At 41.9% G+C, this 144179-nt stretch overlaps 1 protein-coding gene and 1 long non-coding RNA gene across 5 annotated transcripts; one reads left to right on the top strand and one right to left on the bottom strand.

Moving 5' to 3' along the window:
• Positions 1-26215: 26215 nt before the first annotated feature.
• On the bottom strand, positions 26216-127129 carry LOC128118958 (uncharacterized). 3 transcript variants are annotated; one of them, XR_008221396.1, is made up of 8 exons: positions 122654-127129; positions 122491-122532; positions 116828-116917; positions 116217-116368; positions 63445-63508; positions 39190-39438; positions 33907-34031; positions 26216-27098 (listed from the first exon to the last, which is right to left on the bottom strand). It is a non-coding gene; the product is annotated as an uncharacterized LOC128118958 (long non-coding RNA). The 3 variants fall into 3 exon arrangements; XR_008221395.1 differs by lacking the exon at positions 26216-27098 and having other exon boundaries at positions 27125-34031; XR_008221397.1 differs by lacking the exons at positions 26216-27098; positions 33907-34031 and having other exon boundaries at positions 38870-39438.
• A 128-nt stretch (positions 127130-127257) lies between these two features.
• Golga7 (golgin A7) lies at positions 127258-142614 on the top strand. Of its 2 annotated transcripts, XM_052751844.1 has the most exons (6): positions 127258-127370; positions 127582-127714; positions 131640-131792; positions 137768-137869; positions 139047-139109; positions 141291-142614. In XM_052751844.1, the coding sequence occupies exons 2-5, from the start codon at positions 127604-127606 to the stop codon at positions 139092-139094; spliced, it is 414 nt and encodes a 137-aa protein (XP_052607804.1). In that variant the 5' UTR covers positions 127258-127370; positions 127582-127603; the 3' UTR covers positions 139095-139109; positions 141291-142614. The 2 variants fall into 2 exon arrangements, with proteins under 2 accessions (XP_052607804.1, XP_052607805.1); XM_052751845.1 differs by lacking the exon at positions 127258-127370 and having other exon boundaries at positions 127404-127714; positions 139042-139109.
• Positions 142615-144179: the final 1565 nt, after the last annotated feature.

Raw genomic sequence — 144179 nt, 5'->3', positions numbered from 1 at the left:
CATGGTAGAAGGGTGTCATAGCTCTTGTCATTGTCAACTTGACACAAACCTAGACATGCCTGGGAAGAGGGAATCCCAACTGAAAAACTGGCTTCAGCAGACTGGCCTGTGGGCACATCTATAGGACTTGTACAATTTTTATTTTATTATATTATGTGTATGACTATTTGACCTACATGCATGTCTGTGTACTATGCTCACATCCGGTCCTCTCAGAGACCAGAAGAGGGCAATGGATCCCCTAGGACTAGAGTTACAGATGCTTGTGAGCCACCACGTGGGTGCTGGGCATCGAGCCCCTGTCCTCTGGAAGAGCAGTCGGTGGTGCTTGTAACCACTGAGCTCCCTCTCCAGGCCCTGTGGGGCATTTTCTTGATTGCTAATTAGTGTAGGGGTGCCAAGGACACTGGTGGGTAGTGCTATCCTTAGGCAAATGAGCCTGGGTTTTATAAGAAAGATAGCTCATCAATCCAGCAGACACAAGCCAGTAAGCCGCATTCCTCCGTGGTCTCTGCTGAGGTTCCTGCTTTGGTTTTTCTCAACAAGGGACTGTAACCTGTAAGCCAAACAAACACTTCTCCTCCCCAAGTTGCTTTTGATCATGGTGTTTATCACAGCAACAGAAAGCTAACTAGAACAGAGTGTGGGAGTAGAGATTCATCTTCTCACGGTGGCTAAGAGGCAGGGGACGAAGTAGCCTGAGATGAACTATACTCCTATGGGCATGCTCCTAAGGATGAGGACACAAGATGGAAACCAGAATTGAGGTCAAGGATCGGGACCTCAACTTTGACTCCTTGGCCAGAAACCAGAAGGGCCCTTGGTCCTGCCCTGGCTAAGGCCAGAAATGCCAGAAGTATTTGGGATACCTAATGATTTTAGGGTACCAACTCTCAAAGAGGGAATGCTATAGTAGTCTTAGAGACCATGGATGATGAATCCCTCCCTCACAGTCAGCTTTGGGTTCCACTTCCCGTTTCCCTACCTGTAGCTATGGTTGTCCTGCCTGGCCCACAGTCAGGACAAATCTCTAACACCCGCCAGTCCCATAGCCGCTCAGACCCAACCAAGTAAACACAGAGACTTATATTGGTTACAAACTGTATGGCCGTGGCAGGCTTCTTGCTAACTGTTCTTACAGCTTAAATTAATCCATTTCCATTAATCTATACCTTGCCACATGGCTCGTGGCTTACCGGCATCTTCACATGCTGTTTCTCATCGTGGCGGCTGGCACTGTCTCTCTGACTCAGCTTTCCACTTCCCAGCTTTATTCTCCTCCTTGTCCTGCCTACACTTCCTGCCTAGCCAATGGCCAATCAATGCTTTATTTATTGACCAATCAGCAACACATTTGCCATACAGAACATCCCACAGCACCTGACAACAAAGAAAGGTCAGCTTTGCCACCCCTAACCCTCCTGGTCAAAACAGAGGAAATATTTCTCACCCCAGGAGGAGACATGGCATGACTATTTTCTCCTCCCTTAAGAACTGATCGAGCTAGACCTGTCAATCACTCATCCAGGAGGCCACTCAACAGAGAATCAGATTCACCTGAAGAAACGCGAAGCCGTGGGAGGAAGAACTGTTCCCTTAAGGAAATAATGCGTTTCTCTTTCCCAGAAACCTCTTCTCCGCACAGGCACTTGAGGAACTCCCATTATGTAGCACCGCAGAGCCTCAAGTGTAACTTCCTTTTCTTTCTCTTTTCCTTTTGAACACTGGCTGAAGCCTAGGGATGCTTTCCCTGACACTGGGCTCTCTCACTTGTCCCCTGAAGCCGTCTCCTCCTCCACTCCCTTCCGCCATGAGGTTGCTTGTCCGCCACGTGGCTGCTTATTAACCTCCATTGCAAGAGGCGTAGCCTCTCTCCTCCTTCCCATTTCCCTTATCTGGGCAGCTGCCAACATTTACAGCCTGCCTGCCCTGTTTGTTGTCTTTCTCTCAAACTGTGATAAAATTGTCCTCAAGCATCCTTCTGCGTCTAAATTGTTTTATTAACTAGACTAAGGACCCCGAAAGGGGAACCTTCATTTCCCTAATAACATAAGGCGTCTAGCTCACCTAGTAGGCCCTAACTCTGAAAATGCTCATCTCCTCCCAAGAATGGAATCACACTATGAACTCATGAATGGATTAGTGCTCCCATTCAGTCAGAGACTTCAGAATCTCCCCACCTCTCAACGATTTTTCAAAAATAAAATATATTTATATGCCAAGCTAGGGCCCAAATCCTTAACACACACCTTTGGGGAACACTTCATAGCCATAGTATAACATGGGACAGAGACCTCCTCCATAAGGAGGACAGGAAGCTGTCTCCTCCATTTGAACATCACCCCTATGGACTAAACAAGAAGAAAACGAGCGGAGCAGCAGCATTCACTTCTCTGCTTCTGGAATGCAGATGCGCTGTGAGCGGCCGTCTCCAGTTCCAGCCGCCATGCATTTCCTACTCTGATAAACCAAACGCTTTGGGCAGATACCCTGTCACGACAGTGAATAACTAATACAAAGGGGAATCCTGGAGCCAGAGAGATGGCTCAGTAGTTAAAAGCACTGGCTGCTCTTTCAGAGATTCAGGTTCCCAGCACCCCCATGGCAGCTCACAGCTGTCTGTAACTCCGGTTCCAGGGGATCTGCTCCCACACCCTCACACAGACATACATGCAGGCAAAGTACTAATGAACATAGACTAAAATAAATCATTAAGAACAACAACAACAACAAAGCAAACAAACAAAACCAAAGGGAAGTCTTTATATCAAGGACTTCTCATAAGAGTCTGGTGGTAAATATTCCCTCCCAAAGTCAGATGCTATATACAGCTTGGTGTCTCCATTCAGCCTTGAGAATTGGATACTGTAAGGCAGAGGGCCAATACTAAAGCCAGAAGTGAGGGTCCCATATGTATTAATGTGGGAGCTGATAATAGGCATACGTGGGCCTTTCCTAGTAGTGTTATGTTTTGGGTTATTTTCACTCTTAAAACATTGTCCTATAACAAATTTATAATCTATTTTGGGTTTTGCATACATGGTTTTATGTGTTGAATCATCTATCTGGAGATATGCACAAATTCACTCCCCTGGCGGGAATCTGTCCGTCACCCCCCCACACCCACCCAACATCATCCTCTGTGTTTCCACATCAGGCCTGAAAGCTGTAACACTTCCTGGATTGCTGTGCTTTTCAAAGAGGTGGGGGGGGGGGGTCTTCCCTTCCCTCTTTGTGGCCCAGGATGCAGCATCATAGAACACACACAGGTAATTTCTAGGTAATGGAACTACATCCCCAAGACGCTGGAGAAAAAAGGCCTCTGAAGACTTTGAAGGAACTGCCACATCACTCTTATTTGTTATTGGAGCTTATTTTGATTCATCTATTTTGTTGCTGTTTGGAGGGCAGTGGTTTGGTGCTGAGGGTCAGACTTGGAGCTCCTATGCTAGGCCGGCATCCTACCACTGAGCGTCACTCCCGACCTGCAGGTGCATTAATTAGGTCAGGGCAACCTTTACCTCGGGTCTAGCAGAATCATTCTTTCCTCTTCTTCTCGCCTTTCTCCTCCATCGGTTCTTTGTCCCTTCTGGTCTCCTTCTGCTTTTTGTCCAGCATTTTCCCTGCCAGTGCTCCTTATGTCTTCTGGCTTTTTTTCTTTCTCTTAGAACCCAAAAGAACTTCAGGACCACCCCTGTAAGGTTGGGGATACAAAAGAGAGATGTGTGTCTCCTTTTCTCTGCTGTGTGAGGAAGAATGCGAAGGCCAAATGGGGCTCTTGAATTCAGTCATGGCCAAATCAACCGATCGACCGGTATGCAAACATCAGCCAGACTCAACTCCGGCTTGCGTCCCCAGAGGGTCTCCCCAACTTCTTGCCCTCCAGGACAGGGTATACTTTCTCCACCTGACCTTAGTGGTAGGATTCTCCAACAAGGAAGCCAATCACCTGCATGAATACAGTCCAGGAAGGAGCAGGCTTTCTTTCTTCCCTGAAAATGAGGCGAGCCTCCCTCCGGCTCCCAAAGAGTTTCCTGAGGGCTGTGTAGCTATAGGAAAGACTGTGGCGAGGCTTTGTAAACAAATACTGTAGATGTTAACTTGACTCCAAGAAATGACTACCTATTTTGAAAAGGTACACATCTACCTTCAAATGTATTAATAATCAGTAAAATTGTTTGGGGGTATTTTTAGGGAAAAAAATGTAAATGGTGCATGAAGACCCTACATGTCTCTTCATACATGCAGATGGTTCATTTTCAATGAGCCACACCTTCACTCTGTATGCTTTTCAGATTTTATTCTGTCTGACCTGGGGTATTTCCAAAACTCAGGCCTACTCCGAGCGTAGGAAAATAAAATAATATGCCATTAGAATAGAAAAACCTGCAATATTAGGGTACGATGAACAAACTGTACCCCAAATACTGAAAGCAATTCCAAGGACTAAACTTTTGAGAGGAACCAAATCAAGTCAGGATCGGGACTGTTGGAGATCAGCGTCTGTGAAGGTCCCCTGTGTGCTACTGTGGAGTGGGGATAAATGGCAGCCCGGAAGCTGACAAGACAGAGAGCCTAATCACAACATGGGGTGAGGGAGAGCAGCCCCTGGATTCTCCCACGCAGGAACCAGTATGAGGGTTCTCACTCTCCCCACCTTCTCCGCAGCCTCTGTACTGTCCTTCCCCCAGATTCTCTTCTTCATTTTATTGACAGCAGTGTTTAACCTTTCACCTCTAGTAACCTCCTCTGTTTGCTCCTTGGGGAACACAGTGACACCGTTGCTCTCTCTTCTGGTCGCTCCCCAAAGAAAGGGGCAGAGTGATCCTAGGCTGTTAGTGCTGTCTGGGGCCACAGCCAGTGGCCTGTCTGATCCCACCTAGCCGGGCACAGCTTAAAAACATTTCCCCAGAAACCCTTGCAGCTACACTGCGTTCTCTCCTCAAGAACATATTTGGATAGTCCCAGCATTCCTCTCCATGATCAAACGTCTTGCTAAGCCCAGAGAAGAAACCCCAGTGGTACCAAGTGCTGAGTAGCGGCCACAGTTAGTTCAGGAACCACAACCTGTCTGTCAAGAAGCTCTTCCAGCCAGAAGGAAACGCAAAGGGAGGAGCAGAGGAAATGGAGTCCAGCCTTGGACAAGAGAGCTGCTGTCTCCAAGTCTCCAGGATCCAGAGGGTTTGCTTTGCTGTCCAGCCTGAATGCCTTTATGCTGCCTTTCACCCTCCCTTACACTCCACCGAGCTTTCTCTATCTTTAATCATAAAATGTCCAAAACTTGGAATGTGCGCCATTTCTCTTGGGTAACTCCACAGAATAAATATTTTGTATGCAGTTTCCCAGAACCCCAGAGGTGATGGACTGAAGGCAATGCAGACCCAAACTCACCCCTTCTGAGAAGCCACAAGCAGAGCTGTTCAGACTGTGGTACAAATCTGTTTCAACAGCAGCAGTATGCAGTTTTAGAACACATGCGACTTTATGGAACGCAGACAGTTTAAGCCATTATAAAACTATCTGTACATCTACATTAGTAAGCATGGCTAAACAGATAATTATCCAATGATAGCATTTTACCTACAAACAGTTTATCCAGAAATACAGGATGATTTGCTGAAGCCAGTTCCAGTGGCCATCCTGAGAACAATGAACAAACCTATGGGGTAATGAGACAAATCTGCTTAGGATTTTAAGGAAATTCGTAAGCAAATGCACAGCTCAGACACATGCGGCACCAGATTCAGCTAGAACAAGCTATTTAAACTGTTCCTAATCCAAGCTAGCAAGTGTTGCCGAGGAAATAGGCACTTCTTAGAGTACAGGCTCTTTCAAACACCACACCCTTGTCCATAAAGGTGCAGGTGAACGACTCGCTGGGACTTGGAAGCAAAGTGCATCTATTAGATAACAGAGACCATCATGCCTTTACTGAAGGGAGAGAAGTTTCTATGAAAATGAAAGGAAAATAGAGATTAATGATTGGAACGGAGCCAGGGACAAGGCCCTGGGTTAAATTCTCGGCTCTGCAAACAAGAAAAAAAAATTGGAACAAACTATAAGCTCAGTTTCTAAGTTGAGGGATCAGACAATTGAAAGGGCTTCTCAACCATGGACTTGGAGAAGTTTTAGTAGAAGAAAAGGCAGATAGCAGCAATCTGGCTTTCCCTAATCTGTAGCCTGAATTTACAAACTCTTTCAAACATACATTTTGGGATGACTTCTCTGAAGTCTATACAATGTTTTCAAGTTTCAATTCACAGAACTTTAGGGGGAGGGGGAAATCAATTTTAATTTCTCTCCAAAATCACCCTTACTTCTACCAAAGATAATCACAGGAAACCAAATTTGGTTACAAGATAAATTCAATCCCATTAAATTTGACCTAATTCAACTATGTGCCTAAGTGCAGTCGAGCAAAAGTTGACCATACATATTCTTTTCAAAGTTTGCTTCTGCTGAAATTTTCCTCGAAGAATTTCAGACAGGGTCTCTCGCGGGGCTGTGAAGGCAAACCAAAGTCTCACTTGGTCTGGTAGGCATTTGCCCTTGCAAGAGTGTGCTTCAGAAGGAATTGTTGCATCTGCAGAACCTGTGGGTCTGGGTGAGTTCTCTTCTTGAGGTTCCCCAAATATCCCAAGTTTCCTGAGCCTGCAGGGAAATGGCACAACTCAATTATGTGTAAGGCTGAGTGCTGTCCAGTCTGAATTTGGGGGGTTGGGGGAGGGGAGTTTGTGGGTTTCAGAAAGCCAATCTTACATCTTTAAACCTGTCTGGTTGAATTGAACAATATGACAACCCATAATAGCCTTGATAATAAAACCAGTGTTCTTAATCATGCACGGATTCTTATTGAACCTATCTAAATAATTGCATTGCTATAAGATAATGGACACTCATGACTAGTCTTCAAATTCTAGAGAGGAGAAGTAGGGAAAAAAGATATTTTAACTTTGGGGCCAAAGAATGTACTCAACCGAACTACTGTAAGCTATGTTTCAAAGTAAACAGTTTCCTTCAATCTGGTAAACCAGACACTCCAAAAGCAGCGATGTTTCCAAATGAATCATGAAAACACTGCTTCTGCCAGTTCATTCAGGCTCATTTAACTAATTCTCGTGTTATGTTGTCATAGGACAGAAGTTGAAGAAACTCATTGGTGTCACTAAAGTTCCAGACATTCTTCTCTGGCCCAATGGCATGCATGCCTTAAGATAAAGATAAAAACATAAAATGTTTTTACATTAAAAAAAAGACAAATACTATAGAATTGTATTACATGAAATATATAGAATATACAAATTCATAGAGACAGAAAGATCAGATGTTATTTCAAGATGGAGAAGAAAGGAATATAGAGCAATGATTTCCTAAGCACAGAATCTCTGTTTTGTATGATGGAAAAGCCCCACAAATGGACAGCAGTATCAGGACATAATATCATGAATGTAATAAATCAATACAATTAATGTAATTAATGAACATCATAAATATAGTTAATGAATGGATAGTGAGAATGTAATCAATGAATACCACAAATGTAATTAATATCATGAGTGTAATTAATGAATATCATGAATGCAATTAAAAAAATTTAAAAAACAAAGGATTTCCTGAACCTGGCTTGTCAGAGGCCTTTCTCTAAGTCTCCTTGAAGACGGGGCTCTGGGACCAGAGCTGTGTGAAAAGGGAAAGGCTTCCACAAAGGCATCAAAAGAAAACAGCAAACTGGGCAACAAGGCAAAGCCACAGCACTTCAGGCCGCTTGGCTTGGCAATGATGTAATTCAGAAGGAAGTTTTCGTACTCCTGTGCTATGGGGCACTCTTCAGAGTCACTAAAACTATCACCCACAGCACTCAGCTTGGAAATATCTCCACAGTTCTTGAACATCCTCTCAAGAACATACCAATAACTACAGCTTGCAGAGGCTCTGCCATCATTAGCGTGGGACAGAATTTCATTGTAATTAATGTATCATGACATAGAAACCCTGAAAGGTCAGGGAAGCATCCTTTGAGGATTTCCCAAGACCCAACTAGGAAAGGTGATGAAAAGTTTAAAGGATTTCATCTAGAATTTGACTTAGGAAAGTTTGTCAAAAATGCCAACGGTTTGATGGAGCCATTCCTTTCGGGGCTGAGTGTCCCAAGGTCTCTCACTCTCTGTACACTGTCTGGCCATGAGTCTCTGTATTTTTTTTCCCATTGGCTGCAGGAGGAAACTTCTCTGATGATTGGTGACCAAGGCATGAATCTATGAGTGTAGTAGAATGTCGTTGTATTGCTCCATTCCTGCAGCAGAACAGTAGTATTTGGTTTTCACTAGGTCCCTGGCCTATTTGGTCTCAGGTTCTTGGCCACCCAAGCAGTGTCAGGATGGATTCCATCTCTCAGAGTGGGCCTTAGGTCCAATCAGAGAGTGGGTGGTTACCCCACGTCTTGTGCCGCTACTGCACCAGTGTGTCTTGCAGGCAGGACACCGTTGTAGATGGAAGGCTTTGTACCTGGGTTGTGTTTACCTTTCTCCTTGGATAGCACGTAGAGTGCCTTCAAGTACCATGAACACAGGGCTGTAGGAGTGAAGGCTTTAGGTAAGCACCAGCTCAACTTCTGTGTGTTCCATGAATTGTGTAAGTGTTGTCTGCAGCAACAGGACCTTACCATCAGTTTGTGGATAACCACCAACAGCCTTGGCAACAGCCTGGGTTGTTTGGGGATTCCTCTGGGACCCCTTCAGCCAGGAACTTGATTAGATATAACCCCTTTCCAGCACTGGGAGTTTCATTTGGTGACAAGACTTGTCCAACTGGGCTTCTGTCTCGCCCCCCCCCTTATGTGGCAATTTTATTCAGATTGCTTTCACACATGTATATACTTTAGGAAGCTTCTACTCTATTAGTTTTCCATATGACCCCTCAAACGGTTCTTAGTTTTATCTGTCGCTCCCTGTATTCCCTCCCTCATCCCCCTCCCCCCTCTCCTCCCCATTTAATCATCCCGTTCTTGCCCCTCTGCTTGTCCATCCATAACTATCCGTTCCATTTCCTCTTCCTAGGGAGAGCCACCGCTCCCCCTGAGTTCCTCACCCGATATGTAACCTCTGTGGTTACATAGATTGTAGCTTGCTTATCAATGATTTAACAGCTAACACCCACATATAAGCAAATACACCATATTTGTCTTTCTGGGACTGAGTTACTTTACCCAGCATGCTTTTTTTTTTTCTCCATCCATTTACCGGTAAATTTTATGATTGAATTTTTATAACAGGTGAGTAATAGTCTGATAAGTACATGGTGTCTTCAACAATAGGGACTTGCCTTCAAACTCTGGGAGGTGACCAACAGCAACAGCAGTAGCCTATATTCTCTGGGGAGTCTGTAGGACTCCCTTGACCAATAATTCAAAGAGGGACTTCTCATGCCTGATACTAGGGCTTATTTAAGCTCTTGAGGGAGCATTTTCAGCCCAAGTGTGATAATTCCATTTAAACTATACATGTATACACTTATATGTATATTATATGTAATTTTAGGGAAATAAAAAATTTGATTACTTATGGCTTTTTCAGTTGTCTTTAGTGTTGTTTATCCCTCCTCACTGTCTGTCTACCTGTCTCTGCCTAGCATGGGGAAGGCAGAGACAGGCAGATTTCAAAACCAATCTCATCTATATGGTGAGTTCCAGGCCAGTCAGAGTTTCATGGTGAAGCCCTACCCCAAAAAAAGAGAAAGAAAGAAAGGAAGGAAGGAAGGAAGGAAGGAAGGAAGGAAGGAAGAAAGAAAGAAAGAAAGAAAGGAAGAAAGAATGAAAGAAAATCTCTTTCAAGGACCTGAACCAAATGACCTACAGGTCCCACCTCTTTTTTTAATCTTTTTTTTGAAATTATAATTTTAATTTTTTTATTTTTGAGATTATAATTTAATTTCAACATTTCTCCCTTTCTTTCCTCCCTCTCTAAATCCTCTCATAGGTTGTGGAATATTATTTGAAGATGTGTTATATTTGTTTATGCTGTGGAACATTTGTTTAATGATGCAAAGATGTGTTGCATTCTTTTATGTTGTATTTGTTTATCTCTGTGAAGCTGTGCCTGTCTAAAACACCTGATGGTCTAATAAAGAGCTGAATGGCCAATAACAAGGCAGGAGAAAGGATATGTGGCTGGCAGACAGAGAGAATAAATAGGAGGAGAAATCTGGGGAGAAAAAGATCAAGGATTGAGAAGGGGCCAGTCACACAGCCACACAGCCAGATCTGGAGTAAGAAGTTAAAAAAAAAAGTATAAATATAGACAGGATAATTTAAGTTAAGAAAAGTTGGCAAGAAACAAGGCAAGCTAAGACCAGGCATTCACAGGAAATAATAAGCCTCCATGCATTTATTTGGTAGCTGGATGGTGGGCCCCCAAAAGCCAAAAGAGTAAAAAACAACCAACTTCACTCATATACTCCTCTCCAATCTCCTTCAAACTCATGGCCTCTTTATTCACTTTTTGTTATTGCATACATATATAATATAATATATATAATATGTATACTTATATATTCCTAAATATAACCTATTCATGATATAAAAATGTATCATGTTACTTGTATGTATGTTTTCATGGCTGGCCATTTGGCACCAGACAACCTGAGAAAGTCCCCTTCTGCCCCCAGCTATCCTCAGTTGCCTACGGTTCTTCATCTTCTTCTTCATTGTCCTCTTCTTCTTCTCCTCCTCCCCCTTCTTTCTTCTCTTCTTCTTTGTCTGCTTCTTTTTAAAAAAAAATATCATTTTCTTCCTTTTATTGAAAATCATTTTCCCTCTCATATATTATATCCTGATTCCAGTGTCCATCCGTGTGTCGTCGTATCCCCCCATCCCCCCCCCACTCCTGCTCACTTCTGCCCACATCTGGATCCACCCTCTTTCTGTCTCTCATTAGATAACAAATAGGCTACTATGGGATAATAAGAAAATAAAATATAATATAATAAAACAAAAAATAACACATTGGAATTGGACAAAACAAAGGAATGGAAAGAAAAGAGCCCAAAGTACAAGAAATAGAGACTCACTCATTTGTACATTCAGGAACCCCACAAAAATGCTGAACTGGAAGCCATAATATATGTATATATATATATATATATATATATATATATATATATATATATATATATATATATATATATATACATACACAAAATGCTGAACTGGAAGCCATTATACACACACACACACACACACACACACACACACACACAAAGGACCTGTAGGGTAAAAAGAGAGAAGAAGTGTGTGTGTGTGTGTGTGTGTGTGTGTGTGTGTGTGTGTGTATTTGTGTGTGTGTGTAAATAAAATAAAATTTAAAATAATAAGATAAAGTAAAATTTAAAAAAAAAATGAAGAGCCCTGGCATGACATCATGAGACAAGGAACCCCCAAGGATGCCGTTAATTTTCTGTTAGCTATCTACTGTTGGGCATGCAACCTACCCTTAAGAATAGTTTGTTTCCTGATGAGACTCATTGGAGAAATGTAACTGAAGTTTTCTCCAGTCCTGTGCAACCCCACAGACCCCAGAACCACTTATAAAATAATCACTCAGAAGCTTATATTAATTAAACTGCTCGGCCATTAGCTCAGGCCTACCACTGACTAGCTCTTACACTTAAACTCAGCCCATTTTTGTTAATATATGTCGCCACGTGTTCCATGGCTTTACCTGTTGCCTTTACATGTTGCTTCCTGGATGGCAGGCTGGCATCTGTCTCCTTGCCTCAGCTTTCCACTTCCCAGAATTCTCCTCCCTCTTTGTCCTGCCTATACTTCCTGCCTGGCTACTGGCCAATCAGTGTTTTATCTACCAATCAATCATCCACAGCACTAAAAGCAGAAAGGAGAATGCTGGGTAGAAGAGGGCTGAGGAGGAGACGCTGCCAGACGCTGCAATGAGTAGCAAGATGTAAGTTACCAGTAAGCCACGAGCCACATGACAAGGTATAGATTAATAGAAATGGGTTAATTTAAGCTATAAGAACAGATAGCAAGAAGCCTGCCATGGCCATACAGTTTATAAGTAATATAAGTCTCTGTGTGTTTACTTGGGGGACGCTAGTGGGAGAGATTTGTCCCAACTGCTGGCAGGACAGGACACAGGAAAACTTCAGCGACAGAGAAAACTCAATTTTTATTTGTACATTGTTAACAATTGGAGATTGCTTCTGGTTAGTGATAGGGCTGTGAGTTCACATCTCCTTTCAGCTCTAGGACCCCATCTGGTGCAGATCCGTGCAGGCCCTGTGCATGCCTCCTCAGTCTCTGTGAGTGCGTGTGTGCACAGATCACAATGATTTAGAGGACTTTGTTTTCTTAGTGTCCTCTATCTCCTCTGGCTCCTACACTCTTTCTGCCTCCTCTTCTGAGCCCTGAAGGGGAGGGATTTGATGAGACAGCCCATTTAGTAGGCTTCATTTCTTAAAGGTTCTACCATCTCCCAAGAGTCCCACAGGCTGAAGATCAAGTTTTTAACATGTGGACCTTTTGGGAATACTATGGTTGGACATAAACAATCCTGCTCATGCTCATGCTAAAGACAAATGGGGGTGGCCAAACACCACCCTAGGGAAAAGGAGAGAGGAGGAGGAATTCCACTGGATAGTGAGAACAGGGGGTTCTGCCTCACTCTTTTGCTAAGACTGGACTGCACAAGACCAGGAGGTTCCCATAATGGGGCCAAAGGAAAGTTCTAGAGGCTAAACTGAAGTCTGACCAAGTAAAGAACCTTTGTCAGCATTACTCAAGCTATGTGAACTTTGGAACCTGTTTATAGCTAATTATGTGTTTATTATTACTGATGTTCGAATTCAACAAAAATTAATATGTGATCATATAAAGTAATGCCAGCTTTTAGAGAGGCTGTTACCAAATGGAGAACAGAGGGACAAGAACAGCAGGGACATGGAGAACAGAGGGACAGGGGCAACAGGGACATGGAGAACAGAGGGACAGGACAGCAGGGACCAAGTCAAGAGTCACAGCCTTGCATTCTCATTGCTGACGGCTTCCAGTTGGTTTGCCATTTTGTTATTATTGTTGTTTTAAGACAATGTCCCACTGCTTAACCCAGCCTGGCCTGGAGCTTACAATCCTCCTGCCTCAGCCTCCTAACATACTGGAATTCAGGTATGTGCCACCACACCTGGCTAAGTTACTGAATTTTTTTAAAGTTATTAAGCAAGTTATTAGTGCTAACAAGTCACTAACGTATCCATAAAAACCACAGCTCATTTCTCAACAGAAATAAGAGCGTTTATGTTGATCCAAGTCTGAGTGACCACGGCTCAAGAACATGGATTCAAACAACGTGCGTTCAATAGAGAAATGGTTATGTGAACTTCAAACAAAAGAAAAGCCATAAATCAAGGCATTTTCCCAACACATTGGTGGGAGCATCAGAGTTACAGTGGGCAGGGGAATCTCTGCTGTAGGTATCAGCTGCTATCCGATTTCTTTCTTAGCTTTGGGTTGGTGGGCAATAACCGTCTGCTGGCTTAATACATTGCCAAGGTTTGACCTGATCATTGAAAGTGTTAGGTTAACCAGAGGTGGTCCGTGAGTGTCCATTAAGAGAATTAACAATAGTCCAAGATAATTTGGCTCTGAATCTGCAATATTCCACATCTCCATAATTATAAGGTTCTAATCAGTATCTCATTCCATAGAATCTTTAACACAGGAATGGCTTTTCTTCCCTGGAATCTTTAGCTCACAACTAATAATTCATAACACAAAAATTAAAAAATAACAATATGAAATAATTATACCATAGTGAGTCTGTGAGGTTTGTTTGGTTGGGTGGGTGGTTTTTGTTGTTATGTATTGGGGTTTGTTTGGGTTGTTGTTGTTGTTATTTGTGTAAATACAGGCCTGCTAAGACAGATTGATCCATATGGAACAGTGCTTCCTGGATTTTCAATGCAGATCCCAAGTTCAGATTGGAAAGAATCAAACACATGAAAGATAGTTAAAGTTCAGTGCAAAGAAGTAATTGTAAATGTGGATACAGTTAAACACATTTGGGGCAAGTGTATGCATTGTAGACATTACTGAACCAAGTACTTGAAACCACTTTTTGTACCGACTATCTCTTGGAACCCAGCATAACTAAACGCAGGATGAACTCCTGGCATCTCTGCCATCGTTTTGTGCTGTACTTCGGATGAAGGGACAGAGATGTGGTGATATATTGTGTACCCTAATAAAATTTACCTGAAGATCTGAGAACGGAACAAGCCACTAGATTAAACATAGAGACCAGGCTGTGGTGGCACACACCTTTAATTCTAGCACTCGGGAGGCAGAGATCCGTCTGGTCTGGATCCCTGTTGAGTTCAAAGCCACCCTGGACTGCATGAGATTGATTCAGTCTAGGAGAGAAACAGTAATCCCAGCATTAGGAAGGCTGAGACAGAAAGTGGTGGCTGGGTGGAGAGAGGCATGTAAGGTGTGAAGAGACAGGAACTGAAGCCTTTTCAGGCTGAGGAGTCCTAGAGGTAAAAAGGTGGATGTTAATAAGTTAAAAATTAATGAAAGACATATTTGAACAGAAAAAGAGAAATTACGTAGACAATGTTTTTAAACCAGCTTTTCAGATTTGACCATTAAGAAAAAAAATCTTCATGCCCGGAATAATGAATTAAAACCTACTTCAATAGCTCTGTTGGAGAGCACAAGGCCCGGGATTTGAGCCCCTGCAGTGTAACAAAATAAACAAACAGCTACCATAAAGACTTCAGACCAAACAGAAAGACAAAAACAACCAAACTACTAAACTCAATCTATGTCCAATGTTTCCTCCATGTTCTGGCAGGCCTGAGCCCACTAGTGGAAAAGGCTTCCAGTCTGAGGAAACAGCTGAGGAATTGGCAAGGTGAGGTAGCTGTGGCTGGTTCTGTCTCTCTGGTCTTTCAGCATTTACCCCAAAATCTGGTACTAGGTTTTTAATTAAAAAAAAAACATTATAGCAATTCGTGCTACACAGAGACGTTTTTATCCTTAACTTTTTCTTGTCCTGTTACCTTGAATTTCAAGAAGAGCATCATCCCATCCCACCCCACCCCCACCCGACCCACCATCCCACCCCACCCCCACCCCTGACCCACCCATACCACCCCCCCCACCCCTTACCCACCCATCCCACCTCACCCCACCTCGACCCTTGACCCACCCATCCCACCTCACCCCCACCCCCATCCATTACCCATCATCCCACCTCACCCCTCCCCCTGACCCACCAATCCCACCCTCACACCCTGAACCCTGTCAAGAAAAGGATAATTAGCCTGATTGAGGCACCCTCAGTGACAGATCGACAGATTGACAGGTGACAATCTGGACATCACCTTTCAGGACCACACTTTGTCTTCTATTTAAAGCTAAGCCTCATGTCAGGACCCTAAAGATGGACAGGATCAGTGGGTCCCTCGGTCACTGCCTTCGATTTTCGGTGTGGCCTCTCTACTTTTCTCTTTAATTGGAGTGGTGGGTATGTGTGGCCAAGCCTGGGCTGTTGGGGCTGCCACAGCCTGGGCTTTGCCTTTAAGGCACCACACACATAGAACAAACAGGAATCAGAGACAACCTTGCCCAACTTTTGCGCTAGTGGGCTCAGACCTGCCAGAACGTGGAGGAAACATTGGACATAGATTGAGTTTAGTAGTTTGGTTGTTTTTGTCTTTCTGTTTGGTCTGAGGTTTTTCTGGTAGCTGTTTGTTTATTTTGTTACACTGCAGGGGCTCAAATCCCGGGCCTTGTGCTTGCCTGGCAAGTACTCTCCAACAGAGCTATTGAAGTAGATTTTAATTAATTATTCCGGTCATGAAGACTTTTTTCTTAATGGTCAAATCTGAAAAGCTGGTTTAAAAATATTGTCTACGTAATTTCTCTTTTTGTTCAAATATGTCTTTTATTAATTTTTAACTTATTAACAACAAACAGGGCAGGCAACCTTTTGGCAAATCTTTTCTGAAATTTCATTTTTTGAAATTAAAATATAACTATATCATTGTCCCCTTTTCGTTCATTCATACACACATACATAAACACACACACACACATACATATATATACATATATATGTATATATACATTTTATGTATTTATATATTATTCCTAAATATGTAAATATACTTGCTCTTAACCTCAGAAAACCTTTAAAGACAGAAGCAAGCACACATCATGCCCGTCACACGTGGCGATCCGATCTCCCGGTAGTCTTAGATGGAGAGGAAGGGAAGATCCCGTCGCGGTGGCCGCTAGGGACTTCATCAAAAGGGAAATCTGAGCATTTCCCATCAACAGCCTCAGCGGTGGTGCGGGAGGCCTGCTTGCAGGGAAAGCTGAGCTCTGGATTCCGAGGAAACTAACAGGTATTTCAGAGCACCCCTGGCAATGAGGGCTGAGAGGCTGATTGGGGCGGTTCTGAAGAACAATGCTGCCTTTGCGGAGCCCTAGTTGGGGCCCTGGGCTGTGAAAGACCCCTGATAGACATGCAAATAGGAAGGGGCCTGAATAGCCTGCCACCCCGGCCTGCGAGATAGCACAGCACATGCCCCAGCCAAAAATAACGGTTGCTGTAAGGATCTTTAGGTCAGGCTGAAATGTGCCATTGAACACTTCTCTTTAAAGTGCCTTTGCATTCTGAAAGGCAATCACACACTCACTACTTTGCCTTAGTTAATTGGGCCGAGGCCTCATCGGTTAATCAGAGAGGGCCTGGAAACTCTTATTGGTTACTACTTTTTTGTAATAGTCTTTACCGATAAAAATGGGTTTTTAACATTGTTTTTAGTTTTAGAAAAGAAATTGCTATAACTCAAATGTCTGAATTCACAGTCTAGGGAAAAAATAGGAAGGATTTTTTATGACTTTTCTAATTCACCTGGGTAGAGTTGAACTGTCAAGATTAGCGGTTGAAGATTATAAGAAACTCAGTGTCAGGAGCCCTCCCTAACAGACCTGCACTCCCTCGGGGGCTGTCTTGGGGAACACACAGGATGGCCAGGGTCCCATGTTCCTTCAATAGGCTGAGCCCTGAGAAACAGCAACAAAAGCCTGCTGAAGGCCCTGGCCACAGTCTAGTGGAGCTGCTACTTAGACAGAGAGGTAGCAGGATGTCCCACACCTTCCCTCCTCTCTAGGTAGGCTTCTCTGTGTGTGCTGTGACTGTCCATTCAGAACTTCAGCACAAGGAAAAACTGTAATAGCATGGTTTCTTATCACTAGCTAAAGGTATGTCTCCTTCATGGCTTGAGTGCTTTGTTGAATACATTGTACTTGTCTGAGAATAGTATCAGCTCCTGTCTCAAAGAAGGATGACAAAGGAACTGTCAATACAAAGAAAGGCAAGCAGAAGTGAGTCAGCGGAGGTAGCTTAGTATAGGGATAGCTCCAGCAGCTTGGGGCAACCTGGGGCAACTCTTCTTTCCCAGTAAGGAAACACCCAGCTCCCTCCTGTTAGTAATTTCTGGTCAGGTTCTTCTTTGTTGAAGGAGACCTAAACCAGGCCAGCTTAAGCCAGTATTTAAGGCTAGTGCACTGACAGCAAGTCTATCCTTGAAATAACTGCCAGTGGAAATTTTTATCTTGTGGGTACGTGCGATAGGACACACCTCTGATTGAAATGATGCGATGCCTACATAGTCGCAGATCTCCCAAAGTTATACACCAACTCAAAGTCAGTCAGAATGAGGATCCACCCAGTTCCTACCTCTAGGAATAACCTCCACCCCTCCACCCCCACCCTGGACCCTTCCTGAAACTCAAAACTAAGAAGTCTAGAAACAAAGTGCAGGATGGGGGACTATCCTGTCCAGTCCTCTGCTTGCAACACGCCCTTCCTTTTCTTCATCTTTGACGTCTTTCTTTTTTCTTTTCTTTTTTTTGAGACAAGATTTCTCTGTGTAGCCTTGGCTATCCTGGAACTTGCTCTGTAGACCAGGCTGGCCTCAAACTCAGAGATCCACCCGCCTCTGCCTCCCAAGTGTTACGATTATAGGCATGCTCCACCACCATTGACTTCTAAATAGAGTCTTCCTTATCAACCATCCCTACTATCTTGATTCTTTGATAAAGTTACCAAGAACCCGGAACCCCAACTGATAGCAAACAGGTCTCTGTGAAGTAAACTTAAGTGTTTGATATTTTTTCCAATAGATTTACACATAGAAAAAAGTAATTCTTCCTAAAAGGAATAAATTAGGAATTTAGATGTTTAGTAAATAGTTTGACTAAAAGGCATTTATTTCACATATAAATCATGGTTTATAGTTTTGATTACTTCTGGCAACCTGACAAAGTCTTAGGTACTTTTCTGTTGCTGGGATAAGAGACCATGACCAAGGCAACATACAGAAGAAACCATTTACTGGGGCTTTACTGGGCTTACAGTCTCAGAGGGTTAGAGTACGTGACCATCACGGCAGGGAACATGGCCAAAGGCAGGCAAGGATGGTGCTGGAGCAGTAGCTGAGAGCACACATCTTGAGAAAATAGCCACAAAGGGATTGTGTGAGCTTGTTTTTGAAACCTTCTGTATTGAGCTTCCTCCTCTTCCCCAAATGAAGCCACCATTACATTTACCCCTCCATATTTTTGAGTGCAGGATTTTTTGCAGCTGTTGGGCATGCAAATAACATTTGTCTGGCACCACCCACGAGGCACAGACTGAAAAAGAACTTACCCCTAAAAGTAAAATGGATTCTCTACCTTTTAAATGCCTATAAATTTATCAGAGTAAATTGAGACAATCTTAGTCAGTGTTCCATTGCTGTGAAGGGACACCATGACCAAGGAAACTCTTATAAAGGAGTGTAATTTAGTTGAGGGCTTGCTTACTTTTCCAGAGACTCAGTAGCTGAGGGTTCTGCATCCTGATCCATAGGCAGCAGGAAAGGAAGAGAGCCTGGGCCTGGCTTGGGTTTCTGAAACCTCAAAGCCCACCCCCAGTGACATACTTCATCCAACAAGGCCACACCCCCTAGTCCTTCCCAAACAGTTCCACTAACTGGGAATCAAGTAGTCAAACATATAAGCTTAAGAGGCCATGTCTTTCTTTTTTTTTTTTTTTTTTTTTTTGGTTTTTTGAGACAGGGTTTCTCTGTGTAGCTTTGCGCCTTTTCCTGGATCTCACTCTGTAGACCAGGCTGGCCTCGAACTCACAAAGATCCGCCTGGCTCTGCCTCCCGAGTGCTGGGATTAAAGGCGTGCGCCACCGCCGCCCGGCGGCCATGTCTTTCAAACAACAACATCTTCCCTAGACTTTGCTTTATGAAATAAAGACCTAATAAAAAAGAGGAGGAAACTTTTCATGTCAGCTCATATTGAATTCTTCTTGGCTCATTAATTCCCAGGAAGTAAGTTATTCTAACTTAACCGGTTGTTTTTTAAACTTATGCCTTATTTTGTTTCATTTGTAGTGCTGGGGATGGACTCTAGGACCTAGCTGTGCTAAGGAAAATCTCCACCACAGAACTGAATCTCCACCCTTTTATTTACTTATTTTTGTTTAATACTTGGGAGAAGGTTAGTCAGGGAAAGTGTGCTCAGGCTTCTGTCAGTATCTGAAAGAAAAAGTGTTAGGAAAGAAGGGGAAGAAAAAGTTATCCTCATCTAGGTTAGGACTCAGAAAAGTGAGTAGGCCATGTGATAGAAGCTCTATAAGCAAGTGACCTGAGGGAGGCTACTAGGAAAGAATAGTGCATTCATTATCTCATTAAGGAGATAACTAACCTTCTCCTCCTTCTCCTCCTCCTTCTCCTCCTCCTTCTCCTCTTATTCCCCCTCCTCCTCCTCCTCCTCCCTCCTTAGTCCATCTTTAGGTGACTCCTATAAGGAAGGGGCACTCCTCGATAGGTAATTGACAGATCTAGCAATATTAACTATTAAAACGATGAGACAGTATTATGTAATATTTGGGGTAGCTTGCATGTCAAGTCACCACCCCAGGAGATCAGATTCTTTTGTTGTTTATTTGTTGTTTTTGTTTTTTTAAGAGGAAGAAGTAGTTTTGCCTTAGTGGGTCTTAACAAAGCCCAGGCTCTTCCACATTTTTTATATGGTAATTTAAATACTAAGGGGGTGCTTCCTTTCTAGGTTGCCAGGGCAACAGGAAGAGGCTTTGAGGTCAATACCCACTGGTACTCTCCAGTCTTGTTGTCAAAGTGCATGGTGTCTTCAGCAATATGGAGGAAACTTCAACCTCTGGGAGGTAGCGAAGGGGAACAGCCATAGCTGTTTGGGGAGTCTCTTGGACCTCCTGAATCAACAACTCAAAATGGAGCTTCTCAGCCCTGGTATTGGAGTTTTTGTTAGATAGTCTCTGGCTCTTGGGGAGAAGCACTATCAGCCCAAGTGTAATAACTTCATTAAACTATATATATGTATATGTGTACACATACACTTACATGTATCATATGTAATTTCAAGTAAATAAAAAAAGATGATTCCTCATAGCTTTATCAAACATCCTTAGTGGTGTTTTTCCTCCTCCCTCCCCCTCCCCGACTGAAGCCACTATGACATTCCCCCTTCATATCATTTGTCCCTTCCTGGTTCCCTCTAGCACTCCCCCATCCCACCCACCATGGTTCATTTTTACTTTCCTAGTTTATGCAGTTATTCCAGGTCTCCCATCTGAAGATTTGGAGCTAAACCACAGATAAGAGAAAACATTCAGCATCTATTACAGCGAGATTACCTAGCTCAATGTATTTTCTAGTTCTATCTATTTGGCTGCAAATTTCATGCCTTCATTTTTCTTTGTAGCTGAACAGCATTCATGGTGCACACGCACCACATCTTCATTATCCATTCACTGGTTGTAGGACATGTAGATTGTTTCTACTTCCTAACTATTGTGGTCAGAGCAGCAATGAACAAGGCTGAGCAAGTGTCTGTAAAGTAGGATGCAGAGCTCTCTGGGCCTGTGCCAAGGACTGGTATAGCTGGGTCCTATGGTGGATTTATTTTTGGCCTTCTGAGAACTGTCCACACTGATTTCTACAGTGACTGTACCAGTGGTTGCAATCCCACCAACAGTGAATGAGGGTTTCCATTCCCTGCATCCCCTCCAGTACTTGTTCCATTGGTGTTTGCCATGCTGACTGGGGCAATATGAAAACTCAAAGTGGTCTTCATTTGCGTTTCCCTAAACTCTATTCATGTCCCAGGCCTATTTCTCAAATAAGCCATTTGTTTGTTTTTTGTTTCTTTTTGACTCTGGTTTTGGGGCTTTTTATGTGTATTCTGGATGTTAATCTTCTGTCATATGTATAGCTTACTACAATTCTCTCGTTCTGTGGGTTTTCTTCACCTGCTTTATTGTTTCTTCAGCTGTGCAGAAGCTTTTCAGTTTCATGAATCATGTTTGTCAATTGTTTGCCTTAACTCCTGATCAAACAGAGTCCTATTCTAAAAGTCCTTTCTTAACCTATATTATGTAGGATAGTGCCTGTGGTGGTCTGAATAAGAATGAACCCCATAGGCTCACATATTTGAATGTCTAGTCATTAGAGAGTGGCACTACTTGGGAGGGATTAGGAGGTGTGGCCTTGTTAGAGTAGGTGTGGCCTTGTTAGAGGAAGTTTGTCACTGGGGGTGGGCTTTGAGGTTTCACAAGCCCAAACCAGGCCCAGTCTCTCTCTCTCTCTCTCTCTCTCTCTCTCTCTCTCTCTCTCTCTCTCTCTCTCTCTCCCCCCTGATGCCTGTGGATCCAGATGTAAACCTCTCAATTACTTCTCCAGCACCATGTCTGCCTGCATGCTACCATGCTCCCCACCATGATAATGGACTAAATCTCTGAAACTGTAAGCCAGCCCCAGTTAAATGCTTCCTTTTATAAGAGTTTCTGTGGTCATGGTGTCTCTTCATAGCAATAGAACAGAGACTACGACACTGCCTATGTTTTCTTCTAGGAATTTCAGTGTTTCAGGTTTCAGGTTTAGGTCTCTGATCCATTTAGAGTTTTGGAGTTAGTTTTTGTGCAAGGTGATAAATATGGCTCTAATTTCATTCTTCTGCTTATGGACATCCAATTTTCTTTTTCAAATATTAAGTGTCTGTAATTGTATGTACTCATGTTTGGGTTTTTTTATTTTGTTCCATTAGTTGACGTGTCTGTTTTTGTCAGTATCACTGTTTTTTTTAACTATACTTTTCTATATAATAATATATCTTGAAATGTGGAATGATAATCCCTCTTGCATTGTTATTTTTGTTCAGAATTGCTTTGGCTATCCAGGGTCTTTTGTGGTTCCAAATGAATTTTCCCCCCTATTTCTGTGAAGAATGAGATGAGAGTTTTGATTAGGGTTGCATTGAATCTGTAAATAGCATCTGGTAGAATGGTCATTTTCATAATGTCAATTCTGTTAATCCATGCACATTGTATATTTTTCCATACTTCCTGAATCTATTTCAGAGATTTCAAGTTTTCACTGTAGAGGTCTTTCACATCCTTGGTTAGGTTTATTCCTAGATATTTTACTTGTTTTGATATTATTTGTGAATGGGAGTATGTCTCTTATCTTTCCCATTATGCTTGTTGTTGGTGTATAGAAAAGCTATGGCTTTTTCTAAGTTGATTCTATGTCCTGGCACTTTAATAAAATTGTTGATAGTATCTAGAAGTTTTCTGGATACATTTTTGGGATCTCTTATGTATAATATCATGCCAAATAAGGATAGTTTGACTTTTTTTCTTATTTGTATCCCTATAATTTCTGTCTCTTGTCTTATTGCTAGTGCTTTAAAAGCTGTATTGAGAGGAGCAAGGATAGTGGATAGATAAAGTTAAACTTGGGGAAACCTACGAGTTTATTTTGCTTTAGGAGCATGGATTATACCAAAGCAGCTGTACCACCAGAAAAATCTCACCTCACTGTAGATGATGACTTCTCCATAGCTTCATAGATGGAGTTTCTACATCCATTAACTATCTATCTTCTATGTACTCTGGCATCTCCCAGTGAGAAATTAGAGAAGAATCACATCTAAATGATGGGGAGGTGCAGGATCCTCAGGTGAGGACCCAGTGACCCTTTGTAACCATCTCCTTCTGTGAGGGAACATTAGCTGTCAACAGGCCTGATCTCATGGGTCTCTTGCAAACAGTCACAGCTGTTCTGATGAAGATGACAAATATTATGCTTGGAAGATATCATCCTATAACACTCATCTGAAAGCATTTTCTTTTTCTTTAGCACTAAAAGCACAGAGAGGAAAAATTGCCCAAAATATATTGTAAAAGAGAAATTATAATTATGATGTAATAAAACACATTAGAATCATCTCTAAATTTTAAAATGTCTTTACATGCATTTAAGTAGGTTTAATAAGTTTTCCCTTTGTTTCAGATTCTTACAGTTGTATTTTATCAAGACTTGATGAAGATGAGGATCTTCAAAAACCTGTTTTTTTCAGAGGAGTTATTAGCAATCCACAGAGCATCCCCAAAATGTATACATTTATACATACACATACACTCACATTTTAAATATGCATGCAAAAAAAACTCCAGTAATTTTATAAAGTGGCCACATATTTTGTTAGTCATGTTTTAGGAATTTCTGGGATGGGATGAGTTTTGTCCCACATAAAAACAATTACATGATCTTTTATTTTATTGCCTTGCATTCTGTTTAGTATGCAGAAACACATTTATGGATGTTCATCATTTAAGAAAGCATAAAACCTCGTTATCTTCAGTTAGATTTTTCTTTTCAGTATTTCCAATATTTGAAAGTTGGGTTAACATAATTATTATTAACCAGAAAGCCAGCTGGACAATGAAATGGATATTTTTTTTTAAAACACTGTCTCCTTCCTCGAGTTAGCCATTGGAGGAGTAGAAGAGAAACAGCCAAATGCTAACAAATTAACAGCCCAAACATTCTAAAAAGAAAGAAAAATAAACAGAATGTCCTAGAACCAAAAGGGATATCCAAACAAATAGAATTTTAATGACCAGTTCAAATTAAACCCATGGATCAGGGACCAAACTAAGAGAGGGTCTGACCCTCAGAAAGTACTCATAGACATCCGCCCAAGGATGCAATGCTAGCTTCATTGGTCTAAAGTGGTCCATAATGGTACCTGGCACCAATATTAGTGATTCCCCCAGTGAAATTAGACTGTCCTGAGGTCCCATATTTGGAAGTCAAAAACATCCACAATGATCAGCGTTGGAGTGTCCTTTCTTTTTGAGCTTCAGAGGGTCCTGGTACAGACCATGAATGCCCATACACAAGGGATTTCAGTTCGTTTTATTTGTCGTTTGCAGAAAAAGTTTAACTGGAGAATGGTGTTATAGTTGAGATGCCATCTAGGGGTCATCTCTCTCAGTCTCCCAGTTTGTATTGGAGCCAGGTAGTGTTACAGTAAAATATGATATGCCAAGGTTGTACAAGACAAACTTCTATCAATAGCTAAGGATACACCCAAGGGGAGTCCAATAGAACAGAAAGGGAGTTTCCAATGATGACCTCCAATGAAGCAAATGGAGAACTACTAACCTGATTTCCTCAAAAGGCATCACCATGGCAGAATATGTTTGCAGAGTTCCCAGAGTTCCCCCTTCAAAATATCTCCTTAGAATGAGTTCCTCCAAAATCTGCTATATTTTTAATTTTTTTCTTATTTTTTAACTGAAAATAACTTTGCTTTACACAATATTGTCTGATTACAGTTTTCACTCCCCTATGCCTCCCACTTTCTTCTTACCTCCCACCTATCCTGATCCACATCTTTTCATCATGGTCTCCTTAGAAAAACAAAGATAATCTAAATAATATTAGATTAAAATATAATACAATAAGATGAAATAAAAATAAACAAGTCAGAATAGGACAAAATTGCCAAACAAGACAAAAGAACCAAGGAAAAAGCATGAGAAACTCATATAGACACAGAAACACACACATTCACACACATAAGAATCCCATAAAAACACAAAACAGGAAGCCATGATATATATGCAAATGACCTTGGGGAATAAAATAGTGCAAGAATAAAAAAATGCCTGACTTAACATTATGAGACAAAGAACCTCCAAAATGCCGTTGAGTTCATTTTCTGTTGGTCATCTACTGCTGGGCATGGAGTCTACCCTTAAGGATAGTTTATTTCCCCAGTGAGATGCCCTTGGGGAAAACTAAATTTTCATTTGCAAGTGGTTATCAGTTGGAGAGAGCTTCTGGGTTAGGGATGATGGCATCCTTTTCTCTCTCAGCCCTAGGACCCCAACTGATGCAGACCCGTGCAGACCCTGTGCATGCTGTCACAGTCTCTGCGGGGTCATATGTGCTTTGTTCCTGTTGTGTCTAGAAGGTCTTGAATCCTTGGTGTCCTCCATCCCCTCCAGTTCTTACACGCCTTTTGCCTCCTCTTCTGAAGTGTTCCCTGATCCCTAAGGAGAGGAATTCAGTGGAGCCATTTCTTTTGGGACTGAATGTCCCAAGGTCTCTTACTCTCTGTATACTGTCTGGCCATGAGTCTGTATTTTTTTCCCCATCTGCTGCAGGAGGAAGCTTCTCTGATGATTGCTGACCAAGGCATAAATCTATGAGTGTAGCAGGATGTCATTAGAAGTTGTTTTATTGCTCCATTCCTGCAGCAGAACAGTAGTATTTGATTTTTAGTAGGTCCCTGGCCTATTTGGTCTCAGGTTCTTGGCCACCCAAGCAGTGTCAGGATGGATTCCATCTCTTAGAGTGGGTCTTAGGTCCAATCAGAGAGTGGGTGGTTACCCCACAAGTCTTGTGCCGCTACTGCACCAGTGTGTCTTGCAAGCAGGACACCATTGTAGATGGAAGGCTTTGTACCTGGGTTGTGTTTACCTTTCTTCTTGGATACCACACACAGTGCCTTCAAGTACCATGAACACAAGGCTGTAGGAGTGAAGGCTTTAGGTAAGCACCAGCTTAACTTCTTTGTGTTCCATGAATTGTGTAAGTGTTGTCTGCAGCAGCAGGACCTTACCATCAGTTTGTGGATAACCACCAGCCTTGGCAACAGCCTGGGTTGTTTGGGGATTCCTCTGGGACCCCTTTAGCCAAGAATTTGATTAGATGTAACCCCTTCCCAGCACTGGGAGTTTCATTTGGTGACAAGACTTGTCCAACTGGGCTTCTGTCTCGCCCCCCCCCCCCCCCCCGATGTGGCAATTTCATTCAGATTGCTTTCATACATGTATGTATTTTAGGAAGTTTCTAGTGTATTAGGTTTCCATACGACCCTCAAATGACTCTTAGTTTTGTTTTTGTTTTTTGGGTTTTTTTAAGGATTTATTTATTTATTATGTATACAGTGTTCTGCCTGCATGTATGACTGCAGGCCAGAAGAGGGCACCAGATCTCATTACAGATGGTTGTGAGCCACCATGTGGTTGCTGGGAATTGAACTCAGGACCTCTGGAAGAGCAGTCAGTGCTCTTAACCTCTGAGCCATCTCTCCAGCCCTGACTCTTAGTTTTATCTGTCCCTCCTTGTATGCCTTCCCTTACCTCCCACATCCCTCCCGATCCTTGTTTGAACCTCCTGGTCTAGTCAGCCCCCTCATCCATCCATAACTATCTTGTTTCCCCTTCCCAGGAAGAGCCATCTCTGCCCCCTGCCCTGGTCCCTCACTCTCTACCTAGCCTCTGTGGTATATGGTTTGAAACTTGCATATCAATGACTTAACAGCTAATATCCACATTATCAGTGAATATATACCATATTTGTCTTTCTGGATCTGAGTTACTTCACTCATGATGATATATTCTAGTTCCTTCATTTTACCTGGGAATTTAGTGTTTTCATTTTTTAAATAATAATAATGAATCTTTTTATTATATATTAACATCAATAATAATGTTATAAAAGATAATTATACGTTTAAATACAAAAAGTTTAGGAAGTTAGGAAAGCATCCTCTGTTTTATACATTTACAAATCTACTTAACTTATGGCTTAATACAGGCTCTTTGTGGACTGTCATAAATGCTTCAATAGTCTGTTCTGATATGTGGTTTGAGTTGGTAGAGAAATTTTAAAAAAGCCCTCATGTAGATCTGTAGGTAAGAAAGAAAAGAATAATTTAATACCTTTCATGTGATGTTTGAGCATTATTCTTTATAGTATACCCAAACTTGACAAGCCATAGTGTCTTAAGGGGAAGTTGTAATGTAGAATCTGAAACCATATCAATCAATTCCAGCCCATTAAAATATATTGACCTATTTTTCACTTTGAATGAATGGATTTTTTAGCAAGCATAAATTCTAAAGTAATACACTGGACTCTTACAAAGTACTGGAGGGATTTCTGAAGATTTTCTAAATGTTGACACATTTCCTTACCCCAAATTAATATTCATTAACATCACCAATTACTTCATCAGGAAAGCTGCCACACTAATGGTGGCATAACTGTGGATTTTCTAATACCTTTACTTGAAATCTTGAATGCTGTCATTATACACAAATATTATTCACATTCTTCATTTCTTTTTATATTAACATATTTATTGATTCTTTAGGAATTTCACATCATGTACCCCAACCCCACTCATTTCCCAGTCTTTCCATGACCACCCTCTACCCTTGTAGCCTCCCTCACTGTGATAGTGTGAATGTAATTGGACCCCATAATCTCATAGAGAGTGGCACTATTAGGAGGTGTGGCTTTGTTGGAGTGGATATGGCCTTGTTGGACGAAGTGTGTCACTGTGGCTTTGAAGTCTCGTGTATGCTCAGGATACTGCTCAATGTCACAGTCAACTTCTTGCTGCCTAAAAGATGTAGGACTCTCGGCTATTCCTCCAGCACCACATCTGCCTGCATGCTGCCATGCTCCCCACCATGATGATAATGGATTGAACCTCTGAAACTGTAAGCGAGCCACCCCAATTAAATGTTCTCTTTAAAAGAGTAGCCATGGTCATGGTGTCCCTTCACAACAATAGAAACCCTAAGATACCCCTCTCCTAGAAGAACTTTTTTTTAAAAAAAGAGAAATAATAAAAAAGAAAAACAAACAAACAAACAAAAAACAAAAAAATCTCACTCCTTCAACTTTCCCACCTTCCCGTCACATACTCGTCAGAGTGGCTTGGGAGTCTCATGTGGCACACAGTAGACCCTTTTGTCCACATAGCTTTACTTGCAAATGTTCATTGCAATGAGTTGTTGGCCAGGTCAAGGCCTCTGGCTTCTGGGACACCATCAATACTGGACCCTCATTGAAACTTCTCTTGGTTATCCTGTTGTTGCCCTAGTCATGGAGTGTGGTATGATATTTTGTTTGTGTTTTGACAAATAAAGCTTGCCTAGAGATCAGAGGGTGGAACTAGCCACTAGTTAACCATAGAGACAAGGAAGTAGTGGCACACACCTTTAATTTCACCACTTGGGGGGAGGAGGAAGCAGGAAGATCAGGAGTTCAAGGCCACCCTGGGCTACACAAGATTGAACCAGTCTAAAAGAGAAACAATGCCAAGCAGTGGTGGCACACACCTTTAATCCCAGCACCCAGGAGACTCATGCCTTTAATACCAGCACTAGGGAGGTGGAGACAGGAATATAAGGCAGGTAGAGACAGGATCTCAGCCCATTCAGTCTGAGGATTTGTAGAGACAGTATCTCATTCATTTGTCTGAGATTTTGTAGAGGTAAGAAGTTTCCAGTGGCTGGCTGCTCTGCTTCTCTGATCTTTCAGCTTTCACCCTAATCTCTGACTCTGGGTTTTTATTTAATAAGACATTCCCATCCTGTAATGCATATATGTTTTACCAACAAGTCCAGAGTGCTTACTACCTCCTGCTCACTTGGCCAAATGAGCATAATGTCATCAATGTAATGGACCAGTGTGATACTTTGTGAAAGAAAGGTGATCAAGATCTCTCTGAACTATGTTACAGCACAGGACTGGAGAATTTACATACCCTTTGGACAGAACTGTAAAGATGTCCTTCTGGCCTTGCAAGCCCAAAGAAAATTGCTTTTGGTGGTTCTTATTGGCAGACATGGAGGAGAAAAAGGATTCGCAAAATCAGTAGCTATATACCAGGTCCTGGGAGGTGCATTAGTCTATCTAGGAAACCATGTCTGGTATCGCAGCTGCAACTGAAGTCACTATTTAATTAAGCTTGCAATAAACGGTGTCATTCTTCATTTATCCATCTTCTGCACAGCCTAAATAGGGAGTTAAATAGAGATGTGGTAGGAACCACCACCCCTAATCTTTTAAGTCCTTGACCATGGCACTAACATCTCTAATCCTTTAACTCCAGTGGCTTCCACTTGGCCTTTCCAACCATAATAGTCCTCACTCCATTGGTCAGGCAACCAATGTGGGAAATCTGCCTACTTCTAAATATTTCTGTCTCATTTATACATTCTGGAGCTGGGGAAATAACAAGACAGACAGGTCCTGATATAATATAGAGACTACATTACCCTAATATCATAAATAAGCAGATCATACAAATCAGACCTCTACAAAGAAATTTCAGAATTAAATGGCACAGATCCAATCAGTTTGACAGGTATCTGTAGAGTATTCCCTTCAAATGCTGTGGAATACACATTTTTCTCAGCACCCTATTGAACTTTCTCTAAAACAGATATCCACTTAAGGCCATAAAGCGAGTCTTAACAAATACAAAAGAATCAAAATACTCTCTTGTATGTCATCAGATCGCAGCGGAGTAAAAGTAATAATCAGTACAGGAAGAAACTACACAAACATACTGAGATAAAAACATTATTGAATGACCATGAAGAAACTGGAGAGAAAAGTGCCTACAATAAAACGGAAATGAAGGCACAGTATATCAGAATCTCTGAGATACAGCAAAGGCAGTTCTGAGAGTCAAGTTTACAGCTATGAATGATTATATTAAAAGATGAAAAAGAGTACTGGGAATAGAGTTTAGTGGATAAAGTGTTTGCTTTGTAAGCACGAGGTCCCAAGTTCAGATGCCCCAGCATGCACATAAAACCTGGATACAGAAGCACTCCCCAGTAAAGAAAGCCCTGTGCTAAGGAGGTGAAGGCAGGCACAGTCTGCTCAGTTTGATGGCCATCCAGTCTAGCCAACACAATGAAATCACTGAGAGAACTAATCTCGGGAAAAATAAGATGGAGAGCAACAGAAAAAGACCCCCAATGTTGACATCTGGTCTCTGCACATATACCCTCACGTGTGTGTGCACACGCATGGATATATTACACATAACGTTCAACAAAGAAGTCAAGGGAATAATTTCACCATCCAGTCCAAGTCTTAGAAGAACAAGAAGTAGCCAACCCCAGCAGTAGATGGAAAGAAATCTTAAGGAGCAAAGCAGAAATTAATGACATGGAGACTAAGGACAATACAAAGAATCAATGAAGCCAAGAGTTGGCTCATAGAAAAGACAAGATTGATAAGACTGTAGCCAAACTAACCACAAAAAGGGAGATATCTAAATAAATAAAATTAGAGATGAAAGCGGCTATGAGAGCATATACTAGTGACATCCAGAAGGTCACTGAGGAGCAGTTTAAAAACATATATTCTACAAAGCTGAAAAGTCTAGAAAACAACCAGAGACAAATATGACCCTACAAAATTAAATCAAGAACATAAACAACTTAAGCAGATTTATAAAGAGCAACAAGGCTGAAGCAGTCTCCCAACAAGGAAAAGCCCAGAAGTGGGCAGAGTCACTGTTCGATTCTACTGGCCCTTTGAAGAAAAGCTAACAATGCTTCTCTCAACATAGTCCATAAAGTATAAAGAGAAGGAAGCGTACAAGATTCATTACATGATACCAGTGTTCCCCCAACACCAAAACCAGATACGGTTACAACAACAACAAAAAACAATAAACACAAATACAATAGTTCTCAATAAAAATAATTGCAAATCAAATTTAACAACACATTAAAAAGAGTATCTATCATGATCAAGCTAATCTCATTCCAGTAATAGTTCCACATATGTATAATAAGTAAGTATAATATAAGTATATATAATCAATAAGTATAATGCAACAAGTTAAGAGAATTGGGTACAGAAATCACATGATCATGTCAGTGCAAGGGCCTTTGTGATAAAATCTCTGAGGAAATTAGGAATAGAAGGCACATAATAAAGGCTATGTACAAAAGAAAAAACCCAATAAAATAAAATAAAGGCTATGTACAACAAACCAATGTCTAGATTAAACTAAATGGGAAAAAAAACTCAAGCTATTACCTCTAAAATCAGGAATGAGGTAATGGTGTCCATGATTACTCAATATACTACCTCATAGCCATGACAATCAAGAAAGAAAAAGACATTTAGAAGAGTAATGTTAGACCCCTACCTCCTACCATGCATAACAATCAATTCAAATGGATCAAATATAGTCATGTCATCTGAGACTCTGATGTGGTGGAGAAAGACAGGGAAAGCACCTCAAGAAACAGGTGTAGGCGATGACTTCCTGAAAAGGACTCCAAATGCTTAGGAAATAATTGCAAGAACTGACAAATAGGATTGTAGAAAATTAAAAAAAAAAAAAGAACTTTTCTACATAGTAAATGAAACAAACAGCACGATGAATACACAAGCTGCAGAACCCAACCACACATCTGACAAGAGGTTAGTATATCGAATCTACAAAGAACTCAGATGACTAGAAATCAAAAAGCTGGAGATGGGGACATGCCTCAGTGGGCGAGGTGTCTGCTGTACAAGCATGAGGCCCTAACTTCAGATCCCTACCCCAGCCTTGTGTTATGAAAAGAAAAGAAAAGAAAAAAAAGAAAAGAAAAGAAAAGGAAAGGAAAGAAAGGAAAGGAAAAGATGGGTGTGAGGGTGCATTCCTTGACCTCAGCTCTGACTGGTGGAGACAGAAGGGTACTGTGGGCACAACGGACAGCCAGTTTAGCCAACTGATCAGTGAGAGACACTGGCTGATACATGTTTAGTGTGGTTTCCACACATCCATACATAGACATGTACAATCACACACAGAGATACAGCACACAGACACATGCACACAAGCAAATAAACCTATGAATAACTAATCAAATAATCAACAGTACTCAAAAAGAGAAATGGAAGTAGCCAAGAAATAATATTTGAAAAAAATGTTCCACCTTAGCCTCCAAAGAAATGCATACTCCAACTATACTGAGATTCCATCTCATCCACTTCAGAATGACTGTCCTCAAGAAAACAAATGACAACAGGTATTGGTGAGAATGTGAAGGAAAAGAAACTTTTTACACTGCTGGTGGGAGGGGGCACTTGAGTAGCCACTATGGAAATCGGCACAGAGATTTCTCAAAACACTAAAGCTAGAATCACCATACCACCAGGCTAGTCTACCCCTGGAAGGAATCTAAATCAGCACCCCAAAGAGATACTTATACATTCATGTTTCAAAGCCATGCTCATACAAAACCCACACAAAAGTGGTTTCCTGCAAGAAACCTATAAACAGATTACATCACTCTACTTAGGGTTTCTCCAGACATTCACCATTTGGTGTTGTCCAGGGTTATCACTTTGGCCCATGATGGATATCTGTATCAGTGCCATGTTGTTCAAACATAAACTGACTCATAAGGCCTCTGTAACCTTTAGAATAATACTGCCCACGATGAGCTAGGTATTCCTACATCAATTAAAAAGCAAGACAGTTCTCCAAAGACATGCATGCAAATCAACCTAGTCTAGATAATCCCTTCCCAGGTGATTCTAGGTTGTGTCAATCAACAGTTAAAGTTAATGAGCCCAGTTGCTTTACCAACTACACATAGACTAGAGGTATGGCTTATGGTAGAATGCTTACCTAGCATAAGAAAAACCCTGAATTTGATCCATAACACCCCAAAATCAAATGAAGAGCACTGTTTCATGATGTTACTGTTGCCAACAATCTTCTGGTCAACCTCACTTTCTCCTCTATCAAATATGGGGTTGTGCTTAGCTGTTTACCATGACTGATTGAGATTTTTATTCTATTTAGTAGTTTCTTCCCAATACTCATTCTTCATTTTTTTTTTAATTTGGTTTTTCGAGACAGGGTTTCTCTGTGTAGCTTTGCGCCTCTCCTGGAACTCACTTGGTAGCCCAGGCTGGCCTCGAACTCACAGAGATCCGCCTGGCTCTGCCTCCCGAGTGCTGGGATTAAAGGCGTGCGCCACCACCGCCCGGCTTCATTCTTCATTTTTAATGTTCATGCCGTTCTCAGTTTGGCCAGTAGGAGCCCCTTCAAGTTGCCCCTGTGTCCTTTTGACCTGTCCCCCTAGTTCTTTGAGCATTATGTTACTCTCTACCATGACATGTTCTAGGCTCATCCTGTCTGGATTTGGTTATTTCCCCCAAGAATGGCATATATGTTTTGATGATTCACATTAACTGTCATCCTGGTAAAAATCTAGAATCACCTGTGAGACAGCCTCTGAGCATGACTCAGAGAAATTAGCTTGATTGACTTAATTGAGATGGGAAGCCCTGTCCACTGTGTGTAGTACTATTTCCTAGGCAGAGAGGGGAGAGAGAGAGAGAGAGAGAGAGAGAGAGAGAGAGAGAGAGAGAGAGAGAGAGAGAGAGAGAGAGCTCCTATTGTTGTGGATAACCTGCCATGATGACTATACCTTAAACTGTAGCCAAAATAAGCATTTTATCCCCCTTTTGGGGGGGTTGGGTGGGAGGGTCAAGATATTTCATCACAGAAACTGAAAAAGAAACTCAGACACACGTCCATCTGTACACATCAGCATTTACATACATAGAAGTTCCTCACCCCCAAGAATCCCTAACAGACATACTTCCAACTCCAACCCAATCCCCAGAGTGTTCACCTTTCTCCTCTCCCACTTACAAGTTTCTCCTCACCCTCATCCTGTTCATCTGCTTTGTTCATCTTGGTTTTCCCTCTGTTTCAGCTTCTTCCTCTTCCCTAGTATATACATAGGAAATCTGGCCACCAGCAGGTTCTCAATTTCATCTTATGGCTTGACCTAACCAGAAGGAAATAGATCACATTCAAAGCAAAGGCCCTAGGTAAAGCATATCTTAGCATTTTTAAACTATTAAATACAGATTTTAAAATACTCTAAACACCTAGGAATAGCATTCTCTTTAAAACAAAACAAAACAAACTCTCTTCAAAGGAATAGACGCCAGATGCTTATCTTTCTAGTTAGAGAATTCCCATGAGAAGGTGAGTAGTCTAAAGTGCCCTGGAAGTGAGGTCCCATGGCATGAACCATGCTCTACAGAAGCAGAAAGAAGAGTCAGTTCTCAGAAGCATGCTGGGAAATTCCTACAAGAAGCTTGTGGACAGAGTTGCTAAGGAGAGAACGCCTCACTGAGCCATCAGCAATAGACCAGTAAAGAGATCATGGAGAGGGGGAGTGGTCCACAGAACTTCCTGCAAAGCTCGGGGTCAACACAATTCCTCCTTACAGATGCCAAAGCCAATAATGAACCTGAGAGGAGACTGAGCAAAAGCAGAGGGAAGGAGGTGATTCAGAGACCCAAGGACAGAATACACTTGCGAGATTATGCAATGTTCAGAAAACGATTTCCTAAAACTCTTAGTACTCTCAAGTGAATGTGAGCACAAAGTCAAGGAGTAGGAGATAAAAGGAATCTCAAAGGTTACCTGTAGATGTATCCAACCTTCTTATTAAATAATAAACACAGAACCAATGCAAAGAAGAAAGCCAAGAGGTCAGAGCTAAGAGCTAAAACCTTACCCTTCCTCCTGCGGTGGTCCTACCTCTCCGAACCAGAGCTACCCCTGTGTTAAAGTCTTTATATAGAGTTCTTGTCCTGCCTTCTCATTGGTTGTAAACCCAACCACATGACCGCCTCCTCACAGCCTGTCTGTATAGGCCTCCAGGTTTTCCATGATTGGTATTAAGATTAAAGGCATGTGTATCCAATAATGGCTGTATCCCTGAACACACAGAGACTTACCCAGCTCTGCCTACCAAGTGCTGGAATTACAAGCGTACGCTACCACTGCCCTGCTTTCCTATGGCTTGCTAATAGCTCTGACCCCCGGGCAACTTTATTTATTAACATACAAATAATATTTTAATACAAATAAAATATCACCATAGTTACCTTACTACTTTGCTGCATCTACGGCATCTTTCTAGAAAGATCTTTTATACCCCTGTATTCATGGCTTAAAGGATATTGATTTGGGGGTCTGATCTGTAATTACCTGCCTTCTTTCCTAATTAGCTGTTTATTTTTAAAGCTGCCTCTGTAGTAAAAAATAATATTTGCAAATATTTTATTGTATCTTTATTTCTGTTTCATGATTTGTATAATTCCTTTTAACTTTACTGCGTGGTTTGGAATGACCAAAATATTAATAAAAGTTGTATCTTAGGTTTGACTTTAAAAGAGACTGATCGAGATGGGCAGCGGTGGTGAGCTCCTTTAATCCCAGCACTCAGGAAGGCAGAGGCAGGTGGATCTCTGTGATTTCGAAGCCAGTCTAGTCTACAGAGGGAGTCTCAGGACAGCCAGGGCAGTTACATAGAGAGACCCTGTCTCATCCGCCTGAGCCCCAAGCCTCTTCCTGAGACTTAGAGGCCGGCCCCCAGCTCCCATCTTGCTCCAGACTTCCCTTTTGCAACACTGGTGAGTGCCCTTCCTTGCCCCAGACCCCATCCCTGGGCACCAGCCACTCCAGGGAAGACCTGCCCAACTTGGTCCCAGGTTCTGGCCACCGGGCAGGTTCCCTGCTAGCTGCACAGGGAAGGATCCCCTTCTCCAAGACCCCTGGCAGACCCTGCAGTCTCCACGCCCTGCCCCCACGCCCATCCGCCTGAGCCCCAAGCCTCTTTCTGAGACTTAGAGGCCGGCCCCCAGCTCCCATCTTGCTCCAGACTTCCCTTTTGGAACACTGGTCTGTCTGAACCAAGTGTGCGGATAAGGCCAAGAACGAACCACAAGGAGATGGGCAGACGTCAAGGCAGAAACATATACAACAAAATGAATAGCAATACAGCATCACCAGGCCCTAGCCCTCCTCCAACACCTAGACCTGAACATCAGAAATTGGAAGAAGCAGAAGAAAACAGCCTTATGAATGACATCATGAAGAAGCTAGAGGCTTGTGTAGAGGAAAAGACAAAAAAATGTGAAGAACGCTGTAAACAACTAGAGGAAAGGGCAAACAAATTAGAAGAAATCAATAAAGTCCTGGAAGAAAACAATAAAATACTGAGAGAAAATCAAGAAAAATCAATTAAACAAATGAAGGAAACAGTCCAAGACCTGAAAAGGGAAATAGAAAAAATGAAGAAGACACAAACAGAGGGAATGCTGGAAATAGAAAATCTGAGAAAACGATTGGGAACTTCAGATGCAAGTATAATCAACAGAATGCAAGAGATGGAAGAGAGGATCTCTAGCGTTGAAGATACAGTAGAAGAAATACATTCATCAGTCAAAGAAAATACTAAAGCCAACAAAGTCATGAACCAAAATGTCCAAGAAATTTGGGACACCATGAAAAGACCAAACCTAAGAATAATAGGGGTCGAAGAAGGAGAGAGACCCTGTCTTGAAAAACCAAAAAGAGAGAGAGACAGACAAACAGATGGAGAGAGACAGAGAAAGACAGGGAGATGAAGAAAGAAGGAGAGAGGAAGAGAGAGAGAGAGAGAGAGAGAGAGAGAGAGAGAGAGAGAGAGAGAGAGAGAGAGAGGCTCATCTAAAGTCTTATTGTCAATTTGGAATTTGATCCAAAATAAATATTCAAATTGGATCCACAATAAATATTCCTGATTTGGTTAGAGAGTATGTTTTTATTTCCAATTTTAAACAAGTAAGAAATGACTATTAAATTTTTTAAAATCCATCTAGTTTCCCTCAAGATACTCATATGTTTTGGCTTATTTCTGTGTTAACATGTATTGATCTAAGAAAGCTGAACTCTGCTTCATTCCTGGAACAAGCCTTATTTGGTCATGGAATATTATTCTTTTAATATACTGCTGGATTCTATGGCTATTATTTTAGCCAGAATTATAGATTAAAATAACAAGTGGTATTAATTTTTAGTTTCCCTTTTTCTGTGTTTTGTACTTACCTTCCGCTTCCATTTGAGAGTTATGCAAGCTTTATAAAACGAACCGGGAAGCTGACTTCCCAGTGTCTGTCATCTTTGATGGACGGAGCTCTGGACCCACCAGCAGCAGACGCGTGGGGTGAGCAGCCTGCCGGTTGCTTTGAGTTTCTTTTCAGTTTCTGGTCTTCGGTCACTCTTACTTTTGTACTAGCTCTAGTTTCTAGTGTTCTACTTTACATCTTATCTGTTATTGAGAGACCCAACACGGTGCTTGAAATGTATCACTCCATGCCTTCCCAGCTTTTTAAGAGTTTCTGTTGAGAAATAATTATTCAGACCCATTTGATTTGGCGCCTCTGTCTCTCAGCTTTCAACATATTTCTTTTTTCTCCATAGAGTTGGTGCTTTAGTTATGATGTGACACAGGATGGCTCTTTTCTGGTCTTGTGTGTTTTGTGTTTTAAATGACTCCTTTGCCTAGAAAGCTATTTCTTTAGTTAGATTTGAGAAATTCTCTTCTATGATTCTTTTTTTTTTTTTTTTTTTTTTTTTTTGTTTTTCAAGACAGGATTTCTTTCTTTGGAAGCCTCTATAGACCTAGGCTGGCCTCCTTGAACTCACAGAGATCTGCCTGCCTCTTCCTCCCAAGTACTAGGATTAAAGGCATGCATCACCAACCACCCAGCATCTGCTGTGATTTTATTGAATGTTTTCTCTCTGCTTTTAGTACAGACTTCTCCCTTTTCTATGCCCATGATTTATAGTTAGTCTTTTCATAGGATCCCAGAGAGCTCAGATGTTTTAGTCATACTTTCTTATTGGTTTATCTTTGTATTATCTGAAAGTTCTACTCGTCCACTTTATCTTCAAGCCCTGAAACTCTGTCCTTTACTTTAGTCTATCAGTGATAATTTTCACTGATTGTTTGTTTTTCAAGACAGGGTTTCTCCGTGTAGTCCTGGTTGTCCTGCAGCTCTCTCTGTAGACCAGGCAGGCCTCAGACTCACAGAGATCCACCTGCCTCTGCCTCCTGAGTGCTAGGATAAAAGGCATGCACCACTACTGATGAACTTCACTGATTTTTTTTAAGTTTGACTTACTCAATATCTCATTCCCAGTGTTTAAGTTTGATTTTTCAGTAATTCTACTTATTGAATTCTATATTCATATCTGTTTTGACTTCTTTTTCATTCAGCTGTTTATGCTCTCTTTTAATTTATTCAGGAATTTATTTGTGTTCTTTATTTCTTTGAATATACTTACAAGTAATCTTTTGAATTCTTGTTTGGGGTTTCGTACAGTTCATTCTTATTGGAGGCCATTACTGTGGGATTAGTAATTTTTGGAGAAGTCACATTGCCTTGGTCTTTTATGTTTCTTGATTTTTGCTCTGGGACTTGCACAACCCAGATTAGCTTGTTGTTTGGATTTCCTTTCTTAATCACCCACATTTATTTAGTGGAAGTGTTTGCAATGTTCAAATAAGACTAAGTCATAATAGGCTTAAGATGTTGTATCTCTGATAGATCAGGGGTAGTTCAGTAGTTAGACTTTCAAGCCACATGCTCAGAGCAACAAGTTCAATCTTCAGGACTGGTTACAACAAAGGGACAGGCCGACTATGAAAACACAGTGCCAGTCACTTAAAACACAGTCAGCCCTTCAGCTTAAGTAGTTTTAGCAAGTAAAAGAACCCAAATAGTACTGTGTGCTCTAAGATAGTAGTTACTGAGGATATAAATAATAAGGAGATATGCAAAGTAAGTCTAGCAATAATTATTAGAATAACAGAGAAAGAAACAGAGGAGGAAAAACGCCGGGAGGAACAACAGAGGCATGGGAAGGAGATGACACGACTCTGAAGTCGGAGTGAAAAGAGAGAGAGTAAAGAAACACAACCAGACAGCCTCACACAGTCCCAGCTCTCAGGAGGGTGAGGCCCAGACACCCCCAACTCCAGGCCAGCCTGCGTTCTTTGGGAAAGCCTATCCAAAAGGCAGGAAGGAAAGGGGAGAATGAGGTCAGAGCGAACAGAGCTGGTCCACTCAAATGATGCTAGACATCAAACTAGGGAGGAATACCGTAAAGAAAGAGGAAGTGCGTGGCGATGCAGTCTGGATACAGCCCCTTGCCCGGGTACTGGTTCCAGGACCGTTTCTGGATGTTCTGTTCACAGGCTCCCAAGATGCAAGTCGTACCCCTGGGTGGTCTTTTGTGTGTTCAGTAGCAGATGTTGGTCTTGTCTCTGAATGCATGTATCACATTGTGAATGCTGGTTACATCTCCGGGTGGTCTTTCCTAGAGTCAGGGCACATGTTCAGAACCTGTGTCTGCATGGAGATATGAGGAAATAAGCCAGTCTATTAATACTTCAGCATTTCATTCAGGAATAATGTTTTAAATTGTTGGAACAATCTGTGCATTTGGTATTTAAATGATTATAGGCTTTTTAAGTTTGGAAAATATAAGAAAATGTGAAAGATTACTGCTGTGATCCCACATCACAATATGCAATTAAATACGTGACTTGTTAGATGTAAGCTGACAGATATTAGAGACTATCTGAATTTTTCAATGACACTGAAATTTCACCTAAGGTTTGCTGTATTTATCAGAAACTTTTCAAGCATTTAGAAGGCTGTGTCTGTTAGAGTCACCTGAAGTCCTGAAAAGAAAATCAACTGTATTAAGATCATTAAAAACCATTTTAATGATTGGAAGAATTTAATTAATTGAGCTGTAAGTGGAACTGACTGTTCAGAAGGATATTTCAGTTCATCTTATATTAATGTAACTTGAATCAGAGGAAAAATTGCCATTTTTATTTGCACTTCACTAATTTTATGACTAGATTTACAATGAACTTAGAAGATTAAGGAAAAGCCCAGCTTTGTAGCCATACTCTTAATAAATGAAAAACTAATGTTAACATCTTTAAAACAATCTCTGTAGGAGCTGGAGTGGTGGTTCAGTTGGTCAAGGACTTGATGTACAAACACGAGGGCTGAACTGAAGCCCCAGACAGTCACAGTGCTGCACGCCTGTTATCCCAGCACTAGGGAGGTAGAGACAAGATGGTACCTGTGGCCTGCTTGTCAGCTGTTCTAGCCAAATCGGTGAACTCCAGAGTCAGTGAAAAATCTTGCCTCAAAAAATAATATGAACAGCAAATGTCAACCTCTGTCTTCTATATACATACATACGTGTGCATACATGTACCTGTATGCATGCATACACACACACACACACACATACACACACACACACACACACACACACACACACACACACACACATGTATAACCACTTTTTGCACCCAAACTCTACCTTGGAATAGTAAACTTCATGAATATCCTGAAACTGAGCTTAAAATTTAGAAGTTCAAGTTCCTTGTACCCAAAAACATAGGTCTCTGATGGGGGTTGAGAGGTGCTCTAATCTATGGGTATAAAGATAAGAACTTAGAGGGCAGAGTAATACTATGTCCATTTAGGAGGGTTTCTATTTCTATGATAAAACATCATGACCAAGAGGCAGAGGCAGGCAGATCTCTGTAAGTTCAAGGCCAGCCTTGTCTACAGAGTGAGTTCCAGAACAGCTAGGACTACATAGAGAAACCTATTCTCAAAAACAAACACCGGGCAGTAGAGGCTCACACCTTTAATCCCAGCACTCAGGAGGCAGAGCCAGGTGGATCTCTGTGAGTTCGAGACCAGCCTGGTCTACAGAGCGAGTTCCAGGAAAGGTGCAAAGCTACACAGAGAAACCCTGTCTCGGAAAACCAAACAAACAAAAAAACAAAAAAACTAAAAATAAACAAATGAATGAATAAATAAATAACATTATGACCCAAAGCAACTTGGGGAGGAAAGGGTTTATTTCATCTCATACTTGCACAACACATCATCAAAGAAAGTCAGGGCAGGAACTGAAGCAGAAGCAATGAAGGAATGCTGCTTACTGGCTCATTCAGCCTGCCTTCTTTCTTTCTTTCTTTCTTTCTTTCTTTCTTTCTTTCTTTCTTTCTTTCTTTCTTTCTTTCCTTCCTTCCTTCCTTCCTTCCTTCCTTCCTTCCTTCCTTCCTTCCTTTCTTTCTTTCTTTCTTTCTTTTCTGAGACAGGGTTTCTCTGTGTAGTTTTGGTGCCTGTCCTGGATCTATCTCTGTGGCCCAGGCTGGCCTTGAACTCACAGAGATCCACCTGGCTCTGCCTCCCGAGTGCTGGGATTAAAGGTGTGGGTCACCAATGCCCAGCTTGGCCTGCTTTCTTAAGCCATCAGGACCACTTGCCCATGGATGGCACCCTGCAGGGCTGGGGCTGCCAATATAAATGATTAATCAAGAAAAGGCACTACAGACTTGTTCACAAGCCGATCTGGTTGGGGTATTTTCTCAATTGAGATTTCCCCTCCCAAATGACTCTAGCTTGTGTCAAGTTGACAAAACAAAAACAAAAACAAAAAAACAAACAAACAAAAACCCAACACAACAACAATTAAAAAAACAAAAACAAAAACAAAAAACCTCTATGTGTTTGGGTATAGAGCCATCTACTGGAGCATTGATAGCCTTTCAGGGACCTCGTCCCTGAACAAAACTGATTCTCTGGACTCCAGAGGCCATGACTTACAATCTTGTCATGTCCTTTTCCATGATGGTCCCTGAACCATGAGAGAAAGGGGTTTCATGTAGATTCCCCATTTATACATGAGCATTCTCAAATTTCTTATTCTCTTGCATAGTAACCAGTTGTGAGTCTATTAGCTATCATCTACTGCAAAAAGAGGCTTCTCTGATCAGGGCTAAGAGGTGCACTAATCTATGGATATAAAGAAAAGAACTTAGGGCAGTGGTTCTCATCCTGTGGGTCATGTATGAGATATCCTGCATATCAGATATTCACATTATGATTCATAACAGTAGCAAAATTACAGTTATGAAGTAACAAAAATCATTTTATGGTTGTGGTTCATCACAATATGAGCAACTGTATTAAAGGGTCACATTGTTAGGAAGGCTGGGAACCACTGATTTAGGGGGTAGAGTAAAACTATGTCCATTTAGTAGACTAATAGTACTGGGTTCTCCCCTAGGGCTTATGACCTAGCCAGACATGGATGTGGGGCTCAGTTAACAGTACTAGACATGAGGTCCATTGTGTGGGAAGGGCTTTAACTCAGAGGGTGGTTGGTTACTACCATAACATCAGTGCCATCTTGCACCAGTAGGCATACCTTGCCAGGCCAGTCCCTGTTGTAGTTCATGAGGCTCATAGCAGGTAAGACTGTTCATGACTTCGCCCCCAAGTTGCATGTATAGATCCTTACAGAACTATGAAAGCTAGCCAGTAGGGATGACGCCCCCAGGTCTGTGCCAGATTGATTTCTCCATGTCCTGACCTAATTATGTGGTGTCTTTGACAACAAGGTTTGAACATCAACTTCTGAAGGATAACAAAGATTGATAGCAGTAACCAATAATATTTAAATCCCATTATTACACTGTATATATAATTTAAACACTAAAACCAATCTTTTTTCTGAGACTGTAAAGAAAAATGAAATAATGACATGTTTGGGAAAATGGATGGAACTGGAAATCATTATGTTAAGTAAAAAATGTCAGACTTAAAGCCAAACATTGCATGTTTTCCCTCAGATGCAGAATCAAAATTGAAATTGGATATGCATGTGCATATGTATAAGTGTACTTGTTTATATAGGGTGATATTGCTTTTATTTGATTCTAGGAATTCTAAAATTTCCTGCTTGATTTCTTCAGTGGCCTTCCGTTTATTCAAAAGTGTGCTATTTGTTTTCAATTTTTGTAGTTCCATTGTTTCTATTGCTGTTGATTTCAAGTTTTTTTTCTACTATGGCATAATAAAAACAAGGGCTCATTTCAATTTTTAAAAAATTTTTTAAGACTTGCTTTGTGACCTATAATATGGTCAATTTTAGAGAAAGCTCCATGTGCAACTGTGAAGAATCTCTACTCCCTATCTGTTGGATGGCATATTCTGTAGAAATGGTAGAGCCCACTGATCTAGGGGGTAACTTCACTCCAAGGTGTCTTTGCTAAGATTTAGTTTGGATGACTTACCTAAAAATGACAATTGGGTATTAAATTGTCTCACGATTGTTGTATCAGAGCCTACCTGATCCTTCACGCTTGTTTTGTGTATTTGATGAAATTGAGAACTTTAACATTCCTTGCATACATTTTCACAATTGCTTTACTTCTTGAAGGCTAGCTCCCTTTATTAATATATTAACATTACCTTCTTCACATCTTCTGTAGCTTGGGGTTCAAGTCTACTTTATCAGAAATGAGAATGCCTACTTGCTTATGGGTTTTGATTCCCTTTCAGGAGGCTGCTGAAGGAAGAACTGTGTCAGTTTGGTTTCTTCTCCTTGCCCCACCCATCTTTTTTTCTGGAAGTTTCAAGAATCCCAACATTACTTGTGATCCTCAAGGATCTTTCTTCATCTCTTTGGATGAATCTTTTTTTTTCTTATTCTGACTCATTTCTTATTCTTCACTTTTATCCAGCCATATTGAGACGGTTTCTAGTCTGCCATGGGACCCAGAAGTCAATATTCAATTATTATACTGAGGTGCTGTGCCACACAGACATGGATGGGTGAAATTTAAAAGTATATTACTACATGAAGGACTACATACTATATAATTAACTTGCCTGACATTCGGTGACAAGCAAAATTATAGATATGCTTTTTAAAAGGTAGCTGCAAGGGGTTCTAGGGAGGAAGAGAAAAGAGAGTGGACAAATGAAATACGGATTCTTAGGGTAAAGAAACTATTCTGTAGAACTGTAGTGATAAATAGATGACCTCACATACTTGTGAAAACTCAGAGTTTTGCTGTACAGATAGTATGTAGATTAAAATATAAAAATATAAACATTTGAAAATATCAAATCATTTAGTAGCAGAACTCTGTCTCCTCAGTGAGACAGAGTGAGTCAGCAAAGCTAACACAGAATTTGTTTTGTAACTCAGTGCCAGGTTCCCCATGATCTCAACACCAGGCAGAAAACACAGGCCCATGTCCCATATCCCAGACCCGAGTTTGCAAGAGCAGGCTTCATACCCTCTACAGAATCAGGTAGAGATACGTACCTTGGCAAAGCAAACTCGAGTTTGAGCCTGCAACATCATCAGCCTGGAGTGAGCCAGAGCACGCCTTCCACCCACTACCAACTACGACTATTCAAATTCATAAGAGTGGGAAGCAGGTATAACTTGGGTTATCACTAACCTTGGCATCCAGCAGAGTATCCTCACCACCCTATCCTAGCCATGGGTGGTATAGCATTCCCAACAAGCTTCCCCATCACCGGTCAGAGTCCTACACAGTGGTCAAACTGACTTATGTTTCTGTCTGCATCACAGCCAGCCTGAGATTGGGCCTTCATGTACCCTGACACCATGCAAGTTCTTGCATCTGTGATACTAAGCTGTAACCCAGCTTCACACTAGTCTAGTTGACTAAGGGACTACCTTCACCCACTCTACTCCAACCTCAGGCTACATAGCATAGAGACTTTACTCACAAAGGGTAAGGCAGGGTCATAACAGGCATAGTAATTTTTCTTGAAACTCAATGTCAGGTAGGTAAAACTCAACACTGGATCCTACCAGCCACCTCCCCTAGGCCAGTGTCCATGAACAGACTCTCTGGGACAGTTCCAAAGTCAAATAGAAAAGTGTCTGCTGGACTTTGATTCTAGACAGTATCACTGTGGGTTGACTGCAGTGGGATGGGGCCAGAAGTCCACGTCAGCAGCAGGCATCCCACAGCAGTGTGGGCACTGGTCCTGTACCAATGCTGTGTTGACAGTTGAACTCATGATATGCTGTTGCGACACTTGCCCCACAGTGACTCTGCCTTAACCAAACAGGTCACTGAAGAGCCTGACTATAGGCAGTGACCCTGATGACATACCTGGGTCCCCCTTCTCTGAGGGAGACACAGTGAAGTGGCTGCCCTCAGTTCATTCTAAACAATACAGCAGCTGAGGGTTTAGGACAAATCTGGGTCGCCCTCTAGTGTTAAAATGGTGACAACACACAAGAGCAGACTCAGGGCAAATCCAGTTTTAGGGTGACAGCTAGTGCTGAAATTGTGGGAGTGTTATTGTCGGAGAAAATAATCAGCTCGCTTGGAATGTCTAGAAAAATAAGCACAAGACTGCAATAAAGACCCAATCCTTAGTGCATAGATGGCATTGCACACCAAGCAACATCGAGAACTTTCACTAAAGAGAGATTACTAGGAATTAGGAAAGGAGTTGGAGGGGGGGGGGGAGAGAAAGGAACAGAGGCAGAGGCAGTGGAAGGAAAAATAGATATAATCAATGCCTGACTTCATATAGGGAAGGTCAGTGAATCCCACTTATGTGTACTAGAAGTATGTGTTAATTAATTTTTTTTTTCCAGGACTGTGGGGAACGGTTGTGAAAAAGACTTTTCAATGAACTATGACCCCATCTAAGAATCAAAATGAGGTAGAGAAACCAGTCAAAACCAACATGGATAAAGTGTAAGGTGTAGGATTTGGATCAGCTGTGCAGTGGTTCGAATGAGAAATGTCTCCTGTAGGCTCCAGTATTTAAACACGTGGTCTCTGTTGGTGGCGCTGGTTGGGTAGGTTTGGAGGTGTGGCTTGCTGGAAAGGAACCATCCACAGGAAGAGAAGGCTTTGCGGGTATAGAGCTCCACCCTACTTTCCGATTCGCTTTCTCTGCTTCCTGTTTACAACTGAAGTTGTTCACTCAGTCTCCAGCTCTTGCTATCATGCCTGCTACCACATCTTCTGCTATGATAGACTCTTAACCCTTCGGAACCATGAGCCCAAATCAACCTTTGCTCCTACAAGTCCCCTTCCTCACAGTGTTTTATCACAGCAACTGAAAAGGTAACTAATAACTATTAAGGGAAGCAAAACAAAACAAAACAAAAAGAAAAACGAGTTTCAAGAAAACAAACACACACATACACACAAAACCCAAACAAACAAACAAAAAACACCCTCAATACGCTAACAGTGAGACCTAGTAAAGATATGGGAGTATTTTTTTTTTAATTAAATAAAAATTTTTGAACTGGAAATACACTAAGTAAAAAAATAAACACATTGAAAAAAGTTGATAGTAAATATATCAAAGAAAAAGAATGAGGCTGAATACAGACGTATTAAAGAAAAGAGTGAAGAGGAATGAAGAAATTGTGGACATATTGGGATCACATTTAAAGCAAAAAAATCTGAATTATTGGGGTTCAAAGTCTTCTGGATGCCGAAGAATGCTTATTCAAAGAGATAATGACAGAAAAATCCCAAACAAAGGAAAATACAAAATTCAAATATAGTATGTTTAGTGAACTTAGTCTACCCCGAAGACATTATAATCAAGCTTTCAGAGGTCAAAGACACAGAGATGACCCTCAAGTCACCAAGAGAAAAGAAAGACTGAAGAATCCTCAGCATGACTTAGCATACCAGGGGAGAGTGATGTGAGATTTTCCTAGTCCGAGAAAAGCAAAGATCAACCCAGAATGCTGTAACCAGCCAAGCTGTCTTTCAGAAATGAAGGAAAGACAGAGACTATCTCTGTACCAGACCTGCCTTATAGAAAGGCTAAGAGAGTCCTTGAGACAGATAAAAATGTTAATGAACAAAATAGCAGAAGGCGTAAGAGTGATGAGGAAGGGCTATTATTACAAAGTGATACTTAAGCCATTCATACCTTAGTCATAAGAAAACTAAAAATAATTATAATATTACTAGTCATTTCTAATATATTCAGAGATGGATGAGATAGAGAGATGTAACATGGGGTACCAAAAATTCAAAATTTGTCCTAAAACTTGGAAACTACTACAGGAAAACACTTCAAGAGACAGGCATAAGAACGTCTTCCTAAATAGGGCCTCAAAAGCCCAGGAAACAAGAACTGACTAAGAGACTCGCATCCAATTCTGCACAGCAAAGGAGACAATTAGCAGAGCGAAGAGACAGGCTACAGTACGAGAGTAAATCTTTGCCAAATATTTCTATGACAGGGAAATGATGTCCATAATATGTTTTCAAAACCCCAAAAAATTCAACAGCAAAAAAATAATCGAAAGTTGCACAATAAATGGGCAACTTCAAAACATACTTTTCAAAGTAAAAGTAAAAATGGCCAATTAAAAATGAATAAAAAATGTTAAACGTTTTTAGCTATCAGGAAAATACAAATCAAAACTACATTGAGATTCCATCTCATCCCACTTAGAAAACCAAAATAAAAAAATTTGGACAAGCACACAGGGAAAAAATAACTCTTACATAGTGCTAATAGAAATATAAATCAACACATCCACTATGGGAATCAGTAAGGAAGTCCTTTATAAACTTAATGGCTATAAGATCATGGACACATCAGAAGGAATCCAAGCATACGGTAAAAATTTTACACATCTACACTTATCACACACTATTCTTAAAAGCAAAGTCAATGGACTAAGCTTTAGTGTCTAGCAACAGACGGTCAGACAGAGAGATGGAGTGCATATACACAATGCAATATTCTGCCATAAATAAGAATGAAACTATGTTATTCCCAGGAAAACAGATGGAACTAGAGATCATCCTGCTAAATGAACCAAGCAAGAGTCCGATGATATACAAGGGCCACGTTTTCTCTCATATGTGAAATATAGAGGGCAGGAGAGGTCATGAAAGTGGAAGGGAGACGAATAGTGATAAGAAATGAGAATAAGGGTATAGGGAAAGAGATAAGTGATGGCAATGAGAAGTAAATATAATCAAAGTACCTGAGATGTCAAAATAAAATCCATTATTTTGAAGGATTAATATTTGTTAATAGAAAAGAAAAAGAATTCAAAATGTCGGAAGGAAGGAATGGAAGTATTAAATATTACTATATGTCTTAGTTAGGGTTTCTACTGCTGTGAAGAGACACCATGACCATGGCAGCTCTTATAAAGGAAAACACTTAATTGGCACTGGCTTACAGTTCAGAGGTTTAGTCCATTATTGTCATGGAAGGAAGCAAGGCAGCATGCAGTCAGACATGGTGCTGGAGCTGAGAGTCCTTACATCTTGATCCAAAGGCAGCAGGAAGTAAACTGACTCACTGGGCATGGCTTGAGCATATACAAGACCTCAATGCCTACCTTCACAGTAACACACTTTCTCCAACAATACCACATCTAATCTAACAAAGGCACACCTCCCATTAGTACTGCTCCCTTTGGGGGCCATTTTCTTTCAAACCACAACAGTATATATTGTTTTATACCTTTTCTTATATTATGATCAAGATACATTGCTATCATCCCCAAATAGCTTGCTATAACTAAAAGATCTGTATTTTAAGCCTCATGGTAACTGCAAGTGACAAACAAAGCAAAATATAAGCAAATAATCAAAACATACCACTATTTAATTTAATATCATATTCAGAAACTTTACTGACCATAATATGACAAAACAAAATCAATAACAAGAAAATTTTTGAAACAGTACAAATATGTGGAAATTGAGCAAAACAATTTTAACTTTCCCTCTTCTGATACTGAAGATGGAACCCAAGGACTTATGCAGACAAAGTGCATATCCACCAATGAGCTACAACTCCAGTCCAAAACCTTACTTTGTATAACAAATGAGCCAAAAAAAAGAAATCACAAAGGATATGTTTAAATTTCTTGAAACAAATGGAAATGGAAATGAGATACAAAAAAAAAAAAAACTAGCAAGAGAAAAGTTGATAGTAGAAGAATCTTCATCAAGAAAAGCCATGGGTTAAGTTACTTTTCTCTTGCTGTGATATAACACCATGACCAAAGTCTCTTACGGAAAAAGCATGTAATTGAGTACTCCTATATTTGGTACATGGACATTTAGGGTGATTGTTTCCTCTTACTTCTATTCTGTCTTACAATTGCTAGGGGATAAGACTACATCATGGCAGGAAGGCAAGGTAGCAAGTGGCAGATATGGCACCAGGAGCAGGAAGCTAAGAGACAGGGAACTAGAAGTATGGTGAAGCTCTAAACTCTCAAAGCCAAACTCCAGTGACGGACTTCCCTCAGCAAGGCAGTCCTACCTGCAAGCCTCCCCAAACCATGCCATCATTTGGGGACCAAGGGTTTAAATACACAAGCCTATGGGGGACATGTCTCATTCAAAACTCTGTCTGCAGAATTATCCCAACTAAATAATCCATTGCTTTATCTTGTGGGGGCAGAAAAATAAGAATGAACTAGGCCAGACTAATATGCCCAGCAAAAATTTCAATCACTATACACGGAGAAAACAAGATTTCATGACAAAGTCTGATTTAAACAATTTCTGTCCACAATTCCAGCCCTATAGAAGGTACTAGAAGACCAAAGAAGTTAACTATATCCATGAAAACCCCGGCAATAGACTTTACATCAGCAAGACCCAAAGAAGGGACACACACACACACACACACACACACACACACACACACACACACACGTACTACCAACAACAACATAGTAACTGGAATTAACAATCAGTGGTCCTTAATATTGTACTCAATTCACCAATAAAAATACACAGGCTAACAGAATGAATACGAAAACAGCATCCATCCTTCTGGGGCACACAAGAAACACACCTAAACATCAAAGATAGATACTACCACAGAGTAAAGTGTTGGGAAAAGATTTTCTAATCAAATGTACCTAATTATCAAGCTAGTATAGCTATCCTTCTATCTAACAAAATAGATTTCAAACCAAAATTAATCAAAAGGTATAGAAAAGAACATTTCATACTCATTAATGTTAATATCCATTACAATGATGTCTCAATTCTGAACATCTATGCCCCAAGTGCAAGGGCACCCACATTTGTAAAAGAAACATTACTAAAGCTTAATGACACCTTGAACCCCACACATTAATAGTGGAAGACTTCAACACCCCACTCTCACCAACAGACAAGTCGTCCAAACAGAAACTAAACAGAGAAATAATGGCACTAACAGATGTTGTGACTCAAATGGACCCAATAGAAATCTACAGAATATTTCACTCAAACACAAAAGAGTATACCTTTATCTCAGCACATTCTAGAATCTTCTCCAAAATTGGCCATATACTCAGTCACAAAAAAGTCTCAACAGGTACAAGAAAATTGAAATAACCCCCTGTATCCTCTCAGACCACCATGGGTTAAAGTTGGATTTCAACAACAGAAAAAAATAGAAAGCCTACAAACTCATGGAAGCTGAACAACTCTCTACTTAATTGCCAATGGGTCAAGGAAGAAATAAAGAAAAAAATTAAAGACTTCCTAGAATTCAATGAAAATGAATGCAAAATACCCAAACTTATGGGACACAATAAAAGCTATGCTAAGAGCTTCATAGTACTAAGTGCCTGCATGAAGAAATTAGAAAATTCTCATACCAGAGACGTAACAGCACACCTGAAAGCTCTAGAACAAAAAGAAACAGGTATACCCAAGAGGAATAAATGGCAGGAAATAAACTCAGGGCTGAAATCAATAAAATAGAAACAAAGAGACCAGTGCAAAGAATCAATAACACAAAGAGTTGGTTCTTCTTTGAGAAAATCAACAAGATAGACAAACCCTTAACCAAACTAACAAAGAGCGAATATTCAAATTAACAAAACCAGAAACAAAAGGAGGGACATAACAACAGAAACTGAGGAAATCCAATCCAAAATTCAAAAACCTGTACTCCACAAAAGTGGAGAATCTAAAAGAAATGGACAATTTTCTTGACAGATACCACATACTAAAGTTAAATCAAGATCAGATAAACAATTTAAATAGACCTATAACCCCCAAGGAAATAGAAGCAGTCATTAAAAATCTCCCCCCAAAAAAAGACCAGTGTCAGATAATTTTAGCACAAAATTCTACCAGACCTTCAAAGAAGAGCTAACACCAATACTCCTCAAATCATTCCACAAAATAGAAACAGAAGGAATATTACCAAATTCATTTTATGAGGACCCAGTCACTATGGTAGTTTGAATGTAACTGGCTCCCATAAGCCATAGGGAGCAGAACTATTAGGACATGTGACTAGGTTTAGCCTTATTGGAGGAAGTGTGTCACTATAGAGGCAGATTTTGAGATTTCCTATGCTCAAGATACCACCCAGTGTCTGAGTCCACTTCCTGTTGACTTTTGATCAAGATATAGCCAGCACCATGTCTGCCTGCATGCTGCCATGTTCCCTACCATGTTGATAATGGACTGAACTTTTGAACTGTAAGGGATCCACTCCAATTAAATATTTTCCTTTATAAGAGTTGCTGTGGTAGCCGGGCAGTGGTGGCGCACGCCTTTAATCCCAGCACTCGGGAGGCAGAGCCAGGTGAATCTCTGTGAGTTGGAGGCCAGCCTGGGCTACTAAGTGAGTTCCAGGAAAGGCACAAAGCTACATAGAGAAACCCTGTCTCGAAAAAACAAAGAGTTGCTGTGGTCATGGTGTCTCTTCTTAGCAATAGAGACCCTAACTAAGACAGTCACCCTGATACTCAAACCACACAACGACTCAACAAAGAAAGAGATCAACAGACCAATTTCCCTCATGAACACAGATGAAAAAATACTCAATTAAATATTCACAAACCAAATCCAAGAACACATCAAAAAGATCATCCTCCAGGATCAAGTGGGCTTTATCTCAGAGATGCAGGGATGGTTCAATATACAAAAAAAATCTGTCAATGTAATCTACCAAATAAACAAACTGGAAAAAAATGATCACTTCATCAGATGCTGAAAAAGCCTTGACAAAATCCAGCACTCCTTCATGATAAAAGTCTTGGAAAGATCAGGGATACAATGAACATACCTAAACACAATAAAGGAAATAGATAGCAAGCCAATAGCCAACAGCAAATTAAATGAAAAGAAACTTAAAGCAATTCCACTAAAACCAGAGACAAGGCTGTTCACTCTCTCCATACCTATTCAATATAGTACTTGAAGTTTTAGCTAGAACAATAAGACAACTTAAAGAGATACAAATTGGAAAGGAAAAAATTAGAATATCACTATTTGCAGATGATATGATAGTATACATAAGTGACCAAAAAAAATTTACGAGGAAATTCCTACAGCTCTTAAACACCTTCAGTGAAGTTACTGGTTACAAAATTAACTAAAAAAAATCAGTAGACCTCCTACACACAAATGGACTGAGAAAGAAATCAGGGAAACAATACTCTTCACAATAGCCACAAATAATATAAAATATCTTGGGGTAACTCTAACCAAGCAAATGAAAGACCTGTATGACAAGAACTTCAAGTCTTTGAAGAAAGAAATTGAAGAAGATATCAGAAGATGGAAAGATCTCCCATGCTCATGAATCGGTAGGATTAACAAAGTAAAAATGGCCATCTTTCCAAAAGCAATCTACAGATTCAATGTAATCCCCATTGAAGTTCCATCACAATCCTTCACAGACCTTGAAAGAACAATACTCAGCACAACTTCAGATGGAAAAATAAAAAATTCAGGATAGCTAAAACAATCCTGTACAATAAAAGAACCTCTGGAGGTATCACTATCTCTGATTTCAAGCTACTACAGAGCAATGGTAATAAAAACCACATGGTATGTATTAAAAAAGACAGGTTGATCAATGGAATGGAGTTGAAGATCCAGAAGTAAAACCATACACCTATGGACACTTGATGTTTGACAAAGAAGCCAAAATTATACAATGGAAAAAAGAAAGCATCTTCAACAAATGGTGCTGGTCTAACTGGATGTCTGCATGTAGAAGAATGCAAATAGATCCATATCTACCACCCTTTACAAAACTCAAGTCCAAGTGGATCAAAGACCTCAATATAAAATCAGATACACTGAACCTGATAGAAGAGAAAGTGGGGAATAGCCTTGAGTGCATTGGCACAGGAGACAACTTCCTGAAGAGAACACTAATCACACAGGCACTAAGATCAACAATTAACAAATGGAACCGCATGAAACTGAAAATTTTCTATAAGACAAAGGATACTGTCAATAGGACAAAGAGGTAGCCCACAGAATGGAAAAGGATTTTCACCAATTCCACATCTGACAGAGGGCTAATATTCAAAATATATAAAGAACCTAAGAAACTAGACATCAAAACACCAAATACTCCAACTAAAAAATGGGATACAGAACTAAAAAGAGAATTCTTAATAGAAGAATCTCAAATGGCCAAACGACATTTAAGGAACTGTTCAACATCCTTAGTCATCAGGGAAATGCAAATAAAAAAGACACTGAGATTCCATCTTACACCTGTCAGAATGGCTAAGATCAAAAACACATGACAGCTAATGCTGGAAAGGGTGTGGAGCCACCACTGCCTGGCAGTTGTGGTTTTTTTTTGTAATGGTCTCCATCTGGAGCATTCCCAAGTTTCCTTGATAAGAGGTGAGTGCCAAACTTATCCATGTGTATAAGAACAAATCTTTAGAATGTAGGCAGAGATTATATGGTTTAATAAAGTGGTAGTTGGAAGATCGCCAAGATCCAGGACTTCACCAGCCCTGGGTAATTGGCTAGGTTTCTAGTACCAGGCATGGTTTCCTTCTTCTTGAGTAGGTCTTCTCTCCTTTGGAGGCTAGCATGGTACCTTCTGTACAATGAAGGCTAGTCCTCATGGAGGAGGTATTCAGGTCAGTTCTAGCTCAGGAGCCTCTGGACTCTGTATCTGAAGTATAGGTGTCTTCAGCAGTAGGGGTTTACCTTCCACATGTATGTGGACGGCAGTTAAAAGAAAAAGAAAAGTACATGAATCTGCCTGTGTGTTAACGTTAAGCCTCAACTCTCTCCAATGAGAAATTCTCAACACTCACAGATAAAGGGAAAAGGGATGATCTTTCATGAGGCTTTTTTTTCCAGCTTATTTTTTCTCTCTTCTCTTTCTTCCCCCTAACCTCCACACCATGTATGTTTGTGCGTGCGTGCGTGTACGTGTGTGTGTATGTGTATGTGTGCACGCAAGGTTGTGGACACATGCCCCTAATGTCCATAGATACTGGAAGAGGGCATTGGATTCCCTGGGGCTACAGTTGTGAGCAGCCTGTAACTGGGAACCCAGCTCATGTCTTCTGGAAGAGCAGCAAGTGATCTTAACAGCTGAGCCATCTCTCCAGTTCAGTTCTTTATACAGCCTTTTTTTTTTTTTTAAATGTTGCTTTGAAGGCAGGAAGCTGAGATTTCTGGCAATATGGGTCACTAGGACCATATATGGTTGAGAAGAAAATGGAATGTGAGCAAGACCATCAAGGCTACACTAGCCATCACTACTGCCTTCAAAGCCTTTTCATTAAGTGAAACATCCACTAAATATCCTGTGCAAATCTCCATTCTTTTATTCCATTGATCAAGATAACCCTCTTACTCTCCTAGAAAAAATAATTTATAGAGAGACACAGCAAGTCATCAAGCCAAAGGTTCAATTAGACCTGCTTGGCAAGATATACCCATTGGTACAATAGTGGTATGGCTATTGTGGGGTTAACCAACTGCTTCCTGCTTGGATCTGAAGCCCTCTCCATGGGGGGAAATTCCTGCTTCCTAAAACCTGGTCAAGAACCCATAGCTGGTATGATTATATACCCTAGAGGAGAACCTACTAGAACACCTTGTTAAATGAACAGTGTATCAAACTGTCCTCTAAATATTTCTGGTTAGACCTATAGATTAGTGTTGCTCTCAGTTTTCATCAGAGAAGCTCTCTCCCCCTTTTCAAACTTGGTGGCAGTTAATTCAGATTCACAAGTTGTCCAAGTGTGGAGAATAGATGACTGTGGAATGTTGGCCCCCTAAGGGTACATCTCTATCACCTTCTCCAAGGCTCAGAGAACATAGCTGAAGAGAGGGAAGAGGACTGTGAAATCCAGGGCTTGAAAATGGACAGTGCGGGCTGGAGAGATGGCTCAGAGGTTAAGAGCACTGACTGCTCTTCCAGAGGTCCTGAGTTCAATTCCCAGCAACCACATGGTGGCTCACAACCATCTGTAATGAGATCTGGTGCCCTCTTCTGGTCTGCAGGCATACATGCTGTATACATAATAAATAAACAAATCTTAAAAAAAGAAAGAAAGAAAGAAAAGAAAAGAAAAAGAAAAAGAAAATGGACAGCGAAAAAACAGGGTCATCTGGACATGAGGTGGCCATTGTACTCATGAGCTCACTGCACAGGACATGCAAAAGCCTGAACCTGTTACCATCTCATCGTGCATGGATGTGGCGGTTTGAACGAGATTGGTCCCCATAAACTCATGTTTGCATGCGTGATCCCCGTCTGATAAAGATGTCTGGGAGGATTGGGAGGGTGACACTGGGAGTGGGCTTTGGGGTTTCAAGAGCCCAGGCCAGGCCAGTGTTGATCTCTCTCCACTTGTTGCCTATGGATCAGAAAGTCAAGTTCTCAGCTATTGCTCCAGCACCACACTCACCTGCATGCCACCATGGTGCCCGCCATGACAACAGACTAACCCTCCGAAGCTGTAAACAAGCCCCTGATTAAATACTTTCTTTTGTAAGAGTTGCCTTGGTCGTGGTGTCTCTTCACAACAATACAAAACCCTAACTAAGACAATGGGTGAGGGGTTTCTGTTGCCCCATCCCTCACTAACAGACTATGGCAGTTAATGAATTCTGGGGAAGGAGGGGCTTTCTGTTTTGTTTTGTTTTGAATAGTATATCCATTGATAAATTTCCCATGTCTCCAAAACTACCTGCCTCTCACACTCATGCATGTAACCATAAATAAACTTTGTGAGATTTTTAAAAAGCCATCAAATAGAAGGGGGTGTTTAGGGACATGGTGGGGGTTGGGGGGAGGGCGGAGATGAGAAGAAAATAACAAGTAGTGAAAGAAATCAATATATGTGTGCATGAAATTGTCAAAGAATTCTTAAAATCACATTATTTCAAACCAATTATTTTTTTCAATGAGGGGGAGGCGACAGTTGGTGCAGGGTAGCAGTGTGGGTGGCGTCACAAGTGAGGGCTGTGCTGGGGATGGTTGGGCGGTTCTCATTATGGCTTTGGGGATGCTCACTGAGGGTGTCTCTAGGCTACTGCTGCTGGAGTTGTCCCTTTCTCTGGTGTCCATTAAACCCAGGTGGCATTAGCCGAGGTAGAATGCAGCTAGTGACAGAAGTCAGAAGTCATGAATAGCAGCACCGGTTTTGCCTAAATGTGCTCTTACCGGTGAAGCCCCTCCCCTCCCCCCCCCACCCCCCCCCACCCCGCAGTGGACATCATTTAGTGGGGGCTTTCAGACAGTGTTCGTGTGCTGAAACTTTGGTGGTTGCCTATAGTTTTGAATGTGGCAGGCATCCAAGAGATCAGAGTCCTACCCGTGTTGATTGGACAAGGACTGTGGACCTGGCTCACTGTGTGTAAAACAAGAGAGAATGGTGTAATTGGAGTGTGTGGCCAAGGCCTCTGATCCAAGGTCTTCTTAGTAGCCCTTCTCATTTTTCTACGGCTAGTGACTCAGATTGGCCCATGAGGGGGGGCCATTAAATAGTCAAAAACTTATAAAATGATAAAATTTTATAACTATGTAAGTGATATTTTTTAAAAAGTAATAAATGCTCAAAAGTCATCCCTTGCCATTTGCCATATTTTGTTTGTATCTCTCTTACATCTATATTGCAAAAATACCCCTTGATAGTGCACTGCGACACATCCATTTTAGCCCTTTATGTATTGCTGTAGAAGAACACCTCAGATTGCATATTTTATACTGAGCAGAAATGTATTGGTTCATGGATCTGGAGGCTGAGAAATCCAGGTCAAGGGGTTGCATCTGGTGGAGGTCTTCTTGCTATATCATAGCATGGCAGATGGATAGCAGCTGAGAGAGAGCCGAATTCATCCTTGCATAAGGAACTCACTCCGCTCACAATAATAAGCCCATTTCTGAAATAGCAGCATTCATCATCTGTCACCAGGACCCAACTTCCAATACCACTGCATCAGGAATCAAGTTCCCACACTATGAACTTTGGTGAACAAATTCAAACCAGCAATTTGCTCCTGGTGCCCCAAATTTATGTTCTTCTCCCATGAAAAATACACTCATTCAACCTCAAGAACACACAAAACTTAAGTCAGTTCAGCACTGACTCAAAAAGTTCAAAGTCTAAAATCTTATCTAGATAGCTGCATGTAGGCAGAATTTATTCTGAGGTCATCTCTAACTGTGAGCCTGAGAAACTAAACTGTTACATGCTTCCAAAAGACAATAGCGAGACAGGCATAGATAAAAAAGATATTCCCATACCAAAGGGGAGCATCATGAAAGAAGATAACCCAGGCACTTACAGGACAAACAACACGAAAGTCTGAGTATTCCAGAATGCTGTTCTTTGACTCTGCCACTGCTAGATACAGTGGAGGAATCGGGTCCTCAAGACCAGTCTGTGCCAAAAGCTTTGTTGGACTCAGGCCATGTAGTAAGTGTAATGACTGAGCCCTTAAACCTCCACCGAGCCATTCTGGAGGCTCTCAAGGTCTGAGGGCTAAGGAGCGGGCCCACTCGCACAGCTCCGTTATGCAGTGTCCTAGTAGACGTTCTGACCCTGCTCTGAGATGTTTCTAAGTTTTACTTCCTGTTTCCCTCTTAATTATAAACTCCATTTTTAAAATGGTTTTTTTCCTCTCATTTTACTGAGTACAGTAAAAAAGATACCATTTATCTCCTTCAATATTTTTCTTACAAATTTCTTCAGTCAGATACCCCAGCTCATCACTCTTAGGGAATGGGCACAATCCATCCCAGACTTTTGCTGCTTTCTAACAAGGATGGTTTTATTGGTTAGACTTCGATAGCTGTGACCAAACACTGGAGGGTAACTGAAGGAAGACGGACCTCTTTGGGCTCAGTAGATAGTTGTTTGGCCTTACATACACTTGTGCAGAATTTCATGGCAGCAGGCTCATGTGACAGAGGCTGCCTGCCTCATGGCACACAAGAGCCAGATCAGCAAGAAAGGAACTGGGTACCAAGTAGAGCCTTGAAGATATGTCCCCCAGGAACTATTTTCTCCCATTCTGCCTTACCTCTTAAATTTCCCACCATCTCCCAAAATAGCGCCTCCAGTGGAGGACCAAGCATTCAACACATGAACCTATGGGCAACAGTCCATAGCCAAAGCATAGCAGTGGCATTTCTCTAGTCTCTAACACCGTGTTCCTTGTCGCAGTGGCCTCTGCTCTTCATATTTCACATGGCAATCACAACCACCTAAGAAATCTACGTTTCCGACTTTCTCTCCAATTTTTTCCCTGTGCCCTCTTCAGAATTCCCCTAAATGCTCCAGTTATGGCTCTCTAGGCTTTTTCTTACCTGTGCCTCCAATGCTTCTAGCCCAGTGTTCTCAACCTTCCTAATGCTGTGACTCTTTAATACAGTTCCTCATGCTATGGGGACCCCCAACCATACAATTATTTTGTTGGTACTTCATCACTGTAATTTTGCTACTGTTATGAATCATAATGTAAATATCTGAGATGTAGGATAACTAATATGCAACCCTCAAAGGGGTTGCGACCCACCAGTTGAGAGAAACTGTATCTAGCCTCTACCCAGCTACGAGGTGGCTTCTACATTTTTAAGTATTTCTTACAGCAGCATTCCTATTTCTTGGCATTCACTTTCTCTCTTTGTTTTGTGATTCTACAAAAGGACTCCAATTGACTGTGTAACTTACAACGACTTACACTTACAATAAAGAGAGCCCAAGTCTATTGGACAGGCATCTGGAGAAGGCTATCTTTCTTCCACGTACCACGGCTGAAGGACAAAGGAGGGTGAGAAAGAGACAAGGGAGAGCTAAATTCATCCTTTAATGAGGAACTTGGACTTGTAATAATGAACTCTTCCCTTCAATAATAACATCAGTCTATCCATGACCCACATACCTTCCAGTAGAACAGTGATTCTCAACCTTCCTAATACTGTGACCCTTTGATACAGCTCCTCATGTTGAGGTGACCCCCCAACCATAAAATTATTTTCATTGCTACTTCATGACTATAACTTTGCTACTGTTATGAATTGTAATATAAGTATTTTTTGGAAATAGAGGTTTGCCAAAAGGGTCGTGACCCACAGGTTGAGAAACACTGAAGTAGAGCTACTCCTAACACTACAGCGTTGGAATGAAGTCTCTAATACATTCAAACCATAGCACTGGAAAGCAAAGTGAGCAACAGAGATCGACTACAAAACAAAGAGCCCAAGTAGAAACAGAAAAGGACTGCAAACCAGTATATGCGTGCTATTGTGGCCCATACACATATCTAAGGGAGTCAGAGAGGAGCCTTTTCAAGACAAAAAAGACATTTCCACATGAATCATTTTAAAAATAAGTCTTCCCCACTAGCATAGTAAGAATCGATGAATACTCATTGAAAACAACACTTGCTATTATTGGAGAGATGTCTATATAGAGGAAAGTTAACCCAAATATTTTTTAATTTGTGCAGTTTTCTTAGAGCCCCTATAATAGTTCATAGGATTCTGTGCATGAAGGTCCCTCCCTAATGCCCCCTCCCCAAGTCCATGTTTCTTGCTAGAGGACTCCTTTCCAGTGATGGCAACCTTAGATCAACAGCTCTTTCCAACTTCTGGCTGGTCAATAATGTCACACCTTAAAACTGACTGTGAAATTAGCCATATTGAGTGTATTCACACTATGTACACCATGGAAATTGGTCAACATTATTACAAATATACATGAAAAACACAAAGGCTGCTGATTAGGTGTTTTGGTTTAGCTTAGTTTTGCAGAGTAAGGAGGCGTTTATTGCTGAACTTTAACCAACTAGTACCCTGGATTTCACATCTCTCTGTACTTTATTTTACTCTTTTATTTATTTCTTTAATTTTATTTGTTTTATGTATATGAGTGTTTTGCCTGCATGTATGTTTGTATACAACATGCATGCCTGGTATCCAAGGAGGTTAGAAAAGGGCACCAGATCCCCTGGAACTAGAGTTAGACAGTTGTGAGCTGCCATGTGGGTGCTGGGAACTGAACCCAGGCCCTCTGCAAAAGCTCCCAGTGCTCTTAACTACTGAAGCATCTCTCCAGCCCCGGCATTTCTTTGCTAAAGGTTTATGGGGGCCGGGGAATGAAATGTGGTAATGTGAATTTATTTGGCACCCATAAGCTCATAGGGAGTGGTACTATAGGAGGCATGGTTTTGTTGGAGTGGGTGTGGCCTTGTTGGAGGAAATGTGTCACTGGGGGGGTGGGCTTTGAGGTTTCCTATGCTCAGGATACCTCCCAGTGAGTCAGTCAACTTCCTGTTGCCTCTGAGTCAAGATGTAGGGCTCTCAGCTCCATTACCACATCTGCCTGTACACCACCATGCTCCCCATCATGATGATAATGGAACTCTGAAACTCTAAGTGAGCACCTCAATTAAATGTTTTCATTTATAAGAGTTGCCATGGTGTCTCTTCACAGCAATAAAAACCTAACTAAGACAGCTTCCAACCCAGGACCACTTCCTCAACCTGCCATGCTTCTAGCAGGAAGTCTTCACTAAGCACCCCTAGTCCACCATGGCTCTGTGCCACAAATTCCCATTGTAGCAACCCATCTTCAGCCTCAACATCTTTGGCCAATGGCCAGAGGGAGTCTAACAAATTCTTTTACATGGCTATATGTAGCATGAATCTTAAAATGTTCTTATTAATAAGATCAAACCCAAGCCAAGTATTGGGGTGAACACTGGAAGATCAGAGAGAGAGAACAAGCCACAGCTAACCTCACCTGGCCAACTTCTCAGCTGGTCTTGTTTCCTCAGACTGGAAGCTTCTGTGTCCTCATCCCAATGGCTCTCAGCTGAACTGCTGCTCAAAACCCTGGAATTAAAGGCTCGCTTTCTGGGATTAAAGGCGTGTGTCACCATGCCTGGCCTTTCCAATGTGGCCTTGAACTCACAGAGATCCAGAAGGATTTCTGTCTCTGGAATGCTAGGATTAAAGGTGTGAGTGCCACCATTTTTCTAGCCTTTGTATCTAGTGGCTGTCTGTTCTCTGACCCCAGATAAATTTATTAGGGTACACAATATTTTGGGGAACACAATACCACCACAGCTATATACGTGTCCTCTACTTTCTTCTAAGTAGGCTGTGTGCTCTTTGAAGGAAGATGCTGATTGCCTAGCAGGAACTGAACAAATGATGAATTGAAACTTTATCAGTAAGATGAGCCTGTCTTACATTCCAATGAATTTCTATCTAAAGAAAGTGGATCACTTAAACATGGAAGGGTTTCTTTTATATGCCTATTTAAATATTACCAATGTGAAATGATGCTGGTGCTGCCACCACTGAGTGGTGAAATGGACCGCACTTTCTAAAGTGATCTTTGAGTTATAATCTCATGGAGATAAGCTTCTTGTTGTGGAATATTAGTTTAAGATGTGTTACATTTGTTTTTGCTGTGGAACATTTGTTTAATGATGCAAAGATGTGTTGCATTCTTTTATGTTGCACTTGTTTAACTCTGTGAAGCTGTGTTATTCTGCCTGTCTAAGACACCTGATTGGTCTAATAAAGAGTTGAACAGCCAATAGTGAGGCAGGAGAGAGGATAGGCAGGGCTGGCAGGCAGAGAGAATAGATAGGAGGACAAACCTAGGCTAAAGAAAGAGAATGAGTAGCAAGAAAGGGGGAAGAAAAGGAGGATACCTGGGGCCAGTCACACAGCCACACAGCCAGCCACTGAGTAGGAAGCAAAGAAAGTTATATAAAGAAAGGTAAAAAGCCCAAAGGCAAAAAGTAGATGGGATGATTTAAGTTAAGAAAAGCTGGCTAGAAACAAGCCAAGCTAAGGCCGGGCATTCACAAGTAAGAATAAGTCTGCATGTATTTATTTGGGAGCTGGGTGGCGGGCCCTAAAAGAGTGGGGGAAAAACAACAACTACAGTTTCTGGTTGATTTCTAAAAGGAGGGAAAAGGCTACTCTACTCCAGCCTCAGACTGCCATCTGCAAAGCTGCATGGCAAGAGGTATTGGACCCCTGGGATTGGAACATTGTCCTCAGGAGCCAGGCTGGGGCAATGCACAGGCTGGCCCAGCAAGCTGACGCCTGACAGGGGAGCAGATGGTGGCGAGGGGGAAGGAGCCCAGGAGGAGAGCTGGCTTCAGGAGAGGAAAACAACTCTATGGGAAGAAAAGAGACTCCAACCACACGTGACATTTGCCATATGCAAAGGAAGCAGCCACAGGCAGGAGAGCACAGCTGGTTCAACTTACCAAAAACAACCCCAATCCTGTTTCTTGCAGCTTGTCTTCTATCTGTAAACACAGACAAGCCATCCCCAGACAAGGGTTCAGATTACCCGAGCTCTCTAGAGATGCACACAGGAGCTTGGGGGTCGGCTGTGCAAAGTGGCTGGACAGAGTGAAGAGGGCCAGGGAAGAAGACTGCTCTGCCCTCCTCTACCTGGCTTCTTGCACAGTGCAGGGGGTGTGCAAGAGGATACAGCAGGGCTGAGAAAGACCCAGGTGGCATGATGGTCAAGGGAGTTGGGGGCTAAAACTGATCAAGGAGTCAAGAGCAAGCTTCCTTTCCTGGAACGTTCTGAGGAACAGTTCTGGTAAGTGGCTCTGTAACTGCTCCATAAAGAAGCTTGTTCCGGAAGCTTCTCAAGGCAGGCCATTGCCAAAGCATCCTATAAATCCAATCACTGCATGTGTTTGCTTTTCTTTGTCTTTCCGTTCCTCCTCCAGGGCCAAAATGACAGGGAGGAGTCAGGAAAAGATGGGCAGGTAACTCCATTAGTCAAGTGCCCTACCTCACAAGCATGAGGACCTTGGTTTTGATTCCTCAGAACCCTCATAAAAAGGCAGGCACACGAGCATGTGCCTCCAAACGCAGCCTGCACACACCACACACACACATGCACACTCATACACATGTACATACCATATACACACTCATGCACATGTGCATATACCACACACATATGTGCACATAACACACACACACACACACACACACACACACACACACACGCACGCACACACGGAATCAGAAAAGCAGGTGCCACAAGTGCCCAGGACTAGTTTTGTAGGGCCTGAGCCAGGAAATAGGACCTGTTCCACTTATGCCAGAGAGTAGATACACATTTCTCCTGAGTTCTGCTCAGAAGATGGCTGAACTGGAAGCTGCATTTGTCTAGTTCCAAACTCTCCCATTTTCTCTCTCCTTCCAGCCCAAGACTGGTGGGGTAATTCCACTTACTTTTAGTAAGCTCTGCCACTTCAGTGGGGTTCCTCACGTGGACCCTGGGACTGTGTCAAGTGTCCTGGAGGGAATAAAGGAATGTCCCATCAGTTCTGGTGTTTCATATCTGTTCATCCTAGCACCCTCAAAGCAAGCTCAAGGCCAATCTAGTCTACATATTGAATTTCAAGCCAGCAAGGGCTTCATAGGTGAAACTTGTTTCAAACAAAATGAAACAAACCAACAAACAAAACAAATGTCCCCACAGAAGGCCATTCCTGTTGATTCCTGAGCTTCCACAGAAATAGGCTAGAATAGACCTGCATGTATTGCTCACCCACTTCCTCCCTGCTTCCAGGGCCATGGTCTGGCCTTAGTCGTGGCTCTCAAGCCCTGTAACTTGGGAGGAGGCTGGATGGAGCCCAGAGACCCTCCCGCTGTGTCTGGAGCTCCATCTGGTTGGGAGGTTTATCACCTGCAATATCTCCGTGTTCCTCAGTGCAGCTTAAATCTATTAACGCCTTATCTTGTCATCACAGACTAAATGAAAGCATCCTCCGCTACATTTCCTCCCTTTGCAATGGAACTCTGTCTCTTGCTCACCCCCATGACTTCGCCTCTGTGGGTCCAAGAGCTTCTTTTCCAGCTTGTGAAGCACTTTGGTCTAATGAGCTCCTAAGGGAGTCTTCCTGTGAGATGGAAAAGCCTTTCAAAAGCATCAAGACTAGCCCTGGTGTGACGGCGTCCTGTGTGTCTAGTTCTGGAGCAGTACTCTGTCATCTTTGTCGTCTGCCTTCTCACTCACTTAAGGAAGAGGAGATGGACATGAGCCTGCTGAGGGCCAGGAACTACCTTTACAACTGCAGACTAGGAGCCAACAGGAACCATCACTGTACAGTAGGTGATTAGGAAAGTGAGTGGCAGCCGTCACTAAGAACAGTGAATTTAGTGGGTGGAGCGAAGGAAGAGCTGTGTCTTACGTAAACAGGGGCAATGGATTACAAAGTTAAAGCAGCACTGGCAACCTTGAAAATGCCTGTCACATCTCTTACTGAAGGGACACTAGCCCGTTCAAGCATGTGGCTCTGACAGGCCTTGCCCTTCTCCCCCATTCCCTCTGCCTTGCTAAACCATTAGATTACATTCCCAAAGCTAGCCCCCAAGGTCTATCCCTTATTTAGCCACTTCCTCCTCCTGAGGCTGACTACCACGGTCCAGAAATCAGAAGCCCCCTTTGGCTCCCCTAATTAACATGCCCAATCAAAATTAAACACCTCATCCTAACACGAGGTTTTCCCTTCCCTTTATAAACGGCCATTTGCCCATGTGCCACGTCTGTCTCCTCTCTGTCCAGAGGCAGTCCTTTGTCCTTTGGGACAAATACCCCTGCCCCTATTCCCTGGTCCCCTTCCCCTTTTCCCTTATCCCCTATCTCCTTTACCACACATCCCAGCCCGTTCTAACACAGACCTCTCCTCTTCCTCCTCTTAAAAATTTAATCCCAGCACTCGGGAGGCAGAGGCAGGCGGATCTCTGTGAGTTCGAGGCCAGCCTGGTCTACAGCACAAGATCCAGGAAAGGCGCAAAGCTACACAGAGAAACCCTGTCTCGAAAAACCAAAAAACAAAAAACAAAAAAAACAAAAAAAAAAAAAAAAAAAAAAAAAAAAAAATTACACCTGCAAGGTCATTTGCTTCTCTTTTTCTGCCTGAGTCAGAAAGCAGCCACTTTAACTTTTCTTCCCAGTTTGGGAAAGGATCTCTCTGAAAATGGGTGCTTGGGTGTGGTTTGTGCCAGAGCAGCACTGAGAAATGCTGTTGGGTTAGACCACCCATGAGCCAGCGGGCAACAGACAGTGGGCTCCATTACACTCTTCCTCCCACTTAGAGCTCTGTGACTCCCCCTCGTCACATCACAAAACCTCGTGTCACAGAAATAAGGAACCTCCAATGTTCCAAGGCCCCATCATTTTGATCCTTCAGCCAATATTTTAGTCATATGTTAACAAACTATATTTGTATATACTTAGAGGCTATGGTATAATATCATGATTTCTAACCCAATGGAGAATGGTTAAACCAAGCTAATTGACCTATTATTTCAATATTTAACCTTTTTGGTGATAAGAACATCTGAAATTTGCTCAATGATCCTGAAATGTATCATGCTTGATTATTAGCTTGATTTGTTACTCTGCAATTAATCTTAAAGACATCAAGGTTATTTCTCCTATGTATCATACAGTTTTGACACAACTGATTGGTCCCTTCTTAGGACACTGACTCTCCTGGTCATTTCCAGTCTCGTTGACTCCTACATCTTAGTAGCCTGTGCTTAGATCGTCTTTGTCTTTCTGGATCCTGAATAAAACAGGGACCACAGCACGAGCCTGAGTTCTCACTGCACTCCACAGGTGACCTCAGCTGGTAATACCACTGGTCACTGTAATTCCCCATCTCCCCACCTCCAAAGTGGACCTGTTCCTTTAGTTACAGACTGGTGACTGATGGACTACTTGGACATCTCATATATACTCAACCCCCAGTGACCAAACTACCAGCTATCCCTTAAGTATCTATCTATCTATAGATATCGATAGATAGATAGATAGATAGATAGATAGATAGATGGATGGATGGATGGATGGATAGATATCCCTTAAATAATATATACACATATTACATATTAAATATATATATATATATATATATATATATATATATATATATATATATTCAGAATCTGTTCACATTCTCCACTTCCGCTGATTCCAACTCTAAGCACCTTTCTCTTGAAGGACTCCAAAAGCCATAACACTCTCCCTGGTTTACCCTTACTTCCTACATCTAACTTTCTACATGGCATCCAGAGAAAGATCTCTTAAAACGAACCCAATTATGTACCACTGAAGGCTGCTCATTGCAGAGAAAAAGAGGCAAAATGACTGCAAATGGCCTATGAGTGAGGGGAGGGGTGTAAGGACCAGATGTCATGCGTGAAAACAGTCAGTGCTTAGGCCACGAGGAAAGAGTGGGTTCAAGGTCCTCTGCTTCTGACTTCTCTTCCTGCTACTCACGTGGAGTGTGTCAAATAGTATCCCCCAAATTCATGTCCACCCAGAGCCTCAAAGAATGGCCTGGCTTAAAAAGTGGGCATATATAATGAATTAGTCAAAGATGGCGATGCAACCATGCAGAATCAACAACATGTCCTGCAAATCTAATGCGTCCTCAAAAACAGAAACAAGGCCCCACAGAGAGATGGAGCACACAGGAGTAGACACAGACCTCCTTCTGGAAGGCTGAAGGCCCTACTTGCTGGAGAGGTAAGGGGAGCATTCTTTCCCAGAGCCCTAAGAGGGTGGGTAGGCCCTGTGACACCTTGATTCCAGACTTCTAACTGCCACAGCTGTGCCCAAATACCTGTCAGTCCTCTCAAATCACCAGGCTCATGGTCATTTTTCATGGCAGCCCTAAGTAACTCGCATGGACACATTTGGTGTCAGGCTCTTGGGTCTCCTTAAACAAGGTATGGAGTAGATCATAGGATTATATTACAGTATCAGGAGGCCTGACCAAGCGCCTGTGTGATTGTCTCCAAATGCCTTGACCTATTGGAGCCTCACATCTTCCCTGTAGTAACAAGGCAAACTGTACTTTTCCTGCAGTTCTGAGAACCAGAATTCCCCTAATTGATTGATGTAGCCTAGAATCAGTACCATGAATGCAATTATCACCAGATAATCTCAGGTTTCCAGAGCTAGGAGGCCTGCCTACCAGGAGTACAATGGAACAGTGCTCTGCTCTTCAGGCACATGAACGTCACAGAGAAGCTGCTGGAAGTGGACAGCCCCTGAGTAGAAACCCATTCCACATTTACAAAACAATCCTGTACACACGCTCACAGTTCCCAGTCAACACGAGGAATTCCTCATCAACATCTCTAAATGAGAACAGGCTGTTAGTTCAGTGGACTGCTCATACAGGGTATCCGAGAGTGTAGATTCGATCATCTCAGAGATCGGCTGGCTATGCCTCCATGCTCTTGCAGAAGCAAGTCCTCCATCTTTCCCTTTCATAGATATCTCCCTCCAGACATGCTGCTCATAGCTGTCTGCTGTACTCCAACAGCTTGTAATCAGTGCTCGACATTAGCATTCCAGACATAGAGAAGATCTTAGACCTTAACCTTGTGTGTGTCTGTTTGTTCTGTGAGCAGAAAGGGCTAGTACCCAGATTGCTGAAGTTATTTGCTCAGATACAGTGGAAGAGATTGGGAAGAGCTCCACTTCCATTCCCAGAACTCTCTCTGATGTTTCCCCTGGAGAGGGGGATCTCTGATGTGCTGGCTGAAGACCTGTTCCTCTGTCTCACTAAGCGGGAAGCTGCCTGAGCTACCTTGTGTCTTCCAAACCACAGAAATTAAGTTTACAAGATTCCTCTCTCTATTTTATTTCCCTCTCCTTTAAAAACACAGTGCAACAATCATTTCCAATCTGATCCGGGACCACAGGATTGTTTTTAATTCCCTCCATCGGTATCTCATTCACTCCCCAGAGACTGTGGAATGTTTCCATACTTACCTCATGGGCTCATCATTTTCAGTTCCACAGGGTCCTCTTTGACATGGTGGCAATTATGTGTCTCCCTGAGAGCTTCCAAGTTTACTGTAAAAGCCTCAGGGTCCCAAACACCCAGAAAACAGACTTTTTATGTTTTTATAAACTATAAAATTGTAATTGGATCAAACTTTGCATTCAAAAGCACATTCTTCAGGAATATTTTATATGCACATAAAACAGAGAAAATGTTAACATTATGATCTTAACTGTCTGCACATTGGAACCAGCTAAAAGTCAGGGAAATGCAATCCATCTGTTCTCTTCTTTGAAACTAAATTATTTTGAGAACACAACAGATGCCTCGGGTAAGTTTGACACTGCCCTCTCCAGCTCCCGTTATCGGGTGACATGAGGTGGGGCTGTGGGTAGGGAAAAATAGTCTCATGGGGGTGGGGGAGGCGGGAAGGATGGGGGTTGCTCCTTTTAAACCTTCCTTTCTTCAAATTATGGTGTGGATAACCGGGGAGCCTTAGTTGGAATGCCACATCCTCCACAGGCTAGGTGAACCAGGGATGGGCATGTGCTCTCAATGGCCAGGCTCTGGTTTCAGGTGCCTGAGGAGACGTGAGGATCCCTTTAGCTCCCATCATTCCTCATCACAACAGTCATGAGGAGAAGGGAAATCTAGAATTTTCTATAGCCCTTAAGCAAGTTTGTTCGAGACTTTGCATTAGGTATTTTTTCAGCCTTAATTGTGGAGGGCTAGGGCTCAATTGGCTCAAACTGAGTTGAGTTTACTGACAGGAAAACAGAGCAAAAGGTGACATTTGCTTTCCCTTGGAACTGGCGAGGCTGCTCAGCTCCTGTGTCTTATTGGTTAGCAGACCTTTCGTTATCACATTTACAAAGTACCTGCTACACCCAAGGACGGAAAATCTGGGAAGGGACATTGGAGAAAGGCTGGCCTCCTCTAAAGCAGAGAAGAACAAAGACCTTTTCCATAGGATATGAAAGACCTAGGTCAGCAGGTCTAGAGCAAATGCCAACATTCTCTCGGAGAATGTGCTATTAGGTGGGATGGATTAGACAACACTAAGGAATTGGTATGGAAATCTTAGTGTTTATCCTCCCAAAGATCCTACAGGAATGCTTTTTTAAAAAATATTTATTCATTCTTATTTTATGTATAGAAATGTTTTGGCCTGCATACATACATATATAGCACATGTGTGTCTGATACCATGGAATCCAGAAGAGGGTATTGGATTCCCTAGCACTGGAGTTATATATGGTTGTGGTCTGCCATGTAAGTGCTGAAAACTGACCCCAGTATCAGTTGCCCCATAGGGCCTATGATCTCCCAAGCAATGGGCTTTTGTCTAGGTTTCCAATGTCAGGTATGAATTCCCTCCTGTGGCACAGACCTCATGACTAATCAGAAAATGATTGGTTAATCCCATAACTAATAAGGCACTATTGCACCAGTGACAATCCTATCTGGCAAGTAAATACTAGAGCATTCAGGATTCGTTACTAGGCAATGCCCTTGATGACTATCCTCCCCCAGCAGCCTGTGCAGAACTTCCCAGTACTATGAAAGCTAGCCAACAGAAAAGAAGTTTCCATGGCAGTTCCAATTTGATTTCTCCGTGTCTTACAATCCAAGTAGCTTTCATCCTCAGAAAGGTAGTTTTATTACTGTGTTTCTATTGTTGAAATAGGACAATATAACCAGAGGCAGGAGTTGGGGCACAGACCTTTCATCCCAGCACTCAGAAGGCAGAGGTAAGCAAGTGACTTTGAGGCCAGCCTGGTCTACATACTGAGTTCCAAAGGGATAAGAGTCCAGAATGCAGGGAAAACATGGCTGTAAGCAAGCTTGGTGCCAGGATCGGGAAGCTGGGAGGTCACGTCTTCATCTGCAAATAGGAAGGAGCTGGAGCAAACTGAAGGTAGAGTGAGGGTATATATTCTCAAAGCCTCTAAAAGTGCACCCCAGTGACACATTTCCTCCAGCAAGGCCAAACCTCCTAAATCTCCCCAAATGGAGTTGCCAACGAGGGACAAAATGTTCACATGACATTTCTCATTCAAACTGCCACATTCCACTCTGGCCCCCATAGCTTCATGGTGATCATAATGCTAAATGCATTTAGTCCAAGTTCAAAAGTTCCCATAGTCTTTCACAGTATTAAAACTGTTTAAAAGTCTAAAATTGGGGCTGGAGAGGTGGCTCAGTGGTTAAGAGCACTGGCTATTCTTCCAAAGGACCTGGGTTCAATTCCCAGTACCCACATGGTGGCTCACTGTCTGTAATTCCAACTCCAGGGGATCCTACACCCTCACACAGACAGACATGCAGGCAAAACACCAGTGTACATTAAAAATAAATACATTTTTTAAAAAGTCCAAAGTCTCTTCTAAGATTCAAGGCAACCTCTTAATTGTAACTCCCCGTAAAATCAAATTGCACAGTTCCAATATATAATGGTACAAAATATTTATTACCATACAAAAAGGGAGGGATAGTGGCATAGTGAGGAAACACTGAATAAAAGAAAGAACAAAATCTAGCAGGGAAAGACCATATCCTAAATGCTATGGAATAATGCTCTTGTACACTGTGAAGATTTGTCACTCACATTGGTTTAATAAAAAGCTGATTGGCCAGTAGCCAGGCAGGAAGTACAAACTAAGGATGCTGGGAGGAAGAAGGGTAGAGTTGGAGGAGTCAAGAGAGATGCAGGGAGAAGCAAGATGAACGTGCAGTGTTGAAAGAAGATACCACCATGTGGCAGAGAGTAGATAAGAAATACAGGTTAATTTAAAATTTCAGAGCTAGCTAGTAACAAGCCTGAGATATTAGCCGAGCATCTATAATTAATATTGAGTCTCCCTTTTGGTTATTTGGGAGCGGCTTGCAGGACAGAAACTTCTGCCCGCACCTGAAGCTCCATATCTTACAGTGGGACTTTAGTTTTAAGGGGGCCTGGTCAGCTCTGTCCCTCCAGATCTGCTGCCTGCATTGTCTCTCCAGAGTACTGTTAGAACTTCCTTTGCCTTCTGCCTCAGCTCCTCACCCCAGCCCCTCTCCATGCCCTGTCATCTGAGGATGGAAACCAAGCATCAGTCCACTGCTTGTCATATTGGAGTGGCAGCAGTCAAGAACAGAGCAACCCACCTAACAAAGACCAGATATCTACATCAAAGAACACCGCAAACACTATAACTACAGATCTCAAGGTCCCCCTGTAAAATCACAAACATGAATAACCAAGGCAATACGTGTGCCTCCAGAAGCCAGCAATACTACTGTGATATGCCCTGACCCCTCCCCACCCCAAAAAATCAATTTAACTGAAGCACAAGAAAGGACTGCAAAAGAGCAACTATGGATATGTTCAAGGACCTTAAAGAGGATATGAATAAGCGTCTCAGTGAAGAGCGTGAAAACACAAACAATTGAAGAAAATCATGAATACAAGTCAAGATATGAAAGTAGAGTTTAACAAAGAAATAGAGTGGCTGAAGAAAAGCCAATCTTAAATAAAATGAAAAATTCAGAAAGTCAAATAAAAAGCCTAGAGGTAAGGTAAGCCTCACTAACAGATAGAAAGATATGGAAGTTCAGGTCTTTAACACAGAGTAAAATAAATGGATAGCTGAGCCAAGAAAATGTTAAATCCAAATAATTCCAGGCACAAAACACCCAGAAAATCTGGGACACTATGAAAACACCACACCTACAAACAATAGGTATAGAGGAAGGAGAAGAAACCCAAGTCAACGGCACAGAAAATATTTTTATAGATTATTTCCCTAGCCTGAAGAAGAAGTGACTACCAAGGTGCAAGAGGCACAGAGAACACCAAATATGACCAGAAGAGAAAAATCCTCATGATGTATAATATTCAAAATACTAACGTACAGAACAAAGAAAGAATATTAAAAGCTGCAAGAAAAAAAAGACCATTAATATATAAAGCCAGGTCCATTAAAATAATGCCTGACTTTTCACTAGAGAATCTGAAAGCCAGAAGGTCCTGGGTGGATGTTCTATAAGCCAGGTATAGACTACCAGACTACTATACCCAGCAAAACTATCAACTACAATCCACGGAGGAAAAAAAATTTCACATTCAAAACTAATTTAAATAATCTCTGTCCACCACAGAAAGCAATAGTTGCTTTACAGAAGGCAATAGAAGGAAAGATTCAGTCTGAAGATAAGGTTAACTACACCCAAAAAACACAAGGCATAGATAATACCAGAACAGTAATCAAAAAGGGAACAATTATAACAAGGTAACTGGAATTAATTAACACTGATCAATAATATAGCTCCCACTATCAATGGTCTCAGTTCCCCAATTTAAAAAAATACAAACTATCAGAGTGGATTAAAAAAGAGGATCCATCTTTCTGCTGCATCCAAGAACCACACTTTGCCACCAGGAACAGGCATCACCTTGGGGTAAAAGGATGGAAAAAAATTATTCCTAGCAAATGGAATCAAGAAGCAATCAAGTGTAGCTATTTTAATGTATAATAAAATAGATGTCAAATCAAAACTAATCAGAAGAGATAGGGAAGGATACTACATACACATGCAAGGAAAAATCCATCAAGAGGGTATTAGAATTCTAAACATTTATGCAGCAAACACAAGGTCATAAAAGAAACACTACTCCAGCTAAAATCACATACTGACCCTAACACAGTGATAATGGGTGGCTTTAACACCCCCATTCTTACCAATAATCAGGTCATCCAGACAAAACAGAGAAACACAGGAGTTAAACAGCATCGTAACAAATGGATCTAACAGACATCTATAGAGCATTCCACCCAAACGCTGAAGAGTACACTTTCTTCTCAGCAGTCTACAACATTTTTCAAAATTGACTACATATTAGGACCCAAAGCAAGTCTCAACAGATCTAGGAAAATTGAAATAGCACCCTGGCTACCATGGATTAAAGTAGATATCAATAAAAGAAGCAGCAGAAAGCATACAAACTTATGGAAACTGAGCAACTCACTACTGAATGAAAACTGGGTGAAGGAAGATCAAGAAGGAAATTTAAAATTTTTTTAGAATTGAATGAAAACGAAAATGCACATACCCAAACGAATAGGAAACAAGGAAGGCAGGTCTGAAGGCAAATTTATAGCACTAACTGTCTACCTCAAAAGCTCTTTTTGTTTGTTTGTTTGTTTTGTTTTGTTTTCGAGACAGGGTTTCTCTGTGTACCTTTGTGCCTTTCCTGGAACTCACTCTGTAGCCCAGGCTGGCCTCAAACTCACAGAGATGCACCTGCCTCTGCTTCCCAAGTGCTGGGATTAAAGGCGTGCGCCACCGACGCCCGGCTTCAAAAGCTCTTAATAATTTAACAATACATTTGAAATCTCTAAAAAAAAATTAAAAAAAAAACTCTAATAATTTAACAATACATTTGAAATTTCTAAAAAATAAAACTCAAATATTTAATAATATATTTGAAATTTCTAAAAGAATAAATAAAAAATAAGACACAAAGAGGGTGTTATAAATAAATAAATAATTAAACTCAGAGGTGAAATCAATGAAATAGAAACAAAAAATAAATGAGTTGGCTATTTGAAAAAATAAACAAGATTAACAAATCTATAACCACATTAACTAAAAGAAAAAAAGGATCCAAATTAATAAAAGTAGAGATGAAAATGGAGATATTAAAACAGACACCAGGGTTGGGGATTTAGCTCAGTGGTAGAGTGCTTGCTAGGCCCTGGGTTTGGTCCTCAGCTCTGAAAAAAAAATAAAACATAAAACAGACACCAAGGAAATCTGGAGAATCATAAGGACATATTTTAAGAATCTGTATTTCACTAAACTGGAAAATCTAAACAAAATGGATGAATTTCTTGATATATGTATGACCTACCAAATTTAAATCAAGATTCAATAAACAATTTAAACAGACCCACTACCCCTAGTTAATTAGAAGCATTAATTGAAAATGTCCTAACCTTCCCAAAAAAGAAAAGCCCATGGCCAGATGGATTCAGCATAGACCTCTACAACACCTTCAAAGAAGTACTAATGCCAATATTCCTCATATTATTCCATTAAATAGAAACTGAAAAAAAAAACAGTTCCAAGTTTGTTTTACAAAACTCCTATTATCCTGATACTAAAATTATACAAAACTAAAAAAAATCAATATCAATATCCATTATGAACATATATGCAAAAATTCTCAATAAAATACTTGACAACTGAATTCAAGGACACATCAAAAAGATTATCTATCACGATCAAGTTGACTTCATCCCAGAGATGGAGGGATGGTTCAATATATGTATATCAATAAACATATCCATCACATAAATAGACTAAAATACAGAAACCACATGATCATCTCATTACATGCAGGAAAGGGCTTTGACAAAATCCAACATCTCTTCCTGAGAAAAGTCCTGGAGAACCAGGGATACAAGGGGCATACCTCAACATAACAAAGGCAATTTACAGCAAGGCCACAGCTAACATCATTCTAAACAGAGAGAATTTGAGGCATTTCCACTAAAATCAAAAACAAGACAAGGATGTCCACTCCACACCAACTCAATATAGAACTTGAAGTCATAGCTAGAGCAGCAAGACAAGTGACGGGGATACAAATAAAGACAGAAGGGGTCAAAATAAACTTATTTGTAGATGATATGGTTTTGTACACAAGAGACTTAAGGACTCCACCAGGAAACTTCTACAGTTGATAAAACACTTTCAGCAAGTGCCATGCTATCAAACAAACACACAAAAATCCGTAGCCTTCCTACATACAAATTGCAAACATCCTGAGAGAGAATGAAGGGAACAGGGGCTGAAGAGATGGCTCTTCCAGAGGACCCAGGTTCAAATCCCAGCACCCACATGACAGCTAACGACTGTCTCTAACTCCAAGATCTGACACTCTCATACAGACACACATGCAGGCAAAATGCAAATAATAAATAAATAAATAAATATTTTAAAATGAATTTAAAATTTAAAATATTTTTGCAATAGCCTCAAAAATAATATCTTGGAGTAATTCTAACCAAGCAAGTGAAAGACTTATATAGTGAAAAAACATTAAAACATCGAAGAAAGAAATCAAAAAGACATCGGAGGACGAAACTATCACCTGTGTTTACGAATCGGTAGGATTAATATTGAGAAAATGAACATTTTATCAAAACAATCTACAAATTCAATGCAATCTTCATTTAAATTCCAATCCAATTCCCTGCAGAAAGTGGAAAAAAAACACAATCTTCAACTTCATATAGGAACATAAAAAAAACCCAGGATAGCTAAAATAATCCTGAATAATAAAAGAATTGCTGGAGTTATCACTAACTGTGATCTCAAACTGTACTAAAGAGCTATAAGTAATAATAAAAAAATAACACCATGGTGTTGGCATAAAAACAGACATGTTGATCAATGGAATTGAATTAAAGAGCCAGATGTAATTCCCTACACCTATGGATACCTGATTTTTTTTTTTTTAAAAAAAAGGTCAAAATACACACTGGAGAAAAAAACTACCTCTTTAACAAATGGTGCTGATCACACTGGATGACTGAATGTAGAAGAATGCAAACAGATCCGTATCTAACAGCCTGCACAAAACTCAGCTCCAAATTAATCAAGGACCTCAACGTTAAGACCGGACACCCTGAATCCGATATAAGAGAAGTATGGAACAGGTTTGATCTCATTGACACAAAGGATGACTTTCTGGACAGAACCCTGATAGTGCGAGCATCCAGACCAACAAATAATAAATGAGACTACACAAAAGCTTCTGTGCAACAAAGGACACCATCATTTGAGAAGAGTGGCAGCCTAAAGAATGGGAAAATCACCAGCAGTGGTGATGCAGACCTTTAATCCCAGCACTCAGGAAGCAGACGCAAGTGGATCTCTATGAGTTCAAGGCCAGCTTGGTCTACAGATTGAGTTCCAGGACAGGTAGGTTCCAAAGCTACACAGAGAAACCCTGTCTCAAACAACAACAACAACAAAAAAGGGAAAATCTTTACCAATTATACAACTAACCAGGGGTTAGTATCTTAAATATGCGAAGACCAAAAAAAAACCCCTAAACATCAAGAAAACAAATACGTCAATTTAAAAATGGGGTATAGAATGAAACAATTCTCAAAAGATGAAATATAAAGGTTCAGAAATACTTTTAAAACGTTCAATATCCTTGCCATCAGGGAAATGCAAATTAAAACTACTCTGAGATTTCATCTTACAGTAGTCAAAATGGCCAAGATCAACCAAACAAATGGCAGCCCATGCTGGCGAGGATGTGGAGAAAGGTGAACATTTCTTCACTGCTGGTGAGAGGGAAAACCGGTGCAACCACTATAGAAATCAGTGTGAAAGTTCCTCAAAAAGCTGAAAATTGATCTAACACAAGATCCAGCTATACCACTCTTGGGCATATACTCATAGGCCTCTACATCTTACTCCAAAAATATTTGCTCATCCATGTTCATTGCTGTTCTAGTCATAAAAGTCAAAAATTGGAAACATCCTAGATGTCCATCAAATGATGCGTGGATAATCAAAATGTGGTGCATTTATACAATGGAATAGTATTCAGCTGTTAAAAATGAAATTATTAAATTTTCAGGTAAATCAGTGGAGCTATGAATGATCAGTCACCCTGAGTGAGGTAACCCAGACCCAGAAAGACAAATACTGTGTTTTCTTGTGTACGTGGATGTTAACTTTTGAGTTTTAGGTATGTTTGTTTGGTTTAGAATAACCCCAAAGGTCAGATAGCTAGTAAGGAATGAGGGGAAGGAAGGGATCTTCCAGAGAAAGAAGTATAGTTTTATAAAGGGAGAGAGGAAGAAGTAGACTAGGAGTGTAAAGTGTGGGGGTTGGGGGTTGGAGGACAGGGCAAAGCGAGGAATATGAGGAAGGATTACCCACAGTAAAAGGCCTATTGAGAAGTCATTTGAAAACTACTTCTGGAGAAGCTTCCTAAGATACATACACATATGAAAGAAATTTAGATGGAGTCACTATGTAATAATAAATAGGACACTGCCCCAACTAGGCATCTTGTGTTACCAAGTAATATTCCCAGTACCAGGAATGGGGTGTGTCTTAGTTAGGGTTACTATTGCCTGCTGTTCATCATTGAAGGAAGTCAGGACGGGAACTCAAACAGGGCAGGAACCTGAGGCAGGAGCTGACGCAGAGGCTGTGGGAGGAGCTGCTCACTGGCTTGCTCATCATGGCTTGCTCAGCCTGTTTTCTTTCCTTTTTTCCCCCCACATGACACTTTTATTGATTCTCTGGGAGTTTCATATCACACACCCTGATCACAATCCCTTCCTTGTCCTTCCACCCCCTTGAGACCTCCCCCACTAAAAGAAGCAAAAAATAAAAATAATAAGTATAAAAAACAAGTCCATTTTGTGTTATCTGTTTACTCAACAGCCTAGACAGGAAGGCACCGTAGAGAACTCTTAAAATGTGTGATAGAGATACTCAATAGTAGCTCTCATCTACTTACTTATAGAACCCAGGACCATCAGCCCAGGTACGGCACCGCCCACAACAGGCTGGGCCCTCTCCCATCAATCACCAATTAAAAAATGCTATAACAGGCCTGCTACAACCCAATCTCAGTGAAACATTTTCTTAATGGAGGCTCCCTCTCCTCAAAGGACTTTTGTTTGTGTCAAGTTGACATAAAACTATCCATCATAGGTTACATCTTGTTGAGTCATTGTCCAAAGAGGTCCCAAAGATCTCCCCAGACATTACAGGCTATTGCCAGTGTTACCACAACCAAATGGTAAGGCCCTATTGCTGAATACACCACTTACATATGTCATCAAGCATGGAGACATGGAGCAGGGGCCCAACTAGAAGCATCACCATGATTGACTAGCTAGCATTCATTGTGGAGGAACTTTCCTCTCTTGGGAATTTTGTCACAGCAACCTAAAGCTAACACCCTTCCCCCACGTTTTTAACACACAGCCCATCAGCGCATTTCACTCATGGCTTTCTTTTTTTTCCCTAGACACTAAAATACAGAGGCCCTACTAATTTCCAAGGTAAAGAAACTGGGTTAATTGGGTGACAGTTGGCGAGGTCTTTCGTGGGACACCAGGTAAATTATCTGCTCCATGAAGGTTACAGGGACACTGAGGTTGCAGCACTCTTCCTTGCTAGAGAGAGATGCCCCAAGACCTCGCTGAGGAACATCCCATAGGGCACTGAATCTTGACCATCCATGTGCTCGCCGAGACAAAGCTGTGTGGTAAGGTGGAACACTATGGCTCAGTGATGGAAGAGAGCCAGCTGTGTTCCCCTATCCCGGGAGGACAGCAAAGAGAGGGATTAACTCCCTTCTCCACTTAGCAGCTTTGTACTGCAGCTGGAGAACCAGAGGTGCCCTTTGAAGACAGCAGAATCAACATGGAAACATCACAAGACAACAGGCTTGTCCCCTACAGAAAAGAAATTGATTTTACTGTAAGATCTAAGAGGCAACGTGTTTAATAAACTGGGGAAAAAAATGTGGTTTTGGCTGGATGCTAGAATGATGCACTTGGGATAAAAGACTTTTTCTTTCTTTAAAAGAAAAGGAAAGCTGGGCTTCACCTCCCACCATCCCACCAAGACGATCTCGAAGCAGTTGGGAATGACAACCCCAGCCCACCGTGGATACACAAGGCAAGATTAAAGGCTGTTCCCTGCTCTCTTTTCACCCAAATGGAAAAGTTTATTGTGAAAGCACTTTGTGTGAGCCAAGCAATACATGGTCTCCTGATGATGGGACGTCGCTTAGACACTGACAAATCCCATTCCCCAAGTTGTGGGGCCTCGAGCTGACTGTGCAGGGAGTCTGACCCCGAGGTCAACAAAAGGAATATTTCATGGTGTCCATCCCTACCCCCACGCAAAACATATTTCATTCACATTCTCCTTGGCCTGGTTGGAATCTGAAGTCTAGACAGCTTTCAGATAACAACCCTCACCATCAGTGAAAGGAAATACATGTTCCTCCCTGAGATAAGCGGATACACAACTTCTCACACACAGTTTCTCTGGAAAGTTCTTAGAAAACCCTGCTAAGAAACCAAGGGAATGTTGAGAGTATGATCTAAGCACTGGGGTGCGTTTTACTCACTCCAGAGTTCCTGGAGACAGGGCAGAAAGAAAACCTTTCCTTCCCAAATTTTATTCAGAATAAATGCAAGGCAATTGATAAGAAAGTAGAGAACATTCCTGCCGGAAAGTCTGACACGGCTTCCTTTCAAGCTGTAGCACGGCTCTTAGCGTGTCCGACTTTGAATACACACAGCCTCTCTCTGCAGCTTCTCGAGTCCCCTCTCCACTTTCCCACATCCACTATGCTCTGGAGTGGACACAGCAGCCCCACCTTGGGTGTAGATTGCAAAGACTTTCCATTCTGTTCCATGTGGTGGTCCAAATGAGACTGTCCCTCACAGACCCCTGAACGTGAACTCCTGGTCCCCAGTTGATGCCACTTTGGGGGAGGTTGAGGAGGTGTGATCTTGATGGAGGAAGCATGGCACTGGAGGTGGGCTTTGAAAATTTAGACGGTGCCATTTAGAGTCTGCTCTGTCTGCTCTATGCTTACAGTTCGAGATGTGAGCTCTAAGCTTGCTGCCTCAGCCCCCGTGCCTGACCCTGCTACCTCCGCTCCACCCTCTGCAATTGCAAACCCCAAACACTTCTTTCTTTTCTAAGTTCCCTTGACCATGGGATTTTATCACAGCAACAGAAAAGAAATTTATACATCACTGAAACGTAGGACCCCTGACATTGACCTCGAGCCTTCTCAATCCATCCTTAGTAGGAAGTACATTTCTAACACAGAACATCCATAGAGAAATGCGTAAGTGCTTATGTACTGATCAACACAGCAAAGACCTGAACAAACAACAAAAGGAGTATCAGAAGGTTGTTATGAATGCACACTGCATCTTTCCGCCCATCAGAGAAGCATATGGATGCTGCCCTCACTAGTTCTCTTCAGACTTTAGACTAAGTTGTTTAAGTGGACACTGTAAGATGAATCTTAAAAGGTCTTATAAATAAAAAACCCGGAGCCAGATATTAGGGTGGAAACTGAGAGATCAGAGAAGCAGAAAGAAGCCAGCCACATTCTTACCACTAGAAATCCTCAGCCAAAGAGAGAGCTACTTCCTGTACACCCGTACCTATATCCTTTCTGTGCCCTGCCATCTCACTTCCTCTCTCTGCCCAGCTACATCACTTTCCTCTTTCCGCCCAGTTCTATCACTTCCTGTCTGTCTGTACAGACCTCCAGACCTCTATGGTTAACTAGTGCTGGGAATTAAAGGCATGTGCCACCATTCCTGGCTCTGTTCACAGTGTGGCCTTGAACTCAGAGATCCGGATGAATCTCTGCCTCCCAAAAGCTAGGATTAAAGGCATGTACTACCATTGCCTGACTTCTGTAGCTTAAATTTTCTGCCTGGCCCACAGTCAGAACAAATCTCTCTCACCTGCCAGTTCCACAGCCTCTCAAACCCGACCAAGTAAACACAGAGACTTATATTGGTTTCAAACTGTATGGCCATGGCAGGCTTCTTGCTAACTGTTCTTATAGCTTAAATTAATCCATTTCCATAAATCTATACCTTGCCACATGGCTCGTGGCTTACCGGCATCTTCACATGCTGTTTCTCATCGTGGCGGCTGGCAGTGTCTCTCTGACTCAGCCTTCCACTTCCCAGCTTTATTCTCCTCCTTGTCCCGCCTACACTTCCTGCCTAGCCAATGGCCAATCAGTGTTTTATTTAATGACTAATCAGCAACACATTTGCCATACAGAACATCCCACAGCACTTCCCCCTTTTTTTTTTTCAAAAAGGAAGGTTTTAACCTTAACAAAGTAAAATTACATATAATTTGGGAATTTGGGCGTAGCTTCTCTTACTACTTCCTGCTGGAGGGGGACACTGTATCTTATGGGGAAACAAAGAAAATTTTAGGATTATGGAATAGTCCATGAGGCTGTATCGTCTGAGCCAGTTGCCTTGAAACCATTCTGGATGTTGGATCATCTGGGCCATGGTGTCATAGGAGACCTTTCAGGGGGTCTTGGCTGGTCAAACCTGATGTATCTTAATCTTGAACAAATCCATAGCCTCTGACTTTCTGTGGAAACAAAAGAGACTCTTTTCCAAAGCAACATATCCTTATATCCAAATTTTGAAGTCAAGGTACCTTTAAAGTATACATTTTGACATAACTCAACAGCTTTTACAATCAAATGTTTTTCTGCAGTTAAAAGTCCCAAAGACAACACAATCCAGATTCTCTGTGTAATACTCATCTTTACGTGGCTTATTTTTTATATTAATATTACTGTCTCTTTAAAGACTTTATTTTTAAAACTATGTATTTATTTATATAACTGTATATATCACCTTTTTTGTCTCTTTCAAGCCTACGTATATTTTACACACATTTTAAACTATTACATCTGAATCTGTCTTATTGTGAACCTGTTGCTTTAAACTGCAGCAGCTGTGGCTGCTGGCTCTGCCCACCTCAGCTTCCCAACATGGCGGTGGTTTTCCACCAGCTCTGGGAGCCATCGTGGGTCTATGCTTTTAGCCAAGCAGCGTGTAGTCCAGAAACCTCTTTTTTTGTTTTGTACTAGCAAAGTCTAAATCCACCACGCAGCTTAATGTGCTAATTGCGAGGACTCATTCCTGTCATACTGCAGGTCGAGCGCGCATGCTAGGAACCCACCAGTAGCTCAAACCAGCAGCTGCCGCTCATTTGAGAGAGACAATTAGGAAGCTGTTTTTAGCTCCGTTTTAGAATCTTTTTTCTGTTTTTAGGTGGAAACTCTTGCCACCACGTTGGACGCCATTTGTAGCTTAAGTTTTCTGCCTGGCCCACTGTCAGGACAGACTCTCTCACCCGCCAGTCCCACAGCCACTCAGACCCGACCAAGTAAACACAGAGACTTATATTGGTTACAAACTGTATGACCGTGGCAGGCTTCTTGCTAACTGTTCTTATAGCTTAAATTAATCCATTTCCATTCCTCTATACCCTGCCACATGGCTCGTGGCTTACCGGCATCTTCACATGCTGTTTCTCATCATGGCGGCTGGCAGTGTCTCTCTGACTCAGCCTTCCACTTCCCAGCTTTATTCTCCTCCTTGTCCCGCCTACACTTCCTGCCTAGCCAATGGCCAATCAGTGCTTTATTTATTGACCAATCAGCAACACATTTGCCATACAGAACATCCCACAGCAGACTTCTATGTTTAATGTAGTGGCTGGCCTTTTCCTCTGATCTCCCAATAAGCTTTACTGGGATGCACAAATAAAATATCACCACAGGACATGCTTGTCATCTTTGTGTAGTGACAACCCTGAGACTCTGCAGGCTCTGGATCTAAAGCTTGTGTCCCATTCTAAACCTTCCCTGGATCTGCAGCAGGGCATGGAGGGCAAGGAGGGCTTAGAAGGACCACCCCTTCCTTCTAGAAGCTGAAAAGAATGGCATCCTCCCTCCCAAGGCTTCCAATACCTCAAAGGGGGTCTCAGCCTGGATCCCAGGGGACTGAGTACAGCAGAGGCTTCAGCAAGACTTCACATCCTCTCTTGGCAAGATGAGGCCTTCCAACCCTAGGACGCCAAAGAAAATGCTGATTGCTCTCAAGTCAGCAGACAGCTCACTCCACTGCCCGAGCATATCTGCTTTAGTTTGGGTCTCAAGTGGACCCCAAAGGCCCACATCAAAAACTTGGACCCCAGCTTGGTACTGCTTGGGAGGTGGTGGAACCTGTAAGAAGTGAGGCCTAGTAGTAATTATTCTGGTGACTGGAGGTGTGACCTTGAAGGGCACAGTGGGTCCCCATTCCCTTCATCTTCTGTCGTTTTCTCCCAGATGTGAGATTAGTGGTTCTGCGCGTCATGTTCATATCATGCCGCCTCAAACCAGGCCCCAAAGCGAGGAGGCCTGAAACTGCCAAAAGTTTCAGCCAAAATAAACCTTTCTTCTTTGCAGACTTCTTGTCACAGGTATTTGTTGGAGTAACGAAAACTGACCGATGGAGCGTGCCACCCCGAAGCACGCCAGTGGTGGCCTGAGGTCCTTCACTGGGCAGAGACACGGAAAGGCGCATCACTTTCAAGCCTGAGGGCCGGGCTGTCAGTGGGTGAGCAGACACGAGAGACTGACTTCAGAGCGGAAGCCGAAGCTTTCTCCCACCCCTCAGAAGAGGAAGCTGGTCTCAGGGAGGCACCCAAGACGCTGGTAACAACAGGCACTTGCCACCCAAGTTTAGAGTCTTATCTCCAAGGTCCCACCAAGAACTTACAAGTCAAACTTAGTCCCCCAGGGCAGCCCACTGGACAAAGACACAAACGGTATCAACAGTAGCGCGAGGAGGGCTAGAGGCCCCTCATCCCAAGGGTCCAAGTGAAACTAGCAATGAATCGTTTAGGGTTAAAGGACTCAGACTATGATTTTTTAAACTGTGACTTAGTTATTCATAGTCGGTCATATACATATTTATGCTAAACCAAGCAATGTTATGGTTTATTAATATAATGTGGAATAATATAAAAGAAGTTGATTAATATATCCATCACTTCAAATTCTGCTGTGGTTTGGATACTAGTGGAATATGTCCGACAAGGTTTCCTGGTTGAAACTTAACGCCCGTTGTGACAGATTGGGAAGGTAGAAAATTAATCTTAATTATGGTGTTTGGGAAATGAACAGGATTTGATAAGCATGGGGATGTACGTCCCGCGATCAAATCCTGGTGACATTGTAAGAAGAGCAGAAAACATACATACACAGATGCACAGCTGCTCCCTTGCCACACAACAGCCCGAACACTCTTGAACAACAGCCTCCTCAACCCAAACCTCCAGTATTATGACTCAGAATGAAGCTTCCTTTCTAACGTTCACAGCCCTGGTGCTGTGTGGCTCATAAGCATCCGGAAATCCAGCTGCCGGGGACCCAATGCATCTGGCCTCTGCAGGCATTACACTTACAGATGCACACCCCACACAAACACATAATTAAAAATAACTCTCTTTTCCAATGGTGACATACCTAACTGAAAGTGTAAAACGATGAGCTTCCAGTACAGCTGGATATGATGGCTACGGTGATGCTGGTGTGCCCAAGGCAGTCTCTGTTTCCTACCCCGATTCCCTCTATACTGAACTGATTCAGATCCCTATTTTCTCACTCTGCTGTGTGCCACATGTGACTTCTAATTCATAGTCCAACATAGCTGCCTAAGCTCTAGCTATCTTGTATGTATTCTAACCAATACCACTGAGCCCTTACGGGTTCACTGAACCCCTTTTTATATCAGACTGCGGTGGTAACACCAGACCTCTATGGTGGATGTTCGTTTCCCTGTTTTAATAATTCATTTTTTGTTCTAATTCTGGCACGTGGTTTTTCATGATATATTTACCGGTTTCTAAAGAGGACTTGAGAGTTTTCCCAGCCTTGTGCCTCCAACACTAGCCCAGGTATCAAAGGGAGCTGACACTTTGAAATGGCTAGACTCAGAAAGCTCAGATGTCCAGGGAGAACGGGGCAGGCACATCCCAACCAGGACCAATCCAAAGGATGGACTGCCAGGTGCTAGATGGGCCGTGGCAAGAGGCAGCTCCATCAGCTGAGGACAAGAAGGGATCAGCCTGCTGTGCAGGAGGTTGGACATGTGGGCTAGGCTAAGACTTCATGCCTTCTATTTCTCCAAGGACTCTCCTGTGTTTCTCCAGCTGAGACACAGCCTTCCTTCCTTCCTTTCCCTACACTCCTGTACTCCATGCTTGCTGTCTGCTTTTGTTTCTGCCCCACCCAGTTCCAGCCCTGGGTATTCTTGCTTTTGTTTTTACTTTCCAATTACAATAACGTGGGCTAAGGAAAAGAACAGGCCAATGTTGTCCCTTTCCAGACTGTTTGAGGTTTGAGTGATTTCTGTGTTCTGTGTTCTGTGTTATTTAGATTACAGGTGCTTAATCTGAGACTACATGTGGTAAATTGTTGTAACCTGGTCTACATAAAGAGATGACTCAAAAAAAAAAAAAACAAGCCGGGCGGTGGTGGCGCACGCCTTTAATCCCAGCACTCGGGAGGCAGAGCCAGGCGGATCTCTGTGAGTTCGAGGCCAGCCTGGGCTACCAAGTGAGTCCCAGGAAAGGCGCAAAGCTACACAGAGAAACCCTGTCTCGAAAAACCAAAAAAAAAAAAAAACAAAAAAAAAACAAAAAAAAACAGGCAAACGAAACAAAGCCATAAATTTCAGCTGAAAATCAGAAATTCAGCCACACACAGCACAACTAAAGAAAGGTCTTTGCTAAGGCTTCCAAGATATCTAGATCACAGCTAGTCACCAAGAAGAGCCACTCATCACCTGACCTCTGGTGTGCAGGGACTGACTGGAACAGACTTCTCATGTCCAATGACTTCTATGTCCCCCTATGGCAGTTCAGAGTGTTGCAACTGTTATTTCTCGAAGATTTTAAAATTTAATGTGTGTGAGTGTTTGCCTGCATGAATGTATGTCCATTGCATGGGTGCCTGGTGTGCAAGCCGGGAGAGGGCATCAGATTCCCTGGAAATGGAGTTATACATAGCTTAGAGCCACATATGGGTCCAAGTCCTCTGCAAAAGCGGCAAGCACTCTTAGCCACTGACCACCTCTCCAGCCCTCTCAACCACCAATCTATGTCCTCCATATAGATGGACATTTGTCATATTTCTTATTCTGGACATTTTATGTAATGAAACCACACACTATGTGGTCCTTTGTCACAGTTTTCTTTCATTTAGAATATTTTCAAGGCTCATTCCTGTGGTAGCACACATCAGTACTTTGTTGTATTGTCCAATCTCAACCCTTTGCATAGCTGTCCCACACTGAAAATTACCCCTTCGTTCATAGACAGGTTTCGGGCAGGTAACCACTTTTTGGCTACTTTGAACACTCTTGTGCAACTTGTTGTGTGCATATGTGTGCATATTTCACAGGCATCACAGTGGAACTGCTGAGTTGTGGTAATTCTGTGTTTAACTTTCTGAAGAACCTCCAGACATTACCTTAGAATGCACCATTTTACATTCCCGCAAAGAGCATGAAGGTTGCAATTTTCTCCACGTCCTCACCGGCCCATGCCCTCAATGACTCTAGCTGTCTTTTATTTTACTTAACTTTTTCTTTTCTCGTATTTTTGCTGTCTTAGAAATGCAGTGATCCACTGTGGCTTTGTTTCTGTTTCCCACCAGTTGCTGATGTTGAGCATCTGAGTGTGTGCTAACTGACTTCTCCTTGGAGAAGGACTGCACATCACCAGCAAGGGTTTGCAGAATGGAATTGCATAAGCAAGTGAGCTTATCATTCATCCCTATTCAAACCTCTTCACTGTCATGCCACTTCAATGTATTTCAACCAAACATATTTCCCGCTCCTTCTACATCTTCTCTGAGAAGTAAACAAGACTCAAAATATCTCAGTATATATTTGTCCAAAGAAAGCTCTACCCGTAGGCCCACACAAAACACATTTCTTTAGGTACTTCTCTAACATGGTTTTAAAATGTCTGTATCAAGCCAAGTGCAGATGTTATAACTGCAGAACACCAGAAAGGCCATCATTTAATTAACACGAGTGCCACATTCACGCTTTAGAGTCTGCTGGACTTCACGACTTGCTACAGGAGAAAGCTGAGAGTGTAAGTCATGGGTAGAAAGCTTGCCTAGCATGCATAGGCCCTGGGCAGGATGTGGGGAAGTAACTCTACAGAGTGGAAGCCTGGTGATCATACTGTGGCCAGGTGACAAAGGTTTATATTGCCAAGTGATGAGTTAGGTTGTTCTGAACGGTCCCCAACATGATGTAAAGATGCGGAAAACTGCTCTGTAGTCTTCCCCTGAACCAATACCCATAGTCTGTTCATGAGAAAATATGAGACAAATCCAAATAAGGGAAATTCTACAACATACTTGACTAATGCCCATTCAAAAATAGGAAAAGACTAAGAAGCGATGACAAAAGAGGAAACTCAATGACACATGAAAACTAAACATGCTGAAACAGGAAAAAGACATGAGTTACAAAGATGGAAAAAGTCAAACAAGTCTAGAGTTCAATCAATGGGAATCCACAGGGCTGGTTTCAGAGTTTACACTGTTGATGGTCACATTCACGGTAACGCCTGAAGGGACTGGACACGAAAGACACAGGAACCCTCTGTATTATTTGTTACTTCCCATCACTGGGACAAAACACCTGAGAAAATCAACTTTAAGGAGGGAAGGTTTAGTTTATCTCACATTTTGGAAGGTTTTGACTCTCAATCACTTTGCTCCATTGCTTCATGACAAATCAAAAACATCACAGCAGTGAGCAAACCCTCCAGTTAGAAGCAGCAGAGAAGGAGACCTTCAACACACAGGTCTTTGGGGGACATTCCAAACACAGAACACAGTGCTATCTTCACAACATTTTATAAGTCTGGAGTTATTCTGACAGTTATTCCTTTCTAAGATATACAGCTTTATGAAACGATACAGTGCCTTTGCATGTCACTAGCCAGAATAGAATACAAACAATATGTCCATCCGACAATGACTAAGTCAGCATGTTCCAGTGCATCAAGGTAAGGAAAGAAAATAAGTGCTAAGAGTATGATTGCACTTCTGCACAGAAGATACACTAGCCATTGTGTAGTGACTTGTACTTCCTATAGAAAAACAAAATCAGAAAACAGGGAAACAATTTATGTAGGTGTCATTATCTTATAAAACACAGTAGAAATAGCTAAATTTCTTACAATAATTAGCTCAGAAAGCAAAAATTAATTAATACACAAAACCAATGGTTTATTGACTTACAAGAGAGAATCCATCAGGAAATATAATAAAAATAATGTCATTCTAAACTCTAATAAAAATGAAGTCAAAGAATTGCAAAGATTTTTCCAAAGTAGATTAGCTGGAAGAATACAGTTGGTTTGGAGGCAGGGGCTCAAAATTAACAAAGATGACAAGCATCCTCTCAATTAGTCCACAAATAGGATGTGCTTCCTATATTTAAAATAGAAAACAATGTTCTAAGACTAATCAGGAGAATGTGAACAATTATTTGTGCTAATAAAAAACTAAAAGCAATTTAAATAGCCACCAGCCAGAGAAAGCCTGTTGTCTTATGTCCTTCACCCAGTGGACCATTATCCAGTAGCTATGATAATGAGTTATGACTCTGTATACTCATAAGGAAAGATGTTCAAATACATTTGAATGGAAGGCAGCTATAAAGAAGTCTAGATCACATGCTCACACTTAGGTAAACAGGTGTATACACACATAATTGAATACATGCTTCCTAAATGTAGAAGACACTCTAGCATATTGATATTAATAGTGTTCCCAAAGAGCTGAGAAAAGGGAAAAACATTCTAAGAGGACCTTGCTGTGTTGTCAGGTTAATCCCGAACCCCTGGACTCAGGTCATCTTGCCCCAGTCTCCAGAAGTAGCTATCAGACACAGGCTGCCACATTGGACCTCACTTTCTATTTGATACCCCTTCTCAACTGTCCCAACCGTTAGCCATAAACATGCATCGCTTTTTACTTCCTCATTATGAAATATTTATGGAGTGCTTTTAGGATAAGAACTACTTACAACATATAATCAAAAATAATTCAGAAAATAAAAACTATGTCATATTCTGAGTTATGAAAGGTATCATGAGGTCCTGCTAGAAGGCTCAGCATGTGGAGGCACTTTACCCCCAAGCCTGATAACCTGAGTTCAATCTAAGAACCTACATGCATTCATTGGATTTCTATTCCTGTGATAAACACCATGACCAAAAGTATTTTGGGAAGGAAAGTGATTGTTTTATCTTACAGTTTGTAGTCCTTCATGAAGGAAAGCTAGTATAAAAACTCAATGCAGGAACTTGGAGGCAGAGACCAGGGAGAGATGCTGCTTACTGGCTTGCTCCTCAAGGCTTACTCAGCCTGCTTTCTTGTAGAACCCAGAACACCAACCCAGGGATGGCAACACCCACAATGGGCTGGGCCCTCCCCCATCCATCAGTTGATTAAGAAAATGCCCTACCGGCTAGCCTACAGCTGGATGTTATGGAAGCATTTCTTAGTTGAGGTTCCCTCCGCTCAGATGACTTTAGCTTGTGTCAAGCTGACATAAAATCAGTTACTTCTCCAGTGCCATGCCTGTGTTTCTGCAGCTACTTTCCCCACCATGATGGTCGTGTGCTCCTCTCTGAAACTGTAAGCTAGCTCCCAATTAAATTATTTATAAGTCACCTTGGTCCTGGGGCTTTGTCACAGCAGGAGGACAGTAATTAAGACAGTATTTTTTCCAGGATGTATAATGCTTATTTCATGGAAGGAACTCAGAGGTACCCCTAGATAACCACCTCTTACTGAAACCCCTACAGCAGTACAAGAGGAAAAAAACATAAATGTGTAAGTATTTGTTATAAGATTGAAAAGGCATCTCAGGTTCCTAGGAAAACAGAAGACAGACAATATCATCAAGTAGGGCGTCAGATGCAGTAAGTAAAGCACATGTGTTGAGGCTTAGGGTCCAGCTTAGCAGAAGAGAGTAGACTTAGCATGCTTGAAGCCCGGAGTTCAATTTCCAGTACTTAAAATGATGTGCATAAATACTCAAAGATTAGAGGTTGTTATAGCATGTAAGGCCAGAGAAAATGTATTGAGGAAAATGTACAAAAATAGGAATTTGTTTAAAAATTCATAGAATAATTATATTGTATAATTTATATGGAAATGGAAAGGACCTAGAATAATGAAGATGGCCCGTGATGACTAATCTTGGTTGTCAACTTAACTACATCTGGATTCACTAAAACCTAAGCCTGTAAAGGATTTTCTTGATTGAGTCATTTGAGGTGGAAAGCCCCACCCTAAATCTGGGCATACCTTCTGTGGACATAAAAGGACAGGAAGAAGGCAGCTTTTGTTTTCTGCTGGTTGCTCTCACTCTTGCTGGTAAGTTCATCTATCTTGCTGCTGAGGCATTCCTTCACTGGTATTAGAAAACACTTTCTCATGATTCCAATACTGGCTGAACTCTCTAGGAATTCTTCAGGACTTCAGCACCAGATTGGGGCTGCTGAGACATCCAGTCCTGTGGACTGAACAACTCTCAGATTCTTGCTCTTTCCATCCAGAGATAGTCATTGTTTGACTGCACATTCCACAGCCTGTAAGGCACTCTAATAAATCATATATGTGTGTATACATACACATACACATATACATACACATACACATGCATATCAGTTCTGTTCTTTTAGAGAACACTGACTAATACAGGTTGTGGCACCAAGAGTGTTTCTAGAGAAACAGAACTGTCAGGATGAATGTTTTAAGTATCTGGAGCAGGCTTTGCAAATCGCCAGCACCTACAGTTCCTGATGACTCCTCTGGTAACGGGGAGAATACTGCAAGCCCATAGTTAGAAATATTTGAAGGGCTTGCTGTGGAGCACAAGGGATTCAGTGACTCTGTATATGAAAATTTTGACAATTTGTGGATAAATAAGGAAAATGGAGATGTTGGCTGGTTGCTTCTAGAAGCTCTGGATAAACTGGCAAAGGAAAAGTGTGAACTCAATTAACCAGCTTCAGATTCACATAAAGTGCATAATATTTTCTATGATTGTCCTGGAAGAGGATCTTCTCTCCAGCAGCCATAGAGTTCAACTTGTGGAAAATCAAACCAAAGCCCTCGTTCTGAGATTGGCTGAGCGACAGTGAAAACTCAAGTCCCAGCCTCAGAGAATGTTAAAGGAAGGGCAGCAGTAATAGGTAGGGAATGGGATCCTCGAACTTGGGCTGGAGACGTGTTGGAGGGCCCTAAGGAAGCTGAGGACCTTGAATCTTCAGATTCTGAAGGGTTCATCTCGCCTGAGGAAGAAGCCACTGCACCCTTCACAGAGGAGGCGTTCTGGGACACGCTGTTATGATCTACTGCACAGGAGGCTTTGCCAGAGAGAGCCAAGGTGCCTCGGGGCAGGTGAGAGACAGAGATGCCATGCAGACAGTGCTCAGTGAAGAGTTTTATTTGGTGGAGGATGACAGAGGGAAGAGGGAAAGAGGGAGAGAGGAGGGAAGGGAGAGGAGAGGGAGGTGCACACCTCATGGGAATAGAGAGAAAAAGAGAGAGAGGAAGGGGAGGGGCCTTTCCCCAAAATGAGGCTTTCACATCAGGATGCAGAGCAGTGCCAAAGGGCAGGTCAGAATACTAACATTGGTTTCCAAGGGGCAGGTCAGAATATTAACACATACTCTGCAATATTGCCCTCTACAGCCGTGCCTAAGGAAATTAATCCAACATTGTCTGCCCAGTTATCAGTACCTTTCCCTAAGGGAGATGCCAGGCAGGATGATACTAGTGTCCCTCAGTCCCCACCAATGGTTGTCTCTAGACCTGTAACCAGACTCAAGGCTAAACAGGCTCTTAGAGGGGAAAGAGAAAATGTCGTCCATGAGGAAGTATGCTACACCACTAGTTTCTCCAATCCTGCCCAGCCCCGAGGTCCAGACGAATCTCTCCTACCTGTGGTCCCACAGCCACTTATAAAATAATCACTCAGGGGCTTAATATTAATTATAAACTATATAGCCTATGGCTCAGGATTCTTACTAGCTAGCTCTTATAACTTAGCTCATTTCTATTAATCTATGTATCGCCACGTCTTCCGTGGCTTTACCTGTATCCCATTACATGTTGCTCCTCGGCCAGTGGGCAGGCATCTTCCCCCACTCCCTCTTCTCTCACTATCTCTGTTGGATTTTCCTGCCTGGCTCCATTCTGCCCTGCCATAGGCCAATGCAGCTTTATTTATTAGCCAATGGGAGCAATACATATTCACAGCATACAGAAAGACATCCCACAGCAAATGAGTTCAATGAGTTTGCTAGTTCATTCAAGCAGGAATCTGGGGGAATGTGTGTGGGAATGAATTTTAAGAGTGTGAGATAATGGTGGAACATTAAACTAGATCAGGCTGAGTTTATCGATATGGACCCACTGAGTGGAAGATCCTAAATTTGGTGTGGAAATTCACACAGTTTCAAAAACTAATGTGTCAAAATTGATTTGATTCATTGGCTGAGGCATTTGACAGAAGATGGCCTACTGAAAAGGAGCTGGAGAATCCTGATATCTCTTAGCTTTGAATTGATGAATAGATTTTAAGGTTCAAGGAAATCGCAATGCTAGAGTGGGTACACTGTATCAAACCTAATCCTCCACAATGGAAAGGCCTAGAAGACACACCGTTTACTAACACTTTAAGACACAAAAGGGTGAGAGCCACAGCTTCTTTCTTAGACAGCAGCACTGCCCTTGGCATGTGCCATGGTGACGGCATGTGGTGGCCAGATTTGCCCAAAGCCTTCATTTATTATCACGGACTGTTAAAACATTTGGAGTTCCAACTAAGGTCTAGATTCCCTGAAGATGTCTGTCATTTGAAGAGTGCAGTCTTTCTCATCACTAAGACAGTTGTCAGCTTTCCCTGGCTGTTTTCTTTTGAGTCTTCTTAAGCGTGGTTGTTCCTAAGATGTTGCTCAATATGGTCTGGAATATTCTGCCCGTTTGTTGGATTGCAAATGACTAACAAATGGGGAAGTTCTGTTAAATACAAGAAGAACCACTATGAGTAATTCTGTGTTGAAGGAGTCGTTGGTCAACCATGATAAACTTGCAAACCCACTTTACACAGAGTGGATTCTTGGAGCTATAATGAAATCAAAAAGGAAAAGCTTCCTGCTTAGATGGCTTTTTATAAAGTGGGTTGCCACTAGAATGTGTGGCCCAGATAGAGGATATGTTGCTTTTGACCAAGGTACTCATTTCACAGCCAGAGAGGCGCAATAGTTGGGTCACTCTGTGGAATCCACAGGTCTTACAATGCTCCCCACTATCCTGATGCAGCTGGACTAATAAAATGGTGGAATTACTTTTTGAAGACACAGTTATGATGCCAATTAGGTGGCAGCAGCCTGGAGGGCTGGGACAAGATTCTCCAGAAGGCAATATGTGCTTTGAATCAATGTCGAAGATAGGGTATTGTTTTGTTGTGGAGTATCTACCAGAAAAGACTGCTCAGACATGGACTTAAGCCAATAGAAAGACTTTATTAGCTGGCAGGGACTACACTGGCTGCTCCAGATTCCATTGTAGCCCTGAGCCTTTCTCGGGGTGAGCTTTAAAGCACAAAACCCATATCCTGAATTGACATACTTCATTTAACAAGGACAGCTAGCCAGAAGCAGAACTAAAGAAGCCATAAAGCAAAGGCAGTACATTTAGAGGCTGTCCCAGAACTATGGATTTTGATGGATGATGTCTTTGTTTTCATTTTGGCAGGTGATGTTGTCTACATGCTGAGTTTTATGGCCTGAATGGCACTCCCATCATGGGGTCAATTGTGCCAATGTTTGGGGGTCTACTAAGGTCTGGGGCCCTGTTACAGTTCCTCCTGTAGCCAGGATTCATGGGTCCAGGAAACAACGATGGAGGTGGGAGTATTTCCACTCACTATCACCCCTAGTGACCCACTAGGAAAAGCTGTGGTTCTTGTTCCTGAGACCTTAAGTTCTACTGACCTAGAAATTTTGGATTCAGACAGGGAGCATTCCTGCCAGAAAACAAACATTTCATTGAACTGGAAACTCAGACTTCCCCAGTCACTTTGGGCTTCTGATGCCATAGAGCCAAAAGGATAAGAAAGGAATAACAGTGTTAGGAGGGGCTGATAGATCCAGATGACCAGGGGGGATCTGGATTGTTTCTCCACAACGGGAGTAAGGAACATTATGTCCAGAGTGCAGGAGATCCTTTAGGCCATCTGTTGATGTTACCATGTCCTGAGATAAAGGTCAGTAGGAAACTACAACAGGCAGGATTCTACAATCCAGGCAGGATGACAAAGGACTCAGATCCTTCAGGATTGAAGGTATGGGTCATTCCTCTAGAGAAAGAACTGAGATCTTTTGAGGGGCTTGCTGAGAGTGGAGGAAATAATAGCAGAATGGCTAGTAGTGGAAGGTAGTTATAAATACCAGCTAAGGCCATGTGACCAATTGCACAAACAAGTATTATGACTTACTTGAGTGTTTTTGTCTTATTTTTAAGGGTGTGTATGTGTGTGTGTACATATATGTATGTGTGTGTGTGTGTATATATATATATATATTTAATGTATACTTATATAAATTAGATATTTGAGCCGTAGTGGCGCATGCCTTTAATCCCAGCACTTGGGAGGCAGAGGCAGGTGGATCTCTGTGAGTTTGAGGCCAGCCTGGGCTACAGAGTGAGTTCCAGGAAAGGCTCCAAAGCTACACAGAAAAACCCTGTCTCAAAAAAAAACAACAAAAAAAAAATCAGATATTTGTGTTTTCTTTCTTCTATTTCCTTATCTTGTAATACAACGTAGACTGAAATAAATATCAGTGGTTATAATCACATTTAAATTTTTCAACACTAAGTATAAACATTCCTCAAGGAGCATTGTCATCTCTTCTAAAATATATAACACATTTGCACTTGTATATGAGATAGTTTTATCATGTTAGACAGAATTGTAACCTAATTATTGTTTTCATTTAGAAATTAAGCATGACATAAGGAGATGTGACTGTGTGTCTAGGAGTGGACTGGTAATGACTGATCTTTTGTCAACTTGACTATATCTGGAATCAATTAAAACCAAGCAGCTGAGCATACTTGTAAGAAATTTTCTTGATTTGATCATTTGAATTGGGAAGATCCATCCTAAATCTGGTCTGAAACTTTTGGTTGGTGGCAGCCTACATAAAAGGACATGGAGATAGTTAGCTTTTGCTTTTTGCCTGGCTGCCCTCACTCTTGCTGGCAAGTTCACCTATTCTACTGCTGAGGATTCCTTTCCTGGTATTAGAACCTACTTCTTTGGGATTCCAACATTGATTGATGACTAACCAGACCACAACCTGTAACCCACTCCAGTTAATCCCATGTATGTATGTATGTATGTGTTCATATTCATACATATATATTCATTCTATCAGTTCTTTTATTTTAGAGAATATTTTAATATACAGCCTTAAAAAAGAGGAGTTGTATCACATATATTTTCAACTCTCTTTTTCTTAAAGCAAATGCTAAAGTAAATATAGAAGAATATTATATTTAGCAAATACAAATGGTAATAATATTGGTGTTGGTTCAGTCACCTTTCTGTTGCTCTTTATCACAGATACTCAAGATAAGTATCTTCAGAGGTGTCTTAGTTAAGGTCTTTATTGCTGTGAAGAGACACCATGACCACGGCAACTCTTATAAAGAAAACATTTAATTGGGTGACTCACTTATAGTTTCAGAGGTTCAGTTCATTATCATCATGGTGGGAGCATGGGAGCATGCAGGCAGATGTGGTGCTGGAGCTGAGAGTGCTACATCTTGCAGACAACAGGAAATCAACTGACAGTCACACTGAGGGAAGCTTGAGCAAAAGAGACTTTCCCCCACAGTGTGGAATATTCCTTTACACTGTGTGAATATATGTCACTGTGATTGGTTTAATAAAGAAGCTGACTGGTCAATTGCTGAACAAGATAAAATTAAGCAGGACAGCTAAACTGAGAACACTGGGAGGAAGAAGGGTGGAGTCAGAGGAGATGCCAGCAGATGCAGAGGAAGCAGGAAATGTAGAAAATGAGGTAACAAGCCATGAACCACATGACAGAAGGTAGATAAAAAATATGAGTTAATTGAAAATGTAAGAGTTAGCTAGTAACAAGCCTGAGCTATTGACCGAGCATTTATAATTACTATTGAGTTTCCATGTTGGTTATTTGGGAACTGGTGGGTGGAAAAGAAAAGTCTGCCTACACCACAGTGACACACTTCCTCCAACAAAAGCACATCTCCTAATAGTGCCATTCCTTTTGGGGGCCATTTTCTTTCAAACCACCATATTCCACTACCTGGTCCCCAAAGGCTTGTAGCCATATCATGATACAAAAAAAATGCATTCAGTCCAACTTCAAAAGTCCCCATAGTCTATAACAGTCTCAAACTTGTTTCAAAGTCCAGTGCCAAAGTCTCTTCTGGGATGCATGGCAATCTCTTAACTGTAATCCCCCTGTAAAAATCAAAATCAAAAAACAGATCACATACTTCTAACATATAATGGTATAGGATATACATTACCATTCCAAAACATAAGGAAAGGAACATAGTGAGGAAATACTGGAGGAAATCAAGACCAAAAACCAGCTCAGCAAACTCTGAACTCTGCATCTCCATGTCTGATGTCAAAACACTCTTCAGATCTCCAATTCCTTTCAGCTTTGTTGACTGCAACACACTTCTTTCTCTTGGGCTGATTCCACTCCCTATTAGCAGCTCCCCTTGGCAGGTATCCCACAACTCTGGCATCTCTTAGGTTCTCTAAGGCAATGCAGGCTTCAACTTCACAGCTTCATGCAATGATCTCTCTACTAGGCCTCCATTCAGGGACACCCCTGACACATTCCTGGCCTCAGTAGCTTTATTCCATAATTCCTTTCTTCTATCCTTAACTCTAAAGTAAAAACTACGTGGCTGAAGCTGCCAAGTTCTGCTGTTTGCTGGGGTTGGAACATGGCCCCCTCACTCAATTACATCTTCACCAGCTTTCTGTCTATCACTGCCGAAGTTGGCTGTCCTAAAACTGGATCTGTAGACCAGGCTGGCCTCAAACTCAGAGACCTGATAGCCTCTAACTTCCTAGTGCTAGGAATCAAAGGTGTGCCTCACCACACTCAGCTCTAAGCTTTTCTTCAGTCCCTTTTCATAAATTGGAAGCTTAGCTGGGTGGGGACTTGCCCTGAGGTCACCACTCCCTTTATCACATTTCTTAATCCATTTATCTCCTTGAACAGAGGATTTAGCTCCATTCCACTTTCTGGTGTCCTTTTTCTCCTCAAATATTTTTCCTTGCTCAGCTTGCTTCTTTTCATTATAAATTTTCACTAGAGTTACCACTAATATCCACACAACAGAGTCTATACTAAGCTGTTTTAAGATTTCTTCTGCCAGTGGAATTAATCACTTCACTTTAGCCTCAGGCAGACTCCAGACAAGGGCAAAAGTCAGCCACTTCCTTCACCAAAATATCACAAGAATGACTTCTAGGCAACACACTAAAATTCTTCTCCTCTGAAACATCTTGATCCAGCCCTGGACAGTTCATCAAATCACACTCAGCACCATTGTCTTCCATGCTTCTACTAGCATGGCCCATTAAGCAACACTTAAAGCATTCCACTGCTTTCCTACCCCAAAGTACCAAAGTCCATATTACTAAACAATATCATGGTCAGGCCCATCACAGCAATACCCCAACTTCTGTCTTAGTTAATGTTTTTATTGCTGTGAAGAGACACCATGACCACAGCAACTCTTATAAAGAAAACATTTAATTTTTAATTAAGCTTACAGTTTCAGAGGTTCAGTCCATTATCATCATGACAGGGAGCAAGGTGGTGTGCAGGCAGACATGGTGCTGGAGCTGAGAGTGTAGGCAACTGGAGATCAACTCTCAGTCACATTGAGGGAAGCTTGACCTAAAGAGACCTCAAAGTCCACCCCCACAGTGACGCACTTCCTCCAACAAGGCCACACCTCCTAATAGTGCCACTCCCTTTGGGGGCCATTTCCTTTCAAACCACCACAAGAGGAGATGTGTGTGTGTGTGTGTGTGTGTGTGTGTGTGTGTGTGTGTGTGTGTGCGCGCACGTGCGTGCGTGTGTGTGTGTGTGTGTGTGTGTGTGTGTGTGTGTGTGTGTGTATTTATATATATCCTCATTGTTTCAGAGGTTTAAGTCAATGGTCACTAGTTCCTATTGTTTTGGAGCCTCTTGTGAGGCAGAGTATCATAGGCTATGGGGAACATGTGGTAAAGCAAAGCTGATAATCTCCTGGTAATTGGTAGCAGAAGAAGAAGAGACTGAAGCCTCTCAATGTCCCTTCAAACAGATTGCCCCCCTCCCCCCACTGACCTAAATTCCCCCCCCCACCCCCCAATCTTAAATGTCCCAACACTTCCCAGTAATTCCAAGGCTAATGACCAAGCTTCAGCATATGAACTGTTGTATAGTTATTTCCTCTGAATGGAAACAATTCTTCCTGGAGGACTCTAAAGTCCTGGAGAGGAGGCTCTTAAGAGGTTGGGTAGAGGGCTGGAGAGATGGCTCAGAGGTTAAGAGCACTCTTCCAGAGGTCCTGAGTTCAATTCCCAGCAACCACATGCTGGCTCACAGCCATCTGTAATGAGATCTGGTGCCCTCTTCTGGCATGTAGGCATACATGTAGGCAGAACTCTATATACATAATAGATATTTTAAAAAAAGAAGAAGAAGAAGTTGGGTAGAAACAATTTTTACGAGTTTCAGGAAGTTCTTGGAACTTACAAGATCCACAAGGCACTCTGCCCAAGTTATATAATCAGTGGCAACTGCAGGGAGTGGCCCCGCTGCCTACAAGTAGTGAATGCTCCAGAGATGCAGCTTTTGTAAGTCATTTTTCCATGCTGGGGTAGGCTTTTGGGTGAGGCAGCTACCTTAGGGTCACCCATGTTCCTATAGGTAACCTGTGATGATTAGTTTTATCAACTTAACATAAACTCAAAGCACCTGAGAAGAGAGTCTCAGTGAGAGACAGTCTAGATTATTATGGTTTATAGGCATATCTGTGGAGGATTGTCTTGATTGCCCTAGCTAATCTTAGAAGACTCAGCCTGAAAGTGGTGTCACAATTCTCTGGTCTGGGCTCTGGAGTATGAGAGTAAAGAAAGCTAGCTGAGTATTAAGCATGTGTGCATGTATTCTCTCTCTTAAGTCTGGGGATGGGACTAGCTGCTCTAATACCTTCCTTCAATTCCACACAGCGACGGACTTGTGAGATAGAAACTCTTACGCCCATAAGTTACTTTTGTCAAAGTATTTTATCACAGCTGAAGGGACTCTAGCCAGCTCTACCACGGCAAGCATGGCTCTGGCAGGCCTTGCCCTTCTTCCCCATTACCTCTGCCTTGCTAAAAACCCTTAGATTAAACTCCTGAAGCCAGCCACCAATGTCTATTTCCTTATTTGGCTACTTCCTCCTGACTACCAAGATCCTGCTCTCAAAGTATTCAAGTCCAGCAATCAAAAGCCCCCTTTGGTTCACTTAATTAACATGCCCAATCACAATATACCACCCCATCCTAGCCCATCCTAACACAGACCGCCCTCTTTTCTCCTCTTAACAAGTACACCTGCAAGGTCATTTGCTGCCGTTTTCTCTGCCGGAGTCAGAAGCAGCCGCTTGAACTTTTCTTCCCCACTTAAGGAAGAGCTCTCTGTGAAAACAGGTGTTTGGGTGTGGTTTGTGCCTAATCCACGGTCCAGGAGGGAGCGCCCGCCCGGCTGTGTGTGCGGTCCCCTTCAACAGCAACAGCAATTAAACCATAACATAACCCCAGGCCCATACTCCTGAACGTCCACGATGAATAAACTCACTAGTTTACAAAACTAGACTTTGTTGAAATCATTAGTGTGGTCTGTCACTGGAATCCTATCTGGAATGAACGGCCTTTCCCAGATGGGAGCCCAGGAAAATTCACACAGCATGAGTCTTTTGAATTGAGGAACAGATCATAAATACACTCTGCACATTTATGTTTAAGATATTTCATAGTATTTTTTTAAATTTTAATGAAACTAGACAACTTGAAAAACACAAAAATGAAACCAACTACTTCAAGCAGAGATGAGCATTCAGCCATTGGGTGATCATGAGTCAGGCTGCTTGGATGGCAGATGACCTAATGGCCCATCTCTTGTCCCCTGAGGCCTCTTGTCCCGAGGCCTCCCCTGTACTCAATCCAATGCCTTACGCTATCATCTGAATATCTGTAACTGTCAAAATTCAAATGTTGACACTGGATCCTCATTATGAGAGTGTTGGAGGCGGAGACTTTAGGAGGAGAGTAAGTCTGGAGAGCAGAGCCTCCACAAATAGGATTAGTTTCCGTAACCAAGAGGTCCTGGCATACTGCTCGGCCTCTTCCACCACGTGAGAATGAGCATCCATGGCCCAGGAGGTGAAGCCTCCATAGACACTGACCCTGCCAGCAGCTAGTCTTCGACTTCCCGGCCTCTAGAACTGTGAGAAAGAAAACCTCTTGTTTATAAGCCACTGGTTTATGGTGTTCTGTTATTGCAGCTCCAAAACACTACAACATGCACACTTAGTAATGTCCCCATAAATATGTGGAGAATAAAATACGCCACCGTCTTCTACAACCTGGGTACCCACTGGAATCATCTGAGGAAACTAAGATATATCTTGTCCTAAATCCATTCCCAGGATGGGGAACCCTTAATCTAGTGAGGTCTTAAACAGCAGTCCTATCTGAATTTCCCTCGTTGGTTCCAGTATGTGGCTGTGTGTGACAGTCCTGCTGAGAATCTCACAACAGGAAACCTCGGAGGCTAAACAGATGGTTCAGTGGTTAAAAGCAAATACTGCTTTTGCAGAGAACCTGAGTTTGGTTGCTAGCCCCAACACTGGGCAGCTCACAACCACCTGTAACTCCAGTCCCAGGGGATCCAATGCCCCAATGCCTTTAGCCTCTGTGGATATCTGCACACACACACACACACACACACACACACACACACACACACACACACACACTCACACACTCACACGCATGCACACACATGCGCACACACAAAATCTCAAAGCAAATAAGCATCCCCTGCCTGTCTGAGGAGGATCAGATCGTAGCCAGCCTCGGACCTTGGCTTCCCCGCTCTCTCTTTCTCCACTCACCCTTCATGACATGAGAAAGTGCTCAGTGAAGAATGTGGCATGGCCCAGGCTCAGAGGCCAAACTGGGGAGCGCTTTGTTTTAATAGGATCCACACTTGACAGATTAAAATCTGAAGCTGGAAACTGTTTACAGCCTTCCTGCTGTTTGCTGGGAGTTTTCATTTGCTGAAAGAGCACTGCCCCTTTTCAGAGGCTATGAGGAGGCCACATCAGCACTTGTTACACTAAGCAGAGGCATTCCAGGACCCAGGAAGAGGCACATACAGGACCAACTGCTCATTTTCATTTAAACTGTTTCTAAATAATGTCATTAGGCCCAGAGTCCCATTTATCTCCAGCATGTAGACTTCCCTAATATATAAACCATCTCCAAACTGAACTGTCTTTCAGCAGAAGCTATTTCCTGTTACAGATGTTGCCTCTACCACACTCCATCACAGACTGGGAACCTGCCACAGTACCACAGCAAACAGGGTCATGTGAGTGTCTGGGAGGTTGGGGCATGTCATCTGGTCCATGGTACTCATGTGATCTAGGATCTGCATTGCCTCAGCTGGGGACTGTGAGGTGTGTGGAGTCTCAAGCCTGCCCCACACCTGCTAGAATAGAATTTGCTCTGCATTTTCCCACACATATCCTTGTGAACATTTCAACAAAACAAAACAAACAAAAATAACCCACTGGCCTCAAACTCAGTGTGCACTCCAATCTTCTGAAGAGTCTTAAGAGCTAATAATGCTGGAGTCGCATGTCATTCAGCGGCAGAGCTCTTTGCACGGCATCCCCAAGGTTCTAGGTTTCATGCCAGCACGGAAGACTAAAAGGTAAAAATGCCTATTATCTGCCCCAGGAGACGATGGCTACACCGTATGAGACCTGGTCTGAGTAAGACCTTTACATTGCAGGGTGAGACACCACGTGAAACCCTAATCTAGACCTGACCGTTTGGATCCTGAACATTTCCCAAGCTTGGTCTCCAGCTTGCTGCTCTCGAAAGGAGGTGGGGATGGTAAAAGGTGGAACCTGATGGAGGTCACGGGGAGCATGTGCAAAAAGGGGCTATTGTGGTACTGATCTCTTCCTTCCTCTTTCATTCCTGGCCATGAGGGGAGTGGGGTCCCTGTACTATGTACTCCCACCATGATGTGGCTTCTCTCCAATGACCCCAAATCCTCAATGCCAACCTGCCATGACCTGAAACCTCTAAAATTGTCAGCCATTTAATCCCATCTGCCTAGCATTGCCGTGCCCAGCATTGCCGACTCTTGCCCATTGTCTCCTGCATCCTGTGGCAGGCCCTGAGATCTGGAGATGCCCCCACGGCTCGCTACCTCTGTATCTTGACCACCATCATTTTCTTTACTTCTCTGTAGATGACAACACTATCTACAGCTCAGCTGGAGTGACCACCATCACGTGCTGTTCCTTTCCTCTGTTCATGGGAGGCTTGATGGTCAGACCAAAGGAATAGCAGTGGCGGCAACTTCAAGACTTCCTCACCCAGGGTCCGGAGCGCACACAAGAGGACTGTTATCCCCCCCCCCCCCCCCCAGTGAACTTTTCAACTTGACATATACAGTTGCATAGGCTGAATTCTGGGTAGAATGGGATTCTTGGAAGAACAAACCCCTTTCCTTGGAAGTACCCACCTTGGGGGTTGGCACAAGGGAGGGACAGCAGAAAGAATAAAACTAGAACTCTATTCCTGTTAAGATCAAGGCCCCTGCTTCTAGGCTCTCTTTCTAAAAGTGTATCCTCCTATCCTTCCTTTGACTGAACTCTTGATTACTTACTCTATTGCCCATCAATAACCGTGCTAGGGTTAAGACCAGAGAAAACTGAAGATATCACTGGAACACAGGCATCTGCAAGCCTGCTTCCTCCTGAGCTCTCTGCTTGGCCTGTAGGCAATTACATTTTCCATGTCTCCACATGATCATGTGTCTGCATGTGTGCGTGTGTGCGTGCATATGTGTGTGTGTGTGTGTGTGTGTGTGTGTGTGTGTGTGTGTGTGTGAGAGAGAGAGAGAGAGAGAGAGAGAGAGAGAGAGAGAGAGAGAAAGAGTGAGAGAGAGAGAGCCCTGGGACCTCATTTTAACCTAATTACCATCTGAAAGACTCCCATCTCCAAAGGCAGTCAGATCTTGAGGTAACAGGGTTTAGGACTTCAAGAGGTGACCTTAACAGCAGCCCTTAACACTCCTTTCTCCAAGCAAAATCAAGATGTTCAGGAAACAGAAATTAACTGCCAATTTTAACATTTGTCAGACATTAGAAGATCCAACCTGGTCATGGATATACACAGCCTGTAATCCACTTAGCCTGGATGGGGGATGGATGGGTGGGTGGATGGATGGATGGATGGATGGATGGATGGATGGATGGATGATGGATGGATGGATGATGGATGGATGTGTATGTGGGTGGGTGGATGGATGGATGGATGGATGAAGGGAAAAAGAGGGAGGACAAAAGGGAAGGAAAGAGGGAGAAGAGAAATAAAAAATGACTTCAAGGGTATTTTGAAGGCTAAGTACTTAAAATATTGTTTTCAAACTTATTATTGCAGTAAGTTGTAATTCACAAATACTGGGGCTTTGGTTCTTAAAAGGAAGCTGAAATAATCTACAGAGTAGTATATGAAAAATAACAGGATAGAGTTTGGTAGGTAGAATTGAAACAACAATTCTCTGATGTTTCACTGGACAGAATATCCTTCCACCTTACTTAGGTATTATGAAGGCAGGATGCTAGATGTCAAAGATTAAATGGTCTGGAAATCATAGTAAGTTTATTAGCAAAATAAACTCAGAAATAATAGAGTGATTATAGCTAGTGTGTTTTCATTGTCTTAAATTCCTAGAAAAACAATGAACTGACAAGCCAAGAAGTCTTTGCACCAACCAAAGAACATTTTTCTTTATGAGGGAGGCAGGTCTAAAGATGACTGCCAACACTAACTTCTGCTTTTCATCTTCTGAATAGTTTAAGACATCGCTGTCACCTCTGACCCAGGAGCAAGTTTTTAAAAGTACTGGATTCTCTTCACACAAAACTGATGGTGGGTTTTTCAAATTCTTCCTAAATCCTTCCCTGTCACTCTCAGTCAACCTCTACCTGCCCCGAGGTACATACAATGGCTGCCATGTTCTGTACGACGCCAGGGAAATCAGTCTAACTCACGGGGCCTCTTTTAAAAAATGAAAAAGAACAACAACACAAAGATGAGACCTTGTGCATCCCAGGCTGGCCTTGAACTCCCTCTATAGTCAAAGATGACCTTGAACTTCTGATCCTCCTGAGTATTGGGATTATGGGCTTGCATCACAACACTTGCCATGATCAAACCAGGATCAAACCCAAGCCTCACACTTGCAAATAAAGAACTCTGCCAACCAAGCAACATCCCCTTAGCCAGACACCTTAATTTTCTTAGGGGTCAGACTACCTGGTGAGACCCTAAAGCTGCTATGCAATGACCATTTTACCCCTAAACTTGTAAGGGATTATATATGTGACCTTGAAGAAAATATATTTAAACTTCAGCTGGCTGACAGAAAAAGGAGGAAGACGGGGAGAGCAGCAGGAAATGAATCAGTTTTGCCTTATATAAGCATTCCTACTGCAGAGGGGGCTAGGTAACCCTCAGGGGACACACGAAGGTAGGGTCCTCACACACAGGTCTTCTGGTAAAAGTCCTGGCTTACCTCTTTCTTGCAATATGACCTTCATAATTAATAGCACTGTGGTAACATCTTTGACCCTTAGGTTTTTTTTTTTATCTGTCAAAAGAAGTTGGGAGAGATCATCTCTATCTTATATGGCATTGTTTCAGCCAAGCAGCTGTACTGTTAGTTGATAAGAAAGTGTTTCAAAGAAGTCCCATCTGTTTTTAATTAGATTCCATTTTGGATCTTTAGAACTGCTCCGCTGATACGTATTAGGAGATACTGAAAAAACGCATACTGAAGCCATATGGTAACATACAAAGGACAGATCCACTTAAATAGAATTGAACTAATGGCTTGTAGAAACTCAAAGTTTGAAATACTGAACAAGAAGTTAAAGGTTACTGGGAACTAGAAAAGGAAGAGTATTTTCACTGGCAATTAGTTGTGAGAGGAAACATCACTGCAGGAAACAGACATTCCAAGCATGTGACCAGAAATAAAAAGGGAAATATGAAAATAGACACCAAGAGTGAAAAAAAAAAAAAGAAATGGTTGGGCTTCAGCCACGGGGTACAGAGAGGAAGAAGAGTAGAAAACCTAGAGCATGTGACAAGTCCCACTAATGCTTGGGTCCTTGTTTTTCAGGACAGTGTGCTGTTCAGATCAAAACGGAGCAGAAAGCACAGATTTCTCATACGTTAGTGGTGGATTTTCAATGAACCGTGCTGACATGTCACCCAAAGTACATGCTCTACACTCAGGCTTATTGTTCCTTTTGTACAGCTTTCTGGTTTGTACACAAAAACCCAGAAATGTCTAATGGCACGTCTCCACCATTTCAACACCCTCCAGAACAGTTCCACAAACCTAAAAGTCCTCTCCCACTAACCCTACTGTCTTCACAGTTTGGCCTTGTCCTGAATGTCGTAGAGTTGGGACCATTCGGGGCATGGTACCTTTGCAGATCAGCTTCTTCCACTTATTTGTATGTACTCAAGGTCTTTCTACCTTCCCACGGCTCAGTAGTTCATTTCCTTTTGTGATGAGACAGGCTCTATTGTCTATTTATTTTGGTTGATTTATCCAATCATCTACTGAAAGACATCTTGCTTGCTTCTGAGTTTTAGCAATTGTAAATACGAATTTATGTGCACGTTTTGGTGAGGATGCAAAATTTCAATTGGTTTCAAAATGATTAAACACCAAGAAGTCTGATTGCTGGTTCATATGACACAGGTTATATTTAGTTTTGTAAGGTAAAAAGGTAGCTTTCCCATTAGCCATTCCACCATCAATGAATAAGAGAGTTACATCCTTGTTAGTGTTTGGTGTTGACAGGGTTTGGGGTTTGGGCCATTCTAATACATGTGCAAAGGCTTTAATTTTCAGCCTTCTAATAAAATACAATGTTGAACATTTTTATATGTTTGCTTGTCACATTATATATATATATATATATATATATATGTATGTATGTATGTATATATATGTATGTATGTATGTATGTATATATACATATATATATTCCTTGGCAAGGTGTTTGTTCAGATATTTTCTGTTTCTTTAATTTCCTAGAATTTATTTTTGCTTTTTCATTTAAAGTTTCTGAGGATCTCACATGGGCACTGTATTTAACTCTTCACTAAGTTCATTTAGTGTTGTTAGCATGTGTGTGTGTTTAGGACTGACCATCTGAGACTGGATAATCAATCATGGAGCTCGTCCCTGGAGAAAACTGAATCTCCCTCTCTCAGTAACCACTGAGCCTGGAGCTCTTCATCTAGGCATAGGGCCTTAGTCCATGTTTCATGTCAACTACTGCAGTTGTCTTGTTTAGGCAACCTTATTTTTTATATTTTGATATTTCATGGGTTCTGCTTCCCTGTCATGTCTAGAAGACCTTATCTAGCAGCAGATGTCCTGATCTTATATTCTTCCCACCTCTCTTCTAGAACATTCCCTGCACCTTACATGTGGGAGTTGTACATATCAACTAGGGCTGGACACCCCACAACTATTTATTCTCTGCAACTTGCCATTGTGGCTCTCTGTAATAGCTTCTGTTTGCTGAAAAAATAAGTTTCTTTAATGAGAGTTGAGAGCTATGCTTAGATAAATATTTAGAGTGCAATTAGAAATTATCTTAGGGGGCTGGACTGATGGCTCAGAGGTTAAGAGCACTGGCTGCTCTTCCAGAGGTCCTGAGTTCAATTCCCAGCAACCACATGGCAGCTCACAACCACCTATAATGAGATCTGGTGCCCGCTTCTGGTGTGCTGGCATACATGCAGGCAGAACACTGTATATTATAATAAATAAATAAAATCTTTAAAAATCTAAAAAAAAATTAAAAAGAAATTATCTTAGTTTAGAAATGGCAGCAGTAGTTTCTCCTCTAGTGTCCATGACCTCTACAGCCACAGGTAGTTGGCTAGGTTTATAGTACCAGGCATGAACTACTTCAAATTAAGTGGATCTTAAGTCCAATTAATTAGCTGTTGGTTACACTACAGGATGAAAGTGCCACTATTGCATCATTTGAGGATATCCTACCACGCCAATCACTGTTGTAGCTCATAGGCTTTACTAATGAGTAGGATCACTGATTGGTCCCCCCCCCTTGGAGGCTTGCATAACACTTTCCAATACTATGAGAGCTTGTCCCCAGACAAGAGGCTTCCAGGTCAGTTCCAGCTTGATTAACAGAGAAACATCAGAATTAAATGACATTCATCAAAAGGACCTAACAAATATCTACAGAATATTCCATCCAAACAGAAAGTGTATACATTCCACTCAGAAGCCCGTGGACATTTCTCTAAAATAGACCACATACTGCATTCAAAACAAATCTTAACAAATTCAGAAAAACTGAAATTACTTTGTGTATCCTATCTGGTAACAATGGAATAGAGGTTAAAATCAACAACAAAAGAATCTCTAGTAATTACATAGACTCATGATGATTAAACAGCACATTACTGAATGGTGAGTGTGTCAAAGAAAAAAATCAAGAGAAAAAATTTTAATCCCAGAATGAAATGAAAATAAAAACATGACACACACAAAAACATATTGAAAGCAGTCCTAAGAGGGGAACTGTAGCTCTAATTGCCTACATTTTAAAAAATCAGAAAGAGTACAAATAAACAGCTTATGATGAAACTCAAGAAAAACAAGAACAAACCAAACCCAAATCTAGTAGTTGAGAAGAAATAATGAAAATCAGAACATAAATTGATGAAATAGAAACTAAGAAAACACTGTGTCTTAGTTAGGGTTCCATGGTTGTGAAGAGACACCATGACCACGGCAAGTCTTATAAAGGAAAACATTTAATTGGGGCTGGCTTACAGTTCAGAGGTTTAGTCCATTATCATGGCAGGAACCATGGCAGCACACAGGCAGACATGGTGCCGGAGAGGGGCTGAGAGTTCTACATCAGACTGGCAGGCAGCAGGAAGAGAGTGAGACACTGGGCCTGGCTTGAGCATCTGAGACCTCAAAGCTCACACCCCATGTCCCATTTCCTCCAGCAAAGCCACACCTAATCCAACAGGGCCATGTCTCCTAATAGTGTCACTCCCTCTGAGCCTCTGGTGTTCATTTTCCATTCAAATCACCACAAAATAAAAAAGAACCAATAGACATAGGAGCTGGTTCTTTGAAAAGGCAAACAAGATTGGCATAACCTAACCCAATTCACCAAAAGAAAGAGAAAACTCCAACTAACAGGATCAAAGATAAACAAGGAAACATTACATCATACACCAAAGACATTCAGGCCATTACAAGGGATCACTTAAAAAAAAAAAAACCTGCCGGGTGTTGGTGGCGCACGCCTTTAATCCCAGCACTCGGGAGGCAGAGCCAGGCAGATCTCTGTGAGTTCGAGGCCAGCCTGGGCTACCAAGTGAGTTCCAGGAAAGGCGCAAAGCTACACAAAGAAACCCTGTCTCGAAAAACCAAAAAAAAAAAAATAAAAAAATAAAAATAAAAAATAAAACCTATACTCTAGGAGAAAGAATATGATCAAAATATACTGTGTATAAAAAAATTAATTAAAACCCCCACAACAGTCGAGCAGTGGTGGCACATGCCTTAATTCCAGCACTTAGGAGGCAGAGCCAGGCAGATCTCTGTGAGTTCAAGGCCAGCCTGGTCTACAGAGCGAGATACACAGAGAAACCTTGTCTCAAAAAACAAACAAACAAACAAAAAACCCACAATATTCTATTAAGTTAGAGGACCTAAAAGAAATGAATAAATTCTAGATTCATTGGAACCACCAAAGTTAAACCAAGAAGAGACAACTTAAACAGACCCACAACAAATAAGAAGACTGAAACAGAAATGAAATGCCTTCTGACTTAAAGAAAAGCCTAGGTCCAAAGGTATTCACAGCAGAATCCCATCAGATGTTCAAAGAAGAACTACAGCCAATACTTAATTATTCCAAAAATAGAAACAGAAGGAGCACTCCCAAACTTTTTATATGAAACTCTAACGCCCAAACTAGGTAAAGATATATTAGAAACAAAACCTACTGATCAATGTCCCTGATGAACATAGATGGAAAAAAAACTCAATAAAATACTTGCAGACTGAATATGGGCATACATCAAAAAGGTCATCCACCACAATCAATCTGGCTTTATTCTGAAGATTCCTCAGTGGTCCAACATACATACATCAATAAACACAATCAATTGTTTAAGTGAACTTAAAAGACAGAAACCACCGGGCGGTGGTGGCGCACGCCTTTAATCCCAGCACTCGGGAGGCAGAGCCAGGCGGATCTCTGTGAGTTCGAGGCCAGCCTGGGCTACCAAGTGAGTCCCAGGAAAGGCGCAAAGCTACACAGAGAAACCCTGTCTCGAAAAACCAAAAAAAAAAAAAAAAAAAGACAGAAACCACATTATCATCTCGATAGATGCAGAAAAGGCCTTTAACAAAATCCAACATGCCTTCATGATAAAAGTTCTAGAGAGAACAGGACTGGAGAGAACATATCTCAACATAATAAAGGCTATACACAAATCCACAGCCAACATCATTATCCTAAGTGGCGAAAACTTGACAAAATCCGATAAAATCAAAAGGAAGACATGACTGTCCATTCCCCCCACTCCTTTTCAGTAGTTCTTGAAGCCCTAGTTAAGTAGTAAACCCAAGAAGGATATTAAAGGGATACAAATAGGAAAGGAAGTCACATTATCCCTTTTTGCAATGATATGATATTATACATCAGAGATCCCAAAAAATTCCATCAGAAAACTTCTAAAAACTATCAGCACTTTCAGCAAAGTGCCAGGTTATTAAATCCATTTTCTTATTGTTTTAAGAGATATTTATACGTTTTAGATAACATCTTTATTGGATGTATCTTTGGCAAAACTTCTCTCTTGGTCTGCAGTTTTCTTATTTTCTTGCTCATGCTTTTAAAATACACAGTCTCTGGTTAGAATAAATAAGGCTGATCTTAAAGCAGATAAAAATCAGAAAGCTATCCCTTTAAGGGAGTGATGGGCAAGTAAGGGAAGGGAAAGTGGTTCATTGTACAGTCAGCCTATATGGTCATGTTCTGATTCACTCACTCACAATGCAGATAAATGCACATAGAGATTATCTCAGGGGGGTGACTGAAAATGTCAGCATTACTTGCCATGGCTTGCTATCTAATCTTCTTTCTGTCCTTTTTACAGTTCATCTGAAACATCATCAAATTTGAATGGCACCTCTTCCGGGAAGCCATGCTTTTGTGCACTCCACTTTCTGTGGATCCTGATGTCTGAGCCCTAGCCTTAGCTTACACGGGGGCATATATTCTGAGGAGCAGGCAGCCTTGGTTCTTACTGTATCCTGAAGACTAGCACAGCATCTGGCATGTGATCAACTCTCACCAAACTTAGCTGCATGAATATGTAAAGCAGGTACTGGGAGGTGATACAGAGTCCATTATATTACATTGCTAGGGCAACCCTACAAGAGTACCACCACAAATTGAACAGCTTAAACCACAGAAGCTCTGGTGTCATGGTTCTGGAGGCTATGTCTGAATTCAAAGTGTCAGCAGGGCCATGTCCCCTCTGAAGGATCTAGAAAGGGCCTCTTTCCCACCAGTTATATTGAATAAGGACCCACTGAAATCACTTTTTTTTTTTTTTTTGAGACAGAGTCTTACTGTGTAGCCCTGGTTGGTCTGGAACTCACAGAAAACCACTGCCTCTGCCTCCTGAGTGCTAGGATTGTAGATGCATCATTATGCCCACCCTGACCCTACTTTATCTCGGTAACCTCTGTAAAGACCCTAACACAGAACTCAGGAAAGCACTGTAATTTTGCTTTGTTTGTTTCATTTTGTTTTGTTTTGTTTTTTGAGATGGGGTTTGGAACTCGCTCTGTAGACCAGGCTGGCCTTGAATTTAGATATCTGACTGCCTCTGCCTTCTGACTGCTGGGATTAAAGGCCTGTGCCACCACTACCTGGCTTACAATTTTTTTATGCAAAGGAGAAAAGTCACATCCGGACCAAAGACGCTGCTTGAAGCAAGATCTAGGATGTTCCCAAACTTAAAGTTCCATGTCCTCCTCTAAGCTTTCCATCTCACTGTATGAAACTGATCAGGGAAACATCCACCTCCCATGAGCTCTCAGGAGGACTCTGCAGGGCCTCAGTGGTCACAGTTTTCATGTGGTTTAAAGAGTGACTCAACCCTTGTACTGGAACTGTCATGGCATTGGGCAAGGCAAGCATGTTGGCAAGAGAAAGAAGGCTAGCTGTAACATCGCATCCACCGTCAGAAAGCAGAGAGAGAAAGGAAGAGGGGCTAGCTCCCAGCGACTCCTTTCCTCCAGCAAGGCTCTACCTCCTAAAATTTCCACAACCCTTCCAACAGCACCACTAGCTGAGGGCCACTGTTCAAATATGTGATCCTATGAGGAATAGCTCACATTTCAAATGCCACCACGGTGAAAGCACAACACTTGGATCTAAGTTTTATTGTGCATGTTGGGGGAGAGGGTATTCAAACATGATTTCTCTGCATAGCCCTGGCTGTCTTGAAACTCTCTCTGTAGACCATGCTGGACTCAAATGCAGAGATCCACCTGCCTCTGCTTCCCAAGTGCTGGGATTAAAGGTGTGCACCACTGCACCCAGCTTCTGTGTTTATTCTAGGTTTATGTGATGGTTACAGTTCTGAACATCACAGGGTTTAGAATTGCCTAGGAAGAGTGGGAGACATGTGGTTAAGGCTCCAGAGACAGACCTGGCTCTGATGGCAAGGGAATGAAGAAAAAGACAAACATGGATAGATACACGGACAGAAAACTGGGATCAAGTGGAGTGGTCTCTGTGCTAGAGAAAGCATATCACCCAGGGAGCTCGGTGTGTTTATTATATACAGTTGAACATAGGGCAGAGTTACTTATTTTTATTTTATGTGCATTGGTGTTTTGCCTGCATTTATGTCTGTATGAGGGTGTCAAATCACTTGGAACTGGATTATAGACAGCTGTTAGCTGCCATGTAGGTGCTGGGAATTGAAGCTGGGTCTTCTGGAAGAGCAGCCAGTGTTCTTAACCACTGAGTCATCTCTCTAGCCCCTCAACATCCCTTTCAAGGAGGATGACCCAAAAACTTCCCACTAGGCCTGCATCCTAAATGTTCTACAACCTCCCAATAGTGCCAAGCTGGGGACTAAGTCTTGACCACATGAGGCTTTGTGAGTATTTCAAATCCAAACAGTAGCACCAACATGGGTCCAGGTGTGAGGTAATGAGTGCCAAACATGGACAGTAGCAGTAAAAAATAAAGAACAGAGTTTCAGGGGTGTTTGGGAAGTAGACAGAAAAAGATGCTATGACTAATTGACCATGATTACCTAGTGGCAGTGTGTAGGGAGTCTTTTTCTGTCCCACCAGCCAACTCCCAAGTAACAACACAGAGACTTCTTATTAATTATGAAACCTTGGCTGATAGCTTAGGCTTGTTTCTAACTAGCTCTTATAACTTAAATTAACCCATTTCTATTAATCAATGTGCTGCCACATAGCTCATGGCTTGTTACCTCATCTCCTACATGTCATGCTTGTTAGCATTTAGACATTGCCTGGAAGTAAGCAGGCAGTACCTTGGCCTACTCAGGGTCCTGACATCATCCTAAGTAGCCCATTTGCGCATGTGCTAGCCCACTTTAAGAGGTGGGCTCTGCCCACCTTTCTCTCTTTCTCTCTCTCTCTCTCTCTCTCTCTCTCTCTCTCTCTCTCTCTCTCTCTCTCTCTCCCTACGAGGCTGTGTCTACACCTCCTCTCCTCTCTTCCCCCTTTCCTGTCTCTTCCTCTCTACTCTTCTTCCTCTTCCTCTTCTCTCCTCAGCTCCCCTCTCCCCTGCCAATAAAACTCTCTATATGAATGCTGTCTGCATGGTATGTCTCTCTCTCATCTGCCATGGAGCACCTTGGCTCCAACTCACCAAGGTCTCTCTCCTTTACAAAAATGCTTCTTCCACATCTTCTCACAACTCCATCTTCTTCCCAGTGTTCATTTTTCTCTGCCCCAAAAATCCTGCCTAGCTATTGGCCATTTAGCTTTTTTTTTAAACCAGTCACAGTGACTCATCTTCACACAGTGTAAAGGAATATTCCACAACAGTAGTGTAACTTGTTTGAGGCCTCTCAGAGGTACCGTGTGCCTTCAGCCGTCTCTGAACCCCCAGGAAACTAGCTGGTGTTGTCCTCTAGAACCAAACTCTTTCTTTCCACACATCTCCACAGGAAGAAAATGAATCCACCTCCTAATGAACTCTTGCAGGCCCTCCAGGCTCCTACAAAGCAGCAGGATCAGCCCGGGCTGCTTCATAAATGTAAACATGCCCTGAGTGAGAGATGTGTGCATTTCATCAACGGTGACTTACTCGTGAAAAATAAGTGTGATCAAAGCAGAGCTAACGGTGGAGATGGGGCATTTTTGCAGCTAAACAATGATTTTTCTTTAACTTCCAATACTCAGTGACCCCAACTAGCAGCAAGTTAAATGATGGGAGTAGAAACTCATTTTCATTAAAGTGCACTAGATGCCAAGTAGACTAATGTTCAAATATTGTACAGAGTTGAATTTGTGTGCTATACAAGTACAGCACACATGTGCAATGTGGCCTCACATCTGCCTCTGTGGTTTGGCGTGTGTTAAGAGATAGGAATCTCTAAGCACTCTCCCACTAGTCACCTCAGATATGATAGATCTCCCATCTTAACCCCAGAATAAAAGTAAAGGACCTTTACTGGGGGCATCATTCAATCTGCTCTTCATGCTCACCATACAAAAAACACAAGGTTGCAACAAAGGCAGCTCTTTCATGGGCAAAGTGTTCAGTATGACCATTAGACATCTGCAGAGTCTGTTTCCTAAAACTGGGACACATGTTGTTCTGGATGGTGGGATCTAAGGGGAAGGAACAGATGCTTTCCACTCATATATGCTAAGAACGTTATCTGAAAATGCAGGAAGGCAGGCAGGCTGCTAAAATAGATGCTGACTTGAAATTACCAACGAATGCATCAAAACAAAAAGGCAGTGATTTTTGGGAGTCTTGCCTACTGTGCACCCTAAAAATACCACAAATAAAAACCCAAAAATGGATCTGCTCAGCCCACGTGCTTCTGTTGTGCTTCTTTGGAAGGAAACAAACAGATGCAATGCTAGATGAAGCAGAAGGTAGCTTGGGATAGCAGCCCAAGCCTGGACAGGGACGGCAGTTTAAAGCTTCCTTGGTATAAGGACGTCTTTCAGTTCGATTTAAACTGTCATGAAAAATATGGGAGGAAGGGATTGGACATTAACAAAACAAAATGTGGGGGAGAGAGGGGAGCTGGAGAGAAGGAAAAAACTGCGGAGAGGGAAGCTGGAAGCAAGGCTGGAAATAATGCACAGGAGGACAGTGGGACTTGAGGCTGTGAGGTAGAAAAGCTAGCTTTGCTCTGATATGGGAACATTTAGTTTCAAATGAAGCGACTGAAAGAATTCTACGGTAATGTTCTGTGCAGGTGATGCTCTCATTGGGGCAACTAATTCTAAACACCAAACAGTTCTGAAAGTCATAGGAAAAGACTGTGGCTTTGGGACTATGAAAACTCATCCATTTGCCTTGAAGGAGAGATGATACAGATGGGTTAATACAATATCTACAACCATTGCCCTCCTCTGCTACAGAGTCTTCATCCTGCCATCTCCCTCATCCGAGAGACCCAGATTCAACCCACACCAGGACTGCTCATCATGCCCTGTGCACAGCATCTCTCCCTGTTAGACTTCCTGCTCCTCCCAAGTTGATAGACTTGCCATGATGTCTCAACTACCCTCCTAGTCACACGAGCTTGTCCATCACATATGTGCTCCTGTTTTGCCAATCCTTTCAGCACCGACACTCAGGATTACTCAAAAAAGGAATTCGTTCTTCATTTTCAAGATGTTTCTTGGGAATATTAGAGACAAAACAATATAAGAGAAAGGATGTAGAGTTCAAAGAAACTAAACACATGCAAACTGTCAAATTCCAAGAGGAACAGAAGAATTTATTCTCAACAATATAGACTAATATCTTAGCTTCACCTCTTGAACTATTAGAGAATTAGATGCAACTTTGGATCTTGCATAGGTAGATGAGTTTGAGAACACATTGGAGTCATGTTATAATCTTTGCTTGGCTGGAGTTACTAGACTAAGGTCAAGAGGTAGGTACTACAGGAGACAGTGTATATAATTTATTTAGCCTCATTCCTAACATTAATAGTCAATGAAGAGTGGGTGCTAATGGTTGAGTATATCTCCAATAGTAATGAAAACAATGAATATTGCTCCAGTTTGGGTCTTGAATACCCATTTGTTAAAGGCTTCATCTTTAGCATAGCATTATTGAGATGTAGTGGAAGCCTTATGAGGTGAAGCCTAGAGGGGGGTCTTTAGGTCTTGGGGTTGTAGGCACAAACAAGGTAGGGGAGACATTATATTCATCCCCTTCCCGTTGATGGTTTCTTGCCCATGAAGTGAACGATTTTGCTCTGCAAGTACTTCCATTCAATGCCACACCGGAGGTCTAAAAGCAATGACGTCAAAGACTGTAACCTCCCCCTTTCCGCTTTTTTCTCATGCAAGTCTATGTGTATACATAATGTATGTGTGCACAATAGGTCCTATGTGTATGTGTGAATGCAGGTGCACATACGCCATGGTATAACTGTAGAGGGCAGAAGACACTTTGGGGAGTGGATTCTCACCTTCCACTTGGTTTTGGAGACAGGGCCTCTATTGGTTTGCTGCTCCTGCACCACATATGCCACACTAGCTGGCCTGTGAACTTCCCAGTGATTCTCCTGTCCAGCTCCCATCTCTATTTGGGAGTGCGAGGATTACAGATATTTACCACACATGTGACTTTTCATATGGGTTCTAGAAATCTGAACTTGGGTCGTCAGACTTGCATGGTAAGTGCTTTTACCCAATGAGCCATCTCTCCAGCCCCCTAAGTGAATGTTTCAAATATTTAGTATGTGTCAAATCTGTCACCCAGCACCACGGACTTACTGGACTGAATGGTGTTCCAAAAACTCCACGTAAGTCAAGAACGTCAAACTTTCATTTGGAGACAGAATTTTTGCAGATATGATCAAGTTAAGTCAGGATTTCTGTGAGTCCTAAATCAAAGGTTTCCTGTTCTTCTCCAGGAAAAGAGGGATCTGAAGACACAAAGGAGACACAGGAAAGAAATGTGAAGACAGAGGCAGAAATAAGAATTTGACTACCACTAACAAAGAAATCTCAAGGGTAGCTGTGTCAAGATAGATTGCTCCTTGCTCTAAATTACTCCACATTATATACAGCAATGTTCTTGTCTGTTTTCCAAACTGTACCTTGCCCTGAGAGACTCCATTTTATAAGCAGTTTTTTATTCCATTTTGAGTGCAGGATTTTTACACCTGTTGGGTACACAAACAACATCACCTGTCTGGTATCACCCATGAGGCACAGACTGAGAAAGAACTTACTCCTAAAAGTAAAAAGGATTTTCTACCTTTAAAATGCCTATAGATTTATCAAAGTAAAATGAGATTATCTTACTCAGTGTTCTATTGCTGTGAAGGGACACCATGACCAAGAAAACTCTTATTTAAAAAAGCATTTGAGGGCTTGCTTACAGTTTCAGAGGCTCAGTCCATTATCATGGCAGGGAGCATGGCAGCAGGCAGGCATGGTGCTAGAAAAAGAGCTGAGAGCTACATCCTGATCTGCAAGCAGGGAAAGAGAACCGGGTCTAGTGTGGGCTTTTGAAACCTCAAGGCCCACCCTCAGTGACACATATCCTCCCTCCAATAAGGCCACATCTCCTAATCTTTTCAAATAGCACTGCTCCCTGATGACTAAGCATTCAAATATATGAACCCATGGGGGCCATTCTCATTCAAAGCACCACAGGGACCATATGAGCACATAGACACATTAAAATATCAGGAAAACAAAGGCTAAGAATGTATTAAATACATCAAACTAAGAAAAGGATGAAAACACTTGAACCCCTTAAATAGATGGACACCTAACTCTGTGATGGCAATGACCTCCATTGACCTGTCATGACTGAGAGTGGGGGGGTCTAACTACAAGCAGAGAACTCCCAACTGTTCTAACAGGCTTCTGTTCAGCTACAATCCCACTGCTGACATGGCCTACTTCAAATGCTGTCTGTTTGTCCATCTGAACACAAACGGTCAAGTTAAGTCAGGATTGCTGTGGGTCCATTTGTCTATCTATCCATATGTCCATCTGGACCTAGTCCTACTCTTGGCCTCCATGGCCTTCACGATCCCACACTTTGCTTCTATAACTCGACTAGATCTTGAGGCTCAACTCATATTGGTGACCCAGCAGTTTGACCCTGCCACAGCATCTCCATCAGATCCCCAGTGGGGTTCCTTTTTTTTTTTTTTTTTTTTTTTTTTAAGATTTGCAGGCCAGAAGAGGGCACCAGATCTCATTACAGATGGTTGTGAGCCACCATGTGGTTGCTGGGAATTGAACTCAGGACCTCTGGAAAAGCAGTTAGTGCTCTTAACCTCCGAGCCATCTTTCCAGCCGCCTCTCTTTTTTTAATTTATTATATATAGCATTCTTCCTGCATGTATGCCCCCATGCCAGAAGAGGGCACCAGATCTCATCATAGATGGTTGTGAGCTTCCATGTGGTTGCTGGGAATTGAACTCAGGACCTCTGGAAGAGCAGCCAGTGCTCTTAACCTCTGAGCCATCTTTCCAGCCCCAGTGGGGTTCTTTATCTAGTCCTGCCTCCAACCCACACACAGATGCTCTTTGCAACTCTGTAAAGCTTCTTTTGAACTCCTTAGATTATGCTTCAGCCTCTCTAATCCTCTTATAGGATATTCAGTAACCTACATATACATACACATGAAGAGACATATTTACTGTGTGGTGTATAACATGTGATTTGAGAGTTAGTAGTTAAGATTGGAATAAAACAACCCATGTTTCTGAGGATTTGTAGGCAGTTGACAGTAACTGGGGAGAGGGGCTTATGAATCACAAACACTGTCCTAGTTAGGGTTACTAGTGCTGTGATGAAACACCATGACCAAAGCAACTTGGGGAGAGAAGGGTTTAATTTCAGCTTACACTTCCAGGTAACAGTCCATCACTGAGGAAAATCAGGGCAGGAAGGCAGGATCTGATGCAGAGACCATGGAGGGGTGCTGCTTACTGGCTTGCTCAACATGATTTGCTCACCCTGCTTTCTTATAGAACCCAGAACCACCAGGCCAGGAATAGCACCACACACAATTGGCTTGCCCCTCCCCCACTAATCACTAATTAAGAAAATGCCCTCATCTGGATCTTATGGAGGCATTTTCTCAACTGAGATTCCTTCCTTTGTAGCTTGCATTAAGTTGACATAAAACAAGCCAGCACAGACATACACAACACATATCTCCCAAGAATCTATAGACAGTTAATAGTTGCTAGAGGAGGAAGACAGATTTATTTCTTCAGTGGTACAGTCACTGATAAGGTACCCATGACCCTGTGAATAACCTCTACCCATGTTCCTGTAAGCAACCCTAATGAAACTCACTGGATCAAACAAGGGGGCATGAGGGAGATAGGTCAGTACACAAAGCCCCGCTGCACAAGCAAGAGGACCTGGTCAAAGCCCTGGCACCCATATAAAAACTGGACGTGGTGGCACACTTCTGCAACCCAACACTGGTAGGAGGAGGGAGCAGAGACCCACAGAATCCTGGAGGCAACTGTCCAGGCAATCTAGCCAGGCACTGAGCTCCAAGTTCAAAAAGGGACCCTGAAAAATAAATAAATAAAAAATAAATAAATGAGGCGACAAATGACAGGATAAGACACCCAATGCTGACTTCTGGCCTCTTTACACAGGCACATTCACACACACACACACACACACACACACACACACACACACACACACACACAAAGGACATGAAAGTAGATGGGGGACTAGTTAGGAAGAGTGTCAGTGGTGTGGGAGAGGGTATGTGGGTAATGGGGAGTGAACATGATTAAAATACAAAATTTATGAAAATGTCATAATATACACAAAAAAATTTTTTTAAAGAAAACTTGTGTTTGCATCAGCCAGCTATCAAGGCACATCAGAACCACAGAGAAAGCACTATGCCATAAACACAGATGAACACATGTGTGTCTTTTTAAAATGTCAAAACTTGAAACAATAGATTCACAACATGCAGTGGTTTGATTGGCAACAATTTGTCAGATAACCCTGCCTACCTTGGAATTTGACCAAGACAAATATAAGTTCTTTCATTTTAATATTACTGGTAATATTAACTCTCTCATCACATAGTATTTGGTACATAGTAAATATTATTATGTATGTGGTCATAGAATGAATATAAGTTGATAAGGCTACAGTTTTAGAAGCAGGTTGATAGAAACAGAAAACAGTCTCTCAGGGCAAGGCACAGGCTGAAAAACTACAGTTTGACATAATATAGAGTAAGGTAGGTGATGGCTATTCTTGGTTGTCAACTCTTGACTACGTCTGGAATTAACTAAAACCCAAGCAGCTGGGTATATCTGTGAGGAATTTTTTTTATTTTCTTGGCTTTTTTGAGATGGTGTTTCTCTGTGTAGTTTTGGTGCCTGTCCTGGATTTCACTCTGTAGACCAGGCTGGCCTTGAACTCATAGAGATCTGCCTGGCTCTGCCTCCTGAGTGCTGGGATTAAAGGCCCAGCTGAGGGATTTTTCTTAATTAAATCATTTTAAGTGGGAAGACCCACCTTTAATCCAGATCTTTTGAGGTAGGAAGATTCACCTTAAATCTCTATCAATCTATCTATCTGTCTATCTATCTGTCTATCTATCTATCTATCTATCTATCTATCTGGGATTTATTAGAGTGGTTTACAGGCTGTAATCCAGCTAATTCAACAATGGCTGCCTACCAATGGAAAGTCCAAGAATCCAGTTCAGTCTATAAGATATAGATATATAGACATAGATAGATATTTATTAGAACCAAAAGAATGAATATATTAGAACTGATAAAAATGAATACACATACACACACATACACCATGGTATAGAATATATATGTGTACATATACATACATATACACACATACATGTATATGTATATATATGTGTGTATATGCATACATACCACGGGTATAGAACTATCCATTGGAGCTTAGTAGGCTCATCAATGAATACCCAACTGAAGACAATGACTCCTCCTCCTGAGCATCCATCAATAACCAATAGTTCCCCTCAGGGGAGGGGAGGGCCCCATGAGCCTGACTGCTGGCAGGTCTAGTCTTATGCAAGCCCAGCGCACACAAGGACAGCTGATGTGAGCCCATTACTTCCATGGCCGTGTGCTACCCAGAAGATAGTCTTGTGCAACCCTTCTCCCTGTCACCCAGCACATTCTTTCTTCCCCCTCTTCCACATTGTTCCCCGAGCCTTATGGGAGTGGTATGAATGTTCCATTTATGGCTGAGCACTCAAAAGTCCCTTATTCTCAGCATCCTGAACAGCCTGAGTCTCTGAGTTTACTGCCATTCACTGCAAAGAGAAGCTCCTCTGATCAAGACTGAGAGTGGCATTTGGCTGTAGGGATAACCAAACATTTAGAAGGCAGTTTGAAGGCAAGATAGCAAAACAACAGAAAATGAATCCAGGTGCTTAAGGAAAGGCTATAGGAGGAACTTCTGTGCAGAATGGGAAGCAGATAACATCTTCAATCTCCATTCCCTAGAAACCTATTGCTTCTATACCGATATCCATCTCTGTGTTTACTATGTGCGTTTTAAGGGCTGAGGATGTAGCTCAGCTATTTGAATGCTTGTTTAGCAAACACAAAGCCCTGGGTTCAGTTCCCAGCACCACATAAACCTGGCACAGTAGCCTACACCTGTAATCCCAGCACTTGGGAGTAGGCAGGAAGATCAAAAGTCCAAGGTCATCCTTAGCTACATAATGAGTTGAGGCCAGACTCTGGGATACAGGGGACCCTGTCTCATAAGAAACAGAGCTTATTCAATACTTGTGGGTAAGATGGCACATTAGAAGCCACAACACAGAAGCTCAGGGACAGAGAAAAATTATAGTCAAGATAATACACAGTAAGTTCTTCTCCTGAGAGACAAAGGAGATGGGAGAGCTGAGCATTGGAGCCCAGCTGTGGAAACCAGCTGTGACCCCCTCCAATACAAACCACATAACCAAATGAAGCTGCAACCATACTAGACTAGAGAGCTTCAATCCATTCTTGTGGTAGGCAGAATAATGTCCTCCTCAAGACATACACACACTATTTTCTCAAGTCTATACACAGTCTAAGGAAGGAAAAGGACAGTCCACAGTCTAGGGGAAAAATGTCTGCAAATCATGTCTTATTCAAAATACACAAATTCCCAAATTCAATAACAGAAAAACAAACTGCTATGGTTTTAGTATGAGTTGTGTCCTTGAGAAATTTATATGTAAAGATTTTGTACTCAAGATATTGAGAAGTGCTATGGGCCCCTATGGGAGGTTCTTGGATCACAGGAGATGTGCCCTAAAAGCGGACTGTAGGACCTCACCCATCCTCTTCATTTGCTTTCCAGGTTAAGATATATTCCCTTAAAACATGCCATCTATGACAGAGGGCTAAACCAATGAAGCCACCCGATCTTGGACTTGACCTTCCAGAATCATGACTAAAATAAGTATCTCTTTACTGCATAAGCCTGTGTCACATATTTCAGTACACTGATAGAACACTGACTACTATCCAAACACACACCAAACAATGGAACAGTCACAACAGTCCCATCACCACAGAAGGAGTATGACAGATAAATAAGTACATGTCACAATGCTCAAAATCATTATGCATGGAAAAATGAAAATCAAAAACACAATTTTTGGCAAAGATGAAGAGCAACTGGAAATCTCAGACATGACTGGTAGGAACGTAAAATTGGAAAACAGCTGAGTAGTTTCACAAAAAGTTAAACCTATATTCACCACAACCTAGCCGTCTACTCATGAACATTCACCAAAGAGAAATATGTATGTTTGTAGGTCATGAAACTAGAAGGGAGATCTTAAGGGAGGTGGGAAATAAGCCAAAGCAATACATGTACTGGGAGGCCGAGAAGGGGCTAACTGCAGAAACAGAGGAAACGGGCTAGAGAGGAGAGGAGCACACAGGAGGAGAGTGGGGGAGGGGAACAACAAGACCAAAGCATGATGACAAGCAAGCATGAAATGCCATGATAGAAGAAATCTATTAATATGTATACTCACCAAACGTTAATAAACATTCCTCCAATCTTCAGAGGGGAGCAACTGGAGAGACAGTTCAGAGCTAATAAGTGCACACTGCTTGTCTTAATTAAGATTACTATTGCTGTGTTGAAACATGGTGACCAAAGAGCAAGTTGGGGAGGAAAGGGTTTATTTGGCTTACCCTTCCATGTTGTAATCAATCATTGAAGGAAGTCAGGACAGGAACTCAAACAGGGCAGGAAGCTGGAGACAGGAGCTGATGCAGAGGCCATGGAGGGGTGCTGCTTACTGGCTTGCTCCTCATGGCTTGCTCAGCCTGATTCCTTATAGAAGCCACGCCCACTGGCCCAGGATAGCACCACTCACAATGGGCTAGGCCCTCCCCCATCAATCATTAAGTAAGAAAATGCCCTACAGCAGGGTCTTACGGAGGCAGTCTCTCAGTTGAGATTCCCTCCTTTCAGAGAACTCTACCTTGTGTCAAGTTAACATAAAACTAGTCTGGAGACTGATCTTGCAGAGCATCCAATTTCAATTCCCAGTACCCACATCAGGTGACTAACTGCCACCTGTAAGTCCAGATGCAGAAGGATTACATACACCTCTAGCCATAATCATACATACTGATACACATAATTTAAAATAATAAAACTAAATCTTAAAACAAACACATCCAGCAGAGCATGATATGCACCTGTAATCTTAACACTTGGAAGGCAGAGATGGAGGCTGGAGGCTTGCCTGGGCTACATGAGACCCTGCCTCAATAAAGTAAAATAAAACATACATTCATACTGTAGCTTTTAAGCATTTGATAGGTGTGCTATAACCCATATAACCACAGAGGTTAGGTGTCAAGTAAGGGACTAGAGGAGAGGGAAGATCCCTCAAGGAAGAGAAAATAGAATATATTGTAATAAGTCTTTCTCTGCCCCACCAGCCAGCTCCCAAATAACAACACAGAGTTGTATTATTAATTATAAAAGCTTGGCCTTAGCTTAGGCTTGCTTTGAACTAGCTCTTATAACATAAATTAACCCATTTCTATTAATCTACATTCTGTCACATACTGCCCATTCTGCTTCTTCCCTGTCTCCTGGCATCTCTCGTGTGCCTGGATTCATCTCCTCTTCCTTTCTTTCTCCAGAAACCCTGCCTATATCTCTCGCTTAGCTATTGGTCATTTAGCTTTTTAGTACACCAATCACAGCAAATACATCGTCACACAGTGTACAAATATCCCACAACATATATACTTATGGAGAGACATGGGAAATGCTGGAGTGGGAGGATTAAATGAAGAGTAGGATGGGTAAAAGGGGTAAGAGAAGGAATATGGAGAGGGACAACTAACACTTGAGGGCCATTTGAGGGGTCATATAGATACCTACTACTATAGAAGCTTCCTAAACTATATACATATATAAGAGATTTAAACAGTCACCAAATAATGGGGAAGACAAGGCCCCAACTAGACATCTTTTCCCACCAAGTAAAATATGGGTTACATATAGTTGAGTTGTTAGCCAACGAGACCCCATGGAAACCTCCAAACATCTCAGGCTATTTCCAAGGCTATTTGTTGCTCTCCACAAATTGATGATAAGTTCCTATTGCTGAAGACAACATTTACATACGTCATTGAACACAGAGAAGTCGAGCTGGTGCCTTTACCCCATTGACTAGTGTTCCTAGTACTGAAATGTACCCTGCACACTACCAGAGTACAAAGGCAACCACCAACCTAGCCGCAAACCCTGAAATCTACAGTGGTGCCCTGCTCCCATGATATATTGTGGTATAATAGTGGCATAAATGTTTTAGGGGTAACAAACCACTCTCTGATTGAACTTAAGGCCCATACCACAATGCCTATGGCTAAGAACCTGAGACTAGCTAGACAGGAGAAAACCAAGTATTATTGTTCTGCTAAAGAAATGTAGCAATATGACTCCTAATGACCTTCTGCCCTACCCATAGATCAGTGCCTTGCTCAGCCATCATCGGAGAACTAACACAGAGAACCACACTGGCCAATGCGCAGGCAGTGAGACACTTCGGAACACTCAGTCCTAAATGGGATGTCTTCATCAAACCCTTCCGCTCAGAGATCAGGGAGTATGTGGAAGAGGGAACGTAAAGATTGTGAAATGGGATGAATGACACTAAGTGTCTTCCAGATACAAAAGGACTGATGCACACATGAACTCACATAGATTGTGGCAACATGAACAGGGCCTGCACAGGTTCAAAACAGATGGGGGTCCCAGCACTGAGAGGGGGAAGCAGACATGAGCTCTCAGCCCTAACCAAGAAACTCTCTGCAACTGACATTCTCTAGCAAAGGAAAAAGCCGTTTTCTCCAATGGAGTTCCATTGGGTATATTAACTTCACTGAAGGGCAGGCCCCATGCCCGGTGTAGATGGGCAACACTAAAACCAACTCAATGGCATTTTTATAGACCTTTTGTATCATATTGTTTTGTTTGGGGTTTTTTGTTTTGTTTTTGTCTTACTGGTCTTTTGCTTGTATGTTGTGGTTTCTGATTTTTTGTGGTTTTGTGGGGTTTGTTTGTGTGTATGTTTCTTGTTAATTCTGATTTGTTTGGGTTTTCTGTTTGCTTTCTCATAAGAGAAAGGACTGGGTGTCAGATGGGTGAGTAAGTGGGAAGGATCTGAGAGGATTCAGGGGAAGGGAAACCATGGTCAGAATATATTGTGTGAAACTTTTTTCAGTAAAAAATTATGAAGAAAGGGGTCTTGTGTTGCATTAGCAAGACAGAAGTAGCAGCATATTGAAATCACTTCTCTCCTAATGCTGTTTTGCTCTTGTATGCTAAATGCCAATGGCTTCATTCATTTTCTTATTGCCCTGTTTGTATTCCTGTTCCCCCGCCCCCATATGAAGCCCGTGGGCCAGGGCAGAAGACAGGGTAAGGGCAGCAGAAAAATTAACTAATGCCTTCTCAAGTAAGTCTGATAGTTTCCAATTACAGCATCAGTTGATTTAACTGAAGTATTTTTGAAAACCAAATCCAGATACAATGAAAAAAATCTATTCTAATTCTGTCAAGGACTTTTTGTTTTTGTTGTTGTTGCTGGGTGGTTGATAAGTGCATTAAAATACATTAGGTACTGAAAGTGTAAGATTTAATGTGAAGCTCCACAGCTTCTGTTCTGAATGCCTATTCTTTTTTTTTTTTTAAGATCTATTTATTTATTATGTATAAAGGTGCTCTGTCTGCGTGTATGCCTGCAGGCCAGAAGAGAGCACCAGATCTCATTACAGATGGTTGTGAGCCACCGTGAGGTTGCTGGGAATTGAGCTCAGGGCCTCTGGAAGAACAGCCAGTACTCCTAAACACTGAGCCGTATCTCCAGCCTCTTGAGTGTTTATTCTAATTGTATAAGGTTCATTGAGTTGTACAGATTTGGGGTCTGGTTAACTTTGGTGTGTGATTTTTAATTTATTTACAAGCTGTTTAATAATGTTTATAAAATTTAAAAAAAAAAAGAAATGCCTTTACTAGATTCACTGACAGAAATAAAAACTAAATGTCAATCTCTTAAAAAAAAATACAAGCATACAAAGACTTGTAAGTTAATGCCTATAGCAGCTTTATTTGCATTACTCCAAAACTGGAATGTTCCATAAGTCTACCAATAAGTGAATGAACAAACTGGGAAAGTCAAACAAAGGAAATTATGTATAACACAACAGAGGAATCTCAAAATAATCTATAGAAGAACCAGACCAAAAACTATGATTCAATTTAAATAAAAGTTAAGGAAATGCAAACTAATTTCTAGTAACAGAAAGGTGTCTGGGCAGAGGGGTCTGGTGAGTGACAGAAAAGGAGGATTATAAAGAATAAGGAACTTTTTTGAAGTGGCGTTTCCATCTTGATTGTACTGATGGTTTAAGGGTGCAAACGTGATAGTAAATTGTGTCCACTTTAAATAGTAGTTTACTGTACACCCTTTATAAGGACAAAGCTATTCATTTTTGAGACAGGGTCTCACTATGTTGCCCTGGCTAGCCTGGAACTATCTATTTAAACTAGGGTGGCCTTGAATTCAGAGATCCACCAGCCTCTGTCCCGCCTCTGGTGCCGGGATTAAAAGCGTTAGCCACCATGCTATTTTTTAAAACAGATAAGAGAAATCAACTATCAGACAGTGATACTAAAAGTTGTATTAGAAAAAAAAAAAAAGGAAGAAAGAAAACACTACAAGCGGATAGGGGGTTTTCTGGCTGTCTTGCAAAGATATGGTCAGTAAAGTGGGGACCAATGAGAGAACTGTAGGTCCAGTCTGGCCGCCTAAGCGGGCGTAGCTCGTGTGAGCAGGTCTCTGGGATGAGTTGGAGGGATGAGCGAGAATGCAGACCAGACACTCCTCCCTCGCGCTCAGGAGTGTACCCAGGAGCAAACGCATCCCCGCTGGTCTGCATGTAGTTGTAAACAGAGGTGAACAGTTTGTGTCTGAGGGATTTGGAGAGCGACGGCTGTTTTGCTGTGGTTTTGGTCTGAAGACCGTGATGTAGCACAAATGAAAGAAGGAAAATACTCCTGTGACCAGAAACTACCTCACCACAACTAACAGGGAATCCTGCGGCTCAAACCTCGGCATCTTTCCCCCGAACTCCCGGAAACGCGGATCAGCAACTCCACCTTCTTCCGCCCGGAACGGCTTCCGCCGCCTACAGAAGGAGAACCCTCTCCCAGCCACCGCGCACCTCATCGCAGTGCGCAGCTGCAAACGGGTCGCTTTACGGCCGGAGGGGCGGGGCGTAAACGTGTGGCGCAGAATGAGCTTAGGAGCGGCCAGGCTTTTTGCGACCGGGCGTAAGTGACGCCGAAGGTGGTGCGACAGCTGCTGGAGGGCCGAGGAGGCGGGTTTGTGTTTCCAGGGCCGAACCAGGATGAGGGGGGGGCGCGGGTCCTGGGCTTGGGTAGCTGGAGGCCCTCAGCTACAGCCATGAGTGAAGGGGAACGGCGAGGGGGAGGCCTTGGGCACCTTTGGGCGGTGGGTGGCTCGGGAGGGCTGGCGGGCCGGAGAGCCGGCTCCAGGCCGGGAGTCTGACCCGTGTCTTCCCCGAACTCGCAGAGCGGCGGGTCGTGTCCTCGCCATGAGGCCGCAGCAGGCGCCGGTGTCCGGGAAGGTGTTCATTCAGCGAGACTACAGCAGTGGCACGCGCTGCCAGTTCCAGACCAAGTTCCCCGCGGAGCTGGAGAACAGGGTACGCAGCCTGGCTCCCTGCATCTGCGCTGGGGAGGGAGCGTCCCTGGGGCGGGAGGGAGTGTAGGTCCACCATCCCACCCGCTGTCTCATGGTTCTGGAGAGCAGTAGACCTCCAGATTGACAGCAGAAGATGTACGAAGAAGGTAAGGTCTAGGACTTGGAGAAGGACTACTAAGGCCAATGCTCAGAGTACAGAGATCTTACAGAACTTTAAGATGCACGCTGCCGTCAGTCTACCCAGGAGTGGCCTTAACAGGATACACACACACACACACACACACACACACACACACACACACACACACACACACACACACACACACACGGTGATTGACACCTTGATGAGGCGCTGATTCCTAGGACTCCAGGCCACCTCATTACGGCCTGTGGTAACCTATATCCTACTGCCTTTCCACGCAAAAGAAAACGTCATCATTCTCATGACTGATGTTTGTGGTCACTGTGCTGATCATCCTGTTCAGCCGAAAGGGTTTATTAGTGATGTGCCTGGTAGGCCAGACAGGCCTTCTTGGAACCTGAAAAACGTACATGGGCCTGGGCAGGAACGACTAAGGAACTTGTAGTGAACTCTTCACTCCCTATCGTAGTCACTGGGACACTGGGAGCTTCCCATTTGCCTTGCTTATCAAAACTGTCATCAGGGTATATATAGGGCCTTTGGGTAACCTTCTAAACAAAGATGGATTTGTTAACCATGCCTTCAGATTTAACAACACCAAATTGTATCCTACTGTAAAAGTTAGTGCAGTGAGCATGAGTTAATGCCTGTGTGTTCCTGTGTCTACCCAGTGTGATTCTCTCGTTCTTCAGCCGTATTACTCACGTTCTGTTTCCTGTTCAGAAGTCAGTTTCTGAAAACCGAGCTAGGAGGATGAGGAACTTAGAGGTCATTAAGCATGGTGTGGGTGTGAGGCTAAGAAATGCTGGTCGTGGACTAGGTGGGTGGAGATGAGTGTGTACTAGAGAAATGTGTCCTAGCCATTTAAAATCAGTACGTCGGTTTGTAGGCTGGGTGTGTAGCTCAGTGCTAGAGCCTGTTCGTAGCAGGTTGAGGGCCCAGGGTTCTGTCTCCAGCACTGAATAGTCAGGCCTATAATCCCAGCTACTAGGGAGGCTAAGGCAGGAAGATTGCAAGTTCAAGACCAGCCTGGGCAGCTTGAAGGTACCCTGTTCCAAAGTAGCTTGAAAAGAATGGGGGTCCTGATGACATAGTTCAGTGGTAGACCATTTATCTAGCTTGTGTGAGGCTCTGGTTCAATCCCCAGGATTGTCTGATTATTAGTGTTGGGAAACATCGATTCCTTATCTTTTCCTTAAGTTTAATTTATGACCATAGGCAAGTTAGTGGCCCAGTTGCCTTTTTTTTTTTTTCTTTAAAACTATGAATTAAAGATCAAGCAAGGTTTGAAAAGATACTGTATAAATAGGGTATGGCCATGATCACCGGGGTGCCAGAGGCAGGATTCTGAGTTATAGACCAGTATGGACTGCATAGGAAGACTGTCTCAAAGAGAGTAAGGAGGGAAAGGATAGTGTGATTTTGATTTACTTGTTTGTGAAATGCCATTTAGATGCCTTTGTTGACTGGTTTAAAAGTCAGACTTCTCTTTACTGAGCCAGAGACATACATGCCAAGTTAGGCACTAGTCTTTATGTATGGTAGAACTGTTCTTTGATAATCTTAAATTTAAATAACAAGATGTAGTCACATTATCCTACATATTGTTACAAGAGATTGATGTTGCTAAATTCTGGCATCCAAAAATGGTACTTCTTTAACTTGACTAGTTTATACCTTAAACCGCTTGGAAAAGCTTTATGTGTATATATTGATTATAAGTTTAAGATTTCCTTACTTTGTGTGATGGGAAAGGTTTACTTCTCTACTAACCTAGAAATACTACTGATCACTCTGCCAGTAGGCCTGATTTCATTCTGTGCGACTGTCACACTGTGCAGCTTCATAGAGAAAAAAACCAATACACAAATGTCTTACATTACATTACAGTGAACAATGAGTGCATGATGTTTGAGTGGCAGATCAATTGTTCAGTTAACGAATGTGCTTCCTCCACCTGGTAGAATGTGATGCTTTGATACCTAAGTACAATGATTACAACTGCTTCTGACCTAAGACTTAAGAGCTCAAGGACTGGATCATACAATACTATCGACTTTCAGAATGATTTATCTGGATTGGATATGTGGCTCGATGATAGGGTGTTTGCCTAGCATGTTTGAGACCCTGGGTCAGAATGATAGTGTCCATTGAAATGCTCTACTAGTGAGTAGGCATTTAAAATTCTAAGATAAAATATAGAAATTTGAAGTCTACAAAAACATTGTTAGAAGAAAATAAAAATAAATTATTAGGGCTGGAGAGAACTCAGTTTTTAGAGTAGTTGACTAATGTGCAGGAGCCCTGGGTTCTGTCCCCTGCTCCACATAAAATTGGGTGTGATGGTGTTTGCCTTTAATCCTAGCCAGATGGAGAAGATACAAGGATCAGGACATGAAAGTCATCTTGTCTTTAGCTATATAATGACTTTGAATCTAGAGTGACAAACAGGATGGAGGTAGCAGGACTGTCCTCTGCCACTTAACGACAGGAACGTGATCTGAGAAGTGGGTTGTGAGGCAGTTGCCTCCTCTGAGCATCATATGTTGTATATATGCCATGGAACTAGTGATACAATCCTCTGGACATACACAGCCTGTTCTTAACTAAAGTATCACTGGGAGACAAATGACAATTGTATTAGTGTGAACGTAGGGTAACGATGTCACTAAATAGAAGTTAGAAATGGCTAAATGTGAAGCGTTGTGTCAGTTTGAGAATTCTGCCCTTCTCATAGCATAAAGATCTAGAAACAAAATAATTGCTTCAAAAGAAGAGCCTGAGAAAACAACATAGAACTTACCATTTGGACACTCTACTTAAAATACTCTTGCCCTAAATTCAGTATTTAGATGCTTGTTTTAAGCATACTCTCAATTGGAAGTGATGGTGCACACCTTAAACCCCAGCATTTGGAAGGGCAAGGGAGGGAAATCACAAGTATGAGGCCATCCTGGGCTACAGAGTGAGACTCTGTTTTGAAAAAAATAAATAAATACTCTTCCAAGATAAAAGGAACCTCTTATGTGCCCCTACAATTAAGGGTGTGTGTATATAAAGACTGACCATAGCATTATAGGTACTCAAAATACAAACATATATGACTAGAAAGAGTATCTTTAGAATTTCAGTACAGAGAAGTAGCATTTTGAACTTTCAAGATTTCCAGTATCCCATAAGATGGATAGTTAAACTCCAAGCAGTTATATTAGTAACATGGGTCCAGATTTAATCACAAAAAAAGTTATTTGCCTTATCTTTGGGGGTTTGTTTTTTTAATTAGGGGCTTGTTTACAGTTTCAGAGGGTAAGTGGACTCCATGACCATCATGGTAGGGGGCATGGCAGCAGGCAGGCAGGCATGGCATTGGGGCAATAACTGAGAGCTTACATCTGATCTGCAAATTGGAGTCAGAGAAAGAGCTAACTGGAATGGCAAGAGTCTTTTGAAACCTCAAAGCCCACCCCCCAGTAACACACCTCTTTCAACAAGGCCACACCTTCTAATTCTTAGCAAACAATTCCACAACTGGGGATCAAGAATTCAAACATGAAGGTATGGGGGCCATTCTTGTTCAGATCACCACAGCCAAGAATGACCTTGCACTACCGATCCTCCTGCCTTGGCATCCCATATGCTGGAACCACAGTGTATGCTTCCATGCCTGATCTATTTCTTGTCTTTTAAATTCAGAATATTGTCAAAACAATAAGGTGGAATTGTGGTAGCAAACAACAAGTTGACCATCTTTATTTCTAAAACTTAAATTCTTTCCTTCCTACAGATTGATAGACAGCAGTTTGAAGAAACAGTTCGAACTCTAAATAACCTTTACGCAGAAGCAGAGAAACTTGGAGGCCAGTCATATCTTGAAGGCTGCTTGGCTTGTTTAACAGCATATACCATCTTCTTATGCATGGAAACTCATTATGAGAAGGTATGGCTACATTTGTGTTCAGGAACTCTAAAAATCATGAAAGAAGAAAAGTTTTTATATAGTAACAGCTGCTTTAAACTTTAGAAGTATGTATAATAATAATTCAGATTTTGTTACTGCTCCTATGTCCAGAGCACATGGGAATAAGTCCCAAGTGTTTCAGAACAGGTCGAAATGTGTATTGTATGTCTGCTGAGTAACAGGTCAGTGGTCAGACTCCCCATGTAAAGTGAATGTAGAAAATCTGTATGTCTTCATTATCTCCGGTTTTTTGAGGGAATCTTTGTACTTTGTTTTACAAAATTTCATCTTCACTCTTATCCTCCAACTTGAGTTCTCCTCTTTCAGCTGCCCACCAGACCTAGGGTTGCTGGTGCCAACCTAAGATGCCCAGAGTACAAGTGTCCCACCTCCCTGTTCTGTTCAGGGGTATCCTGTCTATTTAGCCTGTCTTTAGGTATGAGAAATGAAGAGGGAAAACAGTCATCTGTAAAGAGCTGCAGGGTTTTCTGTTTTCCCGTTTGTTGAGGTGTCATGCTGTTCTCTGCCATCTTCTCTATGGATGCCCTTCCATCTCATTCTTAGGCTAGTATTCTCCTAACTCGTTTCTCTGTGGTCTTTGCTTTTCCGGCCTGCCTTTCACTGTCTTTATAAACACAGCCTTAGTTCCCCTGCCACTCCTAAGACAGTGGCCTGCCTTCTTTCCCTGGTTATGGCTCAATCAGCAAGATCCTCCTGAAGGTGTCAGGTGCCTTCCTAGCTCTGTCTCCCACACGCTTCCTTCACTTGTTTCAACAGCCAGACTTGGTTAGTTTTCAGTCAAACACTAGTTCTGTGGTGCTCTTCACCCAGTGCCTGTTCTTTCCATTTCCAGCTACAACCAGTCCTATTTCCTGTTCCTGTCCAACTTTACTTCACTCTTATAATCAGATTAATTCTCTCTTGTGTCCTGATAACATTGGACATGATTTTGTCCATTTTCTGGCACTTGTGATGCAACGCTGTGGCACATAGGGATATGTGTCCCCATCATCTTTCCTCTTCAACTACAGGTATGCCTTAACCATTTTGTTACTCATTTTAATGCCTAAACTACGTTTTGACTATATTGGGTACTCTTTGAATGTGCGTTAAATAAATGACTATGTTACCACAGTAAACTCCAAACATAACCTGTAAATTCTTACAGTGTTTACAGAATGAAATCCTGTAAGGTTGTCCACAATACAGACCACCTAAAAGAAATGTCCCTGTGATGATCTTACATTCCTGTAAGGGAGAGCAGAAGGACTTGCAGATGGAATGTTGGATCTGTTGGAGACTGGATGGCTCAGTAGCAGAACACTGCCTAGCATGTGTAAAGCCCCTGGTTTGCTCTCTAGTGTCACTGAAAGACAGTGAGTCAGGGTAGCATGTGACAGTAATCTCAGCAATTGGGATCAGAAAGGCAAGCCCAACCTCTGTTACCTCGTGAGTTAAAAGCCAGCTTAGGCTTCATGAGATTATTTCTCAAAAAGGTAAAGTAAAACGTGTGGGGCCGCTGCCGGAAGTGCTGCTTCATTCTTCAGAGCGTCCTCACATGTGCCCTCTTCACCTGGATCGGCATTCTATCTTAGGAAAAGCGTGCGCTTAGCTAACTGAAGGAGCCACAAATGCATTCCTGTGTCATTTTCAAAATCAGATTCTCTGTCTGTGTTTAGTCTTCGGGCCTCTTTTTTACTTTTTTAATGGTCTGTTTGATGAGTGAAGGGTCAGGGGAATTTTTTACTTTTTTTTTTGGGGGGGGTGCATTTCGAGCCAGGGTTTCTCTGTGTAGCTTTGTGCCTTTTCTGGATCTCTCTCTGTAGACCAGGCTGGCCTTGAACTCACAGAGATCCGCCTGGCTCTGCCTCCCAAGTGCTGGGATTAAAGGCATGTGCTACCACCGCCCTGCTGGTCAGGGGATTTTTCTCATTCAAGAAGTATGTATTCAAAAGCTTGCAGGAGCTGAAGAGATGGCTCAGCGGTTAAGAGCACTAGCTGCTCTTCCAGAGGTCCAGAGTTCAATTCCCAGCAGCCACATGGTAACTCACAACCATCTATAATGGGATCTGATGCCCTCTTCTGGCCTGCAGGCATACATGCAGACAGAGTACTCATACCAAAAAAAAAGAAAAGAATATTAAAAAACTTGCAAGAAGCCAGGGACAAAGCTGTACAAGGCAAACAAACATGGTTGCTGACCTTGTGGGGTTTCTAAGCTAATGCTAGCAAGAGATAACAACAGGAGAGAAGTAAAACCTACGAAAGTGTAGTTGTAATAAGTGCTGTGAAGGAAGCAAACTGGCCTCAGATAGGAAATATCAAGGGGGACCTGCTTAAGGTTGTATGTGATCGGAGGTGCTGACACAGGATAGAAAACCTCATGCCACTCAGACAGAAGGGAGTATGCAGAATCATTGTGAATTTGATGGGTTCTAGAAACCAAAAGAAGATGCTGTGGCTCAAGATGAGGAAGAGAAAGAGTGGCTAAGGATGAACTTGATGAGAAAAACAGGAGTTGTATCCTGGGAAGAAGTATAGATTTTATCTCTAGTGTAGCAGGAACTACTCAGATTTTATACAGAAGACAGATAGGGCAACACTGATTCTAAGTAGTCTTCAGGTCTGTGGGAGAAGAGCCCAAGAGTGAGAATGAACAAACAAGTTAGGAGTTCACAGAACTCGAAGCTGAGAGTGCTTGGATTAGGAACAGGGCAGTATGGGGAGAAGGAAGTGACTGGTTCCGAAGGACGAGTTGATAACAGAACCAGGATCCACAGGAGCTAACTTTAGGAAAGGAGGGAACATTGAATTTCCTTCAATAAAAACATGGTCGTCCAGGGGGTACTCTTGGAGAAGTGAGTTTCTGCTATCCGTGGGAGAAGTACAACCTTTGGAGTGACAGTTGGAGGAGGAAATTAATAATTGGGACTAGACAAGTCATTCTAGCTACACGATTTCGACACATTCATTTTCTTGGAGTTCTCTCAACTATAAAGTAGATCTTGTAATTAATCTGTTGCCTCACATACAATAAATGTTAATAAACATTTTCTTGAAGTAGATTTTCAAAAAAATATTTTTATGCATTTATGTGTTGTATGTGCACACATGCATATGCCAGGGCTCCTGTGGAGATCAGAGAGCAACCTCAGGTACAGGCTTGTCTTCCCTCTGTTTGATTGAGAAAGGTTCTCATTGTGCTGTTCACTGCTGCACATTCCGGCCTAGCTGGCCCTCAAACTTCCTGTCTCCTGCCAAGGTGTGCTTGTATTGCTGATGCTTGTGCCTCTGTTTCCCGCTTGTGCATGAGTTCTGGGGATCTGAACGCAGGTCTCCCCATCCACTGTGTCCTTTAGTTCTCCAGTGTTTTAAACACTGAAGTTTCTTAGTCTACAAACAGTAAACCAAATATAATGCTTACACTTTATTGTATGGGTTGACTTTTCTGAAATTGTCAATAATCCTTTTAAAACTTGCTTGAACAATTATGCACTTTGTTGTTTATAACATGCTATTTATTGATTTTTCCGTGAAGATAAAGACGTTAGTGTTATTTCTCCATTGTTGCTATCTATTAGGATTAGAGAACAATTGAGCTTGTAGAAGGTTCTCCTCACTGTCGGCTTTGTTTACCCACTAGAAAGCATCCCTTCTGCCTGTGGGCTGTAATTAGAAGAACACTTGAGTATTTCTGAAAATACTGAGATTCTGATCTCAACTCGGCCTGGCTCGCTATCTTTCTAGCAGCCTATTTGAAGTGTCACATTCTTAGGAAGAACAGTTGTCTATTCTGGAGGTTTGGTCATGTTCATGTTTCATTTTGTAAACGTTACACTAGTTGAGGTTGTATTGAGTGTTTGGAAATAAAGTAATTTTGTTACATATTTTGGTTTGTTTGGACATTGGTTTATAGTATAAGAACCGGTGGGTGGCTCAGTGGATAGAGGAGCTTGTGTGTGGGCCCGATGACCTGAGTTTGAGCCCTGGATTCTACAGGGTGACGGGGGAAATGAATCCCCATAGTTGTGCTCTTAGCCTTCACACATGTGCCCTGGTCAGACACACATGTATGTACACATACGCATAGAAAATCAATTTAAGCCTGAATAAACTGTCATATTAAGGTCTCTTGGGACAGAAATATCAGGTATAGTTTGAGACGGCTACCCATATTAACAGCTTACTGTTACTAGGAATGAAGAGTCCAAAAGCAACTCGCATTGCCTTCTCCAAAATAGTGTAAGATGATTGGGAATTTATTTTTAGAGAGAGAAAGAGAGGGAGAGAGAGAATGAATCATTTTGTTTCTGAACTGATAGCCAGATGCCCAGGAATGGTACTAAAGATTAAACAGAAACTTTGCCCAACAAATTATGCTTAAATGAAATAAAGGAATGAATGCTACTTCCTTGCTAGTCATCTGAGCCCAAGGAGGAAAGCTGCTCTCAAGGGATTCGTTCTTAAAAACCATCCATGCACACACTTCTGTGTTCCCTCTAATATTAATGGACTGGGGCTAAGGGAGACTTGGTTTCCGGTTTCCCATTCTGGTGGTTGAGGTAAGGAAATTGGAAAGATGATTGAAAGTCCTGAGTTGAACTCATTTGCGGGCTGCTTCCTTCCAGCCATGAATTTAGAGTGATTGACAGACTGTGAAGATAATGCCTGTAGGGTTTGCCCACAATGACCAGGCACAGCTCACATCTTTCAGAGCTGAAAACGAGACAGTGATGCACACGTTGCTGCAGGTAGTTAGGTTTAAAAGGGGATTTTTAGAAGTAGTGTTTTAAATTTACTAAATAAAGAACCATATAGATTGCTCTTTGAATATCTATCCACACTGTTTTTAAAAAGGGAATAAACCTGAGATGACCCCCAAAGATAGAATCTAAATAGCACATATATATGTATTTGTATATTTTCCTTCAATAAGAAAACTAGTTGAGCCACAGTAGAGCTTTACATTTTAAGTGAGTTTATACTGGACTGTCTCCGTTGAAACATCTACCTCCTTTGTTCCTTCTCCCGGTCCGTCTGACACTTAGTCAGTGCTTGGCATCCAGCGCCGCTTTGCTTTCGTGCATTGCTTTCCTCTGTGTTGTGATCAAGTCTGCAGCCTCGTTGGCTCATCGTGTGAATCTAAGGAAGTGAGGGGAGCTTAAAGACCAAGTCACAGTCCTTAGAATGCTAAAGCCAGAGAAGGGAGCTGATGACTTTGAGCTAAAGTAAAGCATGTAGCTCCTTGACTTTAGGTAAAGCCATTAGGATGTATTTTCTTACTCTCAGAACTGACAGTTTCTCAAAGTTCTTTTGTGTCCTATCTGGGTTTTGTCTACATTTGTTTTGACTTTTACAAGCTTAATACTAAATTTATAATTTGAAGTTCCTGTCTAGGAAACAAGAGCAAGCTACAGAGTATCAGTGTATGCAAACATAGGAATGATTCAAGACACCTGTGGTCAGAAGCCCCGCAAGCACTCATGTCTGTGTGCTTTACAAAGGAAATAAACTTCCTGGGACTGGGACAGCTCCCTTTTGTTAGTGGCAGAGTCGTTACTTTAAATGGCTGAAAACACACAAAAGGGAGAAAAAATAGTTCTTAAGCAGCAAGAATGATCCTTCATATTAGAAGAGGTCACATTAACTGATGGCACTTTGAGTAGTAGAAGGAGAACTGTGTGTATAAACAACTGCCCTGTGTCCAGGACGGGTGAGCGGATTAGAGGTTGGTTCTCACTGTATTTGTGTACATTTGCCCTGCACTGGAGTCCAGCACACTGTACACACTGTGTCTTGAGAGCAGCTGATAAGAGCCAGATAACAGACTCTGTTCTGCCTTATAAAAGTCAATGGGACTTGCATTGAAAACCAGCTCACTGTCTGAATATTTTGAGATCTAGCTAACACTTCAAATGAAATCTATAAAAAGCTATGGTGTTTCCTTTTGGCAGGTCCTGAAGAAAGTCTCCAAATACATTCAAGAACAGAATGAGAAGATATATGCTCCCCAAGGCCTCCTCCTAACAGACCCCATTGAGAGAGGACTCCGAGTTGTATCTTTTTAGTCCAGTTCTAAATATCTATAAAAAGAAAATTGTGATGATACTGTTTGCCCTTGGCCAGAAAGAATTTAATTTCTACTCCTTCTTATATGTGCATTCAGAAATTTTCATATGAATTCTATACCATAAGCATTCCTTCGCCAACATGTTCTCTTAAAGCACATCTCTGAACTTTGCATTGTACAGCTCTCTGGATTGTTTAGTATTCTGGTTACTATCTTGTTTCTGAGGGCATCTTATGGTAATAATGAAGCTTGTAAGAGTAATATATCTCAGCTGCAGAAACTGAGCCTGAAGCCCCTTTGAAATGTGTGGTGGGATTTGTCATCCAAATGAATTGTAGTCCACAGGTTCATCTGACTAGTTGAAGTCTGTTACAGATGCCAGATGTATAATTCTATCACCTTTGACATACTATCCATATTTTTAGAGGCAATAGGCCTTGAGAAATCACTAAGTAGATTTGGTAAATAAAATTGCAAAACCTCATTTACTTGATAAATGAAGTAATGGCTAAATAGTTTTTAACCTAGTCATATCATCCTACACCATGCAGGTGATAACTTCAGAGTTTTATTTTACTAAGCAGCAATGGTTCTTTTAGGGGTCACGAACTCTCTCCCAAGAAAACGTTTTCATATAATTTCAGGGCATTTTGAGCCCCTGAATTCCTATGAATTCTTAGTTGTGAATCTCCTGGTTACAAAAAAAAAAGATATTTTCCAGGGGCTGGAGAAATGGCTTAGTGGTTAGGAGCACGGGCTGCTCTTGCAGAGGACTTGGGTTTGATTTCCAGCACCCATGTGGCAGCTTACATCTGTAACTCCAGTTTAGGGAATCAGACACCTTCTGACCTTCATGATGGGCACTGCACATGCTTTGTGTGTGTACATACATGCAAACAGAACATACGCATAAATAAATGTAAAGAAAAAACTTTGCAGATTTTTAAAACTAGTGTTTTAAAAGTAACTATACTCAAATCATAGCAGATAATTAACTTTTTGCAAGGCAGAAAAAGCATGTTTAAACTGAAGTAGGAAGACATTTTAATAATTCAAAGATAAGCAAGACAGAATGCATAAACCAAACTGCACGTCATCTCGCTGTGGTCTGCCTCTTCATGTGTTACAGTCTAGTGTGTTTTCTTAACGGCCATGCTGTTTAGATTGAAATCACCATCTATGAAGACAGAGGTGTGAGCAGTGGAAGATAAACCATAGAATTAAAGGTGAATCTGAAATCCACATGGCTTATATGCAGTTTAAAAATGTTTAATTATGCATGACTTTTTCCCCTGCTTGGCAAATAACAGACTAAATCATGTAGGGTATTCTACTCATTGTATATGCTTCAGCTAATCACAGGTTCACTTTGTATTTTAAATGTGTATGTAACTCAAAGTTTATTTGGTTATAGACTTTCATTTTTATTTTCCCCTTTGTTATCTTAGACTGGTTGTTATTGTGACATTGAGAGAGGAGTTTGTTTGGCTGTCCTAGCCTCCTCAGAGTTGGGTGTCATACATAGAAATCAGCTCAGAGATTCTCCTGCCTGTATGCCTTGACTTTAAGGAAACCTAGGGACATTTCAGGAGGAAATATGGCTTCAGAACTTTTTTGGAAGAAACTTTACCTGGAGGGTACAACATAAATTTCATTCTTTAGTATTCCTGAATATCCGGGTGATGCCCGTCAATAAATAGGAACAAATTAATTACAGTAATAAAAACCTGTAGTTGGATATTCTTGAGCCTGTCCTTGTATTTGTCCAGCTCTCTAAAGGACAGAATGGTACTTCACTGCCCATCCATTTCAATTACAGTTCTGCTGGGCTTCGCAGGTGTCTGCTCCTGATTAGCAGGCAGCATAACACAGAACATAGAAAGCACATACATCTTCTAGGGCAATAAAACTAGCAGATGCCATTTGTGGGCTCCTGCTCTGCTGGGTATTGTGTTAACTGCATTTCTGAATCTCACAAGTCTCCACTTCAAATGAGGAAACTGAGAGAAATAGACTAGTGATCACGGTCACACAGCTAACAAGTGTTGGATGAGCTCAAGGCTGATGAACCACAAAGGCTCATTCTAGACCATGCTTCGTCTCGGTGTTTGCAGCACAGGAACGTACAGAAAGGACAGATCATGGGTGTCTTGATATTAATCCCCCTTTCTTTTTTTCAGTAGCTTTTTAAAAAATCCATTTTGTCTCCTGTTCATTTCCTGAATCCTATATAAATCACTCAGCATTCCAAAACTGCAGTCTTTTAGCTGTAATCAGTATGTCACCTAAAGTTTTGAAAGCCAGAGGTCTAAATAATGACTGCCATATGTTTTCTTTCTTTTAAAGGGCTTTGTTTTGAACACATAGCATTACTTGTCCATACATTTTCTCATGTACAGTTTCCAATCTGATATTTCTCAGATGAACCCCCAGGAGCTCTCTGTGTGGTTTTTGTGATGTGCCGCTGGAATAAGTGTATCAGTTGCAGCTGCATTGACTTCGCACAGCCCATTTGTCATGACTCATTTTGTAGCCGTTCCTACTTGAAAGATGTTTTTCTGAGGTGGTGTAAAGTTGTGAGCAATTATACCCCGGAGCCTGATGTATCGATATTAAGGCAACAGTGACATTTTGAAGTGGAAAGATTTGCATTAGGAACTTATAGATAGTTGCATGGATGCAAATATTTTTGTTCAATACAGTGTAGTTTTCAGAGCTTTGTGCTCCTCAGTTCCAGGATCCAGTGTGGGGTAGGATGTTAGAGAAGGACATTGAACTGTAAGAATGGCTTACTTAGTTCAGCTATTTGTCTTAAAGTCTACAAGGGTGTCTATAGTTTCAAGTATTATTAGATGGGAATTAATAGTGTAACATGAAATCACAAACATGGGATGCCTTTACTTAAAAGATCTTTAAGCAAAAGATATTTTGCCCTTCAGTTTTCTAATATCGTATTACCTATAGTAGATACATATGTTTTCTCTCTGAGATTGTCTATATTTAAGGATGAAATAGGGGTTGGAGAGATGGTTCAGTGGTTAAGAGAGCTGGCTGTTCTTTCAGAGGACTCGAGTCCAATCACCCCCTGGCCGTGACTGGAACTCCAGTTCAAAGAATCTGACGCCCTCTCCTGGCTTCCCTGGCACTGCACACGTTAGTATACAGATACATGTAGGCAAAACACCAGTACACATAAAATAAAGGTTTAAAAAAGATGAAATAAATTAGTGAGTGAGAAAGTAGTTGACATTTGTTAGCACTTCCATGACAGCACACTCTAAGTGATTGATCACCACAACTCTGCTAAACAGTTGGGTATTAGCACAGCTCATGTCATTTCTAAAAGGTGCTTTGCAAGGTTATGTTTAGCATTCCTTTCTAAAGTATTTACTTTTCACCTCTTATAGATCCCGCCTCCAGCTGGGACCTTCGTCTATCCACTGGCCGATGGCCCTACCTCCTCTCCAGAGCGTAATTCTCTTGTATCTGCTGCCAGAGCCGCGGTGCCACACCTGGAGTGACCTCTCGTCACTCAGCATCTACTTCGTGTCTCCCAGTTGTGTAGGACTCTGTAATCTTTTGATTCATTTCCAAGAAAATACAAAGAAACATTTCACTTTTTAAAATTCAAAGCCATTTAAACAATAGGCAGTTGGTCAGCCTAAGACAAAGTCTTTTTCTTACCTGACACCAGTATCATTGGTTCCAGCCAGTTCCCTAGGTGGCTTTATAATTCAACAAGTCATGTCTTAGCACAGTTACTCCCCCAGATTGGTGACAGGTTTTGAGGGTGTGTCACACCTGTGCTTTGGCTAATGCACCACCCAGATCTCCAAAAGCTGCCAGTCTTGACGTGATTCCGATCTTAAGATTGATTTCTGCTGTTTAATTTCAGAAACCGAAGCTCCCTGAGAAAATAATATATGTTATTTGTTTAGTATTGCAGTTATTATTAAAGCAGTATTTAATGCAATTCAGGTTATTTCTTTGAAAGCATTTATGTTAATGTGCATTACCTCGAAATGTTGGGAAGATGTTGTGTGTGTTGCTTGTTCATTACACAAATAAGTAAGCACAATAAGTAGATGCTCAGCCATCAGATATGCCTGTCCCTGCTCTGCCCCAAGTGTGTAATAAGCAAGTGTCCTAATACACAAGTGACATTTAACTCTAGTTTTGTTACAATATAACTTAGGAGAAGAAGTTGATAGGAATTATACTGTATGTTGCTAATCTGTAACCTACTCATGAACTCTGATTCATAGCCTCCTCACATACAGTATTCAGGGCACAGAAATCTTTGGATTGACTCAGTAAGTTTCGGCTTCCACATTAAACTTGCAAGTTCAAGTCAATTTTCCCTGCTCTTCTTTATCTCTATACTCGTAGTATTGGAATTCTTATGTCCTTTCTTTTAGGAGTTTGAGAGCACTGTATTTGGGAGAAAGTTAAGCAATCTAAAGAATGAATGAAGCAGTTAAAAGTTTAACTTTTAGAGGTATTGTAGGTGCTAATACTGGATTTAATCTTTCAGATTTAATTTGTTTTCTGGGCCTTGTAGTTATTCAGTAAAACCCATAGATATGTGTAATAATTTAATTGTATAAACCTCATTTGTTCCTTTAAAGCCTATACTAGTCTGTCTGCCTTTTAAACTTGTTGCAATAACTTTGCTGAAATACTAACACTTAGTAAAACTTTTCTTAAATAAACTCTGTGTGTTGTAGTTGATATGATTTGATAAAGGTAAATAGTGTGGCATTGTATTTGGAAAACAAGGCTGGAATAACTGATACAATATAACCAAGTGTTTTAAGTGTGTGTGTGTGTGTGTTGTATGTGGGTGCACTCATGCCATGGCATGCATGTGGAGGTCAGAGTCAGTTCTCTTCTTCCGCCATGTGGACCCTGGGGATCAAACACAAACCATCAAGGATGGTAGCAGGGGACCTCACCTGCTGAACCATCTTACCCACCCTCACTTACTATAAATAGATACTTTTCATCTATTTATGATGAAAAGAGTTGTCATAATTCCTGCAGTACCTTGACTTAAAAAGTAAGGCAGATTTGTAGAGTACAGACTAGGACTGGTGGCATCGCTCAGTGGGCATGCACACGTGCCCCGAGCCTGACCACCTCAGTTCAGTCTTCTCCATGGAAGAAGAGCGCCAACCGCAAAGTGGAATTTGACCCTCCATACGTACTAGGCAGATGCAGGCACACACATATTTTAAAAGGATACAAAATATAGTCTATTCTGACATTTTACTATGAGCTTATTTTCCTATAGGAAAATTTCACCATCTTTCTATTGAAGTGAATTGACAGCAATATGTGTAGTCATACGCTTTCCAATGCACAAAACTTGTAAAGATAGCAAATATCTAACTCACAGTATTTGCCCCTAGCAAGATAGATGTTCTAGACTGCCCAGCTTCTGGGATATGTAGTGGGTAGCCATTCCAGCTTTGGTCTGGAAGTTCCAACCCCTATTGAGGCTTCGGTAACTATCATGCCTTCAAGGCGGGACCAAGAGAGGGCCCTGAAGACCCGAGATCCAGATGCGCCGCGCTCTCTTGTTTCCTGGACCCTGGACGCTAGAGGTGGACCGAGCAGAGTTCTCCAGAGAACACTGCCGGACTGCGCTGCATCTTTCCCAGAACCCGCAACCTACCTATCCCTTCATTTGTAAGTTACGCCATTAAATAAATCTCCCTTTTAACTATGTGGAGTGGCCTTAATAATTTCACCTATAGGAATACTTCACGGTATGTATAGCTTGCTTCAAGATAAGATGGAGTTCTAGGGGCTGGAGAGATGGCTTAGCAGTTAAGGGCACTGGCTGCTCTTTCAGAGGACCTGAGTTCAATTCCTAGCAACCACATGATGGCTCACAACCATCTGTAATGAGATCTGGCACCCTCTTCTGGCTTGCAGGCATAAATGAAGGCAACACTGTATACATAATAAATAAATCTTAGAAAAAAAAAAAGATGAAGTTGTATGGACCTGACGAGATGAGTCAGAGATGCCTCCAAGGCTGACAACCCAAACTGGATCCCCAGGACTCACGGTGAAAAAGAAATTTAAGTTCAACAAGCTTTCACATTTGCTGTGGCAGGACCACTTCCACCCTGCCAAATACATGGGGTGGGGTTGCAGTTACCCAAGCAAGGATTATGGCCAGTCAACATTATATTCTACCTCAAGTACCTTAGATGAACAATTCTGTTAAGTCTGCCTATAGGTAGAGCACTTGCCTACCATATATGAGATCCTAGGTTCAATCCATC

This window comes from Peromyscus californicus, unplaced genomic scaffold (assembly GCF_007827085.1).
Source record: "Peromyscus californicus insignis strain IS unplaced genomic scaffold, ASM782708v3 Scaffold_23__1_contigs__length_62951481, whole genome shotgun sequence".
Lineage (NCBI taxonomy): Eukaryota > Metazoa > Chordata > Mammalia > Rodentia > Cricetidae > Peromyscus > Peromyscus californicus.
Note: the sequence above shows the minus strand (reverse complement) of the source record. Positions and strands in the feature narration are given on the sequence as shown.

What these genes read in the sequence shown, in the direction of transcription:
- Golga7 (XM_052751844.1), top strand. Translation starts at nt 127,604, where the DNA reads ATGAGGCCGCAGCAGGCGCCGGTGTCCGGGAAGGTGTTCATTCAGCGA. An exon ending in TGGAAACTCATTATGAGAAG is followed by an intron (nt 131,793 to 137,767) that starts GTATGGCTACAT and finishes TCCTTTTGGCAG; the next exon opens with GTCCTGAAGAAAGTCTCCAA. An exon ending in TTGAGAGAGGACTCCGAGTT is followed by an intron (nt 137,870 to 139,046) that starts GTATCTTTTTAG and finishes CATGCTGTTTAG; the next exon opens with ATTGAAATCACCATCTATGA.